Raw genomic sequence first — 144179 nt, 5'->3', positions numbered from 1 at the left:
GTCAACTGTCTGTATTTCGCCCGACAGGTTGCTTTGTCGTTCTTGATTGTGTTTTGTTTGGTCATCGGGGCTCCAACCCGGGGCCTCACACCAGCCGGGCTTGTGCTCTATCACTCAGCCCCCTCCCCAGCCATTACCAGGAATTTTTTTTTCAAAAAGCCATTTTACTTTAATTTTGTAATAAATACTGTCACTGTCACTGTCACTGTCATCCCGTTGCTCATTGATTTGCTCGAGCGGGCACCAGCAACGTCTCTCTTTATGAGACTTACATTTTCTTAAAAAGGCTGGAGAGCTGTTAGAGCAGGTTAGACCCTTGCCTTGTCTGTGTGCAAACCAGGTTCAATCCCAGCCCCTCCATGCAGTCCTCAGAGACCTCTGGGAGTGATCCCGTGATGCCAGGATCAGCTCTCTCTCTCTCTCTCTCTCTCTCTCTCTCTCTCTCTCTCTCTCTTTTTGCTTTTTTTGCTCACACCTGGCAATGCACAGGGGTTCCTCCTGGCTCTGCACTCAGGAATTACTCCTGGCAGTGCTCGGGGGACCATATAGATGCTGGGAATCGAACCCAGGTTGGCTGCGTGCAAGGCAAATTCTCTACCCGCTGTGCTATCTCTCTGGCCCCCAGTGTCAGCTCTGAGCGTTGCCTCATGAGGCCCGTGAACCAGACAAGAAAGAGTAAAAGAGACATCTTGGGGCCCGAGTATGCTTCTTCTCACTTAATAGCAATGTCTCGTCTTGCCTTGTCTAGGGATAGTCAACTTCGAGGCCAATAACAGATACGATGTTCGAAACAAGGAGAACCAGATGGTGTACATGGTGTGCGAAGACACGGACGACTACACCCGGAACATCTACAAGGGCCTGCGGCCCTTCGTGCTGCGGGTCACAGACGCGCTGGGCCGGGAAGTGATGACCATGCAGAGGCCATTCAAGTGCACCTGCTGCTGCTACTGCTGCTGCCCGGACACGCGCCAGGAGGTCAGACGAGCAAGGGGGATGGTCCCTCTGCAGCCCTGCAGGGCACCCTGCCTCCTTCCTGTCTCTTCAGCCCTGCCCCGGGTCCCCACTCACCCGTTCTCCTCCTGAGCCCGGTAGCGCCAGGACTGTCCCCAGAAGCCAGCCGTCCAGTGTGGACACATCCAGGTCGGCCTTTTCCCACCACGTTGACCTCCGCGTTCATACGAGTCGTTACACTCTCAGGAGTCCTTCTCTGGTCACGGCTGAGCCATAGGACATACTTTTAATGGTTCGGGTGACTCATTTACATACCGTCCAGATGTTATTGTTTGTTTTTATTTTTTATTTATTCTTTTATTGAATCACCATGTGGAAAGTTACAAAGCTTTCAGGTTTAAGTCTCAGTTATACAATGTTCAAACACCCATAATAGTGAGTTTTTTTGTTGTTGTTGAAATATTGAATGGAATCAAAGTAAAGTGAAAATAAAGTGAAATTTACCAGTTACACAGGCGGGGTCGGGGGCTGGGGAGGTGGGGGGAGGGGGAGGTATACTGTGATTCTTGGTGGTGGAATGGGTGTTTGAACATTGATTTTTTTTTTTGGTGGGACTTGAGATTTTTTTTTTATTCTTGTTTTAATTGAGTGACCATGAGACACACAGTTACAATGCTGTTTGTGATCAGGTTTCAGTCATACAATGATCAACACCCATCCCTCCACCAGTGTCCATTTCCTACCACCAATGACCCCAGTTTCCCTCCCACCACCCTTCTCAGCTTGCCTCTATGTTTCCCTGTGTCTCTCTGTGTCTCTCTGTGACTCTGTGTCTCTGTGTCTCTGTCTCTGTCTTTCTCTCTCTGTCTCTATCTCTGTCTCTGTCTCTCTCTGTCTCTCTCTCCTTCCTTCTCTCTCCCTCTCCTTTTGGGCACTATGGTCTGCAACACAGATACTGACAGGTCATCGTGTTTGGGCCTTTACCTACTTTCAGCACACAGCTCTTATCCAGAGTGATCATTTCCAACTGTCTTTATCATAAGGTGCCCTCTCTGTTGGTGGCCCTTGTTCCTGGGGCCAGAACCCAGGAGTTCACAGATGCCAGGCTAGTGCCTTGCCACTGAGCTACCTCCCCGGACCCCCTTATTCTGCCGTTTGTTTGTTTGTTTGTTTGGGAATGGGGGCCAGACCTGGCAGTGTTCAAATATTAGTCCTGGCTCTGTGCTCAGGGATCACTCCCGGCAGTGCTCAAGGGACCATAGGCGGTGCTGGGCATCTAACTAGGGTCAAGTCAAGTTGTTGTCAAGTTGTTGGGTCAAGTCAAGTCAAGTCACTTCCCACACCCATGCTCCCTGGACGGTCTCTCCAGCCCAGCCTTCCTGCTCTGGCTCTTCATCTCTTAGACCTACGCCCACCTGAGAGGTCGGGCCATGCACGCTATCAGACGTCTGTCTCTGTGTACGTGTGTCTGCCCAGAGGTGGAGAATGGTCAATTCACTGCACAGGGAAGTCATGTCATCGGGCCCCGGAGGACACACAGAGGTCTCAAGATTCTAGAAGCATCAGTAGAACTTGCACGTTGAGCCTTTTCCAATAGTGTAATTGCTGGTTATTGGCCATTCTACAGCCGGGCAGCCAGACTGCTTCAGGAAGGAATACTGAGAGCAGCAGGAGCTAAAGAGGGTAGCGGCATTATGGCATTAATGCGGCCACGCGTGCGTCCTGCCGTTTTCACAGTGCGCGGTCTCAGGAGGTTTTCTCTTAGAAGCGGCTGGTCCAAGTCTGAAGGACCAGCTGAGTCTCCCGAGGGGAGACCCCCTTCCTCAGAGGCTGAGGGCTATGGGTGCACAGAAGTGGCCTGAGGCTGAGGCTGCAGGTCCTTCCTCCCCCAGTTCTGCGGGACAGACCCCGGGCAGCCCTGACCGTTTCGAGCCCTGACCTCAGCGCCCAGTGTCAGTACGTGGAAGAACTCGCTGCCGCTGAGAAACAGCCAGAGTGGAGGCCACGGCCAAATATTTATTTTTAAGGTGCTTCATTTCAGGCAACTGGGGGCCACCCCTGGTGTTACTTGGGGACTGTCCCCTGCTGGGTGACTGGGGGTCATGCCTGTGTATTAATAGGGATCCAAGTCACACCTCCTGCATGCAGACCCCCATTCCAGCCCTGCCGGCTCTCTCTCTGGCCCCTATTGTAGAAACTTCCTACTGTCAGAGCAGCTGCATACATGGAGCATGTGGGGGTATGAGGTGTGTGTATGTGTGGGGGGGTTATATGGTGTGTGTGTGTACGGTGTGTGTATGGGGTTGTGTGTGGTGTGTGAGTATGCATATGGTCTGTGTGTATGGTGTATATGTATGGTGTGTGTGTGTTTGGTGTGTGAGTGTGTGTATGGTATGTGACTGTATGGTGTATGAATGTGTATGATGTGTGTGTGGTGTTTATATGTGGTGTGAATGTGTATGTGTTTAGTTTGTGAGTGTGTGTATGGTGTGTGACTGTGTATGGTGTATGAGTGTGTATGGTGTGTATGTATAGTGTGTGAATGTGTGTACGGGTGTGTGTGTGTATGGTGTGTGTATGGTATGTGTGTGAATAGCTGTGTGTGAGTGTGTATATGGTGTGTGTGAATGTGTGTATGGGTGCGTGTGAGTGTGTGTATGGGTGTGTGTGAGTGTGTGTATGGTGTGTGTGTGAGTGTGTGTATGGGGTGTATGTATGGTGTGTGTATGTGTGTATATGGGGTGTGTGAGTGTGTATGATGTATGTGAGTGTGTGTATGGTATGTGTGTATGGTATGTATGTAAATGTGTGTATGAGTGTGTGAGTGTGTATGGGGTGTATGTATGGTGTGTGTATGGTATGTGTGTGAATATGTGTATGGGTGTGTGTTTGTGAGTGTGTATGGTGTGTGTATGGTGTGTGTGAGTGTGTTTGTGGCGTGTGTATACGGAATGTGGGTGAGTATGTGTATGGTGTGTGTGTGTGTGTCCGTGCGATGTGTCTCCTTCTCACGTTGTCCTCTGCCACCTCTCGTCTGCAGATGGAGGTGCAGTGTCCCCCTGGCGTCACCCTGGGCTTCATACGGGAGCGGTGGTTCCCGTGCCAGGGAGTGTTCGTCATCCAGAACGAGAAGAGAGAAGCCCTGCTGAACGTCGTGGGGCCCTGCATGACCTACCGCTGCTGCGCCGACTCCGCCTTCCAGGTAAACGGCGCCGCCCCTGCCCCCCGTTGGTTGGGGTGGGAAGGGGGCCATGTAGGGGTGCGGGAGGCAGGTGAGCAAAGTCGTGAATAGAAGAGCAAGTCTTGGCAATGAGTCACGGTTTGCCGAGATGTAAACTGATTCCGTGACTTGAGTGTTGGAGGAAGGGAAGGGAACATCCTGGCAGGGAGCCTGACCGACTCCGTGCCTTTGGCACTTGGCTGCTTTGCACGGTCACTTCCTTCCGGGCGGGAAACTGGCTGCTGAGGGAGGGAGGGCCCCATCCTAGCACAGGACACACAGAGTCCCCCCTGGCTGTGCCAGTGGCCAGCTGCAGGAAGGACATCCTGCCAGGACCCTGGGCAGGGCTGCCAACAGATACAACTCAAAATAAGCTACAACATTTTTTGCAGGAAAAAGACCCCCCCCCCTTTCACTTTCCCATTCTCAGCTGCTAGATGGTTACTGCATGTCTCTGGAGGTAGATCAACGAGAGTTCTAGAAATATTTCTTGAACTGTATTTTTTTTAAGTCACACACAGTGGTGCTTGGTGCTCACTCCTGCTTCTATGCTCAGGGGTCACCCCTGCTTGTGCTGGGGGGCCCTGTGGGGTACTGGGCACTTTCCCCGGGTCAGTCATGTACAAGGCAGATGCCTTACCTGCTGTACTATTTGTCCAGCCCGACATTGGAATTCATGAAAGAAGTTTTCCTGAATGCACTGCAAGTCAGCATCTAAAATTACACCTCAGAGGGCCACTGTGGTAGTACAGTGGGTTGTGCACTTGACTTGCTCAGCCAGACCGGATTGGTCCCCTGACATGACATATGGTTTCCCGAGCCCTCCAGGAGTGACCCCTGAGTGCAGAGACAGGAATAAGCCCTGAGCATGGCTGGGTATGGCCCCACACAGAAAGTAAATAAAATCACACCTTAAATGTTTCCCATGACATCCGGTACGATGGCCTCAGTTCTCATTTTGTATCACCGTATCCCGGAGCTTGACTTCTTTTCCAAAATACTTCTGTCAAGAAATTGAAAAAGAGACACTCAGACTCACTTGCAGTGTGTATGTGATGGTCAAGAGTTAGTGTGGGCACACCTAATTAGAGAGAGAGAACAGAAGGGAATACCCTGCCACAGTGGCAGGGTGGGGTGGGGGGAGATGGGATTGGGGAGGGTGGGAGGGATGCTGGGTTTACTGGTGGTGGAGAATGGGCACTGGTGAAGGGATGGGTTCTCGAACTTTGTATGGGGGAAACATGAGCACAAAAATGTATAAATCTGTAACTGTACCCTCACGGTGATTCACTAATTAAAAATAATTTTTTAAAAAAAAAAGAGTTAGTGGGGCTGGAGCGATAGCACAGCGTGTAGGGCTTTTGTCTTGCATGCAGCCGACCCGGGTTCTAATCCCAGCATCCCATATGGTCCCCTGAGCACCGCCAGGGGTAATTCCTGAGTGAAGAGCCAGGAGTAACCCCTGTGCATCGCCAGGTGTGACCCAAAAACCAAAAAAAAAAAAAAGAGTTAGTGTGGGCAGATTTCCTCTTTAGTAAATGCCAGGTTCTCTCTGCTGGACGCCAAACCCCTGTGCTGTCTGACTTACCTTCAGAAGTCAGCGTGGCCTCCCTGTACTTCCAGAAGCCTCGGCTGTCATGTCCACACCCCAAAGCTGCCACCCAGTTAAAAAGCTACTCCAGCGTCATCTTCCTGATAAAAACACTGACTGCCCTGGACAAACCTGAAGGTCTCTTAGTACCTGTACTGCAAACCGGAGTGCACGAAAGGGAAAGGAGAGAGGGAGAGAGCAAGATGAAACGCGCCTGCACAGAGGCAGGGTGGGGGCGTGGGGTGGGTGTTGGGGAATAGTTGGGAGGGAAATGGGAATATTGATGGTGGGAAATACACCCTGGTGGAGGGATGGGTGCTGGATCAGTGTGTGACCGAAATCCAACCATGACCAGCTTTGTGATGGTCTTTCTCATGGGTGTTCATTTTTTTAAAAAAGTAATTCGGAGTTCACGTCCTCTTCAGTCAGCTTACCCAGTCACTGAGTCAATAGCAGTTTACAGCAAAGAAAGAAATCAGTTGGGGGCTGGAGCCATAGCACAGCGGGGAGGGTGTTTGCCTTGCACGAGGCCGACTCAGGTTCGATTCCCAGCATCCCATATGGTCCCCTGAGCACCGCTAGGGGTGGCTCCTGAGTGCAGAGCCAGGAGTGACCCCTGTGCATTGCCAGGTGTGACCCAAGAAGCAAAAAAAAAGAAAGAAAAGAAAAAGAAAAGAAATCAGTGTGGATTCGCCCACAGGAGCCTGAGTGGGTGACTTGAGTCCACAGATCCGTTCCGCCCTCCTTCCAGTCCTCTGTTTCCTAGACTGGGAGCAACTCTCTCCCAGTGCCCAATTCCCAGCTGGCCTGTCTGCCGGGGAAGGGAACTGAAGAACCCCCTTGCACAATCCCTCCATTGAAGAGCGTCTGTCCCCGCCTAGTTCGGAGGACAGAGAGAAAACTAGGTCCGAGACTTGGAAGACACAGCAGCCCTGGTCAGGTAATGAACAGCTGCAAGACACTTCATTTTCATTTTTTTTTCTTTTTGGCTTTTTGGGTCACACCCTGTGATGCACAGGGGTTCCTCCTGGCTCTGCACTCAGGAATTACTCCTGGTGGTGCTCAGGGGACCATATGGGATGCTGGGGATTGAACCCGGGGCGGCCGTGTGCAAGGCAAACGCCCTACCCACTGTGCTATTGCTCCAGCCCCCAAATAGTCATTTTGATGATTCCCCATCGGGGAATCGAACCCCAATCTCCCGCGTGACAGGCGGGGATACTTACCACTATACTAACGAGGAAGCCTTTGTAAAAAAATTTTTATTAGTGAATCACTGTGAGCTACAGCTACAGATTTACATATTTTCATGCTTGTGTTTCAGTCATACGATGCTCGAGTTCCCATCCCTCCACCAGTGCCCGTTCTCTACCACTGATGATCCCAGTATCCCTCCCACCCCTGCCCCCGCCCCCGCCTCACCCCCTCCACCTCTGTGGCAGGGCATTCCCTTTTGTTCTCTCTCTCCTTTTGGGTGTTGTGGTTTGCAATAGAGGTATCGTTTTTCTTCACCAGACTTTTCCCCTTGGAGATTAAGTTGTGGCAGTATTTTCCTTCCTGCACCGTATTGATGTTCTCCATGAAAACTGCTTCATCATGGAAGAATAAAATTGGTTTCATCCAGTCTCATTCCTCATGTGTCATATCTTCGTCTTTCTAGGTGACAAACCTAGTGGGCATGTTCGCTGGAAGCATTAGTAGGAAGTGGACTGGAGTATTGGCCGCCTCGGTGGACGCTGACCACTTTGAAATCGACTTCCCCTTAGGCCTGGACGTGAAGTTGAAAGCTCTGATTTTTGGTGCCTGCTTCCTCATTGTAAGCCCTTTGCTTTTTTGACTTCTCCTGGGATTGAGTCTGCCTGGTGACAAGCAGGGTAGTGTCCGAAAAAGGCAAGCCACTTTGAAATCAGGTCAATATTTGCTTCTACTCTTATCTGCCTCAGAAGGGTTTCAGGCTTCTCAGCCTCAGTCTTCTCATCCGTAAAATGGAAATAAGAATTCTTATGGTTTGGGGGGACATGGATATTAACTATCACATGAAGAAAGGTCCCAGCAAGGTCTTCGGAGATATTCTGCATTTAGAGGGTGCCATTGTCATCAATATGTTATTAATAATTCTCACTGAAGTTCTTGTGCTGTGACTTCTTAACTAAGTGAATAAGTCAAGAGCTGATTTCCTTTCCCTCCACCTTATGGCCTCCCTATCAGTAGATTATTTTCCTTTCTTCGCCCCTCCACCTTTCAGTGTATCATTTGGAGAATCATTCTGAGACTGATTGGTACAATTCCCTTGCTGTATTTCATATACTATTCATATATGGACTGGAGTGATAGCACAGTGGTAGGGCGTTTGTACATGGCCGACCTGGGTTTGATTCCTCCGCCCCTCTCGGAGAGCCCGGCAAGCTACCAAGAGTATCCTGCCCACACAGCAGAGCCTGCAAGCTACCCGTGGCTTATTCAATATGCCCCAAACAGTAACAACAAGTCTCACAATGGAGACGTTACTGATGCCCGCTTGAGCAAATTGCTGAACAATGGGACAACAGTGCTACAGTGCCACATTCATATATATCATCAAATAATTCATAGTTACAGACAAAACAAATTATATCCCAAGCGTTTCTTTTGTCCTTTTTCTTTTTGGTTTCTCTGGGATACTCCCAGTGTGCTCAGATTGACATCTGGCTCTGTGCTCAGGGATCTCTTCTTGCTGTGCTCAGGAAATCGTACGTGGTCCCCGAGATTGGACTCGGCATGACTGCATGTAAGGCAGACACCCTGTCCCTATCCAAAGTACTGTCACTCCAGTCCAGAGGCTTAATCTTTTTAAAAATTGATAAAACTTGGAGGCTGGGGCACTAGTACAGTGGGGAGGGCGTTGGCCTTGATGCAGCCAACCCAGGTTCGATCCTTGGCATCCCATGTGGTCCTCCAAACACTGCCAGGAGTCATTTTTGAGAGCAGAGCCAGGAGTAACATGTGAGCACTGCCAGGTGTGGCCCCAAAACATACAAACAAAGCACAAAACAGAAATTGTTAAAATTTTGGTCTATGGGGCCGGAGTGATAGCACAGCGGGTAGGGCGTTTGCCTTGCACACGGCCGACCCGGGTTCGATCCCCGGCATCCCATATGGTCCCCTGAGCACCGCCAGGAGTAATTCCTGAGTGCAAAGCCAGAAGTAACCCCTGAGCATTGCTGGGTGTGACTCAAAAAGCAAAAAAAAAATAAAATAAAATAAAATAAAATTTTGGTCTATATCCAGCAGCGCTTAGGGATACTCCCAGTTCTGTGCTCAGGAATCACTCCTGGTGTTCAAGGAACTCAGTGGTGCCAGGATCCAACTGTGCTTAGCCATGCGGAGAGAATGCCCATTAACCCCTGTACCATCTCTCTGGCAAACGTGTTCTCTTTCAACACAGAAAATTGAATGACTTGGTTATCTGAAGTGAAAAACTTACTGGTTTCTGACAGCTACAAATTTTCATTCTGCCCTTCATTTTAGGACCCTTTATAAAATTTTGTTTGGCTTATTTTTACTTGAATGGATAGGTCACCTGATCATTATAAAGGACAATATTGTATGCATTGCTTTTACTTATCTATCTAAACATACAAGTCTGTTCATATTCACGTATGCCCATTATTCTTCTTCCATTTTCAGGACTTCATGTATTTTGAACAGTCTGCACAGTCTCACCATCAATCACACTCTCATCACTGAGATGAGATGATGGAAGCAGCCAATGAACAATTATTGTGAATTAAAAAGAAGAAAACAGATACCTTGGATTTGGTTTCCAGACAACCTTTGGTGACATATTTGCTTTTCGCGTTGAAAGATTTTTTTACTGGGTATTAGTTTTGACAGGTGAGCTGAGAGAGTAAGTTCAAGAGTGAGTTTCCGTTGAGTATTTGTCTATCTGTCTCCTCGGCAGACTTTATCGAGCTTCCTCTAAAAGCTGTGTCAGTGATCAAATAATCACATACACCGTGAGCTGAAAATGCTTGAGCATGAGCTAAGGGGAAAAGAAGTCCCAGATCTTTCGCGTTAATAGTTAATGAAGTGGGGAACAGTTTTTAATTGCAATCTTTGTTGAAATCGAGTCCTAATTCAGCTTCATCTCTAGCCTTCTTCTGCCTCTCTCACCGTCTGTATAGTCTCTTACCAAAGATAAGTTAGATCCCAGCTGCAAAATAATAATGCTTTCCGTCTTTTCCAAACCAAAGCATGGCAGGCAGAAGTGCTGTTTTATTGTGGAAGGAAAAATAGAATTGGGTACGTGTATTGAAACAGTATTTTGCACAAGTTTCTATGAACAGTTTGATTTTATTATAAAATAAGCATGCTTTTGCATCCGAAGTGTCCTTGGCTAGTTATCAGATTCATGAGCATGGACAATCAGAAAGTGCCTGTATAGTAAGAGAGAGTTGCACTATTTTATAAAGTGCTGATCAGTGTAAAGCCAGTGTAGAAGTGCAGGTAGTATAGAAACAGCCTTTGAGAAGCTGCTTCATCCCTCTGAGAAACTTGCATGGGCTGGAGAGATAAGACAGCAAGCAGAGTGCTTGCCTTGCGTGTGACCGACCTGGATTCAATCTCCGAATTCCCCTATGGTGCTCTAAGCACTGACAGAAGTGATCCTTGAGCACAGAACCAGGAATAAGCCTGGAGCACAGCTGGGTGTGACCCAAAAACAAACAACCAAGGAAACAAAAAAGAATCTTGCAAGAATCTGTTTAATCTCTGTGACTCACGGGTGCCTTGAATAGACTCAATTCTCTAAGCTATTGGGTCTCATTTGATTTAGCCTGAAGGAGTTAGTTGGGCTTTTCTAAAAATAATTAAATAAATCATAAGACCACCATACTCACTGTGCCGTTCTAAGGGTCCAAGGGTTGGTTTTGTTTCTTAACTTTGAAATGTAGCCATCTGTAGACACTTTGTCAAAGATAAAAGGACAGATTCCAGTGCTATGGAATACTGCTGGGCTGCTCAGAAATACTTCAGCGGCAGCTTAGAAATCTCTGCCAGTAAGGGACATAAGAAAACAGGGTGACCATCACTTTTCTGTGGCCTCTAGTTTATCAGTAAAGAATGTATAGGGTTTAGAGGTAACGGACACCTTTTTGGACTGTTGAATTCGAAGCCTCGTTTGTTAGTGAACCCACAGTGCTCAATCAAGCTGCCTCTATGACACTTCAACGTCTTACCTGGATGTGGATTGTTTCTCTCGATGTAGCCATTGTATAGGATAAAATGTGTCCTTTTCCTGGTCTTTGTTGGATGTTCCTGTGTGTGATTCCTCAGAGACCAGTTTCTTGGGTCGCAGTTCTTATTGAACTAGAAAGAAGGTGCCTCATTTAAAAAACTCCATTTTTTTTTTTTATGGAAAATGTTGCTTTACTCCATGTCTTACAAAGTTCATTTTTGTGTGCTACTGATTACATTTTTTAAAAGAGTAAAAAAAGGTAATAGAAGCTACTGGTTTCTGTAATGAATGCCTTTTATTTTAAAGTGTGCTTGTGGTGTTAAACAAACATATATATTATCTTATAAAATGCAGTTTCAAATTTTATATAGAAAATCTTTCAAAATTTATATAGAAAATAATATTCAGAAGTTTATCGATATAACTTTCTCATTAGTACTTGCATTTATCATTGCACTTCAAGTTCTGCTACATAATATTGAAAATTTATTTTGCATATATGACATTTTAATTTGTTGAGTGTTGTATGTGGTGTTAACATGTCTCATACAGTTATTTCTCTTAATGTAAAAGTGTCTAATGAATCCATGAGTTTTATACTATGGTTTGTACTAAGTTCTTCATGGTACTACACTGCATAAAGTCCATCAGATGGCTTCACAAACAATTTATCCTCTGAACTATTTATGTTGCTAAGTCTCATCATATGATTTTCACTTTCTAATAAATATAAGATGGCTTTATAGTAAAATCCCAACACTGTTTTATGACTCGTGGTTGTGTCTTTGCTACAGACTCAATGTTTGTATTTCTGTCCCCAAATTTATGAATGATTCTAGTAAAAGGGGGCTAAGAGAGGGGGCCTGAGAGGTGAAAGCATGTGCTGAGTTCTCTGCATCGGCTGGGTGCCCCCACAGTGCCAGCACCTCGATCGTGGACAGTTCAGCTGCCACAATAGCGAGGACTAATTCCTGTGTATCTTACCTAGTGTAGGGCCAGGGAGCTAATGCACGATTAGGGGAAACCCTGGCATATCCCAATTAGATCCTGGTACCACGTGACTCCCCGAAGCATCACTGGGGATAGACTTAGCGGCCCCTGAGCTCCTCTGGGGTGACCCTGGTGGTCTGAGGAAGCCCCACATCCTTGGGTCCTGGCCTTGAAGTGTTGGCTGGTCGGCCCGGAATCTTCAGGAGTGGTCTGAGGGCCTCCCCCTGATCCGGCCCAAAGGGAAAGAAACCCACTGACCCATAGCCTTCCTCTCCTACCAGCCAAGTTTATTTATTCATTCTTTTAGGGTATTAAAATTTCTGTGTTTATTGATGATATTTTTGATTCAGATCAAAATTTAACTCAGTAAATTATTATACTTAAGAGGTTATGAAAGCTTTTGACAGAGTAATCCCATATAATAAATATTTAGTGAAAACTTTAAGAATACAAAACATAATTAATTTCATTGAATGAAGATCTGATCGGCTTGTATAATTTTTAGAGTTGCACCTATAAAATTTATATTCATAGTAGTAACATGCCCTTAGGTCAAAATCACATCAGATATTTGGCAAAATTCAATTTAGGGGAGTAAAGAAGTTTCAATAAACACTGAAGTTAAAGAAAAGCTACATTTAAAATTAGACTATTGGAATAGTTAATGTTTTGATGTTTTATACAATTGAAGTTCTTATACATTTTCAGTTTTGAATTTGTAGTCTTGCTTATAATTATAAACGGAGATATCTATTGTAATGCCCTTTATATTATAGAACAAGCAACAATCGCTTTAAACCCCAATTTGATGAACTGAGGTGTGACTTTAGAAAGCGCAATTAGCTATATAGACACTATACCTAGCTTATCTGACTGTTACATTTTCATTGCAATGGATAGAAACAGTTATAAATCAGTGCAAACAACTCTTGATGATTCAGGGCTAAGCACATAGAGGGCGACAGAGAAAAGCAATTACCAGGACAAAATATTTCTGCAGAGGGCCGGAGTCATAGCACAGCGGGTAGGGCGTTTGCCTTGCACTCGGCCGACCCGGGTTTGATCCCCGGCATCCCATATGGTTCCCCAAGCACTGCCAGGAACAATTCCTAAGTGCAAAGCCAGGAGTAACCCCTGAGCATCGCTGGGTGTGACCCAAAAGGCAAAAAAAAACCAAACTTCTGCAGAGCTCGCTGACCAGCCTTGGCTCCAGGGATCTGCACCAGCACCTGCCTTTCTGCAGCAAACCATCTCTCTGTTTCAGCCCAAAATCCAGGCCTACAAAACTGTGCATTTGGCAGAATAGCAATGAAGGACTTTTGAGTGAGAAAAGCATTAAAGAGGACCTGCTCTGTTTTCCAGCATGCAAACAAATTGGGAGAAGTTCACGGTGTCCCAAGACAGACTGCCAATTAGTTGTAAAAACAGAAGCAAAGCTCCATTATTATTGTTGTTGTTGCTGTTGTTGTTATTATTATTATAGGTTCGATTCCTCTTTCCCTCTTGGATTGCCCAGCAAGCTACTGAGAGTATCCCGCCCACATGGTAGAGCCTGGCAAGCTTCCCTTGGCATATTTGATACACTAATAACAGTAACAACAAGTCGCACAATGGAGTTGTTACTGGTGCCCGCTCGAACAAATTGATGAACGGGACGACAGTGCTACATCATCATCATTATCATCATCATCATCATTATTAATATTATTATTATTATTGAATCACCACCGTGAGATACAGTTATAAGCTTTCATGTTTGAATTTCAGTCATACAATGATCAAACACCCATCCCTCCACCAGTGCACATTCTCTACCAGCAATGTCCCCATATCTCCCCCCCATTCCAACCCTCCCCCTACCTCTATGGCAGATAATTTCTTCCATACTCTCTTTCTACTTTTGGGCATTATGGTTTGCAATACAGATACTGAGATGTAGGATAACATAGCCTCTGATAGTTTAGGTTTATTGGGTTACTCCCGCTACAGTGCTCCTATTCCTCTGTTTATTTGTAGCTTCTTTCTTAGTGTTCTGCTGACTTGTAAATATTGTTTTTCTCTTCTCCTTGCGTCCTTTGCATAGTTTATTCAGAGCCATGTCCTTTTTGTATGGACACAGGAAGACTTAGCAAATGCTATGCTTTTGTAACCTGGGAGTCATTTGATTCTACATGATATTTTCCTCCCGGGCATCTGTTCTTTCGACCTAAGCCTCAGCTGCCCTTACTTCCTAGCACCCCCAAAAGCAGGGTCCCGACGAGGGACGAGACGGACCCAGGGCAAGTGGTGAGTTATGTGCTACCCTGGCATCGAGATGGGCCTGGCCAAAGTGCCTAATGCTTAACTATAAGTTAAGAGCTTGATCATGGACAAATTTTTTCATGATCCAAACAGCGATAACTAGATTCGGACCCTGCTAGGGTGAGGAATGATTAATCTGGCCTGAGTGCTGTAGTTGAGTCTGGCAAAATGTTCCCAGGAGAGCTGCCTTGCAAGCCTCAATGTATCTCTTGCTATGTCCATACAAAAATTACTAGTATTAAGATGTTAATAAGTGTTTGGACTAAGGAAAGGAGAAAAACACCTTAAAAGTCAGGATGGGCTTTGGAATGCCCTTAGGTAGTGTTCCCTTTGAACTTGGCTGCCCTCAGGAAGGGCTTTCTTATGCTGATTTTGCTACCTGGCTGTGTGTAGCCTTGAGGGCAAGGTGGGAGAGACAAGTAGGGGGAGAGACAGAGCGAGTGAAAGAGAATCCAGGCTGCGGTAGATCCAGAGAGTGGACAGAGCTGGGAGTGCGGGAGATGAGAAAGATGGAAGATTGAATAAATGGTAACTAATCAGCAACCAGCTTGGTCTTCGTTCTTCCTTAGCCTGTCTTTGGCCAATGGCCGTCCTGATCCAGCCCATACACAGAGGTTCCAGAGCACCAAACGCGGGCGGTGAGACAGAGCCGCCCGGAGAGTCCATGAGTACACACGCCTCTCAGCGTGCTTTAGTTTTTTACACTGAGAGTCCATCCTGTTTGGTTCTTTCTCTACTCTCAGCAGACATCTCCCATCCCAAGCGATCCCTTCAGCCATCATTGACTTAGTGGTCCCTTCTCTATTCCAGCTGCCTTCCCCCCCAGCTCATGAGGCAGGCTTCCAACCATGGGAAGTTTCATTTTTAACTACCATTTGCTTGCCTGGACACCCAAACTTTATAATTCTTTAAAAACATTTTCATGCAGGAGGAAGAGGGATATCACAGAGGTTTTTGTGGTGTTTGCCTTGCATGCAACTGACCATTCCATCCCCAGAACCACCTGGACTATCACCAGGCGTGACCTCTGTGCACAGAGCCAGGAGTAAGCCCTGAACAGTGCTGGGTATAACTCCCCAAATCCCTCAAAACAAACAAACAAAATAACAGAACAGTGAAATTCAATCTTCACTATGTGGAGATTTTAAGTAATAAAAATGTAAAATCCTAGTTCAAATTTTCAAATGCTCCCGGTAGTCTTGAAACACATGCTCTAGAAATGATCTCAATAAACCAGACTGATTCCACCTCTCTGTCTCTCTCTTAGGAAGATTCTAAACTTCCAGTTACAGGTTTTTAGATATTTTTGTCATGACTCATATAAGCATTTATTTCTCTACATTTATATCTTCTGTAGTTGCCAGCCACATGAATGCATTTCTTTATTAAAATATGAGTGTTTTGATATTTTTTGATACATTTGTAATTTCCCTGCTTTGAAGGAAGGTGGTTTACTTCATAAAGCTCTATTAGAAGAGCAAAGACCCAATCACATTCCTTACCCTAATAGGAAACAAATGCAGTGAATGGCTCAGTTGAACCCAATTCTTGCCTAGACATGGCTTCGCCTGCTGAGAAACTTGACAGATGACACAGAACAGCCCAGACGAGGTCGGTAGGAATGTTGGTTCCAAGCTCTGCGGGCAGTCGGCTGTCAAGAGAGGTCTTGGCAATGCTCACTGGTGATTTTTTTCCCTCGGGGTCGTGCATGTCTTTTTATTTTTCTGGTCAGGACATTTCTATTCTTCTCTACGTTTGCTGTGTTTGTCCATCCCGCCCGAGTTATTCATGACTTTACCTTTGTTTCCATGCTGGTCCTGCCACTCCTTGGAGATAGGGTTGCATGGGGAGTGTGGCAGCTCACAGATTTGCTTCACTCACAGCTCATGTCCCAAGGAAGCTGCAGTTATATTGTAGGCGTTTTTGAGCAAGTCCTTGAAAGAAACCATGGAGACACACAGAGGGAAATGCATACAACATAAGTTGAATCATAAGGCTGGTTTTAAGGCTGTACAATATCCAGTGAAAATAGATGCGGTCGGCAACTACACCACCTCCGCTTCGCTGGATACTACAGTGGGTGGGGCAGAGACATAGTATAGGGGTCATGAATAATTTAAACTTGACCTCCAGTACAACATATGGTTTCCTGGCCCTTCCAGAAATGATACCTGAGCAACTGAGCCAGGAGTAATCCCTGAGTACTGCCAGATGTGCAACCCCCCAAAAATATTTTGATAGCTGGATGTCTCATTTTGATAGCTGCTCCTGTCCAAGATGCCCTAGGCTAAATAATGTACGGCTTCTTAACCCTGAAGGATAGGTAATCTTTACCTTACATGCAACGTAAGTGTCTGCTCAGGAGTAATTCGTGGTGGGGCTCGCCGGACCCTATGGGTGCCAGGATGCTACCAGCATTGGCAGCGTGGCAAGGCAGGAGTCCCACCCTCGTGCTCTTTCTGGGCTCTGAGCAGCGTTCTTGCATGAACTGCAATATGAGACTCATTGGATGCCAGTCAAAGCTCCTCCTTGTTGCACCACCATGACCCTCAGAATTTTCTAGAATATGCAATGCCCCTGGCTGAACCCCAGAGCAATGATATCCAACACTGGATTCTGATTCCCATGAGAGACTAATGTGCAGTCAAGTTTAGAAACAGCTGGTGCTACTGGGAGGCCTGCAGAAAACGTTCTTCCCCACTGCCTGGAAGTCAGTAGTGCGAACTTTCTTAGTGGGTTCAGAGGAAGAGAGGTACTTGAAGTCAAATAGAATGTTAGATTTGATTTTTTTTTTCTTTTTGGGTCACACCCGGTGATGCTCAGGGGTTACTCCTGGCTCTGTGCTCAGGAATTACTCCTGGCGGTGCTTGGGGGAACCTATGGGATGCTAGGGATCAAACCAGGGTCTGCAGCATGCAAGACAAATGCCCTACCTGCTGTACTATTGCTCTGGCCCCAGACATGATTTTTAGGAAATAATTTGTCACCTGTGTCCCATGCAGTATTGGATATTTGTGTATAATCAAATTTGAGATTGCTCAGAGGGTCTTGCATGCAGAAGCCCACTCCATCCCACTTAGCTCTGGAGCACTATGGTCCTGGAGCACTACGGGAGGGACCCCAAAGCACCAAGTCAGGATTAAGTCCCAAAACTGCTGGATACAGGTTCCCCATCCCCAAATTGGTGTTTAGGTAAAAGATCATATTAACTGGACTCCCTGGACTTCTAATTGGAAAACCTGGCAACCCTGCAAACAAAACAGATATGGTACTCAACATATCACTGAAGAGCAATGCAGCTCTTGTCAGTCCAGAGAGACTGGAAAGATCTGGACTGTCAGGAAGGAAGCAGGAATCGCCTATGCATGCTGCTCCCATTCCATCCACAACTCTCCTTCCGATCAATGAAAGGAACTTACATTCCAATTACGCTCCCCAGCGTGAAACTGGGAATCGGTGGGGATATGTAACTATTTCTCCTAACGTGCATTTAGTGCCAACTACAAACACCAGCCACAGCTACATTTTTTTTTTGGTTTTTGGGTCACACCTGGCGATGCACAGGGGTTACTCCTGGCTCTGTACTCAAGAATTACTCCTAGCAGTGCTCAGGGTACCATATAGGATGCTGGGAATTGAACCCAGGTCAGCTGCATGCAAAGTAAACGGCCTACCCTCTGTGCTATTGCTCCAGCCTCCCTCCCCCCGACACACAATTCTTATGTTCAATGTTAGACAACATTTCCTTGCAAAGGTTACTGCCTAGAGACATCTATTATTTATGATGCATTTATTCTATAGAAGGACTTGCAAAGAGTAGAATGGGGAAGTTGAGGTGCAGGTTGACGTGTACTCAGGTCTCGGTGCCAACACGCATTTGGGAACAGTCGTTTTATGAAGATATTCCCCAGGGGTTGCAGAGTGCGTCGGGCACTTGCCTTGCTCACTGCTGACTAAGGTTCCATCACCATCACCCACATGGTCCCACACACAGCCAGGATAAGTCCCTGAGCACCAGAGCCAGAGTAAACCCTGAACACCACTGAGTGTAACTCCAAAAGCAAATAGACACAGTGCTGAGTTCCCAGGCAGGCATAGTGCAGGGGCTAAAGCATCACCTTGCACGCTGCTGACCCGGGTCACCACATGATCTGCTGAGCACTGGTCTGTCACATCTGAGCACAGTGTCAGGAATGTTCTCAGTGCACCCCAAAAGACTCCCCAAACTACTAACCTCAGTGGGTTCCATGAACTCTCTGTGACTCCGCTGTATCACTTAACCACAATAACCAAGCTCCGAGTTTTGCTAATGAAATCTCTCCCTTCTGAAAACCCTCCATGGAGCAAACTGGGTTTGCCCTGGGGACCCTAAGAATTCCCCCCACCCCCATTTCCTCATCGCTCGTCTCATCAGAACAGCATGACCTGACCCCCGCCTCTCTATTGGCCCCTGTGGTCACTCGCTCCTTGTGGCCAGACACCATAGCAACAATGATGTACTTGTTTGCTTAGAACAAGCTCTGAGAAGTCTGGATTCTGTGTGCCAGGCTCTCCTTGTGGGCAGGGACTACCCTTACTGCCTACAGTGGTGACTAATATGAATCAGAGGCAGGGTCCTGGGATAACTCAGTGGTAAAGCTCCTGCCTTGAAGACACAAGGCCATGAGTTTGGTACCCAGCACCCCCACCCCCCGAGCCCCCTTACAAGATATGATCTAGGCAGCTCTGATGTCTGAGAGGAAACACTATAGTTTATAGAATACAATAGACACTTTTTTATTTTTTATTTTTTTATTAGTGGATCTCTATGAGGTACAATTACAGAGTTATAAACTTTCGTGCTTGTGTTCCAGTCACTCAATGATCAAGTACCCATCTCTCCATCAGTGCCCATTTTCCACCACCAATAATCCCAGTATCTCTCCCACCATCCCCACCCTATCCCCCCCACCCCACCTCTGTGGCAGGGCATTCCCTTTTGTTCTCTCCCTCTCTCCTTCTGGGTGTTGTGGTATGCAATAGAGGTATTAAGTGGCCATCATGTTTGGTCTAAACAACAGACACTTTTAAAAAAAGAAGCAGAAACTAAACACACCCTATTGCACATATAACTGAAGAAATGTCACTAAATAGAGATAAAATGACGGATAGTCTCTATAAAGTTTATAGTAAAAGAGGATTTTAAAGGGTATGGATGAGAACAACTTTATTAGAATGATTATATCCCTCTTATAATAGAAATATAAAATACATAATTATAATTTTAATTATCATATATAATAATATATTATATAACATATAATATAGAATAATAGAGTAATTATATCTATGGTGGCTTCTCTGGAAATATTCAGTGACCATAAAAAAGATCATTTGGGGGAGCTGGAGAGATAGGAGAGTGTGTAAAACATTTGCCATGCATGCAGTGGAAACGGGTTGGACCCCCTGCACCACACATATTCCCCTGAGCCCTATCAGGCTTGATCTCTTAACACAAAGTCTAGAGTAAGTCCTGAGCACCACTGGGTGTGGCCCCCAAAATAAAAATAAAATAAACAAAGATAATTTTTGTTTAAAAATGGAACACAGGCCACAGGTATAGGTGAAGGTCCACACTTGCCTTTGCCTGATGCAGTTCCCTCCTTGGCACCACACGGACCCCTGAGCAGTTCCAGGTGCAGCCCTAGAGACCCTGCAACACCATACCTCCAAGTGCAGCTCTGGGCGTTTCCCAGGGCTCCGGGGTCACCCAGGGCTCCAGGATCACCCAGGGCTCGGTGGGGGCCACACTCGTCCTCACTGGGGGACTCAGCAACTACACAGAATCTCTATGGAGCTGAAGCCACTCACAACATGGCAGTGTCCGTGTCATCAGACTGTACACACAGTGACTCAGGACTCCCCAGCGAACATTCCAGAATGTCAGGAGGAAATTGCACGGCCTTTCCTGGCCCTGCACGTATTCTGCAGCGTCACGTACATTATGCCCAATTGACTCAAACCGTTCCCCTGAACACTACCCAAATTAAGGGGAGGCAAGATCGATGCCCGTGATTAAATGGGAAGGGTGTCAAAGAATTTTTGTGCCCATGTTTTACAACCCTGTGAATTTCAGAAAAGCCAACGACACTCTGGAGCTTTGGGTAAAGAACAGGGTCGCTCTTGTGAGCTCGGACCACAGTGGGGAATAAGGAACAGAAGCAGCCCTGAGCTTCTAAGTCTGGTGAGTCAAAGCTAAACTTAAATCGTTTGGAACTTGGCTGGCCGGGGTTTGAGCAGAAAGGGGGATTATTTGGGAACAGAGCTGAGTCTGAAGCTGGATGAGAAAGTTTGGCAAGAAAATAAAAAAGAAATACGGTAGACATAAAATTAAATATACATATTTTTTGCATATGTAGAAATAAAATTTAAATCATTCACAAGCCAGAGATGCAGAGGCCAGGATTTACATTTCACGGTTTCTGTACTGCCTCTGTATGCGTGTGAGAGTTTTGTTGCTGATTTGGGTTCACGGTGTTCAAACATGAGAATGTGTGTGAATCTGTATGTGAAGCAATAGGGTGATCACACCACGTGATGACTTTTACACCCTGTGCTTTAATTCAAGAATCGCTTTGCTTTTTATTGGCACCCCACTCTGAAGTTCAGACTCACATTTATGCTTGATTCACTTCTGCTAAATCAGTAAAGTGAATCTGTTTTTGGTTTTTGGGTCACACCTGGAGATGCACAGGGGTTACTCCTGGCTCATGCACTCAGGAATTACTCCTGGCGGTGCTCAGGGGACCATATGGGATGCTGGGATTCGAACCTGGGTCAGCTGCGTGAAAGGCAAATGCCCTACCCGCTGTGCTATTGCTCCAGCCCCAGTAAAGTGAATGTTGATAGGATTCCCTTGCGCCTAAATTTCTGTACCCAGTACCAGTAGCCTGTCGATGAGGTTTATGTTGCTACATTTGCTTCTTATTTAGCAATTCAAAAAGTTTTCCCAGATGAGAAAGGAGCAAAGTAATGAAAAGGGAACTTTAACCCAACTTGACTCAGACTTTTGACAAAGAGCTGAAGCCAGCAGTTTCTCTATGACCCAGATTTAACATTTTCTCTAACTTTTCAGGAATGACTAAGCTTTGAATTTTTCAAATTGATCTAAGAGTAGTATCCCAAGTTATCTGAAAACACTTTGTCATAGTCTTGTCTGTTTTGAATACATATTTTCATGACAGTAAATATGCTTCATATATTTCAGCCAAAAAAGTCACAAGAGCTCAATTATGGAAGAAGATAGAATAATCTTAATAAAATCTTAATAAAAATTGATTTTACTAAGTCGAATACTTTTAAACATTCTACTCCTCATATTATACTTTTTGATACAGAAAAGGTGTTATTTTTAATAAGAACATGCATTTAGGTTAGCATATAAATAGTATTTCACTATTGTTTAAGTTTGGAGGCTACAACCAGTGGTGTTGGGGCTGGAACCGGAGCTTCCTGCATGCAAAGCAGGAAATCACTCCCCTGGGCTATCCCCCAGCCTCAAACTCACTGTTCGTGAGAAATGTGTCTGTGAAGATGCCTCTTTCAGTATCGTTAGGGTGAATATTATTACACAGACTTCCCTGAGCAGGAAATTCCTGGGATCCAAACTGGCTCAGGCTGCTCTAAGAGAACAATCAGGGACTAAGCATTAGTAAGTGCTGTCCTGCTAGCGTCCATGCACTGCTTTACCAGTGACTGAGCATTGCTGGGTGGGGTCTTGGTAGAGCCAATGCACTGCATTGTCGGAGACTGAGCACTGCTGGGTGCTGATGTGGAGCAGGGTGACAGACACTGGAGCAGGTAAGACCCGACCTTGCAAAGTGACCGAGAAGCAAAGCCTCACAAGAGGGAGTGTCTGGGCAAAGTTGGCAAGAACAGGGCGTCAGCCAGCACCGGGTGTCCGGCCTTGAGCCTCACCTGACCTCCTGGTAACAGGAGCCCAGAAACCATCACGTCCGCTTAGCAAGTCACTCTAACTGCAGCGTCTAGTCTCGACGGGGATTGGACTGGGGCAAAGCAGGGTCGGAGAGGTGATAGGTCAGTAATGATAACCTTTCTGTGATTGGCTCATCCTTTTAAGCCAACGCCCCCTATAAAACATGTGTGTATTTGGCAGCAGTGGGCAGCCACCAGCTGCTTCCGGAGGGTGTTTCCCCGCGAGCCTGTTACCCTTAGCCCCAAGTCTGCTGGACCCGGTGCGCAACGGTGTCCCGGCACCGTTGGGGGGAAAACTGTTCCCCAACATGCTGGCCTGGAAGCTCCCGTGCACTGCACTGCCAAGCTGAGTAGGGCAAGTCCAGGAGTGAGGGCAGCTCCTGAGAACCAAACGGGAGGCCCCCAGCCCTGCTACAGCGCACTGACAATTGTGCACGTTAATTTCTCCCTGGGAGACCTGAAAGTCCGAGACTCGCGCTGCACTCAGGCGGGCCAGGGCTCCCCTTGGGCCGTGCAGAGTCGCCTCCTCCTGCAGAGACGAGGGTGCTCTCGCTTCTCTTCCTCCTCCTCTGCTGACGTGCGGCTCCTCCCTCGTGGCCTCAGTCCCACCCAATGACCCACCCAAGACACCACAGTGGGAATTAGAGCTTTCTCCGGTGGTCATACAGGCTGGGGGGCAGGGGAGTCGGGGAGGCGAGCAATGACCTCCCCCCACCCCAGGAAGATCTGTTTCAAAAGACACAAAGGACTTCTCAAACCAAATAGGCGAGGAACGGCTGGTCGGGAAATTGAGTTGGATGGGCACCTCCGGCCAAGGAAGTGGGTCTTTTAATTCTGTCTTCATGGCAACTGGTGCTTTCAGGGACGTGCAAGGGGCAAGGGGTGAGGCAGGCATAGGAGACACAACCGTGTGGGTCCCTGTCTGAGGAGTTTGGGTTCTTCACGTGGAGCATGGGTGAACAAACAGGCCCAGCCTGGAGGGTCTGGGATGCTACATGTAGAGTAGGAGTAGCAGGCGTTGGTGGGAGTGGAGGGAGGGAGATTTAAGAAACTTTATGTTGATGGTTTCTACATTTTTTTAAAAAAAAATTATTAGTGAATCACTGTGATATACAGTTGCAAACTTATGAACTTTTGTGCTTGCATTTCACTCATACAGACCGTTGACCCATCCCTCCACCAGTGCCCACTCACCTCCACCAATGATCCCAGTATTCCTCTCACCACCCCACTCTGCCTCTGCGGCAGGGCATTCCCTTTTGTTCTCTCTCCTTTTGGGTGTTGTAGGGGCTGGAGCGATAGCACAGCAGTTGGGCATTCACCTTTCACGCGGCTGACCCGAGTTCGATTCCTCCGCCCCTCTTGGAGAGCCTGGCAAGCTACTGAGAGTATCAAGCCCGTGTGGCAGAGCCTGGCAAGCTACCCATGCGTATTGGATATGCTAAAAACAGTAACAATAAGTCTCTCAATGAGAGACATTACTGGTGCCCGCTAGAACAAATTGATGAGCAAGGGAATGACAGTGACTGTTTGTAATAGAGGTATTGAGTGGCCTTCATGTTCCTATTAGGAAGCCCGTTCTGTTTCCCCCTAACTTTCCTGCTCTTAGAACATGCCCGGAGGTGCTCAGAACTTTCTCCTAACCTTGCGGTCAGGGATCAGTCTGGGTTCAGGGGATCTTGTGTGATGCCAGGGATGGACTCTTGGTGGGCCACAGGCCAGGGGAGCATCTTACCCGCAGGGCTATCTCTTTGGCTCCTGAAGACAATGATTTTTTTTTTTTAATTGAGATTGTGCCTGGGATCATGAGGAATGGTCTGGGAAGAATTGGATTCAGAAAGAGCTTCCCAGGAGAATAAGGTCCTTTGACAGAAAGCTCAACAGTGAACCTTTGAACTCAGGATGAAGTTCCAAAGGAAGCTGAGGGGAATTGGCCCGACACACAGGAGCTCTGTGTCTATGGAGGAACATGATGGAAATGCTCTGACCAGCTACTGCCCCAGACCCCTTGGATCGGCTCTGCCGCTAAGATTTTTTCAGCAAGGCTGAGGCAGGCACCACTGTTTGGAAACAGGAACAGGGGAAATAAATTATCTTTAAAATGTGAGAGAGATGGCTCATTTAAATTTTCTGTTGTCAACTACATTTGACTTTTTTTTAAATGTTGTACGACAGACTGTTCTCTCTTTTGGAAGTGTGTAACCGCAGGGATACCATTAATCACCAACCCCATATGTAATACTTGCAAGAGGCCCTCCAAGGTCCACTTAGCCGCACAATAGATACGCAGGGAAGCAAACATGTTTAAATAAATAAATTCCCATGCTACTAACATAACTATTTCATGTTCAAATGCACACAACTCATTGCCCTAAAAAAACAACAACAACAAACAAACAAACAAAACAAACAAACAAACCAAAAAAAACCCACATTTGAATGCAATGGACAATAGACAATTTTTTTATAATAAATAGCTGATATGAATGTGAAAGTATTTGCTGAATACTTTCTTACTAACTAATCATGACTTTATTCTATTACTCTGTAGAGACTGACTTTTCAACTCTGCATAAATTTGATTTTAATCAAATGTGGTTAAATCAACTACTGATTATTCTTATGATTATCTCTTATTTCCCTAATTACCTTAGTACCAAATGGGAGAGGCACTCCTCTAGAAAATGTTTTGTTTCTTGTTATGTGTTATCAGTTCAAACTTGATATTACTTCACACTTATTCTTTGATAACCGTTTTTTTAAACTATCAAATCTCACTGGGGTGAGACCATATCTTATCACTGCTTTTATTTGGATCTTCCTGATAATAACTGATGATAACCCTTTCTCAGATGCCTGCTGGTATTCACGTGTCTTCTTTGGGTGACTAAGCTTATTGTGGAGATAGTTTAATATTGATCACTTAGACTTAGTATACCCTCTAGAAATGATGGTTTACTCAGGCAGGTCTATACAAATGCCTTCATTTAAGGTAGACCAAAACTCTCAGAATTTTAGCAATATTTAGAAATTCATTTTCAACTTTCACTATCTACTTCCTCCGCCTGAATTAATTTATTAAAGCCAGAATTTATCCTTAGGAAATGATTCCCAAGATCCACAAGAAAGAGATAATTATGAGGAGCTAGAGGTGAAGGAGGTTAATTTAATATTTACCAATGAGAGTTGTGTGGGAGTTGAATTGAATAAAATTGTATTTCTTGATGATTTGAGACTAGGAGGCCTATATTTCTCTAGCTGGGAAATACATTATTGCAATTAAAAGTGTTTCCTTGATATCATTAGCAGTGGCTTAGAATACAAGTATGAAGTATTCAATTAATTTAATTAGAAACACATATATTAATCAATAAACACAAATAAACATAATAAACACAAACACCTTAATAAATTGTAATAGTAGTAGAGAGAATTGAATACATTTTCTGTGCATTATTTATTGTATATTAGTAACATAATGAGAACAATAATGCTAATAAATATTTAGTTGCTATTTACTGTATGCTAGACAATACGTTTACAATTTTAAAGATTCAATCATTTCATCTATAAACCTTTCTCTGAGATGGGCATCAATATTTTCATTTTACTCATGAGAAAATTGGAGCTTGATGTAGTGAAGAGCCAGAGAGCAAGTTAAATATTGAAATGGAAGCATTTATACATATTTTCCTCACCGAAGTGAAGGTGAAGAAATAAAATACATGCGGTAAATCCAAGGCCAGGGGCAGGGTGGGACTGGATAACACTGACAAAGCGTGGAGAGGTGTGAAAGCAGAAAGATCCTGCACTACTCTCGGGGAGGGAAGGAGAAATAGAAAGTCTGAATAAATAGGGACCTAGAACACAGGGACCGCAGTGAGAATAAAGCCAAAAAACACAAGTGCCAAAGAAAAGACTGTGATTATGACATCCATGACTCCCAGTCCTCTGCCCCTCTCGGAGAGCCCAGCAAGCTACCGAGAGTATCTTGCCCTCACGGCAGAGCCTGGCAAGCTCCCCGTGGCGTATTCGATATGCCAAAAACAGTAACAAGTCTCACGGTGGAGACGTTACTGGTGCCTGCTCCAGCAAATTGATGAGCAATAGGGTGACAGTGACAGTGACTCCCAGCAGAAAGAATGGTTTAAGAACGGTAGGGGCGGTAGAAGGTCTCAAATTGCTCATTCCCTGGCAAAAAAAACAAACAAAAACAACCCGTAGGGCCTTATTACTTTGGCTGAATTTCAAAGTGCATTTTTTGTTTATTTGTTTTTGGTACTCAGGGCTTGCTGCTTGTTCTGGGCTCAGGGATCACTCCTGGTGGGCCCTGGGGGATCAAACAGAGGTCCGTCACATGGAAGGCAAGCCCCCTAGCCTCTGCAATCTCTCAGACCCTCAGAGTGACTTTAAAAATGAGAATTGACCGAGACTGAGCAAGAAAAGATGGCATTTGGAGGTTCGATGATGTGTCCTACTGGTCAACAGTAAAGATTCATTAAAACCATAGTAACTTATTGTTGTCTTGCTTTGGATTGGCAATAAAAATGACATGTGAGGTTGTTTTTATTGTAGAATAACTAATATACCAACATTCATTATTTCGTATTCTCTGTGATACTTTGTGATAAAAACTGATAAGAATCCAGAACATGGGGCCGGGGAGATAGCACAGTGGGTAAGTACAAGCCTTGCATGTGGCTGGCCCAGGTTCAACCCCTAGCATCCCATAGCTGCCAGGAGTGATTTCTGAGTGCAGACCCAGGAGTTATCTCTGCATTGGGTGTGGCCTCCAAACCAAGAAAAATAAAGAATCCAGAACAGAATATGGTGTTCTTTCACAAAATTGCATTTAGTTGTAGAAGTGCTTAATTAGACTGAATTAATTTTGCACAGTGACACACAGGCGCAAAAGTCTTCAAATGGTGAGAAGAGTCTGACTCCTTGGGAACCCTGTGGACAGACACACGTGCTGTCATTGTAGAATGAAAAGGTGGGGAACTGCCCCACCAGAAGGAAACAATTGGAATTTGAAACAGAGAGTCATTTTCCACTTTGGAAATTGATTTTTGGCTTATTTTGCTGTGTGCAGACTAGGTGTAATCTTTGATTTGGGAATAAATTATAATTAATGAAAAACAGAAGCCTTCAAAGGAGACAGAGGAACCAATTTGACAATATCTCTATGCTTTTAGTTTAGTTTTTTTTTTTTTCCTTTTTGGGTCACACCTGGCACTGCACAGGGGTTACTCCTGGCTCATACACTCAGGAATTACTCCTGGCAATGCTCGGGGGATCATATGGGATCCCGGGAATTGAACACAGGTTGGCTGCATGCAAGGACCTGCTGTGCTATAGCTCCAGCCCTCCACCCCTGTTTTTAGTTTTTAAGGCAACAGGCCATACTCACTTAAAAACCTGCTCTTGAAGCGATTGTTTGCCTTCTATCATCTATACCTAAACTTTAAAAAGCAGATGATAACCTTTTCCACCTAGTGTTTTCACTTTAGGCTAAAAGTGGTGCTAATTATGTCTAAATTGTGATTTTGAAGAATCATATGAAGACCTGAAATCAAAGAGGGCCACACATTAACCACGTAACACAAGGCCAGTACTTAAGTAAAGCCCAGTGATTGAAGTCAAAGATAAATGAGAGAGAAGTCAGCAAGCATCGGCCTCCAGATAAGAGAGCGGCGCCCTGATGATAATGTCAGAGAATTTTGCAAACTCTGGTGTCTGCAGGGAGTGTGTGAAGCACTCCCCATATTAATGAAAGTGGCGTATAAGCAGAAAACGGGGTGCATGCTCCTCAGGCTGGTCTTCAGACAAGGAGGAAGAAAGAGACTCGGTAGAGTGGGGTGTGTCTATAATCCGGGAAATTATACCTGATGCCCCCATCTGTCTGGGAGGCTGTGTGGAAAAGTGCTCAAAGACATCAACGTAGTTCTTGGTCCAACTTCAGACGGGCAATAGCTGGCATGCGAGGGGGTGCCAGGCTTCTCCCTCTTGGCATTCTCTTTAAAGTAAATTCTCCTGCCTTTTGTTCTCTTGCAAAAATATTTCTTTTGCTGTATGTCACATAATTCATTTTCCAGATTTTAGAAATGATGACTAGAAAATAATATTAGCATTTTCAGGGGATATTTTATTTTGGGGTTTGGAGACACACCCAGCAGTGCTCCGGGCTTTCTCCTGATCCTCTGCTCAGGGCACACACCTAGAGCGTTGCTTGGGAGAGCAGATGCGCTAGAGATCAAACCTGGTTCAGCTGAATGCATGCCTCACCCCCTGGACTGTCTCTTGGCCCTTTATAACATATTTTTGTTTTGTTTTTGTTTGGGGCCACACCCAGAAATGCACAGGGCTTACTCCCAGCTCTGTGTTCAGGGATCACTCCTGGTGGCTTGTCAGCCCACATGTGGTACCAGAGGTCAATCTGGGTCAGCCACATGCAAGGCACATGGCCTGTTTGCGGTATTATCTCTCTGGCCTTTATGCCATATTTTTATTTTATTTTAAAAAATCTCTTATCCAACTTTTTTTTTTTTTTGCTTTTTGGGTCACACCTGGTGATGCACAGGGGTTACTTCTGGCTCTGCACTCAGGAATTACTCCTGGCGGTGCTCAGGGGACCATAAGGGGTGCTGGGAATCGAACCCGGGTTGGTCGCGTGCAAGGCAAATGCCCTGCCGGCTGTGCTATTGCTCCAGCCCCTCTTATCCAATTTTTAAATAATATATTCTTTTTTTTTTTTTGCTTTTTGGGTCACACCCGGCGATGCACAGGGGTTATTCCCGGTTCTGGCTCTGCACTCAGGAATTACTCCTGGCGGTGCTCAGGGGACCATATGGGATGATGGGAATCGAAGCTGGGTCGGCCACGTGCAAGGCAAACGCCCTACCTGCTGTGCTATCACTCCAGCCCCAAATAATATATTCTTTTCCTAATTCCAGAGGGCTAAAGCTTTATAATAATTTTCTATTATTTCATCTTTTGTTCATTTTAATGACATCTGATATTCATTTTTATTCTGCTGCTGAAAAATAAGTTAATGCACTCTTGGGTGACATTGCATTTTCACTTAGCCTCTTGGGAGACCGGAACACATGACCATATACACCCCATACTTTACTCAGTATTCTGGTTGAATTCAACACTTGCGAGCAGTGTACATGTACACGTGGTTCAGTTCTGCTGTAACCTGCGTGCGTGTCACTCTCGTGGGGCAAGATGGCCCACCCGGAAGACCGGGGATGGGCAGAGAGGAAGCTGGATCAGGCAGACAGGAAAGGTCTCAGTCGGACTTGAGCTAGACTGTGAAAGATGCGAGCTGGCGCTGAGCTGAGCTCCGTAAGGAAGCTCTCAGCCACAGGGAGTCAGAAAACTTGGAATGAACCGGAATTCATTCCAAAGTCACAAACTCCGTGCTGAACCCAAGGTGTTGAGCAGAAACCTGTGTATTTTCAGTATTCGTGGAATGCATTGGGGTCTGGATTCTTTTTTTTTGGGGGGGGGTCTGGATTCTTGTGGGTAGGTCAAGGAGTAAACCAGGGTTTCATGGACCCCAAACAAACAGGGTTTCATGGACCCCAAAGTAGTCATCATTTTCAGGAGCTTTAAGAAAAGAAAAAGGAACCATAGAGTTACATATCCAAAAGTCACCTAAAGTCAATGCTTATTTAGGAATAATAAAGGAAAACCAACAATTTGCTGAATTCTAAAGCACAGGGCCCCTTTCCTCCTAGGACCTATTTAGATTGTTTCTTAGAAATGCTTCCTTGGTAATTATTTCTGATTACAAACTGGTTTTCTTCCCCACAGTGGGTATCCTACAATTTCCCATCAGTCCCAATGCTTACTGGAGTCCTAGCAAGTGAAAGGCACTGAGGCCTCATGCATCTGCCTCTGGGTAGAGATGCTGTTAAAAATCCCCAAGAAGCAGGAAGATGAACGTCCAAATGGGCAAAGCCCCACGATAAAACCATCTGCAACTGTAGCCTATAGCAGAATGCTTTGATCCTATAGTTCATCATGTCATCCTGACAGAGTGGGTTTTACCAACCAGTACGTCGGAGCTGGGAACTTTGTTAGAATGTATTTCCTTGAAGACTGGGTAAAGTCCAGATTTAGGCTGCTGACCTCTGGGGTGAGTCATGACTTAGCCATCTCCTTCCTGGTTGGTAACCAAGGCAGCTGCCGGACTCATCTTGCGAATGCTCCTGTGTGTTCAGTCTCATGTTCTCTGGGCCTGCTCCCTTTTCATCTTGCTGAGTTTCTTCTAACATCTGACACTGTTTTCCAGGGACACAAGATGCACCATTCATATTTACCTGGGGGACGATTGTATATAATCAGGCTCAGAGACCTAAACCCTATAATAAAGGTTAGTGATAAATGATACCTTGGCTGGAAATGCTGAATTAGGATTTTTAAAGATAGGGTTATTATCCTTTCTTAAAGAAAGCAAAGGAGAGAGAGAGAAAAAAAACACTTTAGAAGATATATGTGCACATTTCCCCTGCAAGTAGGAAACATTTGTTGAATAAAGAGTCTGTTTTGTTATCCACTGGGGAAACAGTTTGCTGGATTTTTCTCCTACTAGTTTTGGTTAGAAGGAAAAGCAAAAAGTAGCCAAGTAATTGTTTTCTTAAATCCAACGTTTAAAGAATTAATTTATTTACTGGTTCGGGGGTCACACCTTGCAGTGCTCAGCGTTTACTCCTGACTCTGTGCTTACGGATGAGTCCTGTTCAGGGGACTATTTTGTGGTGCCAGGGATTGAACCAGGGCTGACTGCATGCAAGGCAAACAGCCGACCCGCTGTACTATCATCTCTCCGCCCCCTGCACCTTCAAAATTCTCAAAAGGGAAGCTCATAGGATCCGTTTGTTTCTTATAGCTCATTGTCTCTCGGATGGAAAAGGTCCCTTCAGTAGAGGGGTGATGATGCTGTCCCCCAAATTAGACCACTCCCTGCCAGACAGACCTCACTGGATAGAGACCCCGGCTTTGCAGCCCGGCTTCATGTCTTTGCTGTCCTCACTTCCTGTTCAGCTCTTCCATGCATCCTGCTGGCTGCTTGCCTTTAAGTTCAGATCTTCAATGCGGCCTTGGGGCCTCCCTCCCTCTGGCCCCCGGCTCCTCTCTCTTCTGGCGACTCTCAGCCTGCTGCTATTTGGCTCCGGTTCCTTCAGTCTCAGGCTCTTCTGCCTCCCGCCCACTCATCAAAAGAAAAAAAAATTAAGAAGCTGTTTTTCTCTGAGTTTCGGCTCTTGGCTTTCTGGCTGTTTTTACTCCTCATCTATTTTATTTAACCTCCCCATCCTCTCCACCCCCAGAACTATCCCACGTCTCCCCAATCATTCAGCAAGTATTCACTGGACAAATATCCCTGGTATCTATTTCCGCCTCTCTGCTGTTCTGCTGAAAATTTGCTGGCTCGGCCATTGAAATCTATGGCGTGTCTATGCTTCTGTTGCTTTCACGGTGACCAATCTGGTTAATCCACCAATGCCTGGCTGGATTAAAACCCCAATGGGTGCCCAGATTTTGTACTTTATTTTACCTCTGGACGAAGCAAGCGGGCGAAGAGGGCTGATTCTCACTCTCAACGTTAGAGGCTAGAAGTGACCCTTTCTCACTTGGTTTTGGGAGCCAATAAAGCAAACCGGATGGGCGGGACACAGGGCAGTGACAAAGGGGCCTGAATTTTAGGTTAAGGGATATGGATGGTTTCTGATTGCCTCTAAAATGGAGATTTGGGGATGAAGGAGAAACACCTGCTCAGGGTGTACGGGCACCTTGGGGCCTGGGGCTGGGCCCCTGGGCTAACAGGGGGCTGATCTGTTAGGAAAGTGTTCAGACAGCACCTGTGGGGTACAGTGGGGAGTGCATTAGCGAGGTGATGGCCTGGATGGAAAGAACAGGAGAAGGGGAGAGGGGGGAGGCTGTGAGGTCTCGCGGTGCTCAGATGGAGGAGATACGAACGCCTGAGCCTAGGCTTAGCTAGTGGAGCAGCGTCGGATCATTACAGGTTTGATGAGCTAAAGACATTCGGTGTCTGGGCCAGTGGAATGTCCAGGGAGGACAGTACCGCAGCTTCCGGGAACACACAGAGGGAGTCAGGAAGGATTGGGGTTCAGGCTAGGGGCTCTCAGCAGTCACATAGATGCCTCTGCTTGGTCTGAAAATCCTAAAGAAACCCACAAACTCGGAACTGTGTCTCTTGGCTGGAGGAGGCACCGGCCAGGAATGTGCAGTTCCTCCATCCCAGACACACACACACACACACACACACACACGATCCTGGCAAAGGCCTTCAGGGGCAACCACAATGGGGATGCCTAACCTGGGATGGAACTCAGAACTTGATCCTCCCTTACTCAGAGGCTAAAGAACCCTCCAGGAGACAATATAAACGATCAGTTTCTACTGTCCAAAACAGGCCACTCCTTTTACCGGGTGGGTGGCGGAAACTTGCTCCTGGGAGCAGGCGAGGGTAGTAGTGGTGGTGGAAAGCGAAGAGAGAGGGGAGAGGAGGGAGGGAGGGAGGGGTCCATCCACTTTCCAGGTTGAGAGGAGAGATTAGAGGTGCAGCTAAGGAGCACCAGTTGGAAGCTTGCCGCAACTGTGTGGGAGGTGAAGGTCAGTTAGGTCAGTGTGACAATAATAATTGGAAATGGTCATTTTGAACAGGAAGGGAATGTTCAAAGTAGGTAAAGGAATATACCCAGCAACATTTTAGTGTCTGTATTGCAAACCCTGAGGCCCAAGAGATGAGAAAGAGAGACAGAGACAGACAGACAGACAGACAGACAGACACACACACACACACACACACACACACACACACACACAGAGAGAGAGAGAGAGAGAGAGAGAGAGAGAGAGAGAGAGAGAGAGAGAGAGAGAGAGAGAGAGAGAGAGAGAGAGAGAGAGAGAGAGAGAGAGAGAGAGAGGCAGGCCAGACTTATGGGGGGTTACATGGAACTGGGGACATTGGGAAATGTACACTGGCGAAGGGACGGGTGATGGAACATTCCATGACTGAAACCCATCACGAACAACTCTGTAACTGTGCATCTCACAGTGATTCCATTAAAATTAATCAATTTTTAAAAAAGGGATGGGATTTGCAGTCACTTCTAACCGGAGTGCAGCTCTTGGGAGTCCCAAGAAGAGCAAACTCGCCCCCTTCGACGAGAATGCGGGAAAGCAAAGGAATAAAAGCGGTGCAGGGGTGTGGGGTGAGGGAGGAGGAGCCGCCCCACCCTCCCACCCCAAGTGCCGCCGGCAGCGGTGCGGGCAGGCCCGCGGGGACCCGCGATCGCGGACAGAGGCAGGAGAATCCGGAGCGCCCTGGGCTCGGCCGGGCGGGCGGGCGGGCGACCGGGCGACCGGGAGGAGGGGCCGGGAGTCCCCGGGCCGCCCACCGGGGAGACGCGCCGCCCCCCGCGCCCCCTCAGTCGGCCGCCTGCGTGCGGCGCTCCACGTCGCCGGGGCCCGGGGCCAATGGGCAGGACGCGCCCGCCCCGTCCCGCCCTCCGCGGGGCCTATAAGCGCCGGGGCTGCCCGGCCGCCCCGCCGCGCCCCGCCGCGTACCCTGCGCTCCCCGCGCGCCCCGTCCCCGCGATCCCGCGCCCCCCGCGCCCGCCCGGGCCCCACGATGGGCAGCTGCGCCCCGGAGCCGCGCTGGCCGCGGGGTCGGGGCCGACGGCCGCCGTCGCTGCTGCTGCTGCTGCTGCTGGCGCTCGGCCTGCAGCCCCGGACGCCGTGCCGGGCGGACGACGCGGACAGGACCCCTGGCATCCCCTCGGGTGAGCCGCGACCCTCCCCGCACCCCGCGGCGCACGGCTTCCCGCGCGTCCCGACTCGGCCTGGGCGCGTGGGGGCGCCCGATCGCCACCCTGGACCTTGCACGCGCTCCCCCGGGCCAGTGACATCTTGGGGGTGGGGGCGCCTTTGCACGGTTGTCCCATCGGGTCCCGGGGGGCTTCCCGGGGGCGGGGGCGTGCGTTCCCGGGCCGACGGTCGCCTCCTCCCCGCGTGCCTGTCGCCTGGGGGCCCGCCGGAGCTGGCGGCGCGCCCCGGGCGCTTCCCCCGCGGGTGACCTGCGCGCGGGACCTCCTTGTACTTTCTGATGGACGCTGCCAACCTCCCTCCCCGCGCCCCCCCTGCAGAGCCGCCGCTGACATCCACCTGGGGCCAAGAACAGCGCTGGCAGCTCCCTGTTGTTTCGGGACGCCTGCCCGGCAGGCGCGGGGCCGCCTCTGGGGAGTGGGTGGGGGGATGGGGGGTCGGGAGGGTTGCAGGAGAAGCTGCAGCGGGCGCGCCGGGGACCCCCTCTTCCCTCCACCTACCCCCTAGGCCCAGCTCGCTTGCAGCCGCCGGAATCGCTGCTCTGAGCCTAGATAACGGCGTGTCCAGCCCGACTTGGCAAGGTCCGCGCGACCCGGCAGCGTCCCCCCCAACCTTTGCTGGTCTAAATAACTTTGTTGCCAGTTTCTCGCCTGGCATCATCGGGCTCCGCTGTTTTCCTGCACGCACCCACTGGCCGCGCTGCTCCCTGCACAGTTCTCACCTTGCGTTTGATTGACACGTCCCTCTCGGGGGTCCCGTGGACTTTTGCAGACCCGTAGCGCTTTCCTGCAAGGGAGGGAGTGGGACGGGTTGAAGGAGGGAGGGCGTCCAGGGCTGGAGTGTGGTGGGTTTCAGGCTTCAACTCCCAAATGGACAGGTGAGCCTCGCCGCATCCATGTCCCAAATTGTCTTGTCTTCGTGTGTGTGTTTCATTCAGAGTTTTAGCAAATTTTCCTGGACCCCAGCTAACTCTTTTTTTTTTTTCTCTCCTTGCCTGCCAAACAGTACCTGCTTTGTTAGTTTGAGAAACCTTAGCATGCAGATGGATTGCGGTCAGTTTTCTTTCTCTAACATACATGTGACGGCTTCGGAATTCATGTACCTTGTGTGTAGTTCAGAATTATTCTTTAATTTTTTTTTAATGTAACACCTGTAAAATAGAAGTAAATGCATTCATTGAACTCAGAATGTAGACATTATTTATTTCTTTTTTTATTGGCGGGGAATGACTTTCTTTCTTGAAACCCTAGGGAAATGTAACTGAGAAATGAAATAACCTTTCAGGCCTTTGCTACTTTTCACTGCCTAGGCCTTTTCAGGTCTTGACCAACACTGTAGCTTTTTATTTATTTATCTTTAGATAGAAAGCGCCTCTTTGTAGCTGCCTTTGAGATTTACAGCCGAAATAGCATCCTTTCTCTGTTTTAAAATTCCATGGAGGTGGATAGTAGAGTCTTAATGGTCGATAATAACTTTAGAGAAAGGGACTTTGAGGAAGAATATTTTCCTGGGGTGATGGCCACGTCAAACCCTCTGCTGAAATCCAGGACTGGCTGAGTGAGGTGGGTGGGTCTGAGGAATCCAATCACCTCTCAATTCGGGAAAATACTGTTTTGTGGTAACTGCCCAAGAGGCTTTGACTCTGAACTTCATAGGTAAAGTGATAAACTCACACATGGAGGGGTAGTTTCCACTTAGTACGGTGAGGGTTTTGGAGAATGTTCCATTATTTCTCTCAAATGTTCCAACTCAAAATTATTAAATTGGAAACTTTTTTTTTCTTTTTGGGTCACACCTGGCGATGCACAGGGGTTACTCCTGGATCATGCACTCAGGAATTATGTCTATCTGTGCTCGGGGGATAATATGGGATGCTGGGAATCGAACCCGGGTCGGCTGAGTGCAAGGCAAATGCCCTACCCACTGTGCTATCGCTCCAGACCCCTAAACTGGAAACTTTTTATCTGTGTAATTGTCCGGAGGGTTTAGGAATTCTAAATTGTGTCGCATCACTGGAGGTCTTTAGGGAGAATGTATATTGTCTCCTATATTTGCCATCATGTCCTAACTAACAGGGAAGAAGTAGATTAAAACTGTTTTTTTGTTTTGGGGGCGGGGGAAGCTAGAGGGACACTGGGGACATTGGCGGTGGGAAATGTACACTGGTGAAGGGACGGGTGTTGGAATGTTATATGATGAAATTCAGTCCTGAGCAACTTTGTAACTGTGTATCTCACTGTGATACAATTAGAAAATAAATAACAAAATAAAAAAAATAAAATTAAAAAAAAACCCCACCAGGGTTTCTTGGTGCTCTTGGCGTTTTGCCCGGATAATTCTTTGGAGTGGACACTGTCTCACTGTCCCGACTTTGTTTAATAGCCTCCTTGGCCTCTGCCCACTGGGTGCAGGCGCACCCTTTTCTGTGTGAAAATGAAAAAATGTCTCAAAATCGAAAGGCCACGAAAGGCCACGTGTCCCTGCAGGGCAAAATTACCCAGGGCTGACAAAGTGCTCCCTGAGACCCTTGTTTGTGTAGCTGGGTCACTGCACACTTAAGTACCAGTGAAGGGATATTAGCAGCTCTTTGCTTGAAGGCAAATATTTGCAGTGATTTTCCATTTTTTCCCACCGTCGTGGGGGCTCTGCTCTTTGAATCACATTAATCAACGTTTGCAAGACAGTTTTTCCTTGCACTGGTGCTGTGTTTGTTTGCCAGGGTTGAGAAAAGGCCTTCTGGTAATGGTGACTGAGTGCTCTCCTGATTCCTTTTGAGGTAAAATCTGAAACATGGGAACTGGAGCGATAGGATACCCTACAGTGGGTAGGATATTTGTCTTGCACGCGGCTGGCCCGGGTTCAATTCTCAGCATCCCATAGGGTCCCCTGAGCACTGCCAAGAGTAATTCCTGGGCCCGTGAGCCAGGAGGAACCCCTGTGTATCGCCGGGTGTGACCCAAAAAGCTCCCCCCCCAAAAAAAATCTAAAAAGTGATTCTCATTAAAAGCAACCATAATTAATTATCTTTTCTTCCAGAATTATTTAGTGGAATTTTACCTGTAGCTATAATTCTCATTATAGTTCTGCTTCCTATGCAGAACCTGTACTTTGGTCAGTGAATTATTTTACCTTCCCTTCACTTCCCTCCTGCACTCCCTCCCCTTCACTCCCCTTCCCTTCCCTCCTTGCCTTCTCTCCTTCCATCCATTCAGTGGGGGCCCACAAAAATGCAAGCCAACAGTATTCATGGCTTGCTCCTGGCTTTGTGCTCAGGGATCACTCCTGGCGGGGCTTGGAGGACCATATGGGGTGCAGGGGATCGAACCTTTGTACTGTCTCCCCAGCCTCACCCCCTGCTCTTTTCTGCCTCTCTGGTGAGCGAAGTTTTTTCCTTTCAAGCATTTGCTCCCAGTTCATTCACTAGGAGTAGATCCGTCTTCTCTGCGTACGCGTGTGTATTTTCTTAGGTACTTTGACTATTCCATGGTCTAAACTGGGCAGAAACAAAGTTTTGGGTAAAAAAAACAAAACAAAACACGGGAGGAAATGGTTTCAGCTGTTTTCGTCAAGACTAGTATTTCTTGCCCATGTTCATTTATAAACTCTTTAATTTACCCTGGCACGGTGGCTGGAGAATGACAGGTTCGTCCCCATCAGCCGCGGCAAACCGGCAATTTACCGGGTGGAGAGGAAGAGACGAGGTCCCAGAGAAACCTCTGGAAGGGGGGAGGTGGGAGAGACAGGCCTGTCGGAGCCCTGAGCGCGGCTGCACAGAGCAGCTCTCAGCCGCTCTTCACCCCGGAACCAGCTCCGCTTTGTCTGTCACCATCCCGAAGTGCTTGCGGGCCGGAGCCATCGCAGTGGACGAGGCGAGTCGCTCACCGGGCCCCGTCCCGGGCATCAGCTGACTCCCAGCTGTGCTAGGGGTGGGGACCAAAGAAGCAGAAGCACAGACGGGGCCAGAGTGGCAGTCTGGGGGTGTGGGGGCGTGCCCGGCTCGTGGCCGACTCTGGCCGACTCTCAGAATCCTCTGGCCCCGGGAGCACTGCAGGCCGGGAGAAGGGAACACGTGGCACTGCAGGAACCTTTGTTATTTTTTTTGTTGTTTTGCGTTTTGGGTCACACACACCCGGTGATGTGCAGGGGTTCCTCCTGGTTCATGCACTCAGGAATTACCCCTGGCGGTGCTTGTCCGGGGGACCCTATGGGATGCTGGGAATCGAACTCGGGTCAGCCGCGTGCAAGGCAAACGCCCGACCCCCTGTGCTGTCGCTCCAGTCCGAGCCTTTGTTCTATGGGCAGAGAGTCACCAGGCGCGGCCACTGGGTCCCTGGCCGGTGAGCACTGGGATGCATCACTTTCTTTTTCCGTATACCAGCGTGGAAATGAACCGTTTTTGCTAGTGCAGGTGTGAAGGGCGCACTGCAACTGTGGGGTTCAGTGCGTCCCCGGGGAGCACCCTAGGAGCGGCTGGTTAGACTCCGCATCGGGAGACCCAGCACCCCTAGGTGGGTACGTGGTCAGCCCTCGCCTCCAACGGTTTCTGCCCGTGTTTGGAATTTGGCTCCTGGTATCAGCCTCGCCCCCAGGAAAGGAAATTCTTCTTTGCTGCCTTGTGCCCGGTGCGGTGCAGTTTCTGACTTGCTAAAACGTGTGGTTTTTACCCTCCATCCCTGCTGGGTGCAGCGACTGTTTACGAATTCTTGGACGAAAAGGGCCAGGCTTGACTTCCTTGGTTTGGCTTTGCGGGGGGCTGTGCCACAGTCCCGTTATTCTGGTCGCTCAGCTTCTGCGGGTTGCCTTTCTGGCACACTTGAGAGTGGTGGGAAAACGCCCCCAGCCCGGGAGGGAGGTGGCGAACTGCTCCTTTCACAGGGGTTGCACCAAATTCTCTGAGCCGCCTTTGTCTGCCCGGGACCCCGAGGTCTTACCCAGGGAACCTCAGGCGGGGCCTTGGCCCCGGCTGCGTCTGGGAATTCACCACGGTGTTTAGTTTCCGTTCAGTGCTCTGGACTCAGGATAAAGTCGGACCTTCAGAAATCTTTTCGGGGGCGTGGATACCGTGCTGCCTTTTTCTCTGCGGTGGGACTAGAGATGGCATTGCGTGAATGTGTGGCCCTCAGAGGTCACAGAGCCACCTCAGAGCACCAGAGTGGCCTGTCCCCATTCTGCGGGCCCTCGGCCTGGCCTTTCCCGGTGGTTTTGTTCTTTCCTCGGGACTTGGGGAGGGAAGCACACAGAGGCACGACCTCAGTGACCTCCAGAAGTCCCAGTCAGGCGTGGCTCCGGGAAGAGAGAGCAATCCTGTGCGGGCTTTGGAAGCAGAAGCAAGCAGTAGGCACTGCCCAAGGGGACCCGGAGCTGCCAGCCCAGGGCAGCTGACACACAGGCCAGGCCAGCAGCAGTTTTGCCTGACCTGTGAGCTAACAGTGGCTTGCGCTTTTAATTTATTTATTTTTTGCCTTTATTAAATGCTTGAAAAGTCTGACAGGACAAAGAACGCATGGCGAGTGCCGGTGAAAGTGATGTGCAGTGCCGTGCTTGGGTTATGCGCAGTTTTGTTTGGGGGTCACGCACGGGATGGCAGTGCTGGGGGACCGTGTGGTATGCCAGGGATGGAATTGGAGTCCCAGCGGGCAGGGCGGGTCCCCTAGCCCCTGCACTGTCTCCCGGGGCCCTGCCCACACATGCTAGTGGCTCTGAGCCCCGCTTACCCTGCACATGGCAGCGGAGTCGCTGTGGTGCCCCCAGGCTGGATGGAGCTGTCGTCACGGAGACCAGAGGATGGAAGGTGGGGTGTGCCTCCCTCACCTGCTGGGGTCCTGCAGACCCAGCTGAGTGGCACCTCAGGAGAGGAGGTTCCTGCAGAAGCAGCTGCTGGTTCAGGGTTTCTGGAAGGGCCGTTTTTCACTTTAGATTTTGCCAGTTAATTTCTAAGACGTTTTGAACCTGTAGAGCTTCTCTGCCTTTAAAAAAAATTTTTTTTAGGGGGTGGGGGGCAACACCCAGTGGTGCCTCCTAACTCTGCACTCAGAGATTACTCCTAGCAGTGCTCAGGGATCCATATGGGGAGCCGGGGATTGAACCCGGGTCAGCCGTGTACAAGGCAAACGCCCTCCCCGCTGTGCTATAGTTCCAGCTTGTTGCATCTTTTTAAAACACAGTGCTTGATGCTGAATGAATGTGAACGAACTGTGTGTGAAAAGTGTCCTCATGAGGGGCTGGAGCGATAGCAGAGTGGGTAGGGCGTTTGCCTTGCATGCGCTTCGACCTGGGTTCGATTCCCAGCATCCCATATGGTCCCCCGGGCACCGCCAGGAGTCATTCCTGAGTGCAGAGCCAGAAGTGACCCCAGTGCATCGCCAGGTGTGACCCAAAAAGCAAAAAGAAAAGAAAAGAAAAGTGTCCTCATGATGAGAAACAGAGGGAACGCTGGGATGGGCCGTTGGATAGGAGGACGCCTATTTCTCCCCGGGACTCCTGTGTGTTCTAGAAGTTTGGCCTGGTGTCTGTGTGGGGAGTCAGCGACTCAGCCTCTGGGAGGAAACGGTGGCCGCGCATTCATCAGTGAGTCTTGCTTTAAAGTCTTTTGCTGTCTGTATGCATTAAGCTCAGCTGAGAAATTGGAGACATTTCCTCGACCATTTCTCCACTTGGTATTTACTGTTCACATATTTACTTCACTGAATTGCTATGACGAAACTCCCAGAGTTACTGAGATTTTACTTAGCCACGAGATACTTGAGTCTTCACTTATCCACAATGTCCAGTGATGGGTTGTGGTTCTGCTTATTAATTTAAGATTTAGGCTTAGTAACCTGTGTTCTGTATCAATGCTGCACACGTACAGTAGGAAATTGGTCACCACCCAGTTCACCAGAGTCTTGTAAGGACCTGGGCACGGAGCTGGGTGTGAGACCCTGAGTTTGATCCCATCCATCTTCAATAAATGCGTGTTTTTAAGTTGACCTAATTCACTTAAAAAAAAAAAAACGAAGTCGCCTTCTGTTTAAGGCAGAGCCTGGCAAGCTATCAATGGCATATTCTATATGCCAAAGACAGTAACAACAAGTCTTACAATGGAGATGTTACTGGTGCCCGCTTGAGCAAATTGATGAACAACGGGATGACAGTGCTATGACAGTGCTACCCTTATGTTTATAGTATATAAATATAGCATTTTCAAATGAGCATTAATTTAAGTTTCCTATTCAGAATAATTTAAAAAAATAGTCAAAGACAGGGAGGTTTATTATTTTTACATTCAGAGGGAAATTTTTCATTGATATTTTCTCTTATGTTGTTAAGGGGCAAAATTGGCTTCTGTAATTGATCTTAGATTAATTTTATAATAGAAATATTTATCAGAACAATTAATTTATGTTTATGCATTTACAGATGTAGTTACTGGATTAAATTTGAAGTATTTTCCAGCCCTTGTATTAGTAGCATATAGAAATAAAATTTTAAAATATTTCTATTGGAAATGGATCTGTCTTCCCTCTTCTTACATTTTTTTTTCTTAAATGAGAAGTTTTTTTAAAAGTGGTAAAATATTTCATTTGTTAGTGTTTCCTACTTCTCTTTGGCTAAATCTGGTTCAGAGTTTAGTTTGGCTCAGCTTAGAATATATTTTGCCTGACTTGGGAGAAAACTTGAAACAAATGCAATTACATTGATTTTGGTCTGCCTCTTGGAGCAGCCAATACTGAAATTGTTTCTTTTTTCTCTGCTTTTCCAGAAAAGTGCTGGTTTGTGGACATGGTAGTGGTTACATTTGCTGGTAAATGAGGCTGAGTGACTTTCCTTGAGCTGAGAGCCTCCAATGTGTGGTGTGTGTGTGTGTGTGTGTGTGTGTGTGTGTGTGTGTGTGTGTGTGTGTGTGTGTGTGTGTGTGTGTGTGTGTGTGTGTGTGCTGAGAACCTGGTGCTACCCAAAGCCACTCCCCCATTTCTTGAGGGTCTTCAGCTGTTAATCTCAGTGTCATTCAACAACCACTCAAAGAAGTTCTGCAGAATTTTGTATACTCAATAAGAGTTTAGGGGAATGTACAGCTAAAATGAGGGGTACAGTGGGCAGAAAAGGTGCTGCTAAGCCAAGTGGTTGTCTTTCTGAAATGCAGTGGAGTTCACATGAAATGTCATTTGCTATGTTGATTGTTAGATGAATTTTGTTACCATTTGTTTGGCTTTGTATTTGGGCCCGTCCTGATGGTACTCAGGGCTTAGACCTGGCTCTGTGCTCAGGAATCATGCCTAGCAGTGCTCAAGGGATCATATGGGGAACCAGGGATCGAACTTGGGTTGGCAGCATGCAAGGCAAGGGCCCTACCCACTGTGCTATCACTCCGGCCCCTGTTATGGCTTTCTATGTGGCTTTTTAGTTTGTTTGTTTTTATGTTGGATGCGATAGTCTGGTGTTGATGATACCTTAAGAATCTGTTTAATGTAGGGGTAGATTATCAAGTGTTTAAAGGGAATTTTCCCCCTTTATTTTCTAGTTACTGCTAATTTATTTAATTCATTTTTTTCTCTTACTTTTATTTAATTTCCAAGTGCTTCAGTTTTCCCCCTGTTTCTGTTTGTGATCAATTCCCAAATTTCCAGGCATCACGGTGTGAGAGGCTGGTTATTGATGTGGTTTCTAGCTGCTGATTCCTTGAAGAATTTCTTCCAAAGACAAATAGGGAATTCCCCCCTCCCTTAAATGCTGCAAGCTAGCTGTGGCCATTCTGTGGGCATTGTGCCTGGAAGGAACTCCAGGTACAAGTACCGCCCAGCAGTGCTCAGGGATCACTCCAGGTGGCCTGAGGAACCCACAGGGTGTTGGATGCCCTAATGCTGCGCTGTCTCCATGCCTCCCCCTTTACAACACACACTGTCACTGTCATCCCAATGCTCATCGATTTGTTCGAGCGGGCACCAGTAACGTCTCTTATTGAGAGACTTATTGTTACTGTTTTTGGCATATCCAATACGCACGGGTAGCTTGCTAGGCTCTGCCAGGCGAGCGCGATACTCTCCATAGCTTGCCGGGCTCTCCGAGAGGGGTGGAGGAATCAAACTCGGGTCGGCTGCGTGAAAGGTGAATGCCCAACCACTGTGCTATCGCTCCAGCCCTTACAACACACAAAGCTTTATTTTTTTCTTTTTTGCTTTTTGGGTGATCACACCCAGGGTTGCACAGGGGTCACTCCTGACTCTGCACTCAGAAATTATTGCTGGCAGTGCTCGGGGAACCATATGGGATTCTGGGAATCGAACCCGGGTCGGCTGCATGCAAGGCAAACGCCCTCCCTGCTGTACTATCACTCCAGCCCCACAACATTTAAAAAAATTTTTTAAAATTAATTTTTTTTTTTTATAAGTGAATCACTGTGGGGTCCAGCTACAAACTTATGACCTTTCTTTCGTGCTTGCATTGCAGTCTTACAGTGGGCACTGGTGGCGGGATGGGTAAACACCCACGAAGCTTTTTTATTGCTTTCAATTTCCCTCATTTCTGATCTCCTCAGCCTCAGAGGTTGCCCGGGCCGAGGGCCTGGCCGTGGGGCGGTCTGTTCACACAGGCCTGGGCAGGGAGCCGCGCTCCGCGCTTCACGTGTGTCCTCCAAGCCGTGGCAGCCTTGCCTGCAGCCTCCGCTCACCCGGCCTGTCTGTCAGCATCTCCAGAGGAGAGCAGGAAACCAGCCAATAGGGGGGTCGAATATCTTCCTGAAAGCTGCACCAGCTGTCAAGAAAATGACGAGCTGACAGTCTGTGGGCCGGCTGGGGGCACTCAGGGAAGCTTCCAGAACTGGCAGGTCTCTGCGGAGATTGTCCCATTTTCTGTGTGTGTGTGTGTGTTTGTGTGTGTATGTGTGTATGTGTGTGTGTATTTCTGAATTTGTCTGTCTGTGTCTATGTCTGTTTGTGTGTGGTGTGTGTGTCTGAATGTGTCTGTGTATGTGTCTTTGTGTGTCTGTGTCTGTGTTTGTGTTTCTGAATGTGTCTGTGTCTGTGTGAATGTGTCTATATGTGTCTGTGTGTATGTGTCTGTGTGTCTGAATGTGTCTGTGTATGTGTCTGTGTGTGTGTGTCTGTGTCTCTGTATGTATGTGTCTCTGTGTCTGAATGTGTCTCTGTATGTGGTGTGTATCTGATGTGGTGTGTATCTGAATGTGTCTGTGTATGTGTCTGTGTGTTTGAATGTGTCTGTGTATGTGTCTGTGTCTGTGTGTGTTTGTGTATCTGAATGTGTCTGTGTATGTGTCTGTGTGTATGTTTCTGTGTCTGTGTGTGTGTCAGTGTGTATGTCTGTGTGTGTCTGTGTGTCTGTGTGTTCCTATCTTTTGTGCACCCCCCACTTCTATGGTGCTCTCCCTGGGGGGTCCTTCCTGGCCCCAGCTGGCCCCCAGTGGCCAGCAGACCACTGTGTCTCGCCACACCCTCAAATCCGTGCCAGAGCAGGGCAGTTCAGTGTCCCTGCTCAGCTCTGTCGGGACGGGCCGGGAGGGCGACGCTGATGGATTTTTCCACCCAGGGCCTTTCCTAGGTAACGCGGGCAAAACAAAATAAAGGCTGCCGAGAGAGGCCGGCAGCTGTGGGCCGGGCCCTGCAGATCTGCTCTCCGCTTCAGTCTGGGGGCCCCGGCCCATCTCGGGGTCCCTTGTTCTGCCCTTTTCGGTCCTTTCTGGGTCAGTGAGCTCAGTTCTCTCCTCTCCGGGGTCGAGAAGTGTGACTCCTCCTGGTTCTGGCCCGGGAAATTCCCCGTGGTCGGAGAGGGCCGATAGCTCCCTGAGTCCCCTTGGACTTGAGCAAGCCCCTACGTGCCTGTCCTATCATCCTGCCCCCCCCCCCAACACTTTTCACTGGGTTTGGGGATGGGGGGGCGCACACCCATCTGTGCTCAGGCCTTACTCATGGCTCTGTGCTCCCGGGGGCTCTCCTGGCGGCTGTTTGCGTGGGAACACCTGAGGTGCTGGGGATTGAACCGGGTGGGCTGGCTGTGTGCAGGGCCGGTGTCCTGCCGCTCCACTCTTGCTCCGGCACCCAGAACACTGTCTTGCGGCAGGAACAGCACTGCACCTTCTCAGAGCCCAGTGGGTACCATGACGGATTCAGTTTGTAAAACCTGAGATGTGACAATACATGTTTTAAGGTTGAGCTCAACGGTCTCTGGTGCCGTCTGAGATCATTAGTGGCCATGAGCCAGAGACTCACAGATAAACCTCGGAAGAGAGCAACAGGCTGCAGAGATGCTGCAGACCCCAAGGTCAGCATTCAGTTAAAAGTTTAGCTCCAGCTGTATCACCTAATTTAAAATTGTGGAATTCCCACAGAGACAGCTCATACTCCACCCCACTGATGCACCGGGAGTAGCAGGCGTCGGGCAGGGTGGAAGGTGGAAGGAGACCACCTCAATTAAAAGAATATTAGCACACAAGACTCAGCCTCTAACAACACGTCAGTGATCTCTTACACTAGGGCTTAATGGCTCCAGGCTGAGATACAACAATCTTCACACTTTCTCCTAAGGAAACTTTTTAAAATCACTTTCTAGCAGATTACTCATAACAAGCAATACAAAGTAAATTATTTCGGGCCTGCTGTTGGGGCTGACCTGGGTAGTGGTTGGAGAATTGGGAACAATGGTGGTGGCTCAGGTGTGATGGCGGTGGGACTGGCGTTGGGATATTGAGTGCAGTAAGTTACTGTGAACAACCTGGAAAAGAATGAGGTTAACGTGTGTCAGTGAATGACTGTGCAGAGGAAAAATAGAAAACTGAAATAGAACAAGAAGCCCCAGCTCTGCCCCAACACATCACACAGACACAGACACAGACATAGACACACAGATGCAGACACATACACAAACACATACAGACACACTGACACACAGATGCACACAGACACACACAGACACATACACAGACACACTCAGACACAAACACGTACAGACACGCAGACACACACAGACACATGCAGACACACAGACAGAGACACACACAGAGACACACACACATAGACACACACAGACACACATAGATATACACACAAAGACCAACACAGACACATACACTGACACATACAGACACACAGACACACACAGACACACACAGACACATTCAGACACAAACACATACAGACACACAGACATACATAGAGACACACAGACACAGGCATATACAGACACACAGACACACAGAGACACATACACATACAGAGACACACACAGACACACATGGATACACACACAGAGACCGACACACAGAAACACATACACAGACACATACAGACACAAACAGGGACACACAGACAGGCACAGACACACACAGATATACACAGATACACACAGACACACACAAACATACATAGACACACAGACATACACACAGACACATACAGATACACAAACACAGATACACACAGACACACACAGACATACATAGACACACACAGACATACACACAGACACATAGAGACACACAAACACAGATACACACACACACAGGCTCAGTTCCTGCTCCACGTAGAGGTTCTGGAGAGGCAGCGGCCCCGCGCGCGCACACACACACACACACACACACACACACACACACACACACACACAGCCGAACGAGCCGGGCTGTGCCTGGGGCGGCAGCCAGGCCCTGGTGCGGAGCGGAGACATCTGGGCATCGGGCAAGTGCAATCTAGAAGGATCTGAGGTCTGGGCTTCCCGTCACCGCTCTCGGGGGCCTCCTTTGTAATGTGGGACCCAGGCCTCTCGTCTGATGTCCCTGAGTCTCCGTGTCGGGCCGTGTGGCCGGACGCGCTGGACCCGGACCAGTAGCTGCAGGAAGCTGGTGCCTGCGGGGCCGGGCAGAGACGGGAGTGGCCTGGAAACCTGAGCTTCCCTCACTCCGTCTGGAGCCGCTGCTGTCTACACGGGCCGGCAGCCCTTGTTTCCCTAATTCACTTTTGCATTGGAGTTAAGAAAACAAGGCTGGAATGAGATTTGCACATAAAACAGCCTGGAGCGGGGGGGAGGAGCAAAGGCCCTTTCCTGCCGTTTGCGGGGGAGTGTGTCCTTCAGTGCCCTCACGGAACACGCGGGGTTCAGTTGCTCAGGCTTTACATTTTTTGTTGTTGTTGTTTTTGGGCCTTGCCCAGAGATGCTCAAGGCTAACTCCTGGCTCTGTGCTCAGGAGTCACTCCTGGTGATGTTCCGGGGACCGTGTGGGATGCGGCTACGTGCCAGGCAAGTGCCCTCCCCGCCGTCCTGAGCTCCAGCCCCAGTGCCCGCCGTTGTACAGCACAGCTTTCCATGCCGTGACTGAAGTACTCTTTGGACCACACTGGTGGGCAGAGACGCACTGGCAGTGCTTCCGGAGCTATGGCGGTGTGCTTCGGAGGGAGCGGGTGTTGGGTCCGAGCTCGCTGTGGCCCGGGATGACTCCTGGCAGGGCTTGGGGCGCCATCAGCCGTGCCAGGGATCTACCCGGGGTGGCTCTGTGCCAGAGCAGGGCATGGAGTGGAACTTTGCCGAGTGTTTGCTCGCTCTAGAGAAGCGCATGTTCTCTCTTGAGCCCGTTTTCCTCTTTCTCTCCTGCCACACTCGTCTAAGGAAATCTCTCTCGATAAAAATACTGCTTGTTCTCACACACACACACACACACACACACACACACACACGGAATTAAATGGGAAAAAAAATTGTAGGCCTGGGGCCAGAGAGACAGCCTGATGGTCAGGAGCCTGTGCTCTGCATTGGGAAGGGCTGTCGTAGCTCTCCAGCACTGCATGGTCCTCCGAGCACTGTTGTTCGAGTCCTAATACCATGGCCCCCTCCAAACGGAGGCCTCCCTCCTCTAGCGTCTTCTTGATGTAGCCATCAAATCATCAGATTCTTCCAACATCTTCAACATAGAATTGCATAGAGTGTCCTAGAAACATTGTATGGAAAAAATTAATTTATGGCAGCAGTATTCCTGCCTTTGAGTGGCTCTGTCTCTGTGTGTGTGTGTGTGTGTGTGTGTGTGTGTGTGTGTTTCCAGCCTTGGCCATCACTGTGAGGTCTTATGAATGGAGTGGGCAGCTGGAATGCCGTGTCAGCATTTGGCCTTCCCCTGCCTCTGCTCAGCGCTCTCTCCTGGCCTGCTCAGGGACTGACCATGTGGAAGGGGACTCCATGCCCCCGTGTCTGACGCCTCTTGGTCTCTTCCATTCGTAATTTTCTGTTTATTCTGTCTTATAACTTGGAGGCACACACCTAGCTCAGTTTTTAAATTTTTTTTTTTATTTTATAAAGTAGTTCACACTATTTGATGGCGTTTAATATTTGGACACCAGTCCCAGCACCGTGACACCTTCCCGCCACCATATTTCGGATGTTTCCACCCTGAACCCCAACCCCTGCCCTAAAGCAGAACTGAAATAATATATTTTGTGTTGTTTGTTATGGAAAACTGCTGAAAATGCTACTAAAAAAGGATCCTTAGAGGGAAAAGTGTGAAGATTGTTGTATTTCTCCCAGGGGCCATTAAGCCCTTCCATAAGACATCACTAACATGTCGTTAAAGGTTGGGCCTCGTGTACTTTTATATATACATATGTACATATATGCACACACACACACACATATATATATTATATATATATATGTAAAAATATTTCCCTCTAAGATTGGTTACCTCCTGCTTTGAGCCCATCAAATGGGGCGCTGTGCTCTTGGAGAATGGGTGGTGTGGGGTAGGAGGGGTCCAGGAATAGGTTTACTTGTGGGTGAGGCTCGGCCCGAGCGTGTGGGAGCGGCCGTGCGCGTGGCAGCAGTTGAGTTCTGGAGCTTTCGGCTCCGGGGCCGGGCCCCTTGGGGTCGTGAGGGCTCTCACCCCAGCTCAGTTTTCAAAGTTTAGCTGTCCGGGGGCTAGAGCCATAATATGGTGGGTAGAGCTAGAGCGATCACCTTGCTTGTGGCTGACCAGGGTTCGATCCCCAGCACCCCAGGGTTCGGTCCCCTGCATACTGCCAAGAGGAATTCTTGAGTGAAGCCAGGAGTGACCCCTGATCATTGCCAGCTGTGGCCCAACAACTAAAAAAAAAAAAATAAATAAAAGGATCCGTCTTTGGAGTCTCAATTAGATTTCTGTGGTCTGAGAGTCTGTCTGTCTTCCAGTGCTGCACTGTCCTGATTTCTGTAGCATTAAGATACAATTTAAAATTGGGGAAAGATGGGGCTGGAGCGATAGCACAGCGGGCAGGACATTTGCCTTGCATGTGGCTGACCCGGGTTCGATTCCCAGCATCCCATAAGGTCCCCTGAGCACCACCAGGGGTAATTCCTGAGTGCAGAGCCAGGAGTGACCCTTGTGCCAGGTGTGACCCAAAAAGCAAAAAAATAAATAAATAATTGGGGAAAGAAAAGCCTCCCACCATCGTTCATTCCTGTGAGTATTTGGACTCTTCATTTTATTGCTCCATATAAATTTTAACAGCCCTTGGCCTGTCTTATAACATGTCTTGAGTATTTTTGTAGGAACTGCCGGCCCTGGCGAGTGCGTCGGGAAGGTGCCCTTCTGATGTGGTGATTGCCTGGCTCTGAGAGCAGGGCACGCTCTAAGTCACTGTCCACTGTCAGAATCTGACTGAGCCTAGGGCCCTTCCCTGGGCCACTGGGGAAACTGATCCCGATCACACTTTGTCACAGACTTATTTCCTCAGGAGCGGAGACTTGCTTGAGACACGCATGCCCTCTCTCCAGGCACTGCTTCTCCAGCCAGAGCACTGAGGCTGGGGTCTCCGGGGGTCTCCCTGCGTGCTGGACTCTGTGCTCTGTGCTCAGGAATCACTTTCCCCTTCGTGACTGCCTGAGGGACCATCTGTGTCACCTACTTGGATACTTGTTGTTATTCCGATCTCCTTTCATGTTTGTTTTTGCTCTTTGGGTCACAGCTGGTGATGCCCAGGGCTCACTCCTGACTCTGCCCTCAGGAATTACTCCTGGCCGTGCTCGGGGGACCAGGTGCGATGCTGGGGATCAGGATCAAACCTGGGTTTGCCCTCCCCTGCTGTGCTGTCACCCCCGTCAGTCTGACTTCATGCTCTGCCGGGTTTTAACCCCTGGGAGAGCAGACACTGCCGTCTCTGTGGGGATTCCGAGTCGGGGTGGTCACGCTTCACCACCTAAGACTGCGGTGGGAGAGGAGTACGGGAGCATGATGCATGCCTGGCATGCAGGTGACCTTGGATCGGTCCCCAACACCTTGCTGTCCCCTGAGGGTGACAGTGTCGGAGGGCCCTGGGTATTGAGGGTGACACTGTAGGGTGACAGTCCTGGAGGGCCCTGGGTATTGCCAACCCCCAGGCCCTGGCACCGAGCCAAGAAGTAGTTCCCCAGCCCCCCAGATGCAAGTCTTTATAGATTTCCCTGCCCGCCATCCTTCAGAGGTGTCCTTGGGGAGCCCCGACTCTGCAGGGAACGGGGGTCCCGATTCTAACAGGGCTGAGTGCAGGAAAGAGAATCCACTTCTGGGAGGCAACCAGGAGGGGCCGCAGACGGGAACCAGGCTCCAACTCGACATATATGAGAGTGTGACCCCGAGGGTCATTCAGGGACCAGGATGCATCTCCATGGCTGTCACGGAACGGGGGTGGGGGGGCTCGATGCCAGCCGGCCGACCCTCACCCCTCACCTGCATCTTAGCCTCCACCGTGGCCAGCTTCCCGGCTTCTCCCCATCTCTTCCCTCGCTCCCTCCTTTTTCTCTCCTCCTTCCCTCCCACGGGGCAGCCTGAGAGAGACCCCCCCCATAGCTTCTGGACCTTGGACACTGAGAGCAAAGGCCAGCAGTAGTGGGGAGAAAATCTCTCTCCTCCCAGATCTCTCGGCAACGCGTGATCTTCTTTCGGAAGCTGAGCTCCAAGGGAGTTGGGGGAAACATCTTGCTTTATTTATTTATTTTTATTATATTTTTGCTTTTTGGGTCACCCCTGGCGATGCTCAGGGCTGACTCCTGGCTTTGCACTCAGGAATTACTCCTGGCAGTGCTCGAGGGACCATATGGGATGTGGGGGATCGAACCTAGGTCGGCCGCATGCAAGGCAAATGCCCTACCCACTGTGCTTCCTCTTCAGGCCCCACGTCTTGCTTTAATGGACTTTTAGGCCCACAACTTTATTCCAGTAGCTTCTCTTCTTGTGGCTGAATTGATCATCCCATAACTCAGGGTTTTATATGGCTGTAGGTCAGCTGGGTTGCAAGTAGGGGCTGAGATGCAGTGAAACGCACCTTCTGTTCACTACAGAGCACTGTCCTGGGGGCCTGCGGGCTCTGCACGGCTGCCTCAGGAGCAGCTGACGGGAATCTTGGGGACAGTGAAGCAAGAGAAAGAACCAGGGGCAGCTCGCGAAGAGGACTTCACCCTTCTCTATCCTCCCGTTTCCTTCCGGGCCTGGGCTCTGGGCCGCATCTGCCTGTGCTCAGGGCTCCATACGGGATGCCAGGCTGTTGAACCCAGACCTGAGGTCCGAGGTTCGAGGCCAGGGCCTTCTCCCCTGTGCTATATGTGTCCCCGTCCCTTTGCTAAGATCGTGGGTGGGAACTTGCTGGGCGGTGAGATGCAATTTGTCTGTAATTATTGATTTTTTTTATTTTGCTTTTGCTTTTGGCCACACAGGGCGATGCTCCAGGCTTCTTCCTGGCCCAGTGCTCAGGGATCAGTCGCAGCTGGGCTCTGGGGACCCTACACAGTGCTGGGGATCAGCCCCGGGTCTGCTGTGTGCAGGGCTAGTGCCTTAATGCCTGGTCTCGTGAGGGCCTGCCCTTTCAGCCCCTCATTCCTTCTCCAACTTTCCGGGGCTCTTTTCTTCGACGGCTCCTTAATCCTCTCCGTGATTAGGCAGTTGGCAGAGCCAGTTTGCTGAGTAGCTTTCTCTGGAAACAACCGGGGTTACGCAAACCTTCTGGGATTTGCAAAGCCCGAGATAACGGAGCTGACTGCCTCATGTGGGTGGGGTGGAGGGCTTTCGTTTGCTTCTTAGGTGCCCACTGTCTGCAAGTACAGAAAAAAAAACAAAACAACCCATAAGTACAAAAGACCAGTTTGTGGACCGTCATCACCATAGTTCTTATTGCCATGTTACGTTCTGTGATAATTATTTGAAAGTTTGACTGTCTCATAACCTACCCACTCCCTTTTTTTTAAAGTTCGGTAGTTTCTCTGATCACAGCAAAAACTTCAGAAACTTTTGGCTGAGACATCCACTGAGTAAATTTAAGGAGTGTCTTTCACTGAAACTAGAATAATGATCTTTCTCAAAACTATTTTGGACTTGCCACATGCAAATATTTCATTTTACTTCTCCAAACTTTAGACTATGCTTTCCCTCCAAATATACAGGGCATTTCCTTGTTTGTAAGGTATATTGTTTGCGATTCATGAGGGGAGGTGCAGAGGTGTGTGTAAGCAGATTTCCTGCAGCTTTAAAATGAACATCACTAGGTTGCGAACTAGCATCAACTAAGAATGCCAGGACTATTTTGATCGAATGAAAATTCACACTTAACTGTTTGACTCATAAATTCTTACCCAAGTTTAATATGCAGCTTTGGAGATTTAGTCTTTCTTTTTGTGTGGTTCTGTTTCAAAAGGTGCATTTGAAACCCTCTGCTCTAGCTTCTGATGTAAAGTAAGTGTTTGGTATAAAGTGGGTCTGGATTCATTCTGATAATATGAGCCCATTGCAGTAATATGCACCTGGTTTGCCATCTGTGTGGTTCTTCCTAATAATGCTTTTTTTTAAAAAAATTCCTAAATCATTCTGAAACTCTAGTAAGAAAGGGCAGATGCTCTGTAAGAAAAGTTGAAGAGCTAGTCAGGATCCATGAGAACTAAGGTAGGAGATAGCTCATGAAGGCGGCATAACTTTTGAGAAGGGTATTGTGTGGGGCACATGCCTTGCATGTGAGGGGTCCTGGCTTTGAACCCTGGCACCAGATGGTCCTCATGAGCCAAGCTTCAATGGGACTGGCACTTTCCTAAGAGAACCCCCACTTGTAGTTTTATTGCAGTGTGTGAGGCCAGCACCCTACCCGTTGTCCTGTTACTCCGGCTTAGAGATCAGGTTCTTCACCTTATCCTTGCAAGGTGGCTGCTGCTTTTGTGCCACAGACCCTTTGCACAGTCCCCGTGACTCTATTTATTACCTCTTAGAAGCAAAGCGTTGATGGGGCCAGAGAGATAGAGTACAGCGGGTGGAACATTTGTTTTGCACACCTGGGTTCGATTCCCCTGAGCCCGCCAGGAGTGATCCCTGAGTGCCGAGTCCAGAGAAAGCCTTGAGCACCGCTGGGTGTGGCTCAAAAGAAATAAAACCCAAATCAGGAACAAGAAACCCCCAAAGCATCTGAGAAGTTGGACTCAGATCTTTCACTGTAGGTGAACTAATTGCTTTCTCGAAGCTTGGGTGGATCGTGTTCCCCACCAAGAGCGATTCAGGCAATCAGTACTTTGGGAATCTCTGCAGCCTAAGGATTGTACTTTGTTTTCTTTGAAATGGGCTAGAGCGATAGCCCAGTGGGTAGGGCGTTTGCCTTGCACATGGCCGACCCGGGTTTGATTCCTCTGTCCCTCTCGGAGAGCTCAGCAAGCTACCGAGAGTATCTCACCTGCACGGCAGAGCCTGGCAAGCTACCCGTGGTGTGTTCGATATGCCAAAAACAGTAACAACAAGTCTTACAATGGAGACATTACTGGTGCCCACTCGCTCGAGCAAATTGATGAGCAACGGGATGACAGTGACAGTGACAGTTTCTTTGGAATGGTCCTGTGGGAGGCAGGGTTACAGTAGCGCTCCCCTTTCTGGTTTGGATGTACAGTTCCTGCCCTCTGTCACCTCCGCGCTGGAATATTCTTCAACCAACAGAAAGATGGAAATTTGGGCAACTGTTTTGGGAGGACGGGGCTAAGCAGAGTAAGCCAGGGCAGGAGGGCAAGCCCAGGCCGAGACGCCCACCCCCCGCCTGCTCTTTCAAAGAATAACCCTCAAATGTGGGTGCATGTATGGAGGGGGATATTGTTTGATTTTCTTCTTTTTATATTGTATGGCCATCTTTGGCTCTGCTCAGGGTGTATACCTGGCTTTGTATCACTCCTGGCGTTGCTTGGGGGACCCTAGGGGGCCCCGGGGATTGAACCCCGGGCCGACCGCATGCAAGGCCAGGTCCCTCCTGCTCTGCCCACTGTACTGTCACTCCAACCCCTTCTGTTTTTCCCTTAAATCGATCATTTCCTCCTCCGGGAATTTCCTGCTTTCAGTTGACAGTGTCTTGTGTCCCTCTCAGTGCCGGGAACGCAGGGTGGGGGCACGGGATGCAGGAGGGGGCGGTCTGTGTGTCCTCAGGAGAGAAGCCCCCGGGGCTGGGGGGGGAATGTCGGAATGTCGGGATGTCGGGGTCAGCCGTGCGTTTTCGAGCTCTTTGCAGAAAGACTTTTGGTTGCTTCTGAGAAAGGCCCTTCAGGGAGGGGGTGTTGGTGGGACAAGAGTGTTCGGGTGTCTGTGGACAGGGCCATCCCCTACGTGAGCCTGTCCCCAGAGTTTCTGTAGGGTGAGTGTGTCCCCGTGGCCGAGGTCCCCGTGTCTTCGGTGGAGGTCAGGACCAGATGACTTCAGGAAGCTGGATGGGGCGGAAGGATGGGGACCCGATTGAGAACAGGAAGGGACCCTCTGGGGTATTTTCAGGGGCCTCAGGCAAGAGCGGGGTGTGTACCGGTGACTGTGGGATGCACCTCTCGACCCCCCTGGGCTGGCCCCCCATCTTCTGTCCACAGGCGTCCCCCCCACAGGCTGACATTCTGGGGCTGTGCAGGGGAGGGGCGGGGAGGGCCATGCTGGGAGATCCTGGAGCACTTCGAGAGAGAGGGGCCCAGGTTTAGGTAAGTTTAAAAAGAAAACGCCGGGTCTGGAATGTTCCATTCACACTTCCATTTGATGGAGTAGTTAGCGCGGACCAGAGAGATAGTACAGGGGGTCCGGCTCTTACCTTCCACCCGGTAGACCCCGATTCAATCCCTGAGTCTGCATAGGGTCCCCTGTGTACCAGTATGGGTGTGGCCCCCGAAAGAGCAACAAAGATTGTTACTCATGATGCCATAGCAATTGTGTAGGGCATTTGTCTTGCACACAGCTGGCCCGAACTCAGTTCCTGGAACCCCAGATGGTCCCCGGAGACTCCCAGGAGTGAGCCCTGAGTGCAGAGCCAGGAGTAAGAGCTGAGAATGGCAAGGCATCGCCCCCAAGTAACAGCAACAGCAACAACAAAAATTGTTACCTGTTATAAGCTGAGACTCGGCCAAGACTCCAAGGATTAGTAGAGACTCTGCCCTCAGCACACACTCGTTTCAGCGAGTTGCTGTTTCCTCCAGAGACTTGGCTGACTGTTTTACAGTTTAAGTGGATAGGCTATGGTGCCTGTGTGTGCATGTATGTGTGTGCACGTGTGTGTTTGTGTGCGTCTGTGTGCCTGTGTGTACGTGTGTGTGCGTGTGTGCCTGTGTATGTTGGTGTGCATCTGTGTGTGCCTGTGTATGTGTGTGTGTGCATGTATGTGTGTGTTTGTGTGTCTGTGGGTACATGTTTATGCGTGTGTGCACCTGCGTGTGCCTCTGTGTATGTGTGCATGTGTGTGTATGTATGTCTGTGTGTACATGTGTGTGCCTGTGTGTGCCTGTATGCATGCGTGTTTGTGTGCATGTTTGCATGTGTGTGTATGCATGCGTGTGTGTTTGTGTGTCTGTGGGTACATGTTTATGCGTGTGTGCACCTGTATGTACCTCTGTGTATGTGTGCATGTGCGTGTATGTGTGTCTGTGTGTACATGTGTGTGCCTGTGTGTGTGCCTGTATGCATGTGTCTTTGTGTGTGCATGCATGTGTGTATGTTTGTGTGTCTGTGGGTACATGTTTGTGTGTGTGTACACCTGTGTGTGCCTCTGTGTATGTGTGCATGTGCGTGTATGTGTGTGTCTGTGTGTACATGTGTGTGCCTGTGTGCGTGCATGTATGTGCCTGTGTGAGTGCGTGAGAGAGAGAGAGAGAGAGAGAGAGAGAGAGAGAAGAGAGAGAGAGAGAGAGAGAGAGTGTGTGTGTGTGTGTGTGTGTGTGTGTGTGTGTGTGTGTGTGTGTGTGGAGCAGGGCCATCCGAGACCGCTGGCCAAGAGCCCCGGGCAGCAGAGGTCTCTGCGCGGGGAGCTGGGTGTGAGCCTCTGGGAGGCAGCCAGAGAAGCTGCTGGTGTTCCCCGAACTGGGGAAGTAGCGCCTGCAGAATCGTAAAGCGCTGGGAGGTTTACGAGCCTAGAACATTCTCTCCGCTCAGTCCAGTGGAAAGTGGATCTTGTACCCGCGTGGGCGGGGCCCTGTGGGGGAGAAACAGCCCTGCTGCCCTGCAGAAGGTCCCCGGGGTTCTCTGTGTGGCCTTTGGTCTCTGAGCAGGTGGGGGAAGAAGAGGCTGGAGGGAGACGGGGAGGGGGAGACAGGAGGGGACGCGCGGCCACAGCTCGCCGCTGCACGCAGCACTGCGCGTTGGGTCTGTCCTTTCCCACTCACTGGAAGGAGAAAATAGCATCTGCACATTCAGGAAGCCACGCGGAGCGGTTGGAAAATGGTTTCCAGGGGACAGGAAGTAACAGGAGGCAGCAGCCGCCCCGTGGCTTGCTCAGCTCTTCCCAGAGGGATGCACGTTTATGTTCTTATCTTTTTGCAAAGGAAGGAATCGCACGAAGTGGTACCTCGGTGACTGCTCTTCTGGCGGGCGCAGTTCGGGTCATGAAACAGGCAGGGCCACTGGCACCCGCCTTTGGAAGCCCTGCGGGGAGAAAGGAAACTCCCGGATGGAAGGCAAAGGCGGGTCCCTGAGACACGATATTGCTGGATCACAGTAAATCCCCGCCCACCGCCCTGGTTCCAGCCAGCCCTTCTCCCCCGACATTCCGCCTCTCCCGCAGGTCTCCTTTGGGCTGGACTTCTCAGCTGCCACTGTTCAGCTTTCTCCGGCTTTGAACTCATGGTTGCTGGTTCCCCCAAACCATCTAAGTTTTCACTTAGATCTAATCATGTCATTATTTGGTTATAATTTTTTTTTTTTTGCTTTCGGCGCCCTTCTAGGTGGTGATGCCCCAAATATTCAAAGAGCGCCTTCCTTCTCACAATACTTATTGGTGGCGGTGGGAGGCTAGAGTGCCTCAGCTCCTCAGCTGAGCCGGGTTTGAAATTCTGGCGTTTGCATGTTGCTGTGATGCCCATGGCCACTGGCGAGCACAGGGCTGGCCACGGAGGGCACTCAGCGAAGGTGGATGTCACCGGGACCGTTTGCAAGGTTCCAATCGAGGGTGAGAGCGGAGGTGGCACCTCCTTTCCCTGCCACTGGCTGAAAGGTCAGGTGTCCTGGCCACTGTTGTTGTTTTTTTTTTTTCCCCTTGGTTGCACCAAATTCTTCCATTGGCCGAGTAACTCTCTGGCCACAGGAATCTTCCACTCTGAAAATAAAAATGAGAATAGCCCAGAGATTTGGATGAAGTAGCTGGTCTGGAGTAGATCTTGGACACGTTTTAAAAATAAAATAACAACAACAGAACAGTGACTCTTTGGGGGGGGGGGGTCAGAGAGATTCTAGAGGGATTAAGGCACTTTTCTTGCATGCAAACCACCCCTGGTTCCACTGCTGGGTGCTGAGCACAGCCAGGAGTGACTCTGAGCAGGGTGAGAAGCCCCGAGCACCTCGTGGTGGGCACCTCCCAAATGAATAACGGCGCAGCTGGAGACATTTAGAGCAGCCGGGGCACCTGCCTTGAACCTGGTTCAGTTCCTGGGCACCTTATATCCTTACATGGTTCCCTGAGCCCTGCCAGGAGTGACCCCTAAGAACAGAGCCAGGAGTAAGCCCCTTTCAGGTGTGACCCCCCCCAAATGATTGATGGACAGCCACGAGATGCTGCACTTCGGTGTAGCTCACTTTGCCCTTTGGACACAGTTCGTCTGCCATGCAGGCGTTTCTTTACGTTGCTTACGCACACATTGGTAGGTAGACCGTGAATACGTGCGCGCCAGAGACGTCGGGAAGGGCCCGTGACCAGGGAAATGCACCGTGTCGTCTACGGAAGCGGGTGCTGACCGCCAGACGGCAGCAGCCAAAGGGTTCGAGGTCAGACCCCACCTGTGGGAAGCATCTGATCCTGGGTAAACAGTTCCAGAGAATTCGAGAGGCTTTGGAGGATTTCTCTGGAAGATGAAGCCAGAGGAGTGTGACGAAACAGCAGGGAGAGGGAGCCTGGTTTTGTTTCTCTCCCCCGTGGCTGATTCCTCATCCAAAGTGCTCAGTGAAAAGGTCAGAGCTGCCCCCAGCTGAAATGCCCAGCGAGACAGATGCTAAATAGAAAAATCCTTTGTGAGTTTGAGAAATCTTTTATTTGGAGCGTTATCCTGTGTTCTGAAAAATGGCATGCAGCTATTGGGTTCTTCAAAGGTGTGTGTGTGTGTGTGTGTGTGTGTGTGTGTGTGTGTGTGAGAGAGAGAGAGAGAGAGAGAGAGAGAGAGAGAGAGAGAGAGAGAGAGAGAGAGAGTGAGGGGGGAGAGAGAGAGAGTTCTCTGCATCAGTCTGTGATGCCGAAACAAGCTTTCTTCTCTTTGGGGAGATTTGGTGATACATAGCGAGTGAGGGGTGCTGGGGTCCTTCCTGCGGAGGATGCTGCATGCATACAGCACGGTCACCTCAGGCTGCTCTGGGTCTCTGCTGAGTGACCCATGCCACAGCATTGCTCCCCGCTCTGGCTGGGCGGGCGTGGGGGTCCCTTACACTTTCAAGGGCTCCTCACAGCTGGAGGAACTTTTGCAACCCAGGGGCCCCGCAACCAGGGGAGAGTTCCGGTTGGCACAACTTCCGGCCGTGTGGGCTTGCCAGGCTGCAGAGAATGTCTTCCTCTGTGTCTGGAACTTCAGTCCCCAGCCTGTACCTTGTCAGACAACTTCCTGCCTGGCGGGCTTTCCCTGGAGCAAGCAGGAGGCTAGGGATGGTGCGTTTCTGATGGGCACCTTCATTGACTATGGAAAAGAGGCATGGGTGGGGGATGCATCTGTTTCCCAGTGCTCCTCCTCGCTGTGCTCCTGGCTGCCCGATGCTGCCTCGTGGGCAGGCGTGGGGGTCCCTTGCCTCGTGTTCCCGCTGCTTCCCTGCACACAGTCTGAGGGGTCCTCGGGGGTCCTGCATTTCTTTCTGCTGACGTCAAGGAGCAGCGTTTCTCCCGGGATGAGCCAGGTGATTTGTGTCTTCTACGAGGAGCTTTGGAAGGAGGAGCGAAGGGCCCTGTATACTGACTTCTCTCTGCACCCGGGGACAGCGGGAATCAAGCACCTGAAAATGCAGGGAGCTGGCATTTAACATGAGTCCAGTCATCATCACCCTGTTTTATGCATTCTAGAGAAGCATCCTCATCTGTGTTTCGGTGACTGATCGTCCCAGTCTATAGCTGCCAGGAGCTAGCAGGTGTCAAATTAGAAATTAAAGGACTGGCACTAGGGACATGGCAGCTTGAGAGCCTGGAGATTTCGGTCACAAAACCCACGTGCCTGAGTTTTTCAACAGATTCACTCATGTCAGAGGCTCTTCCCAAGACTGTGGAGATTGGCTGTGAGCGTATCAGCAATTGGGTTCCAGAGGTTTTCAGCTGCCGGGGCTCTGTTTGGGTGGGTGGTGGGCTCACCCATCTCCCTCTGGAGTTCCCCGGGTGAGCCTCAGCCCGGCGTGGGGTCTGGAGGCATCTCTCAAGAATAATTTTTTTTTTTAAAGATGTAAAAGTGAGGGCTGGAGAGATAGCACAGCGGGTAGGGCATTTGCCTTGCACGCGGCCGACCCGGGTTCAAATCCCAGCATCCCATATGGTCCCCTGAGCATGGCCAGGGGTAATTCCTGAGTGCAGAGCCAGGAGTAACCCCTGTGCATCGCCAGGTGTGACCCAAAAAGCAAAAATAAATAAATAAATAAAATAAAATAAAGATGTAAAAGTGAAAGATGTTAAGAGTTGCAATTATTTGCTGGTCTGTGCAGGGACACCTCTGGAAGGAACCTTCACTAGGATGAGATCATTGGCATTTCCTGAGGAAAAGTCAGCCAATTTTCTGGAGAAAAGGCCAGACAAAGAAAATAATTTGTTCTTTTATTACCTAGTTCAAAATGTTTGAATTACGGAGTGGATAAGAAGGGAGACATAAGAAATCCATCCTTTGTAATTAAATTTATTCATCTCCAAGTTGGTATTAGAAAGTTTCATACATTTTCCTACTCCCTCTCCCCAAAGTGAAATACGTCTCTTACATATAGCTGTCAGCTTAGGACAGTTTACGACTCGAATCATGCCACTCCGCTTTGAGCCCTATAATTCCGTAGGAGAAGGAATCTCTCGTTACAAATACCAGATCATCGACATAAACTTTTATGTCCCCCAAGGGTCTCATTTCTGGACTCTGTCTCGGGTAGTCTGTCATCTGGCAACTTCCCCTCGTTTTAACGATGTGAAGAATTCGAATGTTGTAAGGGAGGATTCCGAGCTGCCGAAACTAATGCCACTGAGCTCCCGTGGGCACTGCACACTGCTTCCTTCAGTGTCACCCGTTCGCCTGGACTCGCTGCTTGCCCTGTGGGTACCGTGGGAAATGGCCTCTTCCCACATGATGACTGCTTGTCCACGTCAGCATGGGTTGGAGAGCACAGATGCCTCTTAAACATGGTCCATGGGGCTGTCTCTTTCATTTCCATTTTGGTGTCATCAGATTTTATTTTTTTTTGCCTTTTTGGGTCACACTGTGCAGTGTGACCTTTGTGTGTGTGTGACCTCACACACACACACACACACACACACACACACACACACAGTGTACTCTTTTTGGGTCACACCCGGCAGTACTCAGGTGTTACTCCTGGCTCATGCACTCAGGAATTACTCCTGGCGGTGCTCAGGGGACCATATGGGATGCTGGGAATCGAACCCAGGTTGGCCGCATGCCAGGCAAACGCCCTCCCCACTGTGCTCTTGCTCCGGCCCCGACACCAGACTTTTGTCAGATCTGCTTTCCGTTTTGCTTCCCCCGTGCCTGGCTTTGTCTTTTCCTGCTGCAGACTTCTGTGGAGAGAAGTGCCCTTTGCCTCCTTAGAGAGGGCCTCTTGGCCCGACATGGCCCTCTCCACACTCAGTCCTTCTCGCACCCTCCCCTGCCCGGATGCTCACCCCTGCACACAGGTGAGCGGATACCTAAGTCTTACCTGGTCGCTCAGTTCTCTACCGATGCCCTCAGCTCCCGATTCTGGCAGCACTTTGGATGCCTGTGTAAAAGCGTGAAATAAACGGGCAGTCGCTGGGGTGGCGTTGGTCTGAATTCACCGCCAGGGCCCATGGCCCGAATTCCTGCGGGGCCGCTCTCGGTGGGCCAAAGCAGGTGAGCAGTGGGGGGTCTCTCTCCAAGAAGCTTCTCCTGGCTAGCGTAGCTTCCCGGTGTGCAGCCTTTGAACCTTAGAACTCAACAAAGTCTGTTCCGTGCTCGAAGGGGCATTGTTTCCCTTGGCCAGTGCAAATGGCTCGCAGGGTCGGACCCTCGAAACTCTGAAAGGATCCAGTGGGCCCCTGGATTGTAAGTCCTGCGCGTGGCATTTGTGTTTGCTTCTCTGTCCTGGCGTGCTCTGTGTTCACCTGGGCGGGAGGTGCTGCAGGAGAGACACCCCTGGGGTGACTCAGGGGCCTTCCCTGCCGGGGTGCTCAGGATTCCAGGCAGTGTGGGGACTCGAACCCCAGCCTGCTGCCTGCACAGTGGCCGCTTGAAACCTGTGAGACTTCGGCCCCAGAATATCTGCTCCGACCCCCTGATGCCTTGTGACCCCCTGACGCCTTGTGTCTACAAAATGTTCCCCCCACCCTCTGAGAGCCCGTGAGCGTCCCCCCAAGCCCTCCGAGCTAGTTCTTTGGGCCTTCTGGAGCTTTCCTGGCATTTTGTATTTTCCTGTCTCGAATGTTCTATGCCCTGCCACCCGCCTCCCCAATACATGCTGAAATCCCAACCCTAGTAGGCGATAGGATCAGAAGTTGGGGGCGTGGCCTGTGCTTAAGGCACTAGACTCTGCCCAAGTGGGGAGTTTGCTCTGCTAGAGGGACCCCTGGAGACCCCGGACCCCTCCAACACTCTGAGGCCATTTGCTCTGGCCGGGATGGGGAGAGGCCTTGTTCAGAACCAGACTGCTGGGGCGCAGTTCTCAGCCGAGAGCCCCCAGTTCTTCTGCTAAAAATGAACACCCAGGCCTCGTTCTCAGTTTCCGACTCTAGCCTGATGATCGTCCAGCGCTCACGGAGAAGCGCCGCTCGTTTGGATGCTTCTGGGAGCAGGGGTCTCCTCTGGGTGCTATGCAGAGTGCTTTGAAAGCCACTCGCTTCGGGGAACTCCTGAGCGTTATTCATGACCCTTTGGATTCTGTCTGGACGTTGGGTCCTCCACCCAGCTCCAGGAACCCCAGCGGATGAGCTAAATGTGTGAGTCTGTGATTGGAAAACATGAGCCCCCCCAAGGGAAAGCAGAACATTTAGACAATTTAAAAATAGCATGTACGTGTACACAGCACATGTGCACAGCTGCAGAGAATAAAAAGGTTAAGGCGTGTGCTGTGGGGGCGAGTGGCTGGTGATAATGATAAACCGGCAGTGGTCGAGCTTAGCGTCCTTCCCTGTCTGAGGCCCTGGGTTCAAGCCTTGTCCCCCCTCGCCACTCCCCATCTGAATTCAGTATTTCCCAGTGAAGAAGCAGCATGGTAATTCGGTAGCTTTCTGGGCACCTGGGTTTTCCTGCTGTTTTTAATCTTACAATGAGATGGACATTTTTCTTGCAATAAGAATATGTCCATTGGGGGCTGGAGCAATAGCACAGCGGGTAGGGCGTTTGCCTTGCATGCGGCTGACCCGGGTTCGATTCCCAGCATCCCATATGGTCCCCTGAGCACCACCAGGAGTAATTCCTGAGTGCAGAGCCAGGAGTAACCCCTGTGCATCACCAGGTGTGACCTGAAAAGAAAAAGAAAAAAAAGAATATGTCCATTACAATTGGAATAATTGGAGAATCGGGGGCACTAGACTCTGCCCGAGTGGGGAGTTTGCTCTGAATTCCGGGTGTAGGGGATGCTGACCTCAGCATCGTGCCCCCACCTCTCTCTGTCTCTCCTGGAACTCCTCCCCCTCCCCTTCTCCCAGTGCTCACACTGCCGGTGGGATGGGAGTGGTGGGGAGGACCATCTCCTCCTGATTTCACCATTCCCGACTCAAAAAAAAAATGTCGCAGTGATTTGCCGACCTGCAAGTGAGAGGGTTTCGAGGCTCCCCCAGCACCCCTTCTGCCGCACCCCTCCCCTCCCCACCCTCTCTGCCTCGGCACAGAAGCTCAGTTCTGCACACCAGTTCTCAGGTGCTGCTGCCTTTGCCGTTATTATTATTATTTTTTAACGCCCGTGCTGTGTGTCTTCATGTTCCAGCCGTGAGAGAGCACGGTGTGTTGGGGAACAGTTTTTCCCATTGTGCCCGGACACGTTGCACACGGGTCGGGCAGACACGGGGCGAAGGGTGACGGGCGCGCAGAGAAACCACTCAGGAGGCAGCTGGTGGCCGCTCACTTTATTGCCAGATACACACGTGTTTCATAGGGGGTCTCGTCTGGAGAGGGTGGTCCGATCACATGAAGTTCAGCATGACTGACCCGTCCCCTCTCCAACTCTGCTTTCCCCCAGCCCATCCCAATCAGGGCAGACGCTGCATTTAGGAACGACTCGCTAAGCGTAGGTGACAATCCTTGGGGTTTGGGTGAGACTCAAGGCCGGACACCTGGTGCTTGTTGCTGCGCCCAGACGTTCCCTGCCGGGCCACTCTGCAGGGACAGGGCCTACGTGCTATGCGGGGACAGATCTTACCCGCTCTGGCACCTCTTACCATGCTCCACAACGGGTGCGCCTGTGCCTCCCCTCCCGGGACTCTGCAGACCCACCCGCACTGCAGCCAGTTGCACGGGGTCATCTGTGCTTGTGGCCAAGCTGCATCCTCGGTGCTGGACCCTCGGTGGGTCTGGGTCTGGGCGACTATCAATTGGGCCATCCTGAGCCTGCGAACCTTCGTGGCTTTTCTCCTCTCCTCTCCTCTCCTCTCCTCTCCTCTCCTCTCCTCTCCTCTCCTCTCCTCTCCTCTCCTCTCCTCTCCTCTCCTCTCCTCTCCTCTCCTCTCCTCTCCTCTCCTCTCCTCTCCTCTCCTCTCCTCTCCTCTCCCCTCCCCTCCCCTCCCCTCCCCTCCCCTCCCCTCCCCTCCTCTCCTCTCCCCTCCTCTCCCCTCCTCTCCTCTCCTCTTCTCTCCCCTCCTCTCCCCTCCTCTCCCCTCCCCTCCCCTCCCCTCCCCTCCCCCCCTCTCCTCATTTCCTCCCCTGCCCTCCCCTGCCCTCTCCTCCCCTCCCCTTCCCTCCCCTCTCCTCTCCTCCCCTCCTCTCTCCTTCCTTCCCTTCCCTTCCCTTCCCCCTCCCCTTCCCTCCCCTCTCTACCCCTCCCCTCCCCTTCCCACCCCTCCCCTCCCCTCTCCTTCCCTCTCCTCACCTCCTCTGCCCTCCCCTCCCCTTCCCTCCTCTTCCCTTTCCCTTCTTTTCTTTTCTTTTGTTACACCCAGCGATGCACAGGGGTTACTCCTGGCTCATGCACTCACACCCGGTGATGCACAGGGGTTACTCCTGGCTCATGCACTCAGTAATTACTCCTGGCAGTGCTTGGGGGACCATATGGGATGCTGGGAATCGAACTCGGGTCAGCCACTTGCAAGGCAAACGCCCTCCCTGCTGTGCTCTCTTTCCAGCCCCCCTCGTGGCTTTTCTGATCAGTTTTCTGATCAGAGTCCGTTGGCGTGGAGGCAAAGAAGTGCCGTGGCTGGGTTCCCTGGACGCTCGCGTATTGTTTTCTGAGACGGACTCCGTTGTGGCCCACAGAACAGGGGATGACCTGTGTCCCGCCCACGCTCCCACATCCCATCTGCTTCCCATCTGCCTCAGTCCCAGGTGGCCCAGGGAGGCCAGACATCTGTCCGTGCCAGCCGGTGTGGCCGTGTTCCCAGTGCCGTAACAGCACGGCTCCCATGTTCCTTTCTGCTTCTCTAAGTATTCCCACTCCCGTTCCTTTCCCTTTTCCTGCAGAAATGCTTTTCAGACGTCTCCTTGGCACGGCTGTCGCTCAGGGTTCTCCCTGTTTGAAGTGATGCAGTGAATTGCACTGGAGGAATCTTTTTTTTTGGTCAGGAATTTATTTAAACGGTTCCGCAAAGTACAAGTTTTTTTCTTGTCACCTGCCACTGTGACTTTGGTGCTGCATGGAGAGCATTTGGGGGACTTGGTGCTTGTCACAGTGATAGGATCGGGCCTGGAGACCCAGAAGACCCAGGCTTCCAGTCCCTGGGGATACCTAGATCAGGTCTGGGGGAGCCACAGGCTCAGACACGGCCTCAGTTTCCCCTGGGGCTTGGTTAGCTCACGAGGCCCCAGTTTCCGTGCAAGGGAACTGAGTCTCAGTGTGTGGCGGGGCCGAGTCCCTAGAGTGCATGCAGTATACACGGTCACTGCCTCTTCTCCAGCGCCTTGGAGAGTTGCTGTATGTCTGCCGCCTCGCCTTTGTTGGCCCCAAACCAGTTGGAACCATGGCACTGCTTTCATGCAAAGGCCATCTGGAAGCTGCTGGTTGGGCATCCCCAGGACCACCCAGGGGCCCCAGTTCAGCATAGAGGCTTGCGGGGTGGAGGGGGAGGGGGGCTGCATCCAGTGATGCTCTTGGCTTGTCTGCTCCCAGCGAATGTCTCCCCGGCAGAAGCACCTAGGGGAGACGGACCCTCCGGGCCGTGCCTGACGTCCATCAGGCTGCTCCCCGAGCACTCACAGAGGGTCTGCGCCACTGCCCCACCCACCAGTTGGGACACCCCCTGGGAAACGGATTGTGACAACGCATGGGAGACCCAGTGCTGGTCACCTCTGCAGGCTGTAACTAGGTGGCAAATGTCCAGATGTCCACGCAGACACAGTGTTTGCACAGTGGACACGGTCAGTGTTTCTTATCTGGAAACGATGAGACGCTTCCCCAGGGCAGCTCCCGGGGGGCCAGCCAAGACCAGACCCGAGTCCAGGTTCTTCCTAAGATGCAGCTGCCCGGCTCGCCCCCTTCTCTCCTTACTGTACAAGGAGTTAAACGTCGTAAAACTTGTTTCTGGGCTCTTGACCTCTCACTATGTCAGCACGTAATGGGCTCCAAGGAATCGCCTGAGTTCCACGTGTGGCTTTGCTCGGACCTTCCTGGCTGACGTTGATTCTGAACATCACTGTTTGTTACTAGTTCAATGCCGTTTTTTATTTTTCTTACGTGAGTTGGAGGTAAGAATGCTAATAAATCGCTGAGGCACTTTGTTGACTGTGTTTGTTCATGCATGAGAAAAATAAACATCACTTGGCCCTGAATCTCCTGATTGAGCTCAGTCTTACTATGGGCTAAACACCGTGATAGATCCTGGGGGCAGAGCACTGAGCCACAAAGCCTCCCCCTTTCTAGAACTTACCGTCTAACCCACAAATGAACATGTAATTAGAACTAGGGCTAAGAGCTTGGAAGGATGCAGAGTGCACATGTCTCGTGGACACTCGTCTGTGCCAGTAAGTGCGGGACAGGTCTCCCTGCTAAATGACCAATGTCTCACACCTGCAGATTGGCCTCCAGTAGCTACTCAGACCAGGAGGGACAGGAGGTGGTCTGGGACAGTCTCTTCGGGGGTGAGCAAGCAGGCTAGTGTGGGTGGAGGAGATTGCTGGATGGAGCTGGTGCTAAGAGTTGGGCAGGCAAGGGTTTGGGGAAGACCCCCACGTTGGGTTTCGATTGGAGCAGGTGGGGGGGCCTAGAGGGGCTGTTGCAGAAACCTGAGCGTCCCATTGATTGTAACATGACTTAGCACTGTGGTGGGTTTGTAGAATGAGAGGCGGACAGCCACTTGAGGAAGGGCATCTGTGGTTACTTGCTCGAATAGTTGAACCTTTTTTTTTTTTTGCTTTTGGGGTCACACCCGGCGATGCTTAGGGGTTACTCCTGGCTCTGCACTCAGGAATTACCCCTGGCGGTGCTCAGGGGACCATGTGGGATGCTGGGAATCGAACCTGGGTCGGCCGCGTGCAAGGCAAATGCCCTACCTGCTGTGCTATTGCTCCAGCCCTGAATAGTTGTACCTTTTAATCTCAAACTTATTTTGCTGGCCAGCATTATAAAATCTGGAGGGTTAGATAAAATAATGTGGTTCTTTTTTTAAAAAAAATTTTGTTTTTATTTTATCGCATCACTGAGAGATAGAGCATCACAAAGCTGTTGTTGATTGGGTTTCAGTCATTGTTAGGAAAAATGAGGCCATGAAATCTGTCTGTAACTGGATGGACTTGGAGAGTATCATGCTGAGTGAAGTGAGTCAGGAGAGGGACAGATAGTGACTGCATTCACTTGTGGGATAAATATATGAAAAGAACAGTATGAAACTAATATCCAAGGCCAGGAAAAATGGGCCAAGAGGACCGGCCAATGGTTAGAAATTACCGCAAGGGCGTGGGAGGTGAAGGGACGTCAAAATTACGTGGTTCTTGAATGGACCAATCTGGTATAGACGAGAATGGAATGGATTGTAACCATTCTGGAATCTGCACACCGATTAGTGTGAATAACTTTCGCTACTCCCACAGCACTAGACATTTTGGGGGTATTTTCTAAAGGTGAAAAAAGACGTTTGGTTTTTCTGTTTATTGCTGCGATTTTTCCTGGATGCTTGGTAGTTTTCATGTATCACCCTATATATATGAGGTACTTACTGCCCCTGCAAACAGTGTTAATCTGTCTTCTAGTGGACTCAGATGGAGGACAAAGAATTGCTTTAGCCACTACTGAGCTTCTGTGTGACTTTGCCTTGAAACTATTGTGGGTCGGCATTGGTGTTGGTCATGGTGCATGAGAACTATTATGGAGTCAGTTTCTTTAGATTATCTTCCTCTGTTGTTTTAATCATGTAGGTTGGATTGGCTAAGGTACAAATTCTAGTTATTAGGATTTTTTTTTGTCATAAAATTCCTAATGATTGAAGTATGGGAGGTGGAGGAAGATCACCTCCCCCCCCACACACAAACTATTTTTTTTTTTTTTTTGCTTTTTGGGTCACACCCGGCGATGCACAAGGGTTACTCCTGGTTCATGCACTCAGGAATTACTCCTGGCGGTGCTCAGGGACCATATGGGATGCTGGGATTCGAACCCGGGTTGGCCGCGTGCAAGGCAGACGCCCTACCCACTGTGCTATCACTCCAGTCCCCACACACAAACTATTTCGAATGACCATCTCATCTTTTATTTTTCCTTATATGGTTTAGACTGTTATTAAAGATCTATCTTGAGTATTTTTCTGATATTTTCTGACTGGAAGATAAGGGACTATACATACACTTGAGCTCCTTTATGGTGGTTGGAATCTCAGTGACTGCGTATGAAATGAACCCATTTTCCTCTTATGTTGTCATTTTTACTTTGTTGTTGTCTTCCTCTGTTGCTTCCCTTCTTCTTTATTTTTTGGGGGGTCACACCTGGCAATGCTCAGGGGTTACTCCTGGCTCTGCACTCAGGAATCACTCCTGGCAGTGCTCGGGGGACCCTATGGGATGCTGGGAACCAAACCTGGGTTGGCCGCGTGCAAGGCAAACGCCCTCCCCACTGTGCTATCACTCCAGCCTCTGCTGCTTCCTTCTTGCCTCAAACAACTTTAAAACAAATCACTGACGTTTTCCCCCCTCTGGATAAATATCAGTGTTTTTAACTTATGAAGACCTTTCCAAATGCAAACCTGCATCCAAAACAATAACTTCTTGTATGATGAAGTATCCAATTAGTGTTTCAATGTACAGAATTTCAGCTTTTTGGAGTTAGTGTGACAAGTGAGGATTCTACTCAAGTCTGTAGTTCACATCCGGTTTATTCTCCCAGTTCTGTCCGAATCCCCAGCAGCTCTGCCCCCCCTTTTTGTACCCTTTTTGTCTTTCACTGTACAAGTCTTTTGTCTGTTCTGCTTCTATTTGGAAACTCGAGTGAATTTTAGTGAAATGAAAAATATTTGTCACATTTAAGTTCATTATTTTGACAAGCATTGTCCATACATGGAATGACTCGGGCCTTTGGATTGGTCGGGAAGATTCTGTGAATGTACATGTCAAGACTTTATTTTTAAATTTTATTTTTTAAAAAAACCTTTTTTGGTGTTTTTCACTACTTCTGACATTGAGTAAGATGTAACTATTGTACTAGTAATGATCCCCAAGAGCAGATAAGAGGAAACAGATGTTTATGTGGAATACTATTAAGCAAACTTTCCTTCGGCAAAATGAATATTTATGATAGGGGTGTGGTCTTTTGTAATGAGCAATAGCACTGACAACAAGATTCCTTCTTTGGCGCAGGATTCTAGACTTTGCCAGACTACACATTTTCAGTTTTGCCTGCTGAGTCACTGGGTTAGGTAACATTTATGTCTGCCTTGAGTCTGGACCACGCTACTTTTCCTATTAAGGATGTTGAAACGCTTGCTGTTCACTTTATACTGCAAATGCTAAGTGTGAAACACGCCATCCTGACACAGTTTGAACTGTTGGCTCCTTAGGATTTATGGGGGGAAAAATATTCAGCTGTCTTTGAAGAGTCATTTTATGACAGAGAAAAGGGATTTAAAAAACTTATGCCCAGGGGCTGGAGCGACAGTATAGCGGGTAGGGCATTTGCCTTGCCAGGGGTAACTCTGAGTGCAGAGCCAGGAGTGACCCCTGTGCACCCGCCAGGTATGACCCGAAAAGGAAAAAAAAAAGCCCAACTATGCCCAATGCTCACTGGTAAAGGGATTGGTGTTGGTACAATGGACGACGGAAACTCAATCTTAAATATCTCTGTAGTTCATGGTAATTGAATTTGAAAAAAAAAAGACCATGGGTCAATGCCTGTGAGTCACACACTCGAATCTCTGCACTGTCTCTCCGACGGTCTGAAAGGAATGCTTGAGAGAGACTAATGTCACATTGGACAGCTTCGATGAAAATTATTTTTTGGGATTTTTTTTGAGGGGGGGCACACCCAGCTCTGTTCATGGCTTATTCCTGGCTCTGCACTTAGGAATCACTCCTGGTGATCTTGGGGGGAAGAGAGTGGGATGTCAGGGATCGAACCTGGGTCAGCTGTGTGCAAGGCAAATGCCCCACCCACTGTACTGTCTCTCTGGCCCCCAATGAAAATGATTTTAATGGAAATTTGTCTTGGGTCTCTATTTCTCAGAATTTGTAAGAAATTAGCCCCCTTCATGGATGAATTTTCCTTTTTAATTAATTTTTTTCTGTATGGGTATTACATTTTCAAATTATCCTCCCCTCCTCCCGCCAAGTTTCTTGGAGTCATATGAGATGGGCTGTAAATGATTCCCACACAACTCTTTATTGCTGTGACTTGCCCCATGTACTATTACTCTGCCTCCTATTTTTTAATTTTATTTTTCAAAAATTACTGAAGGGGATCTAAATGCTGCAGTCATTTGTAATACTATGGTTAGATTGCATCTCTAATATTTGCTCCCAATTTATGTTAATTCATTCTGAAAGATCAGAATCTGTGTCAGGACTAGATCTTTCATTATTTACCTCACTCATGAGCTCACCAGAGCATATACTGAAACAGTGGTAGAGATGGCACTGGAGCTGTCGGACTCGATCATGTCCAGGAGAGTCTGTCTTCACAGTTTGACAGTGTGCAGTCGCTGCAGTGATTGTCTTGGTGTTGAAATTCTCCGAGGAGAGCATGCTCTGCCTTAAATCTTACTGCACCTTCTACCGTAATTCATCCAAACTGGTAGTGTGCCGTGTGGCAGGCTAGAACTCATTTGAATCGACTTTGGTTTTCAGCAGCTCTCGGCTCAACCCGTATGCAAAGTGACAGGAACATACCCTTAGATTTACGGTCTAACAATTCAGGTCGCCGTGAAGCAGGTCTAGAGGTACCATCTCATGTCATCTCTTTGTCTTTGCAGATAAATTATTAGTCATCACTGTAGCAACCAAAGAAAGTGATGGATTCCATCGATTCATGCAGTCTGCCAAATACTTCAACTACACTGTGAAGGTATGGTGTCTTCTTCAATGCTGTCTTCTTCAATACTCAGTTATGATGCTACACAGTATCTCCTACTGACACGCTACTGATTCCATGTATAAACCTTATGAGGTAGAGAATTATTGGACCGTGAGTAAGGTAAACTTGCCCAGGAAGTTATGAAGTATCAATTTTTTGGGGGGGGTCACACCCATCAAAAAGGGGTTACTCCTGGCTTTGTACTCAGGAATTACTCCTGGTGGTGCTCGGGGACCGTATGGGATGCTGGGAATCGAACCTGGGTTGGCCGCGTGCAAGGCAAACGCCCTACCTGCTGTGCTATCACTCCAGCCCCTGAAGTATCAAATCTTGGACCCCAGCTCCACTCACAATCCCTTTTGTTTCAGTGGGCAACTCCCCGAAGTGCCTTACCCAAGGGTCCCTGAACTTGGTACAGATTTTCTGCCACGTTGAGAAATGCTAAGAAAGATTCCTTCATGTTCGATTTCAGCTTAGACCAAACAAACAGAAATAAAGAGAAATACTTCCTGTGATCCTTTCCCCCCACCGTTCTTTCCCCTCATCTCTCCGGATTAAATCAGCCTCATTTGAAAGGGCTGATGTGGGGGGGTGTCTCTCGGGGGGGGGGGGGGTTGAGTTGTACTAAGGGATTAGGCTGGACCTTGACCTTGAGTTTGTTTTGTTCTATTTTGCTCTGGGGCACCGTGACATGATAGAGCATTTCATGAGTGGTTCATGTGTCACCGTGACATGATAGAGCATTTCATGAGTGGTTCATGTGTCACTGTGACATGATAGAGCATTTCATGAGTGGTTCATGTGTCACTGTGACAATGATAGAGCATTTCATAGTGGTTCATGTGTCACCGTGACATGATAGAGCATTTCATGAGTGGTTCATGTGTCACCGTGACATGATAGAGCATTTCATGGGTGGGTCATGTGTCACCGTGACATCATAGAGCATTTCATGAGTGGTTCATGTGTCACCGTGACATGATAGAGCGTTTCATGAGTGGTTCATGTGTGGCACTCTGCACACGGCCCCTGGCTTCTGGTCCTTATGATCCCGTCTTAGTCTGAGTTTTCCTTCAGTGGGGCGTTGGTTTCCTTCACAGGTGCTTGGTCAAGGAGAGGAGTGGCGAGGTGGGTCGGGGGTGAACAGCATCGGAGGCGGCCAGAAGGTGAGATTACTGAAGGAAGAGATGGAGCGCTTGGCCGGACAGGAGGACCTGGTCGTGCTCTTCACTGAATGGTGAGTGAGGTGACCTGGGTCTGGATGTCTCCCTGTGTCTCTCTGACGTTATTTCTAACAGAACCGAGAGGACCTGGGGAAGGGGATTTAGTTTGACCTGGGTTTGATCCCCAAAACCTTATCTCGTCCCCTAAGCACTGTCTGAGATGGACTAAATGCCAAATCAAACCAAACTAAAACCTTATTTGTCAAGGGTTTGGATCCCTTTAAAACAAAATAAACACTGTAGCTTTCCTTTTGAAAAAGCTCCAACTTTTTTTTTTTGGGGGGGGTCACACCCGGCAATGCACAGGGATCATTCCTGGCTCATGCACTCAGGAATTACCCCTGGCGGTGCTCAGGGGACCATATGGGATGCTGGGATTCGAACCCGGGTCGGCCACGTGCAAGGCAAACACCCTACCCACTGTGCTATCACTCCAGCCCCAAAAAAGCACCAACTTTTAAAACATTTATTTCAAACTGCAGTTGTGTGTGTGTGTGTGTGTGTATGTTGTGTGTTTGCAATAGTTTGTAAACCTGACATTCTCTTCTTGATGAGGTTGTCAATAAATACAACGAATTTGGTGATTTTTTTTCCTTAAAACTTTTGTTTTTATTCTAGAATTAACCTATTTCTATAATTTATAAAAGGAAATGGATAGAGTTCAGTAATTTTGAACTAGTTTCAAAATAGTTATGGGGACAAATTCTTGGGGACAAATTAAATAGGGACCTATGATTTGGTAGCTGCAGATTCCTTTATGTTAAGAAATTGTTCCAAAATGATTTCATAAGTCATCATCATCATCAAAGTAAGTCAACATTTTTGTTTTTATAATGTAGTATGTTGCAGTACTTTTAGAATTGCCTTGAATATAATTCGAAAAGAAAATTCTCATCGCGTTAAAGGCATATGGCTGGTTCTACTTACTATGTAATGAGCGGTTTTCTTTTGAATAGCAGTATAAAGCAGCATGAAAGAAATATGCTTTTGTTATTATGAGCAAGTGAGCCACACTAAGTATCCTCACAAACTTGTTTTTTGTTGGACATAGTAAACAGACCAGCAGAATCCAGATCCCAAAACAAACATGTGTGGAACACTTTTAGAGATCAGATAAACTTCTAATAAACACTGTGGTTATTTATTTTTCTTGTTCACATAAGAAGTTTTTATAAGAATAGTGGAAAGTAAATCCAGGGCAGTTACTTTGAATTTGATTTTGAAAGAGCAGAAAATAACATTTTTGGGGCTCACTGAAAATGTATTAATTCGGTACACTACCTTTCGAGAGAGCTTGGTGGAAGTTTCTTTCCTCACCACAGGGAGTATCTGCTCAAGGATTGAATTTACAGAGGTAACAAATGGGAGCAGTAAGGAAACTGACCTTCTAGAAACAGGATTAATAACTCACGTTACAATAGAAAAATTGATAGAGAATTTTAAAATGACAAAGTGAAGCTGTTATTTTGGTAGTTTTTAAAAGATATTTCTGTTTGGGAGACTTGTCCAGGACAAGTAAACATTGAAAAAGGAAGACCGATTCATCACTTGAATATTGGCCACTAGCTTCTGTGACTATCTCGTGTGATTTTGTCTGTTAGCTAAGCTTCAGATCTGTGTCACAATAAGTTGTCAGTTATTGTGTGCTTTGTGTAGTAGAATTGTGCATGCACATGTGTGTGTTGCACGAATTTACATATTGTTATGGAAAATCACAAGGAATCAAGCACTAGATAACAGTAATTTGCATTATAAGAAGGGAAACAGGCTTTGCAAGAGGGATAAATTCTCTGGATACTTTGAAACAATTTTTGCAGATAGTTTTTCTTTGGTCACATGGGGAAATAAAATAATAGAGGTGGGAAAGCATCCAGATTTTCTCAATGCCAAAGATTGAACTTATTTAAAAGTGGAATTTTGATTAGAAACCTTGAAGAAAGGGTTGCTTCTGTTCTTTGCTATATGTCAGCCAACGTTTGTTTATTTTGGCTTCCAGTTTGATATTATTTTGCTGAAAAAAGTGTTCTAGGGCAGATTTTTCATTTTGCATTCATCGTACACATCTAGGGCACAAAATGTGGGCTAGACATCAACATAGCACAGCTGATAAGGGATAAACATGCCTCTAGGAATTCTTTCATACAAATTATGCAAGTAAAAGTAAACAGACATATCTTGTGTGTCTTCAAAACAAACTTTGAATATTAGTACAATCTCTCGAGTCATTTACATTCCTGTTTTATTGCATCATTTTCCTAATTGTGAAAATTTTAGCTTTGATAATTTTGTTATTATAAGTAGTATAATTTATGTGAGTTAATCCTCTAGCTTACCAGGTCTTATTTGCATTGTATGAAGTAAACATTTCCTACCTCTCATAACTGGGTATTCGCCCAGGATACCCGCATCTTAGATCCTCTTACAATTCATTCATCAGGTCGAGCTAAGGTTTCCCAAAATGCTCTGTAGCACTGACATCTCGTTGTTCATTTTTTTGGTCTTTATATATATATCTTTACATGTATATACATATATATCTGGTGGTTCAGATACATACATAACCCCCAGCTCTGCACCCCAGTGTGCCCGGCCCCTGGCACCTGCTGCTATTGGTCTTCCTAGTACAGCAGCCAATTCATTTGAGAACAATTTTTGTTTCATGGCCTGCATGCATCTTTTAATTAGGCTGTTTTGAGTTTGTGCTGCCAGAGTAATTTCAGTAGAAAAGCTCTCTGGACCTTTGAGAAACTTTAAGTTCAGTGCCCTTGCAGGGAGCACTTGAACTCAGAAACAAAACTGTAACTAGAATGAAGTGAGAACGTTCTGTGTCTCACCTCTTCTAGTCAAGGCTGGGTTTCTTGCGTGTGTTAGGTGAAGATAGTTTTGTCGTCTTATGTTGCCTTCAGATAATTGCCCTTTGCTGTAAGGGTGCAATGCTTGCTAATAAAGTGCTAAGTGATGAAAAAGTTGGTGCCACCTCTCCTTGGCAAGCTATGATTTCTGTTTAATAGCGAATGACATAGATTTAGTCTGTTTCACAAGGTAGCAGAGAGAGAAAACACTTCCCCAAGTGGGTATTTGGGGCCGGAGGGGTAGCCAAGCAGGTAAGGCCCTTGCCTGGCACGTGACTGACATGGATTTCCTCTGTGGCACTGAGTGTAGACACCACATGCTCTGTGGCGTACTGTTCCCCAGACCCCACCAGGAGCAAACCCTGAGCACAGAGTCAGGAGTGAGTCCTGAGCCCCACCAGATGTGATCCCTAAGCACAGAGCCAGGAGTAAGCTCCGAGCACTGCCAGGAGTGGCCCCCAAACTGAAAAACTAAGAACAAAAATAAAATTGGTATTCATTGCTTATTGCTCCCTGCCCTTTTCTGCCCATTTGGGCCCTGTCTCCTGTCACGAGCGTCTCTGCCAAAGTGTCTTTCCTTAGGGCATGTCCTGTGCCTTCTCAGAGCTACCCAGAAAACCAGTCCAGTTTCCTATTCTGTAAAATTATCTCAACACCCGGTAAGAAGACGAACCAATTGGGGAAACAGAATTCTAAAGGAGTCCTATGGGGAAAATCAGTATTAATGAGAAAGTAAAAGAGATGCACAACATGTGTCTGAAAACATCATTTTCAAAATTGTGTTGGATTCTTAGCTCTGACCTTCACTGGCTGCTGAAGTTTTGGTCCATTTGCCTAAAGAGTATTTTGCAACTTTTCTTAAACAGCTTTGATGTCATATTTGCTGGTGGTCCAGAAGAAGTTCTCAAGAAATTTCAAAAGTCAAACCACAAAGTGGTCTTTGCGGCAGATGGGATTCTATGGCCCGACAAAAGACTAGCGGACAAGTACCCCGTGGTGCACATTGGAAAACGTTACCTTAATTCAGGAGGTGAGTAAGAAGGTGCTGGGCGGGGAGCGGGGGGGGGGGGAGTAAATCTGCCCTTATAAAGCAGGAGGGAGATCAGTGTTCAATTCCCAGCTGCTTGTGGTCTGCCAGGAGCAACCCCTGAGCACCGAACCCAGAGTCACCCCTGAGATCACTGGGTGTGGGTGTGAGCCTCCGTCCCCAAAGGAAAAGCAGTGCAAGTTATAGTATAAATATTGATGAAGTAACCTACCCTTCCTAGGTAGCTGTAGACATGAGGTTTTAATTAACCGTATTCTTAGTGCCAGGAAAAAGTAAAATCATTGTAAAGTGCATAGTGCATTTCATAGCCAGCCACTCCTTTCCCCCTGTGCTCCATTCACAGTGCTCCAGGCGCTCTCATCGAGGCACTGTATGTGCTCCCAGGTTCACTCTGTGAGTGAGGAAATCCGTGCTCCCAGATTTAAGTAACTTTGTCTGAAAACATTCAGTTATTCAATGAAAAGTAACATGGATTAGATGTTCTGAACGTGGTTTCATCAAGAAATTTCTAAGTAAGAAAAAGCGGTCAGGTTTTCCCTTATTTTGGAAAAATGCCCTTCTCCATTACAGTCCTGCCGATTTAAAATGAAGGTTTTTACTTAATTTTACCTGTTTCGAATGTATTCATCTATGAGTGCCGTACCTGGAAATGAGCTGTGTAAAAGAGTCACCATGAATTATGTGGCTATAACTAAAGTCCAGCATTAGCTCTGGTGCTATAGATTCAAGGGACGACAAAAAAAAAAAAAAAAAAAAGGTCCCATTTCCAGTTGCCCTTTAGAAGAAATACGGTAAAATTTGACTTTGGATGTCATGACCATTCTAACATGTTTCCCCTGGGCTGAGGTTAATGTAAGCATACAGCTAGATGCCGTGACCAAGTACGATGGGGACACGGTGAAGGAACAAGTTGGGGCACGTCGGGTGGCCGTTGCAAGCTGTGTTCGAGCAGACCTCGGCCAGCTCTGGGAGGGCCGTTGGCACTCTGCTCTGCGTTGACAGCCTGAGCTCAGGCTCCCGAGTGCTGAGACTTCGACAGGCACTTGGTCGTGCCAGACGTGCTCAGTTCCTTTTCTCTCCACCTGCACTTCATCTGAGCTCCCCAGCTCCATAGTTGGGCCTTGGAGCTTGGTCGGCCCCTTCCAAGGTCACGGGGCTGAGTTCCGGTTATGCCACTTTGTTTCCCCGCCCTTTCCTCTTCTCTGTCTGTCTGTCATTCACTGTTTGGAGATCTCTTGACCCGTTTTTCTGACATTCTGTCAGCTTTGCATTTTGACTGACCTGTGCAAGGAAGAGCCAGGGCCTTGGGTTGCTCCCTGTCACCCGCTGCCTCAACCTCTCTCCTGCTTGAATTACCTGTCCAGGCTCTCCCAACACTCCCCCCCCCCCCAAAGACTGCTCTTTCTGGGATTTTGTTGTTAATTTCCCACTTATTTGCACCCAATGGTTTACAGAGTTATTCCCGATACATTTGTTACAGGCATTCTGTATTCCGACACCAATCCCACCATTCCCCCCACCATTGTCCCGGGAATTCCATTGTCCCCAGAATCCCAGCCCCTCCCCTCCCAGCCTACCCTCTCTCTTAGCAGGAACAAAGTAATTCATTTTATATTGCACGTTACAACTAAATGGCTAATGGAACTAGGCAAAAATACCTCTGCAAAAGAAACTTTGTGACAATGGTTGTAACACAGCATAATTGTAACACAGGTACAGTCATTAGCAACCCTTGTGTGAGGGTTGCTAAGCTGCTGGTTGCTTGTTGAGCCTTCTGGTTTAACGTTTTTGTTTACTGAGCTTGGGTGGCTTCTAGTTACTTTCTGATCTACATTGTCAGTAATATCCTTTCTGGGATGTCAGGATGGTGAAGTTTGGAGGTGTTGCGTGGCTACACTGTGACCACATAGTCCAGGATGTTCCACTGGGCTATGAGTTTGTGTGGTTGTGGGATGTGGGTGTGGTTGCTGGAGTTCTGGAAGTGTGAGTGGATGGGGAAGGCTAGGCTGCTCTCTCTCATGGTACTCTCTGAGCCCTTGAATTGTGGGTGGATGCTCCCTCCATCTCCAAATTCTAATACAAGACCTTGTAACACGGGGCTAGTGCTTTATCACACCCCTTAGCCTGACATGGTTTGAAAATCATCTTGCTGTGGACCCTCTGCAAAACATGTTATCTTCCCTTTAGTAATGAACATGATACAGAAATAAAGTGAAATATTATATACAGCTTCAACTACTGATGTTGGTCACCGGGAATTTAGAAAATTTCTGAAATCTAAATTTCAGCAAATGGGCAAAGGACTGTGGAAAGAAGCAAAACCATAGCAATTAAGTGCCCTGTGAGTAGATTCATTTGAGGAAAAGGTAGAGAATGTGGAGGTCAAAGTGCACACGAGTCACACCCAGCTCTGTTTAGGATTTACACTCTGCTCTGCTTTCAGGCCATTTCTAGTGGGGCTGGGGGAAGGGGAGCATTTGTGGCATCAGAGATCAAACCCAGGTCAGCCAGCGCAAGGCAAGCACCTTAACCACTGTGCTATCTCTCAAGACCCTGTGCCTTACCTTTCATGGAGCTGACCCCGCTTCACCCCAGAACCACACTTGGCCCCTTGAGTACCACCAGGGGTACCACCCTCCAACCCCACAAAAAAAGAGATAGTGAAATCATACATGGTCACCAAAAACTGTCTTATGCTTCTGCACTCAACATTATCAAGAGATGGTAGAAAATCATAGTATGTTCAATAAAATGTGTATGTAATTTCATGGGTGACATTGAGAATAATTTAAAGGGGTGCAGTTGTTTGATATATCATTTTATTTAAAAAATATATCTATAGGCAGAGTTAATATGTCTCTTTCAGGTAAAATTTTAGAATGTTCAAACCATTATTGGTCTAAAACACTAGAACAGTTTGACTGAAAAATATAGATCAGATGTAATATATATCAGATGCATTGAAAATATATAGTCTCCTTTTTTGTAGGATGCTTAAATGCACGGAAAGGGAAGAAAGAGGATAGATTTTTGAAAAATAATATGAACCATAGGAGTTGTTATGTGTTGCTTCTCTGATATCATCTTCCTTGTTTAAAGGTAGTCATAGGAATTTTAAAATGCACTCCACTGCATGATTTCGTGTTTTGTAGGAATAATAAAAATTGAGTAACCAGTGGATGTGTTAGACATGCTTTAGTTGTGTCTTGTTTTCTATAAAGGTCCAATACTACTCCTGGACTTTTTTCTGTCGATGGTCACCCTTTCCCCTTTTCACTCATGAGGGGTATAATCTTTTTGAGGTAAATAATAAATAATTTTGAGGTTAAGGCTGTAGTTGTCCTTTTAGTTTACGGCAGTAAAATCGGTCTCTTAAAAAGTACTACATGTCATTGTAACATAGCAACTTGGATGCCTTTCTGGAATTCAGAAGTACCCTGGAAGAAGGAAAAAATGATACTTTTGTCTGTATCTTTTCTAGACAACTGGTGTTGGCAAGTTTCATGCTTATGTTTTATGGCCAAGGAGAACAATCCAATTTTAGACTTCTTTCTTCAGACTGCGACAAACAAAACTGAGCCAGAAAATGGTTTAACTGGCACCATAATGATAGCTCAAGTGAAGAAAAAATTCTAAAGTGCCCCAGACACAAAATTTCTTGGGGCTGTGTAGTCAGTGACAAATCCAACATTCCATTGATTACGATAGCCTCTCTGACACTGACATTAAAACCACTGTAATAGAGATTTCATTTTTTTTTTTTTTAGAAATTGTGACTCTTCTACAAAGAATCCAAGGAGAACATTTGAGAATTTTGAGAGAGTTAGGAGAGAAAACTCATTATTTCCCTAGTGACTGTTTTTCCCTTTAGGTGTTTTGGAAAATAATTATTTCCTTTTGTACCAATGAAGTTGAAGACTGGTTTGAAGTTGGTAGCAAACTTAAATCTACTGTAGTTTGTAGATGAAACAAATGCCATCCAATAGCTTAACTTTTCTCATAGTGAGCTGTGAAATCCCACCCTATGAACTCAGCCTAATAACTTTACAAATCTGTAATTAATCCAATTCACATAGAGACATGGTTTGAGTCTGTCGCAGGAGTTTGGGTCTTCACTAAATTCTCTTTCTGCTTTCATGCAGGATTTATCGGTTATGCACCTTCCATCCACCGTATAGTTCAACAGTGGAATCTGCAGGATAATGATGATGACCAGCTGTTTTACACTAAGATTTACATTGATCCACTAAAGAGGGTATGTAATCACTTCTATTTTCTGTGTAACCTCCTTGTTCAAGATGACTACCAGGGCTCCAGCCATCGCATCCATCTTCCTGGCACTTAACAGTGCTCAGGGCTTCCTCCTGGCTCTGTGCTCAGGGATCACTCCTAGCAGGGCTCGAGGGAACATATGTGGTGCCAGGAGTCAAACCCAGGTCAGCCCCATGCGAGGCGAGCCCCCTACCCCCTGTACTATCGCTCTGTCCTGTGCTTTCTGGTGAGAGCTGTCTCTCATGGTTCACACGCAGCACCCACCTTGCCTTGTGTCATGTAGTGAGGCAGGGAGGGTGGTTAGAGGAGGAGTGGGGGGAAAGAGGGATCTTGGGAGGGCTCCAGCTGCTTCTGCAGGGCCCCGACTCTCACTGATTCCAGTTTAACCCCAGTTAACTCCCAGAGTTTCCATCCGCACATACCAGGACATCGGCAGTCAGAACTTAGGCATGCGCAGGGCTGGGGAGAAGGTAAACATTCCTTCCACACGGCATCATAAGACGGCCTTAGGGATACTAGGACGAGCGAAAAACCTAGCTGGAAGCTGGTGTCCAAATAACCTGCCGCGGAGTAGAGCAGATGGAGTCTTAGGCTGCAGCGGGTTGCTCGCAGACCTGTGCTGCAGTCAGCGGGCGCTGGGGTACGGCGCTCACACAGGTCGGTGTCTCTGCCCAGATGCCCTGGCCCATGCAGCAGCCGCCACAGACCTACCTGGGTCCTGCACCAGCGGAGGGGGGCACGGCCCAGCTGGGGGATGGTCGGGCTCACATCTGCTAGCAGTCCCCTGGTGCCAGCTGCCCCAGAGGGGATACGTGTGGCTCTGAGAGTGCCCCATGGATGCTCCCCGTGGCCTTGGTCCCCTGCCAGGTCTACACTGGCTTTCTGCTGGTGTTCCTGCAGAATGCCGTTGCGAGTGTTCGCGTAGGGAATCTCCTGGGGCCCTCCCCAGACTGGAGAGGCGTGCTGGGTTCTTGGCTCTTTGTCCTCCTCACGCCCGTCTTGGTTCTTGCTTTCAGGAAGCCATCAACATCACCTTGGATCACAAGTGCAGGATTTTCCAGACCCTAAACGGAGCTGTAGGTATGCTTCCCGAGTCAGACCCGGCGGCCCGGGGCTGCAAACGATAACGCACACCTGTTCCCAGCGCGCTCCTCTTGGGGCCGCACTTTGAGGCCATGGTTTAGGTCCTTGGCCGTTTTTCAGATGTCCTGAACTGGAGCTTAGTGTGGTATTCTTAAATATGAGTAGTTCGAGTCATTCGCTAAGGCTGGAGGGACACAAAGCTGTGTCTTTGGCTTCAGGTGGCTGTATTTATGAATTATAGCTCAGTGTGATGTATTATTAGTACGGTCTGTGTTAGAAATTACCTAGGATTATTGGTATATTGAGTATTTTACATACCTGGAAAATAGTGGGTGCAAGACATCTGTACCAGTTAAAGTATGTGTGTGTTTGTGATTGTGATTGTGTTCACTTATGCTTGGTCTGTGAATTAGACATTCACCTGATACAAATGCATTAATGCATGAACAATTAATACAAATGCATCAATGTTTTAATACATTTAAAACAAGATGCATCCACTCATTAGTGCTTTCACCTGCTTGTTGTAGACTACACCTTCCCTCTTTCTTCCACCCAAACTCATTAGTGCAGGAATACTTGGAAAATTAAAAAAGTATCTAAGCTCCATGCTTAGATCACTAGTATCTTCGTAATAACCTTGCTGGAGGCCTGCAGTGGCCCATTTTACAGATGAGTAGGTAGAGACAGTGGTATCACTCATGCAGAATAATATCACTGCATAAGGCAGAGATGGGCTTATGAGGTTGCTGCTAGCCCTCAGACCCCTCCATGCTGGCTTCATGATTCCGTTCATGGGGGCAGGCAGGGAAGGGGGAGTGCATGAGGTACATGAATCTGGGTCATCCTGTAGTTGGGGATCTGCAGGGCAGAGCAGAAGGAACCATGTACCCGAGAGGTCTTAGCTGCAGGCGGGGATGTTTGTGTGTGCAAACAGATAAGTTCTATGTTCTCAAAGCCCGCGTTTGCTTTCTAACCCAGATGAAGTCGTTCTGAAATTTGAAAATGGCAAAGCCAGAGCGAAGAATACATTTTACGAAACATTACCCGTGGCGCTGAACGGGAACGGACCTACCAAGGTGAGTGGCATGTCGTCGCTTTATTCCTCAGAGACAGACTGGGGGTGGGGTGGGGGGGGGCAGATGTCACCTGACCTGTCCCTGCTGCTCCCCTCGCCTCGTCCTACTGTCTGTAAGAAGCTAGAATCCGGGAGTGATTTGCTGGCTTGATCTTTTAGCCAGTGGAATACGGTCCATTCAGATCCGTCAGAGTGATGATTCTTCCTCAGCTGCGTGATTGTATTCTATCCAGTACTGAGTAATCACATAATATCTAGCTGAAAAGCGAATCCCAGCTCCCTAGTGAAGGGGAAACGCTCTGAAGAGGGCTTGTCAAGGGCTAAGAAGGATCATGTTTGACCCGAATCACTGATTTCTGAGTTAACGTGTGTGGTGGTGAAACTCGCATTTATTTATTATGCTAGTGGCTTTATTATTTATTATGCTGGTGGCTTGTAGTTTACAAAGACTTACTTGGTATGATACAATTTTGGATGTTTTATTTTGCTTTTTAAAATATATAGTAGAGGGGCTGGAGCAATAGCACAGCGGGTAGGGCGTTTGCCTTGCACGCGGCCTACCCGGGTTTGATTCCCAGCATCCCATATGGTCCCCTACCAGGGGACCAGGGGTAATTCCTGAGTGTAGAGCCAGGAGTGACCCCTGAGCATCGCTGGGTGTGACCCAAAAAGCAATATATATATATATATATATATATATTAGAACTGAGCTTGCTGAAGATGGGATTGATTGCAACATTTGCCTGCAGGTTGGCATTGCGGCGTCTGCGTTGTCTCAGTGTAGAGGTAGACACATGGAATCGCTGTTTCTTGGTAGAAAGCCACTCCCGCATCAGGGCGTCTTCGTGGACAGTGCTCATACCCACTGTGCTTTCCAAACGGTGTCTCTCCTGCTGTTCTCAGGGGACCGTGTGGTGCTGGGGAGCGAGCCTGGGTCTCTGAGGTGCGAAGCGTGCACCGTATCCAGGTGTTTCTCCACCTTCCAGACCTGTGGGCCACTCCCCGCCTGCATGCCCGTCCGTGGACCGGCCCTTCCAGCTGGTGCTGCCCACCCGTGGCTATCCGCCTTCTGCCACCCGGGGCCCTGTGGTGGCAGACCATTGCTCTGGCCTATTGAGCTGTCGCCCCAGCTTTTTGATTTTTCTGTTTGGGGGCTACATTTCGCCCTGCTCAGGGCTTACGCCTGGCTCTGTGCTAAGGAATCACTCCTGGCAGTGCTTGGGGATGCCGGGAATCGAACCCAGGTCAGCCGCATGCAAGGCAAGTGCCCTCCCCACTGTACTATCACACAAGCCCCGCATTTTTTTCTCAACTGGACACGGTGTGCAGGTTGGGGGCGCGTGATTCATGCTGTCAGGTGGTTTGTGGTTGTCTGTCATTTTCTATACACATTGCTGGGTGACTCGCTTTCCTTCTCGAATGCGAGCAAACCCATAATGCGGCTAATTTGCAAAACCTTCCGTGAGTGTCTGCACGTTCCCTGCAGATCTGAATAGCCACTTGGTAGATCCGTCTTTGTGCCCCATGAAGGCGTGACCTTCTAGGCCGCCCTCTCTTCCATCCGCCGGGCCAGCCTGGGTTTTGTTCTGGCTCCGTGATTGAAGAGCGTTTCTTCTGGCTTCTGTGCATGGCAGTGTAGTGTGTTTTTCTCAGGGTCCGAGCCATCTTCCTTAGCTTGGTGGCTGTCATCACCAGCTGTAGCTTGGAACGCGGTGACATTTCTCACTTGTATCACTTCCTCCATGTGCTTAGCTCTCGAGTTCCAGATGGATTCATGGATTCATTGATTTTTATTTCGGGGCCCCACCTCCCTGTGCTCTGCACTCAGGGATCACTCCTCGCCAGTGCTCGGGGACCCTGTGGGGTACCAGGGATCGAACCCAAGCCAGCTCTTTCAAGCCCAACCTGATGTTGGGATGTACTCACCCGCCCAGTTCTGGTTCTCCACTTTTCTTGCGAGGCTCTTCAAACGTTTTGTTTGCTGCCTCTGTTACCCGTTGACCAGCCCAGCCCCTTCCACACTCCTAACTCTAGGTCCGTCCACCTACCCACATTTCTCAGCCTTCCTCAACCTCAGTCCTGCCATGTGGGATATTTTCTAGCTTTGCAGAAATATCCCATTTTCCTCCATCGGCAGGTCCTCCTCTGCCTCAAGAATTTCACTCATTCTGGAATTCCCTCTTACTCCTGGTGGCCTGCTCATCTGTCAGGAATCAGTTTGGCCTTTACAAAGCTTTAGGGATATTTTATTATATTTTAGGGGTCTCCCAGGTGATGCTCTGGGAACCTAGGGAGCACCCCCAGTATTCTTGGCCCTCTGGGCCAGTGGATGTGGTGCTGCTCCCACCCTCCAGTGCTCCAGGTGACTTCAGCCACCCTAGGGGTACCTGGGGACCTCCAGGGCCACACCTGGTGGTGAGCCGGGCCTTGGGGATCCACCCACTGCCTCATCCCCATCTGCTGTTGACCCCTTAGCACCTCCATGTCCCCCCTGCTCTGCCTCCCCAACCCTGCACCACTGTTCTCTTGTCGAGTCTAAGTGTTTGTTTGGGGTTGATTGTTTATGTGCTTATTTCCTTGATATTCTGTTAGTAGCACTGTCTTCCCGTTGTTCATCGATTTACTTGAGAGGGCACCAGTAATGTCTCCATGGTGAGACATGTTACTGTTTTTGGCATATTGAATACGCCAAGGGTAGCTTGCCAGGCTCTACCTTGCGGGTGGGATATTCTCGGTGGCTTACTGGACTCTCTGAGAGGGGGTATTTGCCTTGCACGCGGCCGACCTGGGTTCGATTTCTCTGTCGATTTGATTCTGTTAGTAGATGAATGAAATCATACAGTATATATGCATCATATATATATATTTTTTCCTGCTGATTTATTTCATGGGCTGGAGCGATAGCATAGTGGGTAGGGCATTTGCTTTGCATGCAGCTGACCCAGGTTTGATTCCTCTATCCCTCTCTGAGAGTATCCCCGCCTGCATGTCAGAGCCAGGCAAGCTACCTGTGGCGTATTCGATATGCCAAAAACAGTAACAACAAATCTCACAATGGAGACGTTACTGTTGCCTGCTTGAGAAAATCGATGAGCAATGGGATGACAGTGATGGCAGTGACAATGACAGATTTATTTCACATATTCTTCAAAGTCCACCCATGTTGAAATGTCAAGATCTCATCATTTTTTATAATAGTTTTGTAGAATTGCGGTGTGTATTGACACATCTTTATCTGCTCATCCGTCCCTGGCGCTTAGGCTGCTTCCACACCTTGATTCGAGGAAATAGTGGTGCATGTTTCTGCTCAAGTTCAATATCCATTTTCATTGCATGAGTGCTGCGAAGATTGCCGGATCATGTAGAAGTCCTAACTGGAATTTTTCTACTATATTCGACACCAGCTTATGTTCCCAGCACCAGTACACCTGGGTTTCTTTTTTCTCTCTTTTTGTCTCTGTTCCCTCTAATCCTTTTTGTTTCTTGTCCAGTGGAAGCCGTTTAGACTGAGGACAGGATGGAAGTCATTTAGACTTGTGGACAGTTAAATCTCATCGTGGGTTTGATTTGCATTTTCCTAATAACAGATGATACAGAATTTCTTTCCATATGTCAGTCGGCCATATGGTGTGTCTTCTTTGGTAAAACGCTAATTTAGAATTTTTGCTGTTTTGTTTTTGTTTTTTAATTTTCTTTTTTTTTATTGAATCACCATAGAAAATATTACAAAGCTTTCAGGTTTAATTCTCAGCCACTCAATGATTAGACCCCTATCCCTTCACCAGTGCACATGTTCCACCACCAAGAACCCCAGTATAACCCCCTATCCCGCCCCCTCCCCACCTGTGTGGCTAATGATCTTCACTTTATTCTCTCTATACTTTGAATACATTCAGTATTTCAACAGAAAAGTCACTATGATTATTTGGAATTTTTCCCCAACAATCAAGCCTGCTGAAAAGGCATCATTTGATAATCTGTTTTCCATTGCTGAGAATGAAGAATATATGAGCTGGCGTGGTTGTGACCGCGGCCGCACGGTTTTGGATTTCTGATATTTTAGCTCATTTCACAGTTTAGATGCAGCATTTCTTTCTTTTTTTTTTTTTTTTTGCTTTTTGGATCACACTGGGCGATGCACAGGGGTTACTCCTGGCTCTGCACTCAGGAATTACCACTGGCGGTGCTCAGGGGACCATATGGGATGCTGGGAATCGAACCGGGGTCAGCCGTGTGCAAGGCAAACGCCCTCCCCGCTGTGCTATTGCTCCAGCCCCTAGATGCATTTCTGTAAGAAGCCACTGGGTGCCAAAATGGGTTAGTAGACCTCCAAGATCATCGTCTTTAAGGAGCAGAGGAGCCGTTTTTGTGTGCGGCTGCTCTGGATCTCATCTGGGCGGAGAGCATGCCAGTAACACCCCCATCCCGTGATCTCCCTCGCCCCACATCACTGCAAACTCGTACCTCTGAATAGTGGGATCTAGGAGATGGTGGTCTCCACGTGGGTGCTGCTGCCTCCGATGCCGCCTCCCCATAGCAAGAAGGGGTTGAGAGAGGAAAACCTTTCCCCTCCCCGTGCAGCATGGGGTTGTAGCTCAGTTCACAGTCTACATGCATTTCTATAAGAAGCCGCTGGGTGCCATGCTCAGCTTTTAAAATCAACTTGTGTGGGTTTTGATTGTCTTGGTTTTCCCCTATTTTCAGTACTGACCACTTGTCTGGTGGTTTGCAGGTAACTTCCCGTGTTTATTAGGCTGCCTTTGTTTGAACGATGGCTCCTTTCCCCGCACAGATGCTTCTTATCCTCCCATTTCTTTATATTTTCTTTTGTTGCTCTTGCTTTGGGGGACAAAGCACAAACCTGTCTCCGCAGCCAGCAGCAGAGAGCTCATCCCCTCTGATAGCCTCCTTGACTTCCCGTCCTAGGTTGACACTGTTGGTCCATTTTAAATCCTGTAAGCTGAGGTGTAGAGTAGTGGGTTTGTTTCGTTCTCTTCTGGCTGTCCAGCTTCCTCAGTACTGTTTATTGAAGAAACTTCCCTTAATGGGGTGGGGGAAGACGGGACTGGGGAGGGGGGGAGGGATGTTGGGTTTACGGGTGGTGGAGAATGGGCACTGGTGAAGGGATGGGTTATTGAACTTTGTATGGGGGAAGCATGAGCACAAAGATGTATGGATCTGTAACTGTACCCTCACGATGACTCTCTAATTAAAAACAAACTAATAAAAAAAATTTAAAAAAATGGTTTTTAAAAAATAAAGATTACAAAATTAAAAAAAAAAAATTTCTTGCCGTGAACTATCCATCCACTTAGGTGCGCTTTTATTTCTGGGCTCTTGATTCTGTCCCAATGGTCTGGATGCCTCCTACTTTTTGAGTACCTTTATGACATGTCGTCATACTATGTCATGACATACTCCAGCCCTTATGTCAAGAGACATAGAGGGCTGGAGCTATAGTACATAGGGTAGGCATTTGCCTTGCGGCCGACCCAGGTTTGATCCCCGGCATCCCATAGAGTCTCCTGAGCACTGCCAGGAATAATTCCTGAGTGCAGAGCCAGGAGTAACCCCTGTGCATCGCCAGGTGTGACCCAAAAAGAAAAAAAAAAAAAAGACATGAAGTATCTGCTCGCTCATGATTGCTTTGGTAATTCATTTCTTTTTTCCTTTTCTGGTTTGGGGCCACACTCTGGAGTACTCTATGCCTACTGAGATGGCATGGTTTTTGTCTTTCACTTTGTTGATTTGATGTATCATGCTGATGGATATGTGTTGAATTTGGTGTGATGTTGAGGTCATTAATCCATTTTGATCTGACTTTTGTGCCTGGTGTTAGAAAGAGGTCTGAGTTCTTTTTTTTTTGCACATAGTGGTGCAGTTTTCCCGGCACCGCTTGTGAAGAGACTCTCCTTGCTACATTTCACTTTTCTTGCTCATTTATCAAAGATTAAATGATCATATACCTAGGGTCGGTGTCTGTATGGCTCCCTAGGTGTAAGGTGAGAACTGTTGTTTGTGATTCATCTTTGTTAAAGTCAGTCTGCATTGCTTCCTTATTAGCACTATGTTATTTGCACCAGAGTGTCAGGTGTGTAATATTTTCTTTCCTATTTGTCTCCAGATATTTTTCTTTCCTTGATTCTCCCTTTTTTTTTTTCAAGCGAGTCAGTAGTTATTGGGTCATGTGTTCTTCAATCTCCTCATGTTTCTTGTGTTTCCAGTTTTCTTCTTGCAGTTGAGTTCTGCCATTGTGGTCGGAAAAGATTCTTCTCACAGTTGATTTTTTTTACTAGTTCCTTTTTCTAACTGTCATGCTATTTGGAAGAACTGTTTTTTAAAAATATAATCTTAAAATTCACTTCAGAACCTACTCCCTTCCTGTATTTCTTTCATTTAAGGCTGCTTTCAGGCATTTTTTTCTTTTTAAATTTTTTAATTTATTTTTTGAATTGAATCACAGTGAGACACACATACACAATTACAAAGTTGTTCATGATTTGATTTCAGCCATATCATGTTCCAGCACCCATCCCTTAAACAGTGGCTCCAGTATCCCCCTACCCCCAGCCCGCCTCTGTGACTTCTCTTCTTTTCCTCCCTCTCCCTAGCCCTCTCCTCCTGCTCCTCCTCCTCCTCCTCCTCCTCCTCCTCCTCCTCTTTCTCGTCCTCCTCCTGCTCCTCCTCCTCCTCCTCCTCCTCCTCCTCCTTCTCCTTCTTCCTCCTCTTCCTCTCTCTCCCGTCCTTTTCCTTTCTCTCTCATTTTTTATTTTGGGTTGCGCCTTGCTTTTTATTTTGGTTTGTGTTTTATGAAGCAAGATAGTTTTTATTGAACAGAATTTACTTAGAAAGATGTGAGGGAGAGAAGGAGAGGGAAGTGTGTTCAGGAGAGAACACGGGTTTCTCCAGAGTGGAAAGCCAGCAAGCAAAGGGAGATTCTGTGTTCAGAGGAGAGCACGGCTTTGAAAGAGCAGAGATACCCATTCAGGAGAGAACAGAGAGGAAGCAAGCTGCTCCAGTGTTTATGTTCTGCCAGAATATTTAAAGATAGCTTTTGTTTGTTTGTTTGTTTGTTGTTTTTGTGTTCGGGCCACACCCAGCTGGGCTGAGGGCTTACTCCTGGCTCTGCACTTAGGGATCACTTTGGACAGTGCTTAGGGCACCTTATGGGGTGCTGGGGATTGCGGGGCGAGTGCTTTACCCACTGTACCCACTTTATAACCACTGTCTCTGGCCCCAGACTGCCATAGTTTCATCTTATATTTGTTTGTAAACAATTTTTTGTTAAGAGTGCTCTGCATTTGAAGTTCTGTTCCACATAGTTTAGTTGCTTGAAGCTCATTTATGAAGCTTTTTTGTTGGTAATAGAAAAGATGCTTATTCTATTTATTTATTTAGCTTTTTGGGTCACACCTGGCAATGCACAGGGGTTACTCCTGGCTCTGCACTCAGCAATTACTCCTGGCAGTGCTCAGGGAACCATTTGGAATGCTGAAAATCAAACCCGGGTCAGCCACGTGCAAGGCTAATGCCCTACCCATGGTGCTATTGCTCCAGCCCCATGATGCTTATTTAATTTTTTAAATTTTTTTAAAAAATTTACATGCAATAAACTTTATTAATTAAAAATTTAATAAATTTAATACTAATTAAAATTATTGAGACTATGAAGGCTTTTAAATACTCCTGGTATGACTGCAACCAAATTTAAAATAGAGAACATGGGCAGCCAGCGAGCTAGTACAACAGGCAGAGTGCTTGCTTTCATGTTACTTGCCTGGGATCAATCCCAGCACTCCACATTGTCCCCCTGAGAACTAACAGGAGTGATCCATGAACAGTCAGAAGTAAGCCCTGAACACGATAGGGTGTGACCCAAAACACACAAAAAATGGAGAATATGTTCATAAGCCCTGAAAGTTATCTTTTACTGAGATGCTTATTTCAATACCCTATTCTTTCTTCTAAATATCAGGTAGTACATCTCTAAGGGCACCCATTCTGAAATTGGTGATATTTCGATGTAAACTGAAGTTAAACGTAAGATCCAATACCTTTATTTACATAGGAGGATAAGTCATATCTCTAAGTCATATTTCAAACTATCTTGACTGCAAAAAAATTTAGTGACTGCTAACTTTAGTTATATAACTTGAAATTCTCGAGCTCATTATGACCAGAAATAATTGCATGATTTTGAGGGGGGGGGAGGGAGGGGTGCGGGGTGGCGAAGAAGGAAAGAAAAAAAAGGTAGGAGTTGATTGGAAAAGTTTTTCAGTCAACGCAGTGACATCATGCTTGGAAATATTTTGATACTGTGAAAGAAGGCTCAAGAAAATACAGTTACCTAGTAGCTTGGACATGCTCGGAGTGGCTTAACTACATAAACAGTTGCCGGCACTTTCTGAAGCTGCCAGGATAAATGTCTGCAGCTTTTAATGAAGAAAACAGACCCGGATCTGTTTGGGGCTGAGGCACTGGACCTTTCGCCTATGCTCAAGAGAGCCAAAGACAGAGGCTTTTGGTAGGAAGAAATGTTGTAAAATATCTCAAGCATCTCTGGAAATGACATTGAGATAAAACACAGAAAGGAGGTTTCTGGTCCAATGTGATGTTTATAAAATATCCTAAGTAGCTATGGAAATCAAATTGAGATAAAACGTAACAAGTAGAAAAACTAAAGAAATTTCAATTTGAGAATTAAAATGGTAACTTTTTAAAAAAAATCAATCATTTTCATATTCACTCAGGGATTCTAATAGACTAAGAATTAATTAAACAAAACAAATTTAATTTTTATGGGAATTTTTTTCGGGGGCAGGGCACTTAATTTTTTTATAAGATTTCTGAGGTCATGAAAATACCAGTATTTCTATAGAAAGGTTAGAATTTTAGTGAAGATAAAACTGGGTAATTTTTTTTCTTCCTTTGGAAAAAATGCTTTTCCAGGGTATTTCAAATAAAATTGTATTTCCTGCAGCTTACAAAGGTACCTTTTCCCCTTTAATTTCTTTCCTTTTCTTTCCTTCCATTCTTCTTATGCTGGGGGTCAGATCTTGAGTTTCATCTGTGGGAAGGGTACATTCAGACTTGCAACTCTATCTCAGCGCAAACCTCTTCTAGATAAAGGTGCAAGTTACAATCTGTTTTCACATAAATCTGTTTTCATTTTCCAAAACCATAATACTGCTTAGAAAATGAATAATGTTCATGCTTATAATAAGATGATGACTTTTGTTTCATTTCAGAGGCATACTAAAATAATGACATTGACCCTTGAATGCTTAGCAAATGCCTTAACTTTTATATTTTCCACCTTTTGAGTTTGTTTCATGAATAACCAGGTTGTTCAGAGGCACGTGAGTGAGTTACTTGTGCATACTTTGTGCCGGAGAGACAAAATGAAATTACGTCTAGAGACTGTAACACAAACATTTTCTCATTGTGATTAATATTGTACTTGTTTCAACAGCATTTGTTTCAGTTTTAACATAATAGAAGCACTTGGGTGGAATCCCAGATATTTGGGAGGAGTCTGGTAATATTTTGCTGAACTAATTATTTCAATTATTTTGTGCTATAAGAGCTCTTTTAGGTTCTGTGGCAGATGGAAAACGTTGGTTGATTCCTCTGCAGAATTTGAACCATCATGTTTAATGTCTAGACATTTTTCTCTTGAGCTGATCTCACATTTCCAATGAAAATATCTTCTTTTATAAGCATAAGAAGATTTTTACATGTCTCCTTTTAAATGTAATAGCTAAATCACAGCCAAATCTGGGGAGCTACATTTTCACTCTCTTCAAATGAGAAAATTGTAGTTTGTAAAGCGAAAACTAATGTACAGTGATAGTTGGAAATGGTCACTCTGAGACAAACTGAGTAATGACAGGAGGTAAAGTGATATACACGATACCCTTTCAGTAACAATGTTATCCTCCCCGACAAAAAAAAAAAAAACAACCCTTAACTACAGATGTTCGTACCATTATAAATATTTAAATTACTATGGAAAGTGCAGTTAAATTTTTCAAAATAAATCAGGATTGCGTTCAGACTCTAGACAGGGCTCAGACCATAGTTTTTTCTTTTCTTCTTTTCCCCATCCATCTTTCCTCACTTCTTCTTCCACACAAAACACAGACAGACACAGACAGACACACACAGACAGACACACACAGACACACACACACATACACATAGCGATGTCCCAAAGATATATATATATATATATGTATATATATATATATATATATATATATATATATATGTAAGCCTTCCTGTTCTAAAGTCTGTACCCCTGAATCTTTGCTCAAAGGCAGATTTATAAATAAGTAACCTGGTTCTCTGGAAGAGCTGAGTATCTTGGGTGATTGGATTTACACTCTAGTTTTAAGTTCAATGCGTTGATGTCAGTAGGGTGTCAGTTGAGGTCAGTAGGGTTTGTGCAATTGTGATCCCGTTCTTTCTAGGTGAAGACTAGACTTGAGTGCATGTCGAATTTATCACTAAATTCACATGGCTACTCTTTTGTCTTCTGCCAAAAGATAGCGTGCTGCTACCGTGACTGTGTTCCTCTGTTGATCTCTGCTTTTTGTACTTCTTCCGTAGTGAAATAAAGCGACTTACGAGTTATCATGAAAATGTTTGGCATTTCATAACAAATTGTCTGATTTCATGATACGGAGAGAGTTTACGGTATTCACCTCCATGTGATTCATTTTAGGAGAATTATTTAAGAATCAACCTAAGGCAGAAAACATATTTTGTCCTAAGATGTGTATAACCTAGCAGTGCGTTGATGAGAGAGCGTTATTTTTGTTAATGTAATTTCCCTTTGTTGACTAGATTCTCCTGAATTATTTTGGAAACTATGTACCGAATGCGTGGACACAGGATAATGGCTGCACTTTTTGTGACTTGGATACAATTGACTTGTCAGCAGTACATGTAAGTGGAATTTGACTGCCCTGAAATGTAGTTAATAATAGTACATTTTCATAAAATTCAGTGATATATCAAAAAGGGAAAAAGACGATTATTTTTCAGTCTTGATAATATGGTAGATAATTGGACCTATAAAGCCAAAACCTGATGACTCAGAAAAGTGGCAGATTAGACTGTTCATGAACTGGTCAAACCAGGTAATAACGGACCCCCGAGGCAGGACTTCCTAGGTCCTTTGTATTTCATAGCATGGATGCCACGGTGTTCTTTTTATTTTCAGTCAATTTCATCGATACCTGGAGAGAAAATGAACTTTGCGTGCGTTGGCATTTGAACTGACTAACTTCACCTGTGTTTAGTTTTCTGGTTTTGTTTTTGTTTTCTTTCTTTTTTCCTTTGTGTGGCTTTTTGGGTCACACTCGTAGATGCTCAGGAATTACTCCTGACTCTATGCTCAAGAATTATTCTGGTGATGCTCGGGGGACCATATGGGATGCTGGGCAGACAACAGGATGGGGCTGCAAGCCAGGGGCAGTGGCCTCCCTGTTGTACTACCATGTCAGCCCGGTGCTTGGTTTTCCACTGTGCTAGAATGAATAACAATTTGGAGTATTTTCTTTTCTTTTCTTCTTCTTTTTTTTTATTGAATCACCATGACGTATAGTAAAAAGCTTTCATGTTTGAATTACAGTCATACAACGATCAAACGCCCATCCCTCCACCAGTGCACATTCCCCAACCACCAATGTCCCCAGTATCCCCCCGCTCCGCCACCCCCCTCCCAGTCCCTTTCCCACCTTCGCCCTGCCTCCATGGCAGACAATTTCCCCATACTCTCTCTACTTTGGGGCATTATGCTTTACAACACAGACACTGAGAGGCCATCACGTTTGGTCCTTTATCTACTTTCAGCACACATCTCCCATCCCGAGCGATCCCTCCAACCATCGTTGACTTAGTGATCCCTTCTCCATCCCAGCTGCCTTCTCCCCCAGCTCATGAGGCAGGCTTCCAACCATGGGACAATCTTCCTGGCCCTTGTGTCTGCTGTCCTTGAGTATCAGTCTCATATTATGTTATTTTATATTAATATGGAATATTTTCAAAGACTAACTCTTTTTTTTTTCTGGGCCAAACGTTTCAAAGACTAACTCTTACATTTCACAAAAAGTCTCTTAAGTAGGTATTTCTTTGGATAGTTTTCCAGATGAACAAATTGAAGTCCAGACAGGTTTAAGGACACATAATTTTTTCCAGGTGTTGGAGGTGGGATTTGAATTTTGACAGTCTGACAAATGCGGCCCTTGTATTCTTGACCACTGTATAATTTCACACACAGCATGTGCCAATTATATGCCAGGTGTGGTCTATAACAATAAATATCTTAAATTCGAGTTTAACATTTATACTTTGAGAACAAAGGAGCACTTGGAAGCATTTCTTATATTAAAAACATTTTTCCAGCCCTTCATCTGTCACCTATTAAAGAGGTCTTAGGATGTTCTGTAGTAACTTATAAAAATTTACATTTCTAACTGGGAAGGCTATTGTGGGTATACATAGTTGTGTTCCCAGGATGGCATTTTCATTGATGATTCTACATTCACTATATGTGTAACAGTTATATACACTATTCCAGATAAAATAATACCAATAGTCACAGTAGTAAAATTCCCAGGGGTAAAATTCTGCCAAATCCTAGGTGTATACCAGTGTAAAACACCCTCACTGTAGGACACTAAGACTCCTGAATTAAATATTTTCCATTTACTTTCCGAAAAGAGGATAAAGAGCAACTTATGCCCACATTTAGAATCTCCTGAATAGAGCCCTATTTTATTTGAAAATAAGACTGTGGGCAGGCTCTGAAATAATAAACTCAATGTTTCCCTTCTGGAAAGATTGCCAGAATATTTCTGAATGAAGCTGCATTATGAATATGTTTAAAAATTCATCCTAATCTTGTTTAGAGAAAATAGAGTTATCCCCTGGAGGGAGAGAAAATACTTTTTATCTGTTTGGTTTCTATTTACATAAACTTTTTAGTGCAAAGATATAGAAATATTTATTCTCTTGTGTGTGCATGTGGAGAGAGAAAAATAAATTACTGGTTCCTAAAATTCTTTTGTCTCACAGCCTGGTAAAATATGCTCTTAAGGAACTTATTCTATCATATAAAATATAAGGAACTTATTCTATCATATAAAATATAAGTTAAATTACTTCGGTATTATATATATGTTATAATTACATAATAGAAATGTAAAAGTTAAAACAGTGTGTGGTAGTTAACATCTTGGACTACATACTGTATTCTTAGGGGTAGGCCAAGGACAAGTTTGTTTATAAATAGCAGTAATAGCTCTCTCGAGATATCTCACAAGGTTTGTAGATGGGTTGAATGGGGTAGGTCACACCTGGCTGTGCTCAGGGGCTTACTCTTGACTCTTCTCTCAGGGATTACTCTCGGTAAGGCTCGGGGGACCATGTGTAGTGCTAGGGATCAAACTTGAGTTGACCACATGCAAAGCAAGCGCCCTCCCCACTATACTATTGCACTGGCCCTGAAATTTTATATATGAATGATATTTTATGTGTATAAATTATATATTCTATATAAAATTCTAAGCATAAATTAAATGGTAACTGTTGCTTTATTATTAGTATATAAAAAAAACTTTATGGTGTGCCATTTGATACTGCACACAAACCCTGCTCATTTATAGTATGCTTTGATACTGCCCATAGAAACCCTATTTTTGCCGCCTAATTTAAGCATTTGGGGTTACTTGGCTCCTTTAAGGTTCCTTTTCCTCCTATATAAGTTTAAAATGATAAATAGCATCTATAGCTCCTTGGACATGTGAATGAAATATATAATTTCATTTGATAAGGGAAAGTTATGATCTGCTCTTCACTAACTCTCCCTTTTAAAATTGAGAATCTCCAGCAGCGAGATACTTTGTCTTTAGATGTTTGCAAATTTTTCCATTGTTAAACGAAAGAATTTCTATGAAGTCGGTATGTGCGCGAATGAAGTGGTGTAGAAATACAACTGAATACAGTTCGTACACCTACACCAATATGTTTGCATATAATCCATAAATTGAAGAATGTGTAGATTCTGCTGTAAAATGTGAATAAAGATGGAAGCATCATGAACTTAACAGTATTTGCCATTTGGGGCTTTAAAACCCAGTTTAAAAAGTTCTTATACAGAAGTCTTTGTTATATATCGGTATTAACATGATTACATAGTAGTTTACTTATACTGACTTGTGAATTTGTAAGTTCAAATCAGAAACTTTCTCTCCTTTTATAAATATTACTAATCACATGCACTGACAAAATAATTTTTTAGAAGTTGTCATGCAGTGAGTGAAAAATTAACTGTTCCCTAAAGTGTACCCAAAGCCAATTTAAGAAAATATACAAAAATAGATACAGGAAATAGCTTTCCTAGTATTTGAGTGAAACACAGTAAAGTACTATCAGTAAAATGAGATTAAGGAAGCAACCAGGGGCAGAGATAATGGCTTGAATATGTTGTGAACGTTTTATTTGAACTACCAGTTCAGCCCTGGCCTTCCAAGATACAGAATCGGGTAGGGAAACATTTAGCATTCTGGTTTCTTGGATGGTGTTGTCACGTTTGGTTATGCCTGAAGGAAGTTTCTAAGGGCCATCACTGACCCATACTGTGAGCACTAAGTGAGCAGTAGCTTGGTCATATTCACAGAGTTGAAGTGATGCTTTCTTTCTCACACACAGGGCATCATGTGATTGCAAAAATCACTTTGATGGGATCTACAAAAATTGATGTCACATGCTAGAGACTGCCTTTGGGCAACTCAGATGTTGCGGGACGCATTACGATGGTGGTCTAGATACCTAGATACAGTTAGACTGATTAAGACTTAGCTAAAATTTGCTGAATAACTTAGCAATTTTTAAAAAACCTGCAATTTATAATCTCTGTGGTTAACTCTAAACCTAGTCCTAATTCAGATAAGCATTTCGTAAATGTTCTCTATAAAATTTAATCCTAACAAAACTATTTTCCATTTCTGTAAAGTCAGTTATATAGAGCATTAAATATAAGTAAAACAACCAAAAATAATTTTTTATAAATAAATGTCTAGCAATATATATTTTACTGTGTAGGTCCAAAACGATTACGCATCTGTTTCTTTCCTAAAGGGAGTGACAGTTTAGGATTTGGGGTCTTTGTGCATGTGTTTTATTTTTATAAATCACTGTTTCACTGTATCACTGTCATCCTGTTGTTCATCGATTTGCTCAAGTGAGTACCAGTAACATCTCCATTAATCCCAGCCCTGAGATTTTAGCAGCCTCTTCTTACTCGTCCTTCCCAACCGTGCCTTAGTGGAGGCTTCTCTCAGGGTCAGGAGAATGAGACCCATTTTTGTTACTGTTTTTGGCATATTGAATACGCCACAGGGAGCTTGCCATTTATAACATTTATTTATCTTACAAATAAATAAATATTTTACATATATATTATATTCATCAAAAAAAAAAAAGACGTAGCTCAAATTTGGACTCCTGCTAATAATACTTTCTTTTCCATAAAACCAAGGTCTACCCCAATGTCACCATAGGAGTTTTCATTGAACAGCCAACCCCTTTTCTACCTCGATTTTTGGACACGCTGTTGGCACTGGATTACCCAAAAGAAGCCCTTAAGCTCTTTATTCATAATAAGGTAAGAATTGGAGGAATGATTGTTTTGTGTAAACTCCACTTTTAATTTTTCTGATCATGTATTTATTCATTTATTTTTAGAGAAAAACAAAAAACAAAACCCAAAAGAGCCCGTTGCTCTAGCATCAGTGGAGCGGCTGGGCTTGCTCTCAGCCCTGTCTTCCTAGGTCCCAAGGGTTTTAGAGTGTAGACGCTGTAGTTGCAGTTACTGGGGTGAGCCCCCATGAATCTGCCTCTGGTTCTCGGTCAGAAATGTTGAGTGTAGTCGTGTTTGTAGGGCTCAATTCAGATATTCTGAAGATTCCGTTGCCTAAAGTAGTGCTTATATCATTTGTGTATTATGATAAGACCATAACACGGAACTGGCTATCAGAATATTGTTTTAATTACATAATGGCTTGTTCTACCCATGAGGTCTGCTCAGGGTCCTCAGCCTCCCCCATCAGGCCTGACAGGTAGCATTTAGCATCCTCTGGAAAATTCAGAGAGCAGCCAAACCCCGAGTCACCTCTCCCCTTTCATGTAACATTGCCTCCCTCCCTCCCCCCACCATGTCCTTTTCAACTAACCAGCCTCTGCCAGAGAAACATTTCAATGTGTAGAAAACGTGCTAACATGCCTTTAAGAGGGTGGGTCAGTGCATGCTGATTCTGTAAAATGCTGTGATGTCTGTTCTTAATTTAAGCCTTTTTGTTTTGATGTGTTGCATCTCTTATATGTGTCACCCGTTTATATTTGTCCTCCTCCTGGCGGCAGGGAGCTTAATCCCCTTGGAGGCGTCTTTTCTATTCTCTGCTTCTCCTTAAAATGAATTCTCGGCACCTTGTATGTGCTGTCGTTTTATTGAGTTAATTTATTTTTAAAAATCTTTTTTAGTGGGTCATTTTTGTTTGTGTTTTGGGGCCACATCCAGGGATGCTCAGGGCTGACGCTGGGCCGTGCACTACAGAATTACTCCTGGCGGTGGTCAGGGGATGATATGCCGGGGATCGAACCCAGGTTGATGGCATGCAAGGCAAACACCCTACCCTCCTGTATGGTCGCTCCAGCCCCATGGTACTGTCATTTGAGGGAGCCATGAAAGGCTTTCAGAAATACATACACAGAGAAGCTTCCAATAAAGGGGCCTGAGGGGCTGGGGGTTTGACTCAGTAGTGGGGAGCTCACCTTGCATGTGTGAGTTCCAGGGTCGATCTCCAGCACTGCCTAAGATAAATGTAGCTCTGAAAGCAGCTCAGAACTGCTGCTGAGTGTTCACTGTGTGCTCAGTGTTGGAGCTCGGGCATCTTGTCCACCTTTTAGCAGGTTCACTCTAATGACTCCTGTTGAATTCCTCATTCCATTTCCCTGTCAGTTCACTTTTGTCAAACGTTCCCACCTATTGGTCAAAGCACAGTTTCCTTCATGATGATGAATTTTCCCCTCTGGTCTCCAAGAATTTGTGAAGTGAGAGCATTTATAGCTTACATTAATAATATCTGTTTTGTTGGCTAGACTTTTTAATAAGTGTTTTACGGCAAATGTCTAAGATTCTGAAGTCACAAGCCATTTTTAATTTTTCTGGTTAGAAACATTTGATTATTTATGTAGATCATGTAGAGGAGTAAATGTTGGAAGAGTTATGAAGTACCCTCTCCTTAAAAAATAAGAATTAAAAAAAAAGAATTTTTACTGACTTCTACTTTCTTGTGTGCCATTTAATATATAAATATACCATGCTAAAAATGATTTTCGCATTGCCAGTAATTGTGTGAAGTGTGCAGTTCACAGTTTTGTACTATCATCCCTAGGAATTCTCTAGTTCCTTCATGTCTCATCTCCTTTTTTTTTTTAATATGTTACAGGAAGTGTATCATGAAAAGGACATCAAAGTATTTTTTGATAAAGCTAAACTTGCTATTGGTACCATAAAAATAGTGGGACCAGAAGAAAATCTGAGTCAAGCGGAAGCCAGAAACATGGGCATGTGTGTGTTAACCAGTTTGAACATTTCAACCTAAGGCACTTAAAGAAACACAACTTTCCTTCAAAATTTTTTTCTGAACTTCAGTGTCTCAGCAGTGTGTGTGTGCACATGCGTGCATGCGTGTGAGTGTGAGTGTGTGTATTTATGCGTGATTATTTTTACCCTCTGTGTTTGTGTATATTTTCACATGTAAAGGACTGAAGGGCTAAGAAATTATGTTCCTTAATCTCTCCAAGCTAACCTATTTTACCAAACGATTCATATCACATCAGCGAGATTTTTAAAAATACTCAGATGTAATCACTAGGGTGAGTGATGGCCCAGTGGTTTCGTGTTTCCTCCTGAAGATGGTGTAGGGTCAGTCTAGGGTGAGGGAGGGGGCAGGAAGCGGGTTCTCAGTTTCCAGTTACCTCCCAGTGGAGAACATTCTGGAAGCCTCAGAAGAAACAATGCAGATCCCTTATAAAGCCCCTTCCATGTGACTTCAGCAGAACTACTACTAAAATTACAGTGAGACTAAGACCACCCATTTGCTCATTGAGTTAATGCGATATGCTACATCCTGGGTTGAGTTGCTCCGAAGAAGGCAATTAGGTTGGAGCGTCTCCTCCTGGCCTTGTCTTGGACTGAGTTATCACTCAGGACCCAAGGTGACACATACTGCCCGGGATGAGACCGATAGACAGACCCCAGGAAACAGAACAGATGTCACTAGTCAAAGTCCCTTGGTGCAGTCATCGGCAGCTCTTGCATCCTTACTCAGAACTCGTTTTCTCTCTTGATTTTCTCACCCCGAATGAGCTTTCCTCTCTGGTTACCAGTTTGATAGTGGATAGCATGAACATTTGTTTTTCCCTACGCTTAAAATTTAGTGTCAGTCTTCGAACATCTGTGTTGATGAATTTGACCATTTTGAAGTTAGACTGCATGCATCTTTCTAGATATTGCCTTACTGTTTCTATTAGAAAAGCGTGCTAGAGAAACCTTATTTCACATAGAAGTTTATGGTAACACTTGTTAACTGGCCAAGACTTACTTTTTCTCATTCTTGTTTTCCACATCAGGGATTTTTGCCGTCAAGATGAAAACTGTGATTATTACTTTAGTGTGGATGCAGATGTGGTTTTGACAAACCCAAAGACTCTAAAACTTTTGATTGAACAAAACAGGTACTGTATAAGATTCATGTCAGTTCATTTGTTTGAAGTGATAATCATTTTCTTTGCCTGTGTGTGGATTTGCCATGAATTTTTTTTAACCTACGTTGTAGGAGATTGAGAGCACATTTCTTTTTGTCTCATAAACTTTTCCTCCTAAGTAATTTATTTTCTTTCAAATGAGTCAAATAAAAGAAAAAAAAAGATAGCAATTGGAAAGATTAATAATAGTCGCAGTGTTTGTTATGATTACAGATGTGGTACTTTCTCTTTGGCCTGTGTTTTATTTATGTGTTACTCTTTGCTTTGTCCTGGTAATAAGTATAGAATTCATAGATGTGTGGTCATTTAAAAATAATCACTTGAATTGTTTTTGGCTATTATTAGGAAGATTGTTGCCCCTCTCGTCACTCGTCACGGGAAGCTGTGGTCCAACTTCTGGGGTGCATTGAGTCCTGATGGCTACTATGCTCGGTCTGAAGATTATGTGGATATTGTCCAAGGGAACAGAGTGTGAGTTACTTATTTTAGTCTTCAAATGTGAGACACCATGATCTAAACATATGTTTTTTAAGATCACTTTTATTATTTAAAAATTTGTCATTGAGCCACATTTATCAATTCAATCAAACAAAAGTTGCACCAACCTCTGAAATCGTCCATTATATCCTCTTCTGTGAGTTTGCAGCGTAAAACACAAATTCTCTGTTGTGAAGAGAGATCAATTACTTTATCAACATTAAATCCCCTTTATGCCTTTCTAGTTAGAAACAATATGTTTATGATGATAAAATGTCTTGCATGATTGATTTTATTTCAGTAGTTAATTTGGGGATAAGGGCTATTGGTACACACATGGAGTTGGCATATTTCTGGCTCTGGCTTAGGGGTCACTCCTGGCAATGCTTGTGGGGGGGAAGGGGATAGCGACAGAGGGACTGGGACCACCTGTGATGCTGGCTGCATTGGCTGCATGTAAGGCAAGTACTTTAACCCTTGTACTATCTCTTTGGTCCAAGCAGTTAATTTCTTTTCTTTTTAATTTTTTAAAAGTAAAATAGTTTCATTTAGGGAATAGGGAAAGAGCAAGTGGAGGAATGAGAGACAGAAATAGAGAGATTGAGAATGGAGAAAGAAAGAGAAGAGTATGGGCTTTTCCAGAAGGGTCCCCATGAAATAGAAGAAAGCTGTTGTATTTCCCAAGTTGAGATGTAGGCCACCGAAGAATGGAAATGTGCTGGCAGTTAATTTTTTTTTTTTAACTAAAAGTAAAAACAATTGAAGAACGTTTTTTAGTTTATTATTTTTTTCTAGCGAAGGAAACTGGGCGTGAACTTTGTTGTTCATAATTTTTTGAGAGACATAGTGAAACATTAAGTACTTGCCTGATAGACACATTAGCATAATTAAAAGGGAAAACTTTTTTTTCATGACTAAATATGTGCTCCTAAATCTAGAAAGAAAAAAATACATTCTTCGTGCTGAATAGCTGAGTGAATTAAAAAGGGCATTGGGAAAAGACTGATAGTAAGTGAGAATGATACATACATGGAAAGGGCATGTGTGGACGCTCCTTAGCCCAGAACAAACTACTGAAGTACACGTGACAGTTTCCTAGTACTTTACCCACTCTAGGACATCTGTCTGATATTGATACTGTCTGTGGGTGTTGCAGAAATGAGGGCTCGGGAAAGCGGGATGGGGAGAGCGTCTCTCAGTTCATTGCTCTGAGCAGAGGTGCTTTTTCCCATCCCTAACGTCTCCTGCTCCTGGATTCTCAACGTGGGAGGGAAAGGAGGGACGTTGGCACTTCAGAAGCAGACTCGATGTCATGTTCTGCTCCTAAAAATCACGCTCTTGTAAGCCTGTCTTAGTATTTTAGTATAGGTGTTAGCCCCAGAGCAGATATTTAGGAGTTTTCAGCTCTGTCATGTGGTGTTGAGGGATATGTTAGTGGCTTGTTCTTAGAACAAGCGAGTCCTGATCATTCCCCCAACTCTTGTGGCGTGAATACTTCTTCCAGGAAGCTTTGCAAGCTTCTCAGTGAGTCACTGACAGACCTGGGCAGTGGAGCTGGCCTTGGGCTCTGACGAAGCAGCAGTCAGCTGGCTGTAGTGTGCCCCCATTCGTATGGGGTTTTTGTTTGATAGTAAACTGTTGAATCTTTCACAGAAACACCTTCTGAGTGGAGTGTTTTACTCTTACAGTTAGGGCTGAGCAGCCATTGATGGCCAAAATGCAGAGCCAGTATCAACTTCGACTTTAAGAATTTTAAGCCCAGGTTAACCTGATACAAACATGTTGGCAGTTACTAAGTAATGCATGGAGATGCTGATCTTCACCTCACACACATGCATGTGTTTGTACGTGTCAACACCATTCAGGATTTTTTGCATTTCTCTGAATCGAGAACTCACGTGCACACAATGAAGAAGCCTTGGTTTTTAAAATGTGTCAGTAGAAGTCTAGGTATTTGGGCCTTTGGGGTATTTTGGATGTCTTCTCTTTCCTTGCAGAGGGATATGGAATGTCCCGTACATGGCTAACGTGTACTTGATTCAAGGGAAGACTCTCCGGACAGAAATGAGCGAGAGGAACTATTTTGTTCGTGATAAGTTGGATCCCGATATGGCTCTCTGCCGGAACGCCCGAGAAATGGTAGGGTGTGGGGTGGGGTTGGCGTGGGGACACTCACCCAACGCTTGCTCTCCCAGTGATGTGTCACTGTGTCGGATGCCTTTTTTATTCTTTCTAATTTGTAAAGTACTAGCCAACTTTTTTGGTTCTGTGTTGAAAATCTGCGAGGCATTAGAATTGGGGAATATTTACTTACAGAAGCAATCAGGAAAGTGTTGAAATTGATGGTTAAGCCAACTCGTAGTCAATAATGAGAGTTTGGTAAGAACCAGATTGGTGGCAAAGCAGTTTTGCGTTTTGAAGATTTTATCTTTACTTCCAGTTGAAATTTTGTAGTGAAAACCCGATCTCATTAAATGCAATTAGACAGAGTCCTGGTGAAATATCACACATGTAAGAACATGCTTTTATTTTTAAATCAAAGTCATCAAAAGCATGATTTTATTTTTAAATCATGCTTTTAAATGTAAGTCAAATGATTCAAAATATGTTTTGAATCATGACCAGCTCTATAATAGCAAATTCATTACCACACTCCACTAAAAGATTGGGAAATAGTGTATCTAATATATGTGACAAGTTAGTGACACTTTGCTAATCTGCAAAGAGTTATAGTATGAAAATCCTTGTAAAGATTTTTCACAATTTACTGTAAAACTTGAATCTTTTTTGGAGAAAACTTTGTTTCTCAAAATGTTGTATAGGATTGACAACACTCTTACGGTGTTAGTGTTAGACGTGCTTGGGTTACTTTATTCACATTTGTGTAGCAAATGTGACTTTGGGGGAAACACCCAGAAAACTTGGCAAGTATTTTTTCTTTGTTTAATAAGGCATGTGTTGTGTAAACGTATTTGTTTTCTCTGTATGTGCACTGTTCCGTTGAACAGCCTCAGTACCCGTGATCACAACCCGTGCTCCTCCGCGCCTAATTTCCTTCGACAGTGCATCCCGGAATGGCCTCTCACCTGGTTTTTATTCTCTCCCTTTGTCTTAATTTTGTGTCTAATGAAAGCTCTGCTACGGAATGAGCTTGGGTTTGTGTTTGACCAAAAAGGAAAAAGGAATAAAAAAGGAAAGAGAAAGGGCCGGATTTCTTCTTTGTGTCGCGCTGAGCTTTGCCTGAGCTGCATGTTGTCTCTGCAGGACTTTTCGGAATGTAGCTTCCCGGCAAGGGCTGCTGTGTTTACTTGCCTGAGATTACCTGAGACAGTGGGTGTACAGGTCAACTTACCCAATGCTTCTCTTCATTTTAGACTTTACAAAGGGAAAAAGACTCCCCTACTCCGGAAACATTCCAAATGCTCAGCCCCCCAAAGGTGTTATTTTTATTTATCGTTATTTATTTTTGTTGATGAATATAAGCCTTGGTAATTTGCTTAGCAGTAAAGTTTCTCTGAGAGTCTTTTATTGAGCTGGGTAAGATTTTGATATGCACTGGTCCTTACTCTGTGTACGTGTGTGTGTTTGTGTGCTTGTGTGTGTGCATGTGTGTGTGTGTGTGTGTGTGTGTGTGTGTGTGTGTGTGTGTGTGTGTTGAGTGTGCTGGGTGTGTTGGGAAGGGGGCAGTGTGTGGTTGTCAGCTCTCGGCTCTTTGGGCCGATGGTTGACAGATGACCCCAAGCCCAATTTGGTTTCATTGCTTGGTCTAGATTTTTAAACCTAGGGGCCGTGACATTCAGTGCTTTGGATCACCAAGGCCATACCCAGCATCAGAGGATGGTGTGTATGTGTGTGTGTGTGTGTGTGTGTGTGTGTGTGTGTGTGTGTGTGTGTGTGTGTGTGTGTGTGTGTGGTTGAGGGTCAGGCTTAGGACCTATCCATGTTAGATATGAAGGTTGGTATCTTTATGTACTTCTAGGTAATTTTCTCTCTCCTCTCTCTCTCATTCTCTCCTCTCTCCTTTCTTTCAGACCTTCTTTCAGTCCTTCCTTCTCCTTTCTTCTTCCCCTCCCTCCCTCCTTCCCTCCCTTCCTCCTTCCCTTCCTCCCTCCCTCCCTTCTTCCTTCCCTTCCTCCCTCCCTCCCTTCTTCCTTCCCTTCCTCCCTCCCTCCCTTCTTTCTTCCTTCCTTCCTCCCTCCCTCCCTTCCTTCCTTCCTTCCTTCCTTCCTTCCTTCCTTCCTTCCTTCCTTCCTTCCTTCCTTCCTTCCTTCCTTCCTTCCTTCCTTCCTTCCTTCCTTCCTTCCCTCCCTCCCTCCCTCCCTCCCTCCCTCCCTCCCTCCCTCCTTCCTTCCTTCCTTCCTTCCTTCCTTCCTTCCTTCCTTCCTTCCTTCCTTCCTTCCTTCCTTCCTTCCTTCCCCTTCCTTTCTTCCTCCTTCTGTCCTTCTCTTCCTCCTTCCGTTCTTCCCTCCCTCCCTTCTTTCCTTCCTTCCATTTTGGAGAGACTACGTGGGAGTAACTATAGAATATATCTTGATTAAGATGAGATTTGGGTGTTTTTGATTTTTCTAAGTAATAACAAACCTTTTACCTTTAAAATGGGGTCAGAAATAAGTGATCTAAACTTAGTGGCATTTGCTAGAGTTATCAGGTGTGGGGTAAGGAGATGGGGCCGGCCTCTGTCGATACCACATAATGCATGAGTAGTGTTTGTATCCAGTCCTTAAATATCAGAACAGTAAACAATTAAAATAGACTGATGAACTAATATCAATATTTGAATCCTCATTAGAAATACGCTATATTTTTCGAAGGGAAAGAAGCCAAAAGAGGTACAGTTCCTTGCACTGCCGTGTCTCAACACTATTTCTGCTTTCAAACAGGAATGTTTTTCCGATGTCTACCTCTAGGATCAGTGAGAGAGGGGTACAGACAGACCCCGTTCTTCTTTTTTTCAGTTGAGTGTCAGTGCTATCCATAAGTTTTCTGTGGTGTTGGAATTCACAGTTAATCATGATTTGGTTTCATTTTCATTTTAAACCATGCATGTTTGATGCAAGAAATAAAAATGCATGTCCATGAATGATCAAAGTTGAGGTTAATATCACTTATATATTTTTCCTATGGTTACATGTAATTTTGATGATCATCTCTAAGAATGTTAACACTTATCTTTTGGCCTTTAGGGTACGTTCATGTATATTTCTAATAGACATGAATTTGGAAGATTATTATCAACGGCTAATTACAATATTTCTCATTATAACAATGATCTCTGGCAGATTTTTGAAAATCCTGTGGTATGTACTTCATCTTTAGCTTTATCATTTATTTTCCTGTAACTCTAAGTTTATTTCAGCTAGTTTGTTCATAATCTGAAATATGGCAAGCCTTAAAATGTTGTGCGCGTAACTCACATATGTCAGTATCCCATTTTGACTTTTCAGGAAAAAAAATTCAAGAAATGAGTTTGGGGAAATGTATTTTAGTTGGTAATTTTGAAAAAATTTTAACAACAATTCTGTGAAAAGCAAGAGGAACCAGAAAATTTTCCAGTAATTGAATTTAGCACATGATGAAAGTCTTATGGAAATTATTTCATACTTTTAATGCCTGATATTATTTCTCTTCTTAATGATTTAAATCATGCAGAAATTAACACTGTCACACTAGGGCCTATTTTCTGTTGTGATCTTTGCACGTTTTTTCAGGAGGAAATACTTTCTTGAAGAATCCTCTTTTAATGAAGACTCTGATTGTCTTTTATTTAGATTGTCTTTTATTTTCTCAGAATGGCTGATATCAGGCATAGTGAGTTTAATATCGAATCCTCTGCTGATCAGGATGAGAATTATTTAGCTTGTATTTAGAAAGTATACACGTTTGATTTGGGTTGCATCTTTTTATCTTATACAAGAGCAGAATTGAAAAGTGAAGACGTTTTTAAATGGCGAGGATGGGATAACCTATTTTACTTAAATTTCTTGGTATTTTACTTTAATTTACTTAATTGCTTAGTATCTTGGGAATATGAATTTTTTAATTTCCTAGATAATGTTAATGTCTTTTTAAAAGTCCTGATTTTTTTTCTATTTCTATGAGAATAAAACTATTTAGAATAAAAATGACAGAAATGAGTAAAATTTGTTTAATTTTGGAAAATTAACTTGATTGATATACCTCATAAAGGGTGAGCTCTGGTCGCCATTTAACCAACAAATGGTTTTGTCTTATGAGAACTTTGAGCAGATTAGTTCGGTCAGAGTTTGTTTAAAAGGTGATCTAAAACAGAAAGTTAATGTCAATATCCAAATGTAAAACTTTAGGGGACTCTTAAGTCTTCAACCACCAGTAGTGGGTTCCAGAGTGATAGGACAGTGCTTAGGGCGTTTGCCTTGCATGACTGACCCAGGCCTGGTCCCCGGCAGCCCGGATGGTTCCCTGAGCACCACCAGGAGTGATCTCTGAGTAAGGAACCAAGAGAACACCCTGAGCATAGCCAGTGTGGCCCCCAAATAAAACAAACATACAAAACTGAATAGTGATATAAACAAAGATTCTAATATGTTAAAGATGATTATTTACTTCCACTTCCCCCTCTTATTTAGAAATCAGAAAACTCACCAGTAAAAGATGACATGTTATAGGTAGCAATCTGACCCTCATAGACTATGTGTACATAACATTTATTAAACAATTTGAAAATAGGTTTTGTCCTTCTTTGTCAAAAAGATATGAGCCCCGTAATAGCAGATATGTAAAACTGAGGTTACAGGGTTTTTATGTGTGTTTTTTTTTTAATTTCTCTATTTTGATTCTGAAATGTGACTCCAAAAATAGAAATCAAGGGCCAAAAAGAGAGTCTAGTGGGCACATGCTGACTCAGGCACCACAAATGATGCCCTAGGTACCACCAGTAATGATCCCTGAGCACAGAGGCAGGAGTCGGCTCTGAGCACAGCCGGGTGTGTCTCCAAAACCAAAAAATTCAAAACAATTTTGACATTTTTTAAAGAATTAAACATACACCAAAAAAGGCGATGATTAAGAAACAAGCCAACTTCTGAGAATTCCTGTTTCTTAGGATTTCTGAGAATGAATCTACACTACATAGTCATTTATATATTGAGCAATTTGTAAAAGACACGGATGTTATACTTTTATTAAAATTTTTATCAGAAAGTATAACTTTAATCTCCTTTTTTTTCTTTTGGTAGGACTGGAAGGAAAAGTATATAAACCGTGATTATTCGAAGATCTTCACAGAAAATATAGTTGAGCAGGTTTGTATTAACACTATGAGCGATAGAACATTTTTGCTCTGCTTTTGAAAGGGACTATTGTCACAGCAAATAATGTTGTGAAATTAGTGACACTATTCTTTAGGTGCAAAGAATACTATTCATGTGGCTTTCTTACTGACTTCATAGTCTTAAGGATGAGAGAGAAAAATGTAGAGCCTGAGAGTGACAGTCATTTTTTAGATAATGTCTTTGAATATACTTCCAAATATCATGCTTTCTCAAACCATTGAAGATGAAGCATATATCTGGTAACGACCTTTTTATTTACTTATTTATGCATTTTTTGCTTTTTGGGTCACACCTGGCAATGCACAGTGGTTACTCCTGGCTCCTCATCAGGAATTACTCCTGGCAGTGCTCAGGGGACCATATCAAATGCTGGGAATAGAACCCGGGTTGGCCGAGTGCAAGCAAACACCCTACCCACTGTACGCTCAGGCCCCCACGACCTCTTTCATTGAAAGTTTATCTTTGAAAGAACTTGGCTCTGTGACAGGATAGCAGAAGGTGCAAGCTGGTTGGCTGGCACGTGGCTGAGGATGGTTCAATCCCTGGCACCATGTATATGCCCTGAGCCCCGCCAGGGCTCACTCCTGAGCACAGAGCTAGGAGTAGTCCCTGAGCACTGCTGGGTGATAGGACTCCCAAGAATCTCTTCTCAGAAAGATCTCTTACTAAGAAAACCAAGTTTGGTTCCATACTGTTTGGCTTTAAACTATTGGTTTTGTTTGTTTCTTTCTTTGTTTTTTTAATTACAGTTTTTGGGCTGGAGCGATATAGCACAGCAGTGGGGCATTTGCCTTGCAGGTGGCTGACCTGGGTTCAGTTCCTCCGCCCCTCTCAGAGAGCCTGGCAAGCTACCGAGAGTATCCCGCCCACACGGCAGAGCTTGGCAAGCTCCCCGTGGCGTATTCGATATGCCAAAAACAGTAACAACAAGTCTCACAATGGAGACATTACTGGTGCCCGCTCAAGCCAATTGATGAGCAAGGGGATGACAGTGATACAGTGATACAGTGATGAAATTAGTTTTTATTTGGAGGTTTTGAAGGGAATGAGGGGGAGAGAGAGTGGGAGAGTGGAGAGTAACACGCTCAAGAGAGAAGCTGGACTTCTCCAAGGGCGAAGAGAGACTGTACACACACCCCAGCATTAGACAGGACAGCACGAAAGTACACATCTCAAGAGGGGAGATGCAGGCAACACATATGCTCGGGTTTCCTGTGTTCTTGGCCACACGGGCGCAAGCAGCACATGGGTCTCGGCAGCATATGCACTAAACTATTGTTAACTTCTGTAAATTCCTCTGAAATGACCCTTTTTCAGAGAATGGAGACTATCTTTGCAGCTGAGATGAGTTGGGCTGTTTTGGGAAAGAAGTAGAGCTGTGGCCAGTTGAACTATGCGCAGTGTTTTCTCGTGCTTTCTTGAGTGTCATAGTTGATGCATGCGGGCATTGCTTCAGGGTCAGGGAGGTGTGGGTGACAGGTGGTGGTGTAGTGTGGACACTGGCACTTGTCATTTCAATGGTCACTCACAGCGTGCATCACTTTCAAAGACGCGTCCAGAGACGGGTCAACTGGGCAAGTAACACAAGTCTGATGAACGCGGACTCTCTTCTGTTCCCTGCCAAGTGCCCGTGACTGCCGTGTCTCTGACTGGTGATGTGCTTCTCTTTTACAGCCGTGTCCAGACGTTTTTTGGTTCCCCATATTTTCTGAAAAGGCCTGTGACGAGTTAGTGGAAGAAATGGAGCACTACGGCCAGTGGTCTGGGGGGAAGCACCATGTAAGTGGCTGTTTGCACGCGAAGAGTTAAAATGTCTCCGTGGGTGGGGGAGGAGTTGAGATGTCGGGCAGGAAGGGGCCTTTGGGCACCTCTGAAGCTTACACGTCTCATCGGGGCAAGCCGGTGGCCAGAACTCTTGTCTGCGTCTGCCTCTGTCCATTTTGTCTCCTGGGGTCTCGTCTCCTCACTCATGCCTGGTGCTTGTGGTATTTAGGAGATAGGATCTCCAGGTCAGTGAGGTAACCTGCCTTTCTGGGGTGATACTGCTCTATCCACTGCCAGCTTTTATTCCCTGTGCCTTTACAGTGACCTGCATAAGTATCAAAGTGTGTGTGTGTGTGTGTGTGTGTGTGTGTGAGAGAGAGAGAGAGAGAGAGAGAGAGAGAGAGAGAGAGGAGAGAGAGAGAGAGAGTGTGTGTGTGTGTGTGTGTGTGTGTGTGTGTGTGTGTGTGTGTGTGTGTGTAAGAAGGAGGGATCTGTTTCAGCAGATTTAGATCTGGGTCAGTTTATACATTTAAATCAGTTTTGCATTCACACTCAGCGTTCACGATGGGGCAGGAAGTCTCACCAGCGTGTTGCCATCGGTTTCCTCTCCCGGGGGCCGGCCACGCACACCAGCTCCTTAAAACCGTGGGATTGACGCGGCAGGCTGTGGGCTCTGTCTGCCCCTGGCACCTTCTCTGGCTACTTAGTTGCCCGGGCCGCGGGGGTTCAGAGTATGAGGAAGAGGGGCCGGAGCGATAGCACAGTGGGTAAGGCGTTTGCCTTGTACTCGGCCCACCCGGGTTCAATCCCCAGCATCCCATATGGTCCCTCAAGCACCACCAGGAGTAATTCCTGAGTGCAAAGCCAGGAGTAACCCCTGAGCATCGCCGGGTGTGACCCAAAAAAGCAAAAAAAAAAAGCAAACAAAAACAAAAACAGAGTATGAGGAAGAACTTGACGCCTGCAGGTTGTAGTATAATTGGAAACTATTCTGGAAGGAGTTTGGAGGGCCACGCCACAGACTGAGGGGCTTCTCGGGAATTATGGTCAGAGTTAGGGAGCCACGTGGTGGAGAAGTGGGCCTGCTATCTGCCAGAGAGCTAAACCTGCCCCCAAAACATGGGAACGTGGGAGGGCTTTGGACATCAATTTTATTTCCTTGCAAGCTCAATCCTCCTATGTACATGAAGTTGTTGATGCGAGCACTGCATTGCACCAAGTGTTCATGAAGCCACACCTTGTCGTGGGAGAGGCACTGGTGGGAAGCGTCAGCACCAGCGAGTTCACTCAATAAGTTAGAGAATCTACTCGCCGCTGCACTTCCTGGTAGATCCGGAAAGCCGTACCAGCTGGCGTCATTCTGATTGCCTGCTGTGAACGCAGATGGTTCACCCAACTCGAGCAACCGTTACTTGGATGGGTTTATGGGGATCTGGTGGTTAGAAAGACTTCCAAGGGCGAATAACCCCGGGCACCGCCCAGCGAGCACGCTTGGTGATGTTGCTGCTCCCCACTCCCCCCAGGACAGCCGGATATCTGGGGGTTACGAGAACGTCCCGACAGATGACATCCACATGAAGCAGATTGGCCTGGAGAACGTCTGGCTGCACTTCATCCGGGAGTTCATTGCCCCCGTCACGCTGAAGGTCTTCGCGGGCTACTACACCAAGGTAGCTGCCCTCCTGCTCCTCCCTCCTGCCTCCCTCCAGCCTGCGCACAGATGTGCGGTTCTGTGGCCCGGCTGAGAACTCGCACATCCATTGGGTTGCCTTTGGTCTTTGCAGGGCTTTGCACTGTTGAACTTCGTGGTGAAGTACTCACCCGACCGACAGCGCTCGCTGCGCCCTCATCACGACGCGTCCACGTTCACCATCAACATCGCCCTCAATAACGTGGGAGAAGATTTCCAGGTCATTCTGGCTTTTTACCTTTGTCCACTTGTTTCAAAAGGGCTCGGGCTGCGTCCTTTATAGGGTCTGCCGAGCTGGCCTTATGGAAGAAGTGGCACAGATTTAAAAAACGAAAACAGACATCCTCAGCTGATGTATTTATTTTGTTGCATAAAATGTATTTGATGTATTTATTTTATTTTATTTATTTTGTTTGTCTCTTACAGGGAGGGGGCTGCAAATTTCTGCGGTACAACTGCTCTATCGAGTCCCCGAGGAAAGGCTGGAGTTTCATGCATCCAGGGAGACTGACACATTTACACGAAGGGCTTCCCGTGAAGAACGGAACCCGCTACATCGCCGTGTCTTTCATAGACCCCTGAGTTATTCACTGGCGGTGGGACTGGATTTTCTTCTGGAAAAGATAACTGGCATGAACATGGCCTTGAAGTTGTACGTGAGAAGATGAGAGGGATATTTAAATAACTTCAGCAGGACAACTTCACTTTGGGCCAAAGGTGGAAAAAAAAACAACCCTTTTTATTTAAAAAAAAAAATGTTTTTCTCAATGCCTGCTCTTGGGCCAAAGATGGGAAAAGAAAAACTTTTTATTAAAAAAAAAAATAATGGTTTCTTAATGTCTGCTCTGAGCCTTAAAACACAGATTGAAGTAGGAAAGAAAGTTTAAGCAAATATTTATTTCTCTGTCAAGTTTTGGAGAATAATGACAATTTTCTGAATTTGTGTTTCAGTTGATAAAATATTCAGGTGCAAATGTTCACGTAACAAATGATATTTTCTTATTTATCAGAGGCTGGGGATGGTTTTATTTATTAACTCATAGGCAAAATTGATACACATGAAAATTGGCTATTTTTTTAAATGTCGAGAACTGGCATTCAATCTGACTTTATATGCAACATAGTGTAAGAGTTCTTTATTGACCTTTTTTAGTAGTTACTGGGAACACAAAAAAACCTTGTTTTCTTAAGAAAAAACAAACATCTGAGTATAGAGAACAACCAAAGCACATATCCAGTTGGAAACAGTTCTAGATTCTCTTGGGATGGTGAGATGCTTTTACTTTCATGTTTGAAATCAAACCCTCTGTTCCTGAGATGAATTTTACCAGGTGGATTATATTCCCTAGATAACTAGACTTATGCAAGCTTTGAAAGCTTTCTTCTTTTTGTGTGTTCCTTGGCAAGATCACTGAGTGTCCTTTAGTGAAAACAGGTTTTGACTAGAAAAAGTAAGAAAAATGAGGAAAAAGAAAACTTTGAGGTTAGTGGTAGCATTTTATGATTAGAAAAACACAAACTTTGGAGTACTTGAATTTCATGTTAGAAAAATAAAGTTGGTGCATCTTCTTCCCCTTTGTATCGCTGCCCTCTGTTTTTAGGGACATTTATCTTTGTCTCCCCAAATTGTGCCCACTTACCTTCCTTATTACTCTCTACTACCTTCTCCTTATCTCAATTTGAAAGCTTGTCTCCACAGACCGAAAATTAAAAATTCTTGATTCTTTTCATGATTTCGGAGTGAGGTTCAAACATTCTTACTGTAGCTACTGTTCCTAATTTAAAGGTTACACTTGAAAAAAAAGGTTTTACATCATGGTGCCAAAATTCATTGTTCTAACACCATGTGTTAGAAAACTATGAGAAATAAAATAATTTAAATAAATTCCTGTTGTTCTTTCTTCTTTATTACAGGTGAGTTTTCTTTAGAAGAGTTGATGGATTGGTCTGAAAGAATGTCTGGGTATAATTAACAGTCGTTCATTTTTTCTGTGGTTTGCCTAGTAATGTGATGATGACATCACTTCTTCAAACTGTAGAATTATAAGTTGAATGGTAATAATGTCTCTAGTCTCAGGGATTTGATCGAAGTCATTTTCCAAGGGAGGAAATAGATACAACACATTTACAACACATTAATTCGATATGTATGTGTTTAGAGGTGATTTTTTTCCCCCTCCCCTATGTTGGGGGACCAGCCCTGGTGGTGCTCAAAGCTCACTTCAGACTCTGTGCTCGGGAATCTCTCTTGGGGGAGCTCATGGGACCATCTGGGATGCCGGGATTGAACCCATGTTGGCTGCGTGATTTTTTAAGTCCCTCCTATGTGACAGACCCCGTGCCAACTTTGAGACCGTGGTGTGAATAACGTGTTACAGAGAATATCATGAGAGATGGGGGAAGGAAAGAAGGAAATTGGTTCTACCACTCATCTCTTTGGTGGCTTTTAATAGCTAAAGTAAATTTCTGGTCATCACCAAATTGGTGGAGGAGCCATTCTGGTAATGGTTTGTGAATTATATTGCAGCCATTCAGGGATGGTATTCCAAATATTTTACAACTGTTTGGACATGGTGGCCAGAATTGGAACAACTCTGTTAAGAGAAACAATTCTCTGGCACAAGTCAGCTTACAACAGATGTCTCCTGTGGACGAGATTTCTTCCACTTCTGCTCATTTTTTTTTCCTTTTTGGGCCATACCTGGCAGTGCACAGAAGTTACTCCTGCCTGGCTCATGCACTCAGGAATTACTCCTAGCAGTACTCAGGGGACCATATGGGATGCTGGGAATCGAACCCGGGTCAGCCGCATGCAAGGCAAGCGCCCTACCCGCTGTGCTATCTCTCCAGCCCCATCTGCTCGTTTGTTTTAATCTCACACCAGCTTTTAAAACCTTGTATCTAGGCGGTCAACTGAGCACATCACCTATCTTCGCCTTTCCCCAGATTGAATGAAATGATATGAAATATATGTACAAAAGGAATGATTCCTGATTACTGAGAGAGGTTGGCACGGCAGAGCCTGGCAAGCTACCCGTGTGTATTGGATATGACAAAAACTAACAATAAGTCTCTCAATGAGAGACGTTACTGGTGCCCGCTCAAACAAATCGATGAGCAACGGGATGACAGTGAGAGTGACAGTGAGAGAGGTTGGAAAATTCCCAGAAGCTGGTCCCCAAATTCTGAAGATGGAAAACAGGCAGGACTGTATGGCTCAGAGGAAGCTGCAGCTAGCAGTGGTAAATCTTTCATTGACTGAGATGTCTCATTTCTCTGAGTTGTTTTCAAATCCCACCTACAAGTATTGGAATGCAACTTTTTTTTCCACCTGACTGAATTCACTTAGCAAAATACCCTCATGGTTCATTGATCATTATGAGTAACAGGGCTTCTTTTACATGGCTGAATAATATTCCATCACGTTTTATGTATAAATATAAATAAATACACATATTATACTTCATTCTAGTATAGAGAATTTGGTTACTCCCATGACTTAGCCATTGCAAATATGCAATGCAAATATGCAAATAGCCAAATATGACAATGATACTACAGTGAACATAGAAGTTCAGGTACATTTTGGGAGAAAGATTTTGTTTCCATTAGACACATACCCAGAATTGAAGTAACTAGATCAAATCATTGCTCCTTATAATTTTTAGGAGATGAAATCTTTTACTCTTGAAATACATTACTTCACTTGTCACTTGTCACCCATTGCTCATCAATTTGCTCGAGTGGGCGCCAGTAACATCTCCATTCATTCCTGCCACGTGTTAGTGTAGCCCAATGGTGTCTGCTCGCTCCAGGAACACAAAGAGCATCAAATCGTTTGTTCAGGGTCTTGAGGAAGAAGTCTGATCATCTCGTAGGTGGGCGGCCTGCCATTCTTTTGACGTCCCGTGGAATCCAGTTGGCAATGGCTGTAGTCCAGCGGTCGTCTCCAAATTGCATTACGTGTCCTGCCCATCTGATTTTTTATGCCTTGGCAAATGAGACAGCGTCCCTGATCCTCTATTGTTGAGGAGGTCAGAACTCCAGCTTCCTTCTCTCACTTGAGTGAAACATGATACTCAAAGCATAGCTCTTTCGATTCCTCTTTGGGATACCCCAATAGCATTCTCATCCTGTTTGAGTATGGCCCAGGTCTCTGAGGCGTATGTTAGTGCAGGAAGAACGGTAGAGTCAAAAAGATGTGCCTGGAGCCAGAGGTTCTTTGTCCTCTTAACAACTTCTTCAATACTCTTGAAGGCGCTCCACGCTGCTCTCTTCCTCTTGCGCAGTTCTGGTGCCAAGTCGTTCCTCATGTTGATTTCTCGACCCAGGTACACATAGCTGCTGCATTCAGAGATGTTCATTCCGTTGAGAGCAAATGGAACGTCAGGAACTAGTCCATTTCTCATGAACATTGTTTTGGTGAAATTCAGCTGCAGTCCAACCTTTCCACACTGACGGTCCAAGTCGGCCAGCTTTGTACTGCTTAACTGATGTTTGGTGTTATGAGAACGATGTCATCAGCGAAGCGGAGCTGGTGTAGTTGCTGACTGTCTGTCTTCACTCCCATTCCTTCCCATTCCAGTCTCGCATGGCCTTCTCAAGGGTGGCACTGAAGAGTTTCGGAGAAATGGTATCACCCTGCTGCACCCCTCTCTTTAGGTCAATGATCACTTCCTTGTAGAATGGTGAGATCCTGGTGGTGAATCCGTACTACAGCTCGTGGAGGATCCTAATGTTCTGAGTTTGATTGCCCTGTCTGACCAGGGCTTCGATGACCGCTTCAGACTCAACAGAATCAAAGGCCTTCTTTAAATCGATGAGTGTTAGAGCGTTAGGCAGAGCAGCATCTTGAACTTTTGCGAAACCTCAATGCATGTTCATTATTATTTGATTTACAGGAAAGGTGGACTTTTCTAATATGAATGCATGGTGATAGACTAGTGAGTGTGCGTGTGTATCTACACACACATGGTTCCGAAGACTCTCGGCACTCATTGAGGTCGTAAGCTTTTTTAATTCCAAACATGCTTGGAACTCAATGTGATTCTTTCCCAAGTGTGATGAGTGGAACCTATTAATTTTGTCCACTTTGCTTCATTGTTTGAGAAATGCCAGTGATACTTCTGTATTAATGATGCACCTAAGAGATTCCTTTAAAGCGTCCAGATGGGGAAAAGCATATAGGAATTGGGGATTCCTCCCCGTGACCACTTTGCGTGGCCACTCATCCTCCTTACCTGCCCCGTGACTCCTCTGCTCGATGGATCCGAAAACCCATCTTGCATGGTGATTTGGGGACCAGTCATTCATTTGCAATATGGAATGGTCTGTCCAACGGGGCCTTTCAAATTCTGAATTTGTCACAGTTGAGAATCTGTCCCAGTAAATAACCTCTCGGACTGAGGTTACAGGAAAAATTAGTTTTTCAGTTTTCATGAAAACAGCCTTTGTTCAGCACGACTGTCTGTGGTCTCTCAGAATTCCCAACTATGGACTGGAAAATAACTCTTTGTTAAAAAGAAGCCTTTAGGGAGATGGGTGGTAGTAAAGAAGTAAAAATCACTTTCACTTAAAGCTATTTTTATGTGTTTACATGTAGTTTTCTACTCCTTCCATTCCTTAAGTGTATCTGTCTTCAAATTTAATTTTTAAAAATCATCACTTTTGCTTTAGTAAATTTGAAGACAGATACACTTAAGTGATGGAAGGAGTAGAAAACTACATGTAAACATTAAAAATGCAAATATCAATACATCTAAAAATAGGGAACAACTAGATCAATATATGAGCTAGGAATTGATACATTTTATGAATCCTAGCCTCTTCTTAAGTAGTTTTGAAGATTAATTTTAAACAATTTTTGTTTCTTAACATATCAAAATATATTAGGAAAAGGCATGTGGGAAAGAAGTTTGATGATTTTTTTTTAAATTTTTTAATGAATCACTATGAGGTGCAGTTGCAGACTAGTTTGATGATTTTTGAGGTGGTGATGCCAACGTTTGGACTTGTTAATATGGCTGAATAAAAATATTTGAATATTCTGCCCTTGAAAATTAAAGCTGTAGCCTGAGATCGAGATGACCCAAGGAGAGCAATTCTATAAGTTTAATGTATCTGTTACTGTGTCCATACAAAATGATGATTATGAATGTTTATATGTTTGTTGGACAAGGAGAGGAAAAACACTCCGGTGGGATTCCACTCTTGAGTGGGTTGTCCTGCTGGAAGAGAATCTGTCCTAGAAGAAGCTTCCCCTGAGGGAAAGACTTTACTTCTGTTGATTGTATGACCACACCTACGTGTAATTATTACCCCTGCCCCTCATGCTTTGGGATTTAACTAGGCTGTCAGAGGGGGTTGGGGGATCCAGAGCGAGAAGGAGAATGAAGTGGGATCCAGAGGAGAATGAAGTAGCATGGGGGAGGGAGAAGCAGGAGGAGAATCAGAGGAGAATGGAGATGAGAATGGAATAAACTGCAACTGACACCAACCAGCCTGGCCCTCGTTTTCCCCTTCTCCTGCCCATTGCCATCAGCCTCCCTGGGGTGGGGGGAGCGGCCTGAGACTACTGAACGCCAGCACGGGAGAGATAGAGCACCGTGGCCCTTTAGTGAATGCGCAGTGTATATATTCCAAAACTTCTTTGTTCATTTGTCACTGGACATTCGAGGAGTTTCCATACCATGCTTCCTGTAGCAAGCACTGCAGTAACCAGAGGAGTGTGTGTCTCTGTTTAGGTTAATGCTTTGACACTTGGGGGCTAGGAGCCAGTACGTCAAACTGCTGGATCAAATGGAAGCTCTGTCCCTGCTCTAAAAGTGAGTTTGTTGAAATATTGTATGCAATCAAAGTGAAAGTAAAGTGAAATTTATTAGTTACACAGGCGAGGGAGGGGGGGTTAGGGCGGGGGAGCTAGGGGCGTGAGGGGGTTAGGGGTGTGGGGGGGCGGGGTGGAGCTATACTGGGATTCTTGGTGGTGGAATATGAGCACCGGTGAAGGGATGGGTATTCGAGCATTGTATAACTGAGATTTAAACCTGAAAACTTTGTAACTTTCCACATGGTGACTCAATAAAAAATTAAAAAAAAATAAAATAAAAAAAATAAAAAGCTTTCTGTCCTGTCCCACAGAAGCTGAGCCAGGCTACAGTCCCGACAATGGTGTTTGAGGGCTCCCTTTCACCACTTTTCTTCTGAGAACCCTGGATTTTTTTCTCTCTTTTTAAAATTTTATACTGAGAGTATCTCGCCCGCACGGCAGAGCCTGACAAGCTACCCATGGTGTATTCCATATGTCAAAAACAGTAACAACAAGTCTCACAATGGAGACATTACTGGTCCCCGCTCGAGCAAATCGATGAGCAACAGGATGACAGTGATACAGTGAAAATTAAAGCAATTTTGGCATATTTAACAAAATAGTACTCATATAATAAATCTAAGCAATAGTCTAAACAAATGAAATAATAAAACACAACTGATGTAAAGAAAGAAATATTACTTTCAAATCATTCTCATATGAAAGTAAATATTAGACTTTTGGAAAAAAGATAAGAAGAAAACAATCACAAAGAACTTAGAATACTTTTAAGTCAGCTTTCTCATCACTGATTGATCTTCAATAATTTCCCCCCTAGGAATTTTATGTTAAGTCCTTAAGAAAAGAAGGTATAAAATCTTTCAGGAAATTACATGGTGATAGATCATTCTGCATTAGTGTAGGAGAATTTTATATTTCATAAAGAACACCAACTTCTAAGTGAAAGACAAGGTAAAGCATATTTTACTTCTGTTAAGAAAGAACAGATAATTCATCTTTGAAAAATTTTTTTATTTTAAGTGAGGTTATCTTGTTGAACATCCTTAAATTGTTTTAGACGGTGTTTTATTGTTATTTTCAAATATATAAACAAAAATCTTATTCTATAAATGTTGCTGAATGATGACATTATAGCCCCATCTTGTGGTCAATATAAATAACTGAGTCTCAATTTTTTTTTTTTTTTTCCTTTTGGGTCACACCCAGCGATGCTCAGGGGTCACTCCTGGCTCTGCAACTCAGGAATTACCCCTGGCCGTGCTCAGGGGACTATATGGGATGCCGGGAATCAAACCCGGGTCGGCCGTGTGCAAGGCAAATGCCCTACTCGCTGTGCTATCACGCCAGCCCCTGAGTCTCAAATTTTAAACAAAAGGTAAACACTAAAAAATCTCATGCCTTCAATTAAAAAAAAATCATAAATATTATAGATACGGTAATTTTTTCAGAAACTAATCTTTAGTATAGTGCAATATTTAATAATTTTTTATCATTATTTATTTTTTTATTAGATCACCATGTGGAAAGTTACAAAGCTTTCAGGTTTAAGTCTCAGTTATACAATGCTCGAACACCCATCCCTTCACCAGTGCACATATTCCACCACCAAGAATCACAGTAACCTCACCCACCCCACCCCCCCACCCCCCACCCCCCCCGCCTCCCAGGCCCCCACCCCGCCTGTGTTAAGTGGTAAATTTTACTTTACTTTCACTTTACTTTGATTACATTCAATATTTCAAAAAAAAACTCACTATTATTGTTTGGAGTTTCTCCTCCCTAAAGTCGGACCTGCTAAAAAGGAAGCATTTGATAATTTGTTTTCCATTGCTGAGAATGAAGAGATATGAGGTCGAGTGGCCACACTAGTGGCCCCATGGTTTTGGATTTCTGTATTTTAGTATTTTAGTAACTAAGTCCAGAGAAATATCTGCCAGAAATTGCATTATTGTAAGCTTGTACCTCTCAGCTACTTTATATTCCACATATGAGTGCAACCTTTCTATGTCTGTCTCTTTCTTTCTGCGTCATTTCACTCAGCATGATACTTTCCATGTTGATCCACTTATATGCAAATTTCATGACTTCATGTTTTCTGATAGCTACATAGTATCAAGGATATACAATGCACTGGTTGAACTCCACAAGAAGAAAACTGCCAACCCGATAAAAAAATGGGGTGATGAAATGAACAGAAACTTCCCCAAAGAAGAAATCTGAACGGCTGAGAGGTACATGAAAAAATGTTCAACATCACTAATCATGAGGGAGATGCAGATCAAACAACAATGAGATATCATCTCACACCACAGAGACTGGCCCACATCCCAAAAACAAAAGCAACCAATGTTGGTGTGGATGTAAGGAGAAAGGGACTCTCCTTCACTGCTGGTGGGAATGCTGACTGGTCCAGTCCTTTTGGAAAACAATATGGATGAGTCTCAAAAAGTTAGAAATTGAGCTTCCATTTGACCCAGCAATACCACTCCTGGGAATATGTCCCGGAGAGGCAAAAAGGTATAGTAGAGATGACATCTGCATTTCTATGTTCATTGCCGCTCTGTTCACAATAGCCACAATATGGAAAAAACCAGAGTGCCCCAAAACAGACAACTGGTTAAAGAAACTGGTACATCTACACAATGGAATTTTTTTAGGGTGGAGAGATATCACAGCACGGTTGTGCGCATGCTTGCGGACAGGCAACTTGGTTTGATCCCCAGCATCCTATGTGATCCCCTGAGCATGACCAACAGTAATTCCTGAGCACAGAGCCAGGAGTGACCCTTGAGTACCACCGTTGGTGCTCAGGTTTAATCACGGCAATGCTGAGGAGACCATAAGCGGGGATTGAACTCAAATCATCCACCTGCAAGGCAAGTGCATTAACCCTGAACTCTCTCTGGCCCCTGATGCAGTCGTTTTAAAGGGGCAATTGCCCTCTCTCATCCTGAATTTAGTACACATACTTCCACTCCTTCTGTGGCAGAACTTTGTTCTCATTTGTTCATTGCTAGTTCATCCTTGGAGAACGTGAATCTATTTCAACAGTAAAATCCCCATCAAAGTGTTAGGCTCCATCTCAATAAAACTATTGGTTTTGAGTAGGCCAGATAACACACAGCATCTCTAGGACCCTACAGAATGGTCCCACAGGGTTTGGTTGTGGAAACATACATTTTCTAAAAACTGCTCTGAGGCAGGGCAAGCTTACGGACCTCTGGAGTCTTGGTGGCGTTGTATGGCCAGTGCCACCCTAATCACGGCCTGTAGAAGACGAGTCTGTTATTGGTGCAGCCAACACCCTGCAACCTTCAGGTAAATTCTCCCCTACAGCCAGTCCCTTTCTTCAGCAATGCACTGAGGCCCTCCCAGCTCAGGGCCATTTGACTGACCTCAGAACCGGGAGAGAGAAAGACGTTACTAGAAATCTTCTAATTCAGTTTAGTTTGTTCCACAGGCACTGCAAGTGCAGAGACCGTGGTCTCTGTGAGCCTCTAACCAGCCCGCTCTGAGTACGCGGCTGAGCAGATTGTTGAGTTACCTTTAATTTTCTGCTGGAAGGCCACAGACTCGTTCTGGGTAGGGACCGGGCCGGGGGAGTCTCTGCCTATTGCCCGATACCACGAATATGGATTCATGCCTGAGCTCGTGGGTTCTTGAGTCTTGTATGAGAGATTGGTTCACAGCGCTCAGATGCTCCAGGGCCTGGGTCCAGTCTCTCCTGGGACTGTGTATGAAGACACTGGTCATGTCTCTTGATGCCCGGTCTAGAGTGTGACATCCTGCTCCTGTATTTGTGCCAGCTGCTCCCTGCGGTGGACCATGTCTTAGCGTGGTCCCTACCCCGTTCTCTGCAGCTGCTAGCCTGAAATATTTAACTGGAATGCTGTGATCTGTGTCTCCTTGCAGGAGACCTTTGCTAGAACCTTCTGGAACCTTCTGCACCTCATGGAACCTTCCCTGGACCTCTCCAGGATGGCTTTCCTGGGTCTTCTCTGCTGCTGCTAGCCTGAAATACTTAACTGGAATGCTGTGATCTGTGTCTCCTTGCAGGAGACCTTTGCTAGAACCTTCTGGAACCTTCTGGACCTCATAGAACCTTCACTGGACCTCTCCAGGATGGCTTTCCTGGGTCTCTAGCCATGGATGGCCACATGCCTATAGATGTGGCTTTGATGTCCAGCCGTCTGGGCGTGGGGGAAAGTTGCCTGGCTGGGTTTTCCCTTTTCCCAGCCAACCTATGGATTTTGACCAGGTAACGGGATACCTTCTTGGCCAGTGAGATGTAACATGATCTATTGGGCTAACTAGTTAACTAGCCACTGCCCCTGTGCTCCCACCACCAGAAACCCGGAGCACAGTAGGTCTTCCCGTGTGAATGAGAATGCGGAAGTGGTTTTATGTCTGACGTTTTATTGTGCTTGGATCCAAAGATGCTGGAAACAAGAGGCTTGGACCTCATGGTTTCCAAATAAACATCTGTTCACAGGCATTCTGGTCTGGGGGGATGGGGTAAAGCCCAAGAAGGATACAGGATGTGTCCGTGGATGAGGGTATCCTTTTGGGGATGGAGGAAAAGAAAAAGGAGCTGTGGGCTTTCTGGGTCAGCATTCTGGGCCAGAGGACCGAGACAGGGAGTGGTCAGTTCGTGAGTAACCTGCTGGGTAGCCATGGGTGTTAGACGTTCAGGAGATATTTGGAATGGAACAACTTTAGTTTTAGTGAAAGGCTTTAAAAAGCATTATGTCTATTGACTAAAAACTCTATCTTTTCCCTTTCACCGAGAAATAGTTCTAAAATAGAAACATGTGCAAACATTTTCAAATGCCAAGGAGAGAGTATCCTTGATATGTATTTCCACTGGAATAGTCGCGTTGCCGTGGTTACAGATCACCCTGCTTGCTGAATGTGGCTGGTTGATTTTAACCAAACGGCATTTTAACATCCACTCAGTGCTACCTAGAAATGGGATGGATAATAGAATTAAAACTTCATCATTTCAAAAGGATAGACCTGCTTGAAGCCGTATCAGAAATTAGTTGCTTGGGTGCATTGTACCAGAAAGAAAAAAAAATAAAACCCCAAACTAGAAACTTCTTGACTTCTACCTCAGCCATTGTTTGCACTCAACACACTTGAGCAGATTATTTAACTGTGTAACATTGATCATGGATTTGGTAGATCTAAGATCCTTAGGAGGGAACTTAACTCGCTTGCAAAATAATAAAGTTTGGGGAAAAACAAGGAGAACTGGGAATTCAAATGAAATTATATTTCCAAGAAAGAATCTCACCAGGAAGCTGGAGTGATAGCACAGTGGGTAGGGCATTTGCCTTGCACGCAGCCTACCTGGGTTTGATACCCAGCATCCCATATGGTCCCCTGAGCACACAGCCAGGGGTAATTCCTGAGTGCAGAGCCAGGAGTGACCCCTGAGCATCGCTGGGTGTGACACAAAAAGCAAAAAAAAAAAAAAAAAAGAATCTCACCAGAACCCTTTACCTAACCAACGGTTTAGTAGAAGGGCTTTATCTACTAGCTGGGACATTTGCTGCGGCTGAAAGATTCCACACCACCCTGTTTTGGAAGGTCACTGCACTGTGTTTCAGTTCTACCCTCCAGCAAACGTTTTTGCCAGAAAACCCTCTGGTTTTGAAGGACTCAGATGAAGGCTGAGCCAAGCCAGGCGGGTCTGCTGGTCATATTAGTGGCTGGTCTCTGCTCTCAGATGCTGGCAGCCTGGGGGCGAAGGATTCCGTCATGGTTGATTTTTGTGAGTCACCTGAGCTGCTCTCCAGCCAGTGTCTCAGCCACTAGTTAGGTGGGGCGCTGTGGCTCTGCTGGCCAGTGGCCTCTGGAACAGAACCTGGAGAAACTCCCCGGAGCAGCTGCATTGAAATGTCTGCGTGCCGCGTCCCTCGTGGTCTGGAGTTTCCTTTGGGAAGAGCCAAACCCACAGCAGACGAGGACAGGACTGAAGTCCAGCTTGTCTGGGGAGCCGCTGGGGTTTGCGGCTCCTGGGAGAGAGCGATGGGGCCCGAGTTTCCTCAGTCAGCTGTGGTTCTGCCTTTCCTCCCGAACACGGAAGCACGAGACTGTTCAGGACGCGTCATGCAGTTCTCAGGTGGTTTGTGTAAGAGAATAAAAGCTCCTCCCCGAAGAATAGCTTCAGTCCAGGAAGGCTCACCTGCTCCCGCTTGAGCATTTTGCAGATCGCTGGGAGGTGCTGAGATGCCCATGTTTTATTTTTTACAGGGCCTGTTCTTAAGTGGATCCCAGCTTCTCCTAACCTCTTCCTCCCTTGCTCTCCATCTGCCTCTCGCCAGCACACAGTGCAGCTGTGAGTGACACAGATAAGGCGGAATTTCCCCTAGTCTGCTCTCTGGAGAAGCGTTAGGTTTTCACTAAAACCGTCTTGTCACCCTGACCTCCAGGCCTCCCATATTCTGCCTCTCCTTCATCCTCACCCTAGTTTCTTGCACTGCTGGTCATGACCCCCCCCAAGAGGGGAACTTAAAGAGTTTTGTTTTATAATCCATTTCTTTCTGGTTGGCTGTGTTTGATTTGCATCAGACACCTACAGACCCAGGGTTGTATGAAAATTTGTCAGGCAAAAAGTAGTCACAAGTGGAAAAAGTTGAAGGTGCCCTAGTCTAGGGGACACTTCAGAGTATGTCAAGGGAACAGCTTTCAAAGATTCCCGCTCCAGGCCAGCCCAGATGAACTCGGGTCTCCAGAGGTAAGGCTCACGGACTCTATTTTTTTTTTTTTTTTTTGCATTTTGGGTCACACCCGGCAATGCACAGGGGTTACTCCTGGCTCATGCACTCAGAAATTACTCCTGGCAGTGCTTGGGGACCATATGGGATGCTGGGAATAGAAACCGGGTCGGCCGTGTGCAAGGCAAACGCCCTACCGCCCTACCCGCTGTGCTATTGCTCCAGCCCCACGGACTCTATTTTTCACAGTGCTTTGATGCATACAATATGTAACCAAATGAGTTTTGCTCTTAATGTTCCTTTCAGCTGGTTAATAAACACACCCTTACATTTCTAAGTATGAGGTTTTGGACTGTTCTAGTTTAAGAATCTCTGACAGTAGTGAGCCCAGAATTTTCAACATGATTTGGTGTTTGTTTCAGGGCTATGCCGGCAGTGCACTGAGGTACTCTGGACTCTGTGCTTGGGGTTCTCTGCAGAGCTAGGGATTAAACCTGGGCCTCCCACACAAAGCAAGCTCAGCCCGTTGAACTGGAAATTAATTCTCCAGTTCTCCCAAGTGTAATTTTTAAGGCCTCTTTAAATACCTAAACCATTAAAATCACTATTGATAACTATAAAATGTTAAGGTTTTTGGGTTTTATTTTGTAGGCTACACCCAGCTGTGTCCAAGGTTTACATTTGCTCTGTGCTCAGGGATCACTGTTGATTGGATCTCAGAGGATCGTTTGGGGTGCTGGGGATCGAACCCGAGTTAGCCACGTGCAAGCACACTGCCTGCTACACTATCTCCATAGTCTCCAATGTTTAGAAAATATTATAAAATACTTTTGTTAGTAAAAAAAATTCTATTTTATATCCCCTGTGTTATGATAAAGGACTTTTATTGACAAAGAATTAATTTTGATTTAATAGCCCCTTGTGTTATGTTAAAAATGTAACTCAACTTGGTTAACACTCATTGTTATACGAAAGCATCCGGTGATCATACTCTCAAGAAATGTGGGTGCTCTAAGAGTGAAGAGATTGGAGAGTAGGTAGGGTGCTTATTTTAGAAGGACCACTGCGTCTGATTTTCCCCTGATCCCATATGGTCCTCAAAACTGAAGTTGGCCCCAAAGACAAAAGAAATCTGTGTGGTCACCCATAACAAAGGACATTGCTGGCCTAATAAAATAAGCATTAATCCTCTTTCTTATTTATAACTCTGAGTCTTAAGACATATTCAGCTTAAACTACTTTTTATTCCTTTGACACTTGCTGTCTTCTCATGGCTAAAGAGTGAAGTTTCAGAGTGGCAAACTACTTGCCATGTGGCACATCTGAAGCTAATCACAGTGTTAAGTAAGATCTAATAGGGGCAATGACAGTGATCAGCCTCCCTGGTCACTTGCTGAAGGCGTCGTCGCGTCAAAGTTGTCCAGTTGCCTGCACCTTACAGTGTTGTCCATTAGAATTTTACAAACATCAAGGTGACGGGTCTCTTATGTTAAAGCAAGCAACAGCGCTTTATGTCGTATTCCCTGTAACTGCGTGTAGATCGTCAACGCTATGATGGACAATTTTGCAGACCCTAGTTCCTGAGTGGAAGTGTTTTTCAAAATATCTGTTCTGCCCACTGAAAATGAATTTGACTTAGTCCTAAGGAGCCATGTTAATGTCATTATAATGAAGATAAGGAAACGTTAAGGGCAAAGAGTGGCAAGTTGCCTGTCACCCATTTTCTCAATTACTGTGCGTACAGCATGAATCATTAAGCTCCCTTGGTAATGGCAGGGCCAAGAGAAATACAGGAGAAAGGACTCTATGGCCACAGGCATTTTTCTCTCTGCAGTTAGCTATTGTGTTTTCCTCTCTATTGGATCTTCATCCCGAGACTCAGTGTTACCTGCTTTCAACTCAGTTCTAGTGAATGCTGTCTGTGCTTAAGGACCCAGAGTAGAGCAAGAAACAAGCTAACAGGGAGCCCTATTTTGTTTCGACTCCTCCTGTTTGGAACTCTTGCATTGTCTGTAGCACTGTCATCCTCTTGCTTATTGATTTGCTCGAGCAGGCATCAGTAACGTCTCCATTGTGAGACTTGTTGTTACTGTTTTTGGCATATCGAATATGCTGCGGGTAGCTTCCCAGGCTCTGCTTGCAGGTGGGATACTCTCGGTAGCTTGCTGGGCTCTCAGAGGGACGGAGATGTTGAACCCGGGTTGGCCACGTATAAGGCAAATGCCCTACCTGCTGTGCTATTGCTAGTGGTTAATCGTTTTATTTTGAGTTCATGGAGAAATAGTACACTCCCTTTGCTCCAACTGGATTTTTCTTGTTCCCTTTGTCTAAACACCCTTCCCTGGTATTTTGATTCTCAAGTTGGATACCAGTTAGTTTTCATCATACAAAAGACATAATAAACCACACCCCAAGAAAGTGCCTTAAAATAACAGCAATAACTCTCACAGGTCTAGCTCTCTGGGACTAACTTTGGAGGGATTTTCTCTTACTACAAATTTCTGTTTCAAAGCCGGAGTGACAGTACAGTGGGGAAGGTGTTTGCCTTGCCTGCAGCCGACCTGGGTTCAATCCCTGGCATCCCATATGGTCTCCTGAGCAATGCCAGGAGTAATTTCTTTTTTTTTTGGAATTATTTATTTTTAAATTTTTAAAAAAATTTTATTGAATCACCGTGAAATAGTTACAAGCTTTCATGTTTGGGTTACAACCTCACAATGATCAAACACTGATCCCTCTACCCGTGCACATTCCCCACCACCAATGTCCCGGATATACTCCCCCTTTGCCACCTTCCCCCTGCCTCTAAGGCAGACAATATTCCCCATACTCTCTCTCTACTTTTGGGCATTATAGCTTGCAACACAGACACTGAGAGGTCATCATGTTTGGTCCATTATCTACTTTCGGCATGCATCTCCCATCCCAACTGGTTCCTCCAGCCATAATTTTCTTAGTGATCCCTTCTCTATTCCATCTGCCTTCTCCCCTCCACTCATGAAGCAGTCTTCCAGCTATGGAGCAATCACCCTGGCCCTTGTATCTACCGTCCTTGGGTGTCAGCCTCATGTGATGCTACCCTACATTCCACAAATGAGTGCAGTCCCTCTATGTCCCTCTTTTTCTGACTCATTTCACTTAGCATGATACTCTCCATGTTTATCCATTTATAAGCAAATTTCATGACTTCATCTCTCCTAACAGCTGTATAGTATTCCATTGTGTAGACATACCAAAGTTTCTTTTACAAGTCATTTGTTTTAGGGCACTCGGGTTGTTTCCATATTTTGGCTATTGTGAACAGTGCTGCAATGAATATATAGGTACGGATGTCATTTCTACTGTGCTCTTTTGCATCCTTGGGATAGATTCCCAGAAGTGGTATTGGGGGTCATATGGAAGTTCAATTTCTAGTTTTTGAAGGAATGTCCATATTGTTTACCAGAAAGGCTGGACCAGTCGGCATTCCCACCAACAGTGAAGGAGTGTCCCTTTTTCCCCACATCCATGCCAGCACTGGTTGCTTTTGTTCTTTTGAATGTGTACCAGTCTCTGTGGTGTGAGATGATATCTCATTGTTGTTTTGATTTGCATCTCCCTGATGACTAGCAATGTGGAGCAGTTTTTCATGTGCCTTTTGGCCATTTGTATTTCTTTTTTGAGGAAACTTCTGTTCATTTTTTCTACCCATTTTTTGAGGGGGTTGGAGGTTTTTTTTCTTATATAATTCTACAAGTATCTTGTATATTCTGATTATTAATCCCTTATCTGATGGGTATTGGATAAATATTCTTTCCAATTCTGTGGGCTCTTTCTGTATTTTGGTCACTGTTTCTTTTGAAGTGCAGAAGCTTCTTAGTTTGATGTAGTCCCATTTGTTTATGTTTGCTTCCACTTGCATGGTCAGTGCTGTTTCATCCTTAAAAATGCTTTTAGCTTCAATGTCATGGAGAGTTCTGCCTACATTTTCTTCTATGAACCTTATAGATTTATGTCTGTTATTGAGGTCTTTAATTCACTTTGATCTGGCTTTTGTGCCTGGCATTAGACAGAGGTCAGAGTTCATTATTTTGCAGGTAGGTATCCAGTTTTCCCAGCACCACCTGTTGAAGAGGCTTTCCTTGTTCCACTTTGCATTTCTTGCTGCCAGGAGTAATTTCTGAATGTAGAGCCAGGAGCAATCCCTGAGCATCACTGGATGTGACCCAAAAAGCAAACAAACAACAGAAAAACCCAAATTTCTCTTTCTCCCTTCTAGAGACTAAAGCATTCACCGCAGCCTGTTTTCCAAAAAGTACTATAGTCACTGGCTTATGGGATCTAGGCTGGAAATTGGCACTTCACCTTTCTTCTTATTCTTTAGCTAGAACCCAGATCAGGAATGAGAAATGCACTTGAAGCCTTTTTGAAGAAACCACAAGGTTCCCCAGAGGACCGTGTTGAAAGTTTAAGTATTAATTGCATTAAAAATCATGCCGGCAATTCAAAAAATTAGTGCAAAATTACTATTATTACATAGACCAATAGATGCAATTTTATGTTTTGATTCATTTGCTTCAACAAATTGTGGAGGGCCCAGACAAGAGAGAGAGCATCTGACTTTTATTTTTCTGAATGGTGACCTGAAAGTCACACACTCTTGTTTGTTTTCTGTTGTTTTATTTATTTATTTTTTTTGCTTTTTGGGTCACACCCAGCGATGCTCAGGGGTTACTCCTGGCTTTGCACTCAGGAATTACTCCTGGCGGTGCTTGGGGGACCATATGGGATGCCGAGGATCGAACCCGGGTCGGCCGCATGCAAGGCAAACGCCCTACCCGCTGTGCTATCGCTCTGGCCCCTGTTTTATTTTTTGAGGTGCGTTTTGATAAGATTTTACATTACTGAAATGGGCACGTATTAGAATATAGAACAGCTGCGTCACACCAAGTTATTCTTTTTTGTCAGTCCTTAGTCATCAAAAGTTTACTCTTGACTGTTGATGTGAATATTCGTATCACCTCTCCTTCCTTCTTATTTTGCCCTTTCAAGCTGTCATATTCCTGTCACCTTGATGTAATCTAAAACACATAAACATTAGAGACTGGCTTCTTTCAAACTCTGCATAATGCCTTTGTGGTTCGTAAATACTGTTGTGAGTTTAAATAGTTTTTAATGGCTAGATAATAATTTGTCCAGTGGGTAAATCACAGCTTTTAAAAATCCTTTTACTTCCTGAAAGACATTTGGGTAATTTCTAGTTATATATGACTATGAAAAAAATACAGACATCCATGCACATATTTTGCCTACCTACCTAGTAACATTTCTGTAGGGCAAATAGCCAAGAGTGGGGTTGGGTTGCTGTGTTATAGAGTAAATGTGTGATAAATTCATGATCAGGTACATGGCTTGTACAGTTATTCTTTTTAAAAAGTTCTATTTTATATTTGCCTGTTTTGAGGTTACACCCAGTGGCACTCAGGGTTTACTCCTGGCTCAGCATTCAGGGACTATTCCTGGCAAACGTGGGTGACCAGAGGGATGACCACATGGTTTGGCCATGTGCCAGGCAAACACAACCTACTTTACTATCACTCCGATCCCATTTGCACAATTTTTCTTTTAAGTCGGTTAATACTTGTACTAGGCTGGAGCAATAGTACGGCAGGTTTGCCTTTCATGCCGCCGACCTGGGTTCAATTCCTCCGCCCCTCTTGGTGAACCCAGCAAGCTACTGAGAGTATCCTGCCCGCACGGCAAAGCCTGGCAAGCTACTCGTGGCGTATTTGATATGCCAAAAACAGTAACAACAAGTCTCACAATGGAGACGTTACTGGTGCTCGCTCGAGCACATCGATGAGCAATGGGATGACAGTGATACAGTGAATACTTGTACTGCAATACATGATATGATCAGTCAAGCTGAATATTCTGTGTACATACCCCCTAAATTGGGCTGTGTACATGCCCCCCAATACGGAGAATGTTTCTTGATGTCAATGGTCAGTGGTTCCTTGGTTTTTCTCTTCCTCACTGTGGTTATAGTTGCTTATGCTTCTAGTTCATTGGCTACTGAGAGACAAGACTTGAAAACTCCAAGTTCGGTGGTGGATGTACATGTTGCTCTTGTTTTATCTACTTTTGCTTCATTTTTTCATATTTCAATCATTGGGTACTCTTCTAGAGATTCTCCAGCACTGCCAACGTGACTCCTGGGTCATCATGGCACTATAGGGTCATAGCAGTAGCACATCCGGGAACCCTGTACTCACCCAGAGCTATTCTCCAGGAGGGGACACCAAAGAAGAGAAATTTATCCTAAAGGTTTTTTTTTTCGGTCTATCCTGGTCTGTGTGCACTTGTCTGAGTTTCACAACTCAGAGAAGGACAGACAGGTAGAAAATGTCAAAAACAAGCAGCTCCAATTCCCTGTTTGTGCTTTGGCTTCTGTTCCCCACCCCCCAATTCCCCTACCTGTTCCTCTCCACCCAGAGTTGTCCTAGGGCTACCTCAGCTGTGTGGGAAGCACTTTTGTCTGCATTGAGTCTGAGGAATGATTTAACTCAGACTAAAGCATCTGAGTCACAACCTTACAGGGTTGTGACCTGACTGGAATCTTCTGGGGTCAGAACCTTCACTTCCATTCTGTAAACTTCAGCCCCTTTTCTTCAAAGTGGATATGATTAATGCTTACTCTTTTTATCTCCCAGCATGTTTATGAAAACGTAATGGCATAGTTGGAAGTCTTTTAACCGTAAAGTACCTTATATTTAGGGCATGAGTGGTTCACTGACCTTTGAAGACTGACATGTACTCTGAAAACAGCTTTTCCCACTTCAAATCTCTTTTCTTTACCCATTATACAGTGTTGGAAATCTGCAAATCCCATGTTAAACAAAGCAAAATAGATTTCTTGGCGTAGACTTCCTGAAGCACGTGCCTTTTGAGGCTAATAGATATTTTGAGCTCATGTGAAATCAATAGGAGCTGATCTGTTTGCTATCTTCTTTGCTGTGGGTCTTTCAAACAGAAATACTTGCATAACTACTAGATGCACATTTTAGGAAAGACCTATACAGCATCTTTACCTTCAGAATCAGTGTTCTAAGACTTGTAGATCCTTTATTCTTCCTCCTGTTACTCATCTGTCAAACTGTAAGATTTGTGGACAGAAAGTCAGATGGCTGTGAAAAGAAAAGATTTGAGGAGAATATAAGGATTTAGAGAAATATACAAAAACAAGACAAAATATTAGAAATCTAGAGAACTTTCTGAAGTTTCGTCCAAGTAGAAGTGTTTTGTGTTTTTTTTCCCCAAAAAACCATAATCTCTGAACGTGAGATTTTGAAGATGAACACTCTGAGAATCTGATATTATTCTGAAAATCCAACTGTGTATTTCGACTGTATTTTTACATTATCAGTTAACCTCAGGTTTAAGAAGCATTACTTAAATCCTGATGCCTTTACACACTCCACTTCTACGTTTGGATTTCTCGTTGTTACCTACCTATCAGGGTCAAAATGGGACACAAATATGATTTCTCTTTTCCACTTTTGATTTTGGTCTAAGTTTATGTAAAACAAAAAGTGTGGTCAGAATGTGTATTATGATGAGAGAAAAATGAGAACAGTGTAACATTAGCAGGATTTGTCATCTTGAAGACAAAGTGTCAATGTTCACTTTTATATCAGTTTAGAATCTGAAGCACACTATAGAGAGAAACCATCCCAGACGAAGTTCACGAAATTGACAGCTATGGGTTTATTTGCGTCCTTTGAAAGGTAATAGCTACCTGGCTTTTTCTGTGTTGGTGTGAACTGGAGCCGGGTCTCATGCTGCCAAAGGATGTGTTTTACTGTTGAGCCACATTCCCAACACAAGCAAACTTTCTTTTCCCTCCGTAGATGCATTTACGTTCGCCAAAGTCCTGAACTTTGACCAAGAACCAACTTTTGATAAGATGCATTTTATCACATTATAATTCAGTTCTAATTATGGGTCTCGTTCACCACCGCCTGTCCCAGGAGGAATTGATCAGCCCCACGTGCTTGTACTGTGTGCCACGCAGACAGCCCTGGGGTTTTCCACCCAAGCATTTTGAGAGCATGAACTACTATTACTTGCCAGTTTACAAGCCCAGGTTAAATGGGGACCAGTAATTCAGGCTTACCCACAGGAACAGCAAAATCACATATGGGGTCAGCCTTGGCTATATGTAGCGTCTGACCAAAAAAAAAAAAAATCTGGTCTGTGTTACTGAGAACTGACTGTACTTTCTGTAGAACAGCACTTTATGGACATGATTGGAAAGTTCTTTGCAGTCTAGTTTATTTGGGTTTTATCCAATTACATAATTTACTGGTTTTTGTTCTAAATAAGGCCTGAAACTTTAGTGACACTGTCTTTAAAAATCTAATATATCCCATATGCATTCAGAAGAACATTATTTTTGGACACTAATTTCTGGAGCCCTTTTTCCTTCAACATCAAGTAATTTCTGGAGCCTTTTTTCCTTCAACATCAAGTTGTCCAAAATGTCAGTTTATGGACTCATGTGAATTTTCTCTGCCTATCAGTCACACACATTTCTCTTCTTCCTGCTGTGAGGTTGCCAGTGAAAGTATATTTAATTGCTTTAATTTTTCCTAGGAGGGACAGCATCTCACCCCTGAACTAACTGGTCCCTTCACTAAGAGTCAATAGTTGGGAAATAATGGAATTTTGAAAGACTGTGGAGATGATTGAAATCCCAGTAAAATTCTTCCTGTATATATCATAGAAGAAAAAAATCGAGAATTTTAGACCTTTGGGATTAAAATAAGCAAGAAAGGTGGTAGTTTCTTTGGAGAGTTGGCTCAGCAATAGTTTGCTCATTTAGGGGCTACACCCAGTCCCAGTGGCACTCAGGGACCACTTTGGTAGTGCTCAGGACCTAATGTGCAAGGCTGGGGCTGAACCCAAGCTTCCTACATGTATGTCAGCCCGTCCAACTCTTTTAGTCTTCCCAGCAGTAGTTTCTTGGTTTTGGTTTTTGGTTTACTTAAATCCCTTTGTTCCTGACTCTAAACCTCTTGTTTCATTGGAATCTGGAACCATTATCCCCAGGTGTTGATCATTGACTCAAGGCACAGCGCTTTCAGTAGGCGTCTGCTTGGGAAAGCAAGCCAGCAAGAGCGCGGGTTGGTAGGTCTTAGCAGCAGCGGATGAAAATTGTCACAGCCCTTCAAGTTTCAGTTGATTTCAGGCCCTTCTTCAGAAAAGGGCATTCAGAAGCTGGGTAGGCTCTACCCTCTCAGAACACAGCAAGTGACATCTCTAGGAAATCTCTAATTGACTGCTGCCTATGGAACTAGGACTCTTAAGTCTGTTGAAACCTGACTCTCAGTGTGTTGGCGGCTTTGGGAAGGCAATTTGGTTTGGGAGGTGGAATTCTCTGGAACAGAGGGAGTGTTCTTTCAAAGAACACACAGGTTCAGAGCTTCCCGTCTACCAGGGAAGGGCACTTGGGAAATGCAGCACTTGGTTGTGTCCACACAGTTCGATGACCCCTAATCTCAGGCCTGCAGCCTCGGGACACGTGCACTTGCTATACATAGGAGTATATTTGCTGTGTGTACCCGGCCTCGTTGGCCAGTTTTTGTTAAATGCAAAGGAACTCAGGTGATGAAGGGAGTTTATTTTGCGGGGTTCTTTTACACACTGGGTCCCTGACTGTTTGCAGCATTTTCAGACTCTTGCCAAGTGAAAGAGAGACAGGGAGTCGCAGATCTAAAATATTAAGAATTAATAGTCAGGACTATTTTGGTCTGATGTCTGGAAATTTCTCGAACACCCCCGCAGTGGCAAGGTCCTGCTAAGCAGGAATGACAAAAGCAGGGGGAACAATCACCATCACCCAGGTCCTTGTGCTCACACAGTTTAATTTCAGAACGGGACTAGGCCACATGCAAACTGCATATACTTTGATTAGTATAACCGATGGGGACTCTACATCCTAGATCCTTATTTTGTATTGAATCACCATGAGATACGGTTACAAAGCTTTCATGATTGAGTTTCAGCCAACGATCAAACACCCATCCTTCCACCAGTGTACATTTTCCACCACCAATGTCCCCAGTATCCCTCCCGCAACCCCTACCCCACCCAACCTCCTGCCTTTATGGCAGACGGTTTCCTTCTTACTCTCTACTTTTGGGCATGATGGTTTGCAATACAGATACTGAGAGGACATCATGTTTGGTCCTTTGTCTACTTTCAGCACACATCTCCCATCCCGAGCAAGGCCTCCAACTGTCATTGACTTAGTGATCCCTTCTCTATTCCAGCTGCCTTCTCCCCTAGCTCGTGAGATAAAATTCTAACCATAGAGCAAATTTCCTGGCCCTGTCTCTACTGTCCTTGGGTGTCAGTCTCATTCTTAAACTCTAGGTTGGGACCCCATTAGGAGGGGGTTGTGAACTTTTGGACATGGGTAAACATGTCTGAACATGCCACAACCAAAGATTAAAAAATCAAATACATCATGAAATATCAAGGTATTTATGGTGGTGCTTTCCAATCTTACACTTCTTGGGCAAAAATGGATCAGGATTTCAGGATCCCTCCAGCCCCCAACTTCCCCTCCACCTGCCTCTGTGCACTATTCTACCCTCCCTCCTCCCCTTCTTTTGGGCATTATGGTTTGAAGGGACAGGTCTTGGAACATTGTATGACTGAACCAATCATGAATAACTTTGTATCTCACTGTTTCAATTAAAAAAATTAAAAGATTATTTAAGTTAAAATTAAAAATTAAAATATATTGAGGTATTAGATCTTATTTTCAGCTTGTCTTTTGATTTCACACTGCATAATGAAAAATTACCATCATTAATTACTCTATGTTGTCACTGTCTTCCCGTTGCTCATCGATTTGCTCGAGCAGGCACCCGTAACATCTCCATTGTGAGACTTGTTGTTACTGTTTTTGGCATATTAAATACACCATGAGTAGCTTGCCAGGTTCTCTGAGAGGGGCAGAGGAATCAAACTCAGGTAGGCTGCGTGCAAGGTGAACGCCCTACCTGCTGCTCTATTGCTCCAGCTCTACTCTATATTAAGAAGAAAACAATATGAAGATTTTTAAAAATATATCAGGAATGGGAAGAGTTCAGGAAGACCTGGGATACTTCACATTTGAGTCTTAAATGGACTCACAACTTGATTCCCCAGTGAGTATCTCCAACCTGCCATCTCATACACTGAATTATTTTTGATTTGTTCATTTTTGTTTGGGGGCCACATACATGGAATTATTTTGTTTGTTTATTTTGTTTTTTTCTTGGAGGCCACACTTGGGGGTTCTCAGGGTTTACTCCTGGCTTTACACTCAGGGATCAACTCTGGCAGTACTTGGGGTCCATATGGTGTGGGTGCTGGATCAAACCCGGGTCAGTCGCGTGCAAGGCAAGGGCTCTACCTGCTGCATTACCACTCCAGCCATGTGAACTGAACTTTCCTTTTCTCTTCAACTTGCCTTCCCATGGTGATCCCGTCTCAGGATCACTTGTCTTCTCCTCTTAGCTTCCCAGACAAAATATGTGTCTATATGGTGTGACTCTTCATTCTGCCCTTAGACATCTGCTACTCAGAGACAAATGCAGATGCTCTTGACTTTGCCGTCACTGTCTCTTCCAGAGCATCCCCATCCAACTTCTTCCAGTGCTTTCGGCAGTCTAAGCCACCTGACTGGCTTGGTCAGGGCTATTGTTGCCTGCAACAATCCTTCAAAGAGTGACTCTGTCATAGAAAGATTGCACTCATATGTGGAATATAAAGTAGCTGAGAGGTACAAGCTTGCAATGATGCAATTTCTGGCAGAAATTTCTCTTGCCTTCATTACTAAAATACTAAAATACAGAAATCCAAAACTGCGCGGCCTCTATTGCGTGCCATGCAACCTCATGTCTCTTCATTCTCAGCATTAGAAAACAAATTATCAAATGCTTCCTTTTCAGCAGGTCTCACTCGGGGGCGGGGGGGGGGAGGAACTCCAAACAATAATAGTGAGTTTTTTTGTTGAAATATTGAATGTAATCAAAGTAAAGAGAAAGTAAAGTGAAATTTATCAGCTACACTGGGCGGGGGGTGGCGGTGAGGGTTCGGGGAGGACATACACTGTGATTCTTGGTGGTGGAATATGTGCAAACAACAACAACAACAACAACAAAAACCGAAGAGTGACTCTGTTCCCCAAGTTCCCTCTTACAGTGTCTTCCCCAGATGGAAAGCGGGGTGATAGTTCAAAGCCAGGTCCCCTCTTTCCTCTGTCTGCCAGTCTAGGTCTCAGAGCCCCACATCTAGACGCTGGCTGTCACGGCCATCCGTTGTCCTCTGCAGTGCTCCCTGCTCCTCCTCAGTCCTCCCCCTTTGATGTGTGGCCTCTTGATCCCCTGGTTCTCATCCCATCCTGCACTGTGCCCAGTTCACATCTGTCTATGCTGTGTTTTTTGACCCTGCAATCTCCTCCTCAGAAAACCCACACAAACCCCCACTGCTCGCTTCCTCCCAGGACTCAGCGACCCAGGTAGCTTATTCGAGACGCACCCCTTCCCTCAGTGTCCTGAACTCAACTTTTCTTCATGCTCCAGTGCAATGCCATCTTCACCGCCTGCTCCGTTTCTCTTAAGGAGAGGCCTGGCAAGCATGCATTTGTTGATTTAACAGCCTTCATTGAAATGGAGCCCACGAGGGTAGGAACTCGTCGGCGCAGTGTTCTGCTTAAGGGTGGCTCGTATAGCAGTCTCCGTGTAATGAGCCTCCAGCAAACCGTGGATGAACAGAGAAATCTAACTGCATTAGGAAACACTGAGTCCTGAGGTGGGGAACTGCAGTCCATGCTAGAAATTGGGAAGGCCAAGAGACGCTTCCCCAGTCAGTGATATGGAAGCCAAGTTGTAAGGAATGAACTCTTCAGCCTGGAAGAGGGAAGTAGTCTAGGAGAAGCTGCAGGTCCTGGAGCAGAAGTTCTGGGCAGCCACATAGATCTCTGCGTGGCTTGGATTGGATTAAGGACAAGCAAAATATTGAGGCATTTGAGTAGATGAACATGGTTCATGTTGTTTGGGGATTGGGTACAACCAGGTGATGCTTAGGGGTTACACTTAACTCTGTACACAGGAATTTCTCCTGGCACTGTTCTGGGGATCATCTGAGATGCTGGGGATTGAAACCGCGTTGACTGCATGCAGGGAAAATGCTGTACCCACTTGATCTTCATATTTACATTTAAAAAAATATGTCATGGGTCAGGGAATAGCTCAAAAACTTTGACTGTCTATATTCAATCCCTGACACTATATTGTCCACTGCCAGATATGGCCGTGGTAGCCTCTGGTACCACCTGAACAGAGCACTGGATATTCAGACCCACACAACTGTGCATAATTTTCACTATAAATGGCCCTCAGAGACCTGGAACACTGCTTGGGAGCAACCTCCAGGAAAAGATAAGACGTGCAATAATCCAGGCTATGTATCTGGCATTCTGCAATGCAACTCAATCTACTGGGTAGATTGAGGCCAGTCGGAGAGCAGACTAGAGCCAAAATGTGTCATTGATTGGATAGAAACAGGAGAGAGCATCAGAGGAGAAACACAGCCGATTGCTGTCTTGGTGACTGGCTAGATGGTAGATTTTTCTGCTGAGACAAAAGCATGTTTGTGTTCAAGGGGAAATGACAACCCCATCACTGTCATTTGGAAGGGTTGGGCTTGCGGTCTCTTCAAGGCTGCTAGAAGTAGGAACTTAAGTTTTAAACAAGGGTATCTGATGGTTGAGGGAATCTTTGGCATAATAGTGCTATTTACCACTGTGAGTTAGAAGGCACATCCCAACCCTCCTCCCCCTGCCCCAAGAAGGCTGAAAGAATCAGTGTCCATGGGTGTGAGGGCAGTAGGACTAAAGAAAGGATGGGGCAGGGGAGTTTCTCAAAGACAGAGTAGGTGAAGTTCAGGCACACAGCCCTCCCACCACCACCTCACTTCACTGAGGGAAGCAAGGCCAAGGAGAAGATTCTGCAAGAGAAGTAAAGATAAAAGGTATTTTTAATTTTACAGTACATTTGCAAATTATTTTCTCTCTGATTCTGACGTGCCCGGAGGCAAATTCAGTTATTTGTAAGCTATTTGTTTACAAGGAGGGATGGAGTGATAGCACAGCGGTTGGACTTTTGCGTTACCCATGTTCGATTCCCCCGCCCCTCTCGGAGAGCCTGGCAAGCTACCGAGAGTATGGAACCCGCATGGCAGAGCCTGGCAAGCAACCCATGGCATATTTGATATGCCAAAAACAATGACAACAAGTCTTTCAATGAGAGATGTTACTGGTGCCCGCTCAAACAAATTGATGAGCAATGGGATGACAGTGACATTTGTTTACAAATACTGGCAGGCAAAAATAATTCAAGGCTATATTTCCTTGTGACTTTGACCTTTATTTTTCTTTCTTCCTCAAGTTTTATAGTAAATGCTCCACATAAATGCATCATTGTGTGGCAGAGTAAAGCTGCCAATAACCAGGAAAGTCTGAAGATTAGGTTTACAAAAATATAAAGCATACGAACCGTGTTTAATTAAATTATTTTGGTTGAAAGCACATGAAAGAATGTTGCATTTATGCATAGCTCTGTGTGACTTTTTTATCAAAATCTCCAAGTCTTTGAAGGAGACTGACTGATGACAATAACCACATCAATTCCCCAGTGATAAAGGGTGTGGGAGGAGAAATGTGTGTGTGTGTGTGTGTGTGTGTGTGTGTGTGTGTGTGTGTGTGTGTGTGTGTGTGTGTGTGGTGGGGGAACACCTTTTCCTAGTAGCATGAAATAATGGCCTTCCCAGTGCTGGGAGGGTATCTCAGTGGTAAACATCTCAAATTGAAAAGCAGTGTTAATGTAAATCTGACCTACTGTCCTCATGATTCTTAATTATAAATGGGCAAGCATTTCTAGAAATCCATGCAGCCAACCAAATGCCTTTGGAGCCATTTACAACAGACCCATGTGTTATCACACCGGGTAATTCGAAGAGTCTGTTTGGGCATAAAAGGAGCTATAAATTGTCAATGCTTTGCCACTTATTTTGCATAATTGCTTTGCAAATCCTGTCTTAAAAACTTGTTCTTCCTGCAAATGAATTCAATTTTTAATTGAATAAAATAAGATTATTCCTTAAATGTGTATTCTTGCTGTTAATTCTTGGTCTCTAATGTCTTCCTCTCAGTTCTTGTCACCTTCACATTCCTGTGACTTTTGATATCTTCAAATTTATGCAGCTGTTTAAATTCTCTGACTACTTGGGACGTTGGACTCCCAGTTTTACCTGCAAGGTTAAATCAAACTATTGAAAACACTGATCACCACCAGCACCAAAAAAAAAAAAAAAAAACCAAAAAAAACCCCAAAAAACCCGGAAATAAAAAAGGAAAAAAAACCCAACCAAACCCTAAGATCTTTGAGAACTCCCGACTAGGGAGCTGTTTTTATATTCCGCTCAGTGCCAACCATTGGAGAGGTTTAATAGAAAGAAAAGACATAGATTCCAAAACATTAGGCCCAGCATGAAGCAAAGATTCCAGTTACTTGACTCCAGTGCTTAAAACCTCTATAAAACATCAGTGTTTAACTTTCTCTTCTAACTTGCCTCCTGGATTCAGAGATGTACTTGATGGACCAGAGCAGTCTTGGCAGGGCAGAGGAGCTGGGGTGATCTGGAGGCGTGTCAGCGCTCGGTCACAAGGAGGCCAGCACCCAAGCGGGCCAAAGAGAGAAGTGCAGTGCGACTTGGGAGGGTTTCTGTGCCCCCCACCCCTTTTGCCTCCCCCTCCCCTCTCCTTGTCCTCCCCCTCTCCTCTCCCTCCCTCCCTTTCTCTATCCTTCCTTCCTTCCTTCCTTCCTTCCTTCCTTCCTTCCTTCCTTCCTTCCTTCCTTCCTTCCTTCCTTCCTTCCTTCCTTCCTTCCTTCCTTCCTTCCTTCCTTCCTTCCTTCCCTCCTTCCTTCCCCTTTACCCTTCCTCCATCCCTCCCTCCCAATTTCTCAGTACTAATTATTCAAAATATGAGGAATATTAATATTTTGATCAAAATTCCCAAGCAATTATAATTCTTGGTCATGGGTTAGACCCCCACTGCATACCTAATGGCCAAAATGTAGGTCCCACCAAGTACCCGGAGCGTGTCGAGATCCTCCTCATTCTGGGAGTCCAGCTAACTGGTCCAGCCTCTTTGGAAGGCAGCTTGTGGTTGCTTACAAAGCTAAAACACCCCTTTACCATAGTATCCAACTATGCTTTTTGGTACTTACCCAAGGAGTGAAAATTTATATCCACACAAAAATCTGTGCACGAATGTTTATAGCTGGTTTATTCATAAATGCTAAAACTTGGAAGCACCTAAAATGGTTTAAATCGGCGCATGGATAAATAAACTGTATTGCATCCTGCCAAAGGAATATTGTTATTAGGTGCTAAAAGGAAATGAATTCTCAAGCCATGGAAAGCCAGGCAGGAACTGAAATCCTTGTGAGGGGGGCCAGTCTGCAACGGCTGGCGGCTAAGTTAAGTTGCTATCTGGACAAGACAAAAACCTTGTGGACAGGGAAATGATAGTGAGCGCGCGGGGGGGGGGGGGGGGGGGGCGGAGCGCGGGGAGGGGTGAGAAAGACACGGGCTGACCAGCGGAGGACAGGATGATTCTCAGGCCAGGGGAAACACCCTGGGTGCTGGCACAATGCTTTGTCATTTGCCCAAACCCGTAGAACGCACAAGGCCAGATGAATCTTCACGCCAAGGCCAGGCTCTGGAGGACTGTGTGGGGAGATGTTGACTCACTGATGGTGACTTAGGTGCCTCTTGTGTGTGTGTGTGCGTGTGTGCGTGCGTGTGTGTGTGTGTGTGTGTGTGTGAGAGAGAGAGAGAGAGAGAGAGAGAGAGAGAGAGAGAGAGAGAGAGAGAGAGAGAGGGAGGGAGAGAGAGAGAAAGAGAGAGAGAGAGAGAGAGAGGTGGGGGGTAGGGGGCATTGGCAATGACAATGGGAGAATCTGGGGGCAATTTTCTACACTTTCTGCAACTTGTCCTCAATTTTTTTCATGAAACTGACATTGCTCCCCCACCTGAAGTTTATTCATTTAAAAATCATGTTGCATGAAATAAGTCAGAGGGACAGAGACAGAATGATTGGACTTAGTTGTGGGATACGAAAACAAGACAAAATATGAGGCCAAGATCCAAGGCCAGTGGAATCAAGGGCCAGGAGGACTGGTGCAGAGTTGGAATCCTATTTCCCACTATGCTGGAGGGGAAGGCAGTTGGGATAGAGAAGGGACCACCAGGACAAAGATAGTTGGAAATGACCACCCTGGATAAGAGCCGTGTACTAAGAGCAGGTCCAGGTACAAACATGATAACCTCCCAGTACCTGTATTGTAAACCATAATGCCCCAAGGGGGGGCAGAGAGAGAGAGAGAGAGAGAGAGAGAGAGAGAGAGAGAGAGAGAGAGAGAGAGAGACAGACAGACAGACAGACAGACAGACAGACAGACAGGGACAGAGACAGAGAGAGACAGAAAGAGACAGGGAGAGACAGAGAGAGACAGGGAGAGACAGAGACAGAGAGACAGAGAGAGGCAGAGAGAGACAGGGAGAGACAGAGAGA

General features: G+C 45.9%; 2 protein-coding genes and 1 non-coding gene across 4 annotated transcripts in view; 2 read left to right on the top strand and 1 right to left on the bottom strand.

Moving 5' to 3' along the window:
* PLSCR4 (phospholipid scramblase 4) overlaps positions 1-9556 on the top strand; it is a 36522-nt gene extending 26966 nt beyond the window's left edge. Inside the window, exons 6-9 of the mRNA XM_004603185.3 lie at positions 749-978; positions 3995-4156; positions 7426-7581; positions 9432-9556. Of these exons, the coding sequence (XP_004603242.2) occupies positions 749-978; positions 3995-4156; positions 7426-7581; positions 9432-9491 (608 nt within the window). The 3' untranslated portion in view covers positions 9492-9556. The remainder of the gene's footprint in view (positions 1-748; positions 979-3994; positions 4157-7425; positions 7582-9431) is intronic.
* On the bottom strand, positions 6937-7008 carry TRNAD-GUC (transfer RNA aspartic acid (anticodon GUC)). The gene has a single exon. It is a non-coding gene; the product is annotated as a tRNA-Asp (tRNA).
* Positions 9557-33836: 24280 nt separating the features above from the next.
* On the top strand, positions 33837-114836 carry PLOD2 (procollagen-lysine,2-oxoglutarate 5-dioxygenase 2). 2 transcript variants are annotated; one of them, XM_055128623.1, is made up of 20 exons: positions 33837-34061; positions 71223-71314; positions 72424-72560; positions 76265-76428; positions 80589-80701; positions 81735-81798; positions 82783-82880; positions 93728-93829; positions 98427-98552; positions 100396-100517; positions 101582-101686; positions 102062-102187; positions 104191-104332; positions 105568-105630; positions 107377-107490; positions 109408-109473; positions 111178-111282; positions 112791-112937; positions 113052-113177; positions 113384-114836. In XM_055128623.1, exons 1-20 carry the CDS (start codon positions 33911-33913, stop codon positions 113537-113539), a joined length of 2319 nt encoding a protein of 772 aa, XP_054984598.1. In that variant the 5' UTR covers positions 33837-33910; the 3' UTR covers positions 113540-114836. The 2 variants fall into 2 exon arrangements, with proteins under 2 accessions (XP_054984598.1, XP_054984599.1); XM_055128624.1 differs by lacking the exon at positions 105568-105630.
* The last annotated feature ends 29343 nt before the right edge of the window (positions 114837-144179 follow it).

This window comes from Sorex araneus, chromosome 2 (assembly GCF_027595985.1).
Source record: "Sorex araneus isolate mSorAra2 chromosome 2, mSorAra2.pri, whole genome shotgun sequence".
In the NCBI taxonomy this organism is placed as follows: domain Eukaryota; kingdom Metazoa; phylum Chordata; class Mammalia; order Eulipotyphla; family Soricidae; genus Sorex; species Sorex araneus.
This window is presented reverse-complemented; position numbering and strand designations above follow the sequence as displayed.

Coding starts and splice junctions, on each gene's coding strand:
- PLOD2 (XM_055128623.1), top strand. CDS start 33,911: ATGGGCAGCTGCGCCCCGGAGCCGCGCTGGCCGCGGGGTCGGGGCCGA. Junction 76,429..80,588: donor ACGTTACCTTAATTCAGGAG/GTGAGTAAGAAG, acceptor GCTTTCATGCAG/GATTTATCGGTTATGCACCT. Junction 101,687..102,061: donor CTTTTGATTGAACAAAACAG/GTACTGTATAAG, acceptor GGCTATTATTAG/GAAGATTGTTGCCCCTCTCG.